The sequence below is a fragment of the Beta vulgaris genome, chromosome 8 (genome assembly GCF_026745355.1).
Source record: "Beta vulgaris subsp. vulgaris cultivar EL10 chromosome 8, EL10.2, whole genome shotgun sequence".
NCBI lineage: Eukaryota > Viridiplantae > Streptophyta > Magnoliopsida > Caryophyllales > Amaranthaceae > Beta > Beta vulgaris.
The window spans coordinates 53,608,040-53,735,853 of record NC_079209.1 but is presented as its reverse complement, the minus strand read 5'-3'; the positions used below and the strand labels follow the sequence as shown (position 1 = coordinate 53,735,853).

Genomic DNA, 127,814 nt, shown 5'->3' with positions numbered 1-127,814 from the left:
CCGGCTTACTGGCGTTCTCTTTCCTCTCCTTGAATAATTGAGATAATTGAATTAATGAAATGATTATTCAGTGTATATATATGTGTACATGTGTTCTGACTTCCAAAACTATTAGTATACTATTTTACAAAGTATTTTCAACTTAAGTATTTTACGGGATGGAGTTGGAATTACTCAGTTTATCTGATTTTGGGAGCTTGTCTCTCTTGTCTCTTTTCAATGTATTTGTGCAGGTGGGTGATCGAACGGGGGAACAAAAGGGAGATCACTTAGAGTTGTCATCCACTTAGCCTATGATTAGCTTTCGCTGGAACTCTGAAACTTTTAATTAATTAGTGATGTCTAATTAACAATTTACTTAGTTGTTTTGATTAATGAATTTGAGTTGGTGTGTTGTAACTTAGCCTTGCAATTGTTTCCAAGGAGATAATTGCGGCGGTAACACCTCCCCGTCGGATCGAACCCTCGTGGATCCGTTTTCCCCCGAAAACCCGAGTTTATTTGAATGGAAAAAGGGTTCGGGTCGGCGGGGGTGTTACAATTAGATTTTAAAAGTGTTGTAATTTCAGAAAAGAGTTATTTATGGAGTTTTTAAGGATTTTTAATTGCTAGAATAGTAGTACTATACTAGGAATTAAAAATAACTTAAGTTTGATACTTAAAATCGATTTTAAAACGTGTTTTAAAGGGGTTTTAAATTATTTAAAGCTGCTGTAATTTTTATTTTAAGTTATTAATTTTAGTTACCTTGTTTTCTAGGCGGAGAATACATCGTAGGAGACTTTTTTAAAAGTGTCCTACAGGCTAGTATATACGAGGTACGTACATTATTTACGTGCTATGTGGCTTAGTATCATGTTTTAAGGAAGGTTCAAATTTTAGTATCATGTATAGGAACCTGATTTGTTCGTATATGTGATTTCTGGAATTATTTTACATGTTTTCTGCCTGTGTGCAACATGTGACTTAGAATTGTTTACGAATATTGAATTATATGTTTGTATGGAATAATTGATGCAAGCATGTCAAGTTAGTTTATTTATTAATTCACATAATAATTAGTATATGTTAAAGTGAATCATGTAATGCATGTATTCTTTGAGAAGTATCATTTTATTATCTTATGAGGGTCGTGGACCTTATTTGGTAAGTTTACAAGTTATACCTATATAAAGGTAAGGTTATTGTTGGCTAGGTTCAACAATTAAAGGAAGTTAAGATTAAGAAGGAATCAAAGTAGTCTTGGATTGTGAGTTGTGATCACTTGTTAAATCCAAAGATAAAAGAGGTTTTGCTGTGATTATCTGATTTTATTTTTATGTTATTGGTATGTATGTGTGTGTCAACACAAGTAATAATATGTAAATAACGTAAAGTGTAACGAGAATAAGTTATAGACTTTAGACTTGTGCACGTCCAGTGGCGGATCTACACGTGGTCCTAGGTGGTCACGTGACCAACTAATATTTTTGAAAAAAAAATCAAAAGCAGCGCTCAAATTTTCGGAAAAAAAATCAAAAGCAGCCTCATTCTCTCACGCGAAGTAAACCCTAATTCTTTCTCTTTCTCTCTTTCTCCTTCTCGAATCCCACGACCCAAACCCAGTAGAAGAAGCATTCACTTCCTTCAACGTCGGCGATCACCTGTCCGGTCATTCTCCAATCCTTCATCGTCGGGGGTTGAGTCGTTCAGCCACTCCTGAGTTCAGATCTTCGTCGAATCGTCGTGACTCCTCGTCGTGCTTTATAGTTCAGATCTTGGTGACCTTCAAGGCTTCAATTTTCAATTTCTCTGTTCGCGGTTGCCGAAGAAGCCGAACTCTAAGTCTTCATCAATTCGCAAGCTTTCATTGTTGCCCTCCACCTCGAGTATTATTCTTCCTGAATCTTGATGAGTTCTTTTGTTTTTAGGTTTTTGTTTATCTTCTGTCAATTCTCATTTGCAATTTTCAGTTTATTTATTGCTGAATTATAAAATCATGCTTTAATTCTGTCAATTGAACTTGTCTGCTTAAGATGTTCTAAGTTTTCAAAGTTTTGTGGATTGTTGCTTTATTGGAAGTGAATTAGGAATTGGATCCTTGATTTGTTGTGTAGTTTTGTTCAATTGAATAAATTAAAAGTGTAACAACCGACTTAATTAGGAAATAGTAGTCTAGTAGAAAGTAAAATTTGAACGATTAAGTGTAACTTCTGTGATATGGTAGAAGAGATGTATTGGGAATGATATAAATCTTGCGGTTTTGAGTAGTTCGTGTGGTCTAAATGGGTATTTCTAGTTTCATGTTCAAATATGGTCAACCGTTGTCGGTGGTGTCTTGCCGATGCGTTGTCGGTTCTCAGTAACTCAGTCACTTATTTATGTCGTACCCATTTTTCAAGTTTAGTTAAATCTTTTTTCTTTTACCCAAATCTATGTTGTACCCATTTTTTTTGAAATTTTGATTTTAGCGTTTCTTATCCCCGTAACCGTCTCCATATCCGTTTCCGAGCTACATACTATGTGACCAACTATTTTTAGAATCATGGATCCGCCACTGTGCACGTCTAGAGTTGGACGTAAGGGTTGGGGTTATGGTGAGCGTGCCATAGCTTTTCTAGGAATGGGTTGATCACCATCCCTCTTTTATTTCAAAGGTTCCTCGATATCGCAGGTCACTCTGAAATGCGGAGTCGCGCCCCCATTTCATATTAGTAGGCAAGACAACTCGTCCAATAACTATTCCATTAAAGTAATAAAAAGATATTTTGAGTTTAGTTCAGTAAAAGTTGCCTGCAGATTATTATATGTTTATTTATTATCTATTCCTACACGTTATTATTTAGTATCATGTTTAGGAATGTTTATGTTTGATATGTAGTACTCAGCTTTGCTGATTACGTGCTTTACTTGTGTGTGTGATCATGGCTTTGCTTATTGATCCTGTGATGATCCTTCTGGTGAGCAGAGTCGATATTGCATTGACATTAAAGGTTCGCAGATGTGCATCGCATTGGCAATCTGGAGTGGAGAGACTGTATATCTAGCATAGTTTAGTTTATGCTTTCGTAGGAACATTTTATTTTAGATGCATGGTTGTTTATTTAAGTTGGTTGTTTAGATTCTCGACTTTGTCTTTTACTTAGTGAGTTTTAATAAAGTTGGTTTTTAGTAAATTGTTTTCCGCTGTAAAATTCTGAATAAGCCGATACGTTATCACACGGGCGATAATGCCTGGGTAATTCTCTAAGTTTTATGATGCAAAAGAGAGAATTATCGGGGTGTTACAAATTCAGAGTGAGTTAGGGTTTTGACATAGAGGAGAGAGCATGAGATTAAAAAGAACGTAATGGAGTTTAACATATAAAAGAGTAAAACTACAATATATTTTTAAAAAAAGGGATCGAACTGCCTCCGCGATCAGAGCACCGAATCCGTCAAAAAAGGATTCTGACAGTCAGTTCCCCAAGTCGTGATTGGTCAGGTTTTGTTCAACTGTGTTAATCACATTTGAATCATGGGATTGTCGGATGCCGGACAGGTTTGAGCGTTCCATTTACATGTCGATCCATTTACGGGGATGATCACCCGTGGATATTTTTTTTATCGGGTTTGCACAAGTCATATTTGGGTTTCATGCACGCTTAGTTAGAGTCAAGTGTACTGGGTTGAATTACTAATGACCTTAGTTCGTAATTGTGAAGTATCGGGTCCATTGGCTATTGAACATCACTTTAACTTCGGTTAACTCATTGTGGGGTCATTTTGATTTTGTTATGGATTTCGTAAACGCATTATATTATTAAAAGTATTAAGATCGACATATATATACATATGTGTGTGCGCGATAAATATATGGATGATAACAAAAAACTAATAAAAACACTTTATTGTTTACAGTAATGCTTAGTGTATTCTCTTAGCACTAGTGTACAAAAGCCAAGCTGATGCGGTCAAAACGAGGCTTACTGATGCGGTTTTGGTCCGCATCAAATGGGCTCGCAGCAGTTACGAATGACAAACTGATGCGGTCCAAAACCGCATCAATTTCTCACTAACTGATGCGGTTTTGCAAGACCGCATTAGATTTTGGGGTCATGAAATTTATAAAAAAAAACCTGCTTTGCACTGCAGGTCTGCAGCAACAAAGTAGGACCAAGTCGAACGAAAATTTTGAAAATGAAAAATTTTGAAGCTTGTGTACCACAAAGGTACACACACACACACACACACACACACACATATATATATATATAATAAAACCAAAATGTACATATACATATATACAATAAAAATACATAAGAAAATTATATAAATTATATAAATTACATAAACTAAATCAACTAAATAACAATACATATGAATTTAAACGAAAATAAAAAAAATTCTAACTAAAAAACGTAAATTATATAAACTAAAAGAAAATTACAAAAAAAAGAACTAGATCTAACTAAAAATATAAATTACAGAAAATAAACGAAAATTACAAAAAAAAAAACTAAAGAAAAGAAAAAAAATTACAGATTCGACTAAATTTTCGTCTATAATAAAACGAAAAAAAACCTTTCTAGATTCGACTAAATTTTCGTCTTCGATTCGACGTTCGTTTCGTCCTCGATTCGTCTTCGACTCGTGCAGACAACGGCGGTGTCGTGGGTTTGAGAGGGAGGAGGGAAGAGGAGAGAGAGGAAGGAAGAGGGGATTTGGCTTGAGTTGAGTGAGGAGAGAGGGGGCGTCGTGGGTGGAGTGAGGAGAGAGGGGGTGTCGTGGAGTGAGAAGAGAGGGGAGAGAATTAGGGTTGAGTTGAGTGAGGAGAGAGGGGAGAGGATTAGGGTTGAGTGAGTTGAGTGAGGAGAGAGGGGAGAGGATTATGGTGAAAGTAAATGGGCCAAGGGATGAGTGAGTTGAGCGAGGTGGGTTTCCGGTTTTTTTTCTAAAAAAAAATAAGAAAATCTGATGCCGTCCTAAAAACCGCATCATATTTTCAAAAAAATCGCATCAGATTTTTAGTTTGATGCGGTCCACAAGAGGACCGCATCAGATTTTCTTCCTATCTTTCCTTCCTTTTTTTAATTGATTTTCTGATGCGGTTTTTACAAAACCGCATCTGTTACTAAGTGACAGATAGAGTTTTTTTCACTAATGTAGTTAACTCTTATTTCAACTAATCAGCATGCTGATAAAACCAATCTAATGGGTAAATGAGTAGAACGACTCTTCATATGTTCTAATCTTTATTATATAATGGAAGGGGGGAGCTATGGTGTCCCTGAATGAAGAGACTATTTTACCCCCCTTCCCATTCTAAATGATAAATTCACTTGCAAACCAAAGTGGGGTTTCAAACAAAAATACCAAACATAAAATTATAACAATCACTCACAAGTCAACTAAAATCATAGAATTGCATAATTTACGTTTTACAAATCATTCAAATGAGGAAAATTCACAAAAACTTAAAAATTTACTTACAAACTACAACCAATATTACTACAACCTCAATACATACTCACAAAAATATTAACAAAAATTTGACTTGAAAATCAAAGTTTCCACTTTCTTCACAATCTATGAAGTAGTGTACTTTATTCAAAAATCAACTAAAAAATTTATAATATTAGAAATCATAAATTAAGTCAATAAATTTTCTATTTTGTTCATATAATTTAACTGTGAAAAGTAAAAAAGATTGGTGAGAGACTTAAGTGATAGAAACTAAACCAATCAAATTTTGCAACTAAAAAAAATAATACTTCGTATGTCTAATGTTCAAAATTTGATTCTTATGTCGAAGAAAACCGAGTTTCTGTCTTTAAAAAAATCCAAGCACGCATCGCGTGCAAAAAATGCTAGTGTTATATATTATAATCAACGACAATAATAACGATTAGACGATCAATTCCAAGCTTTGTATAAATAATTTATTATTATAATCATTATGATTGATATATAAGTTTGTAAATAGCTATGATAATAATAATAATAATAATAATAATAATAATAATAATAATAATAATAATAATAATAATAATAATAATAATAATAATAATAATAATAATAATAATAATAATAATAATAAAATAATAATAATAATAATAAAAAAAATTAAAATAATAATAACAATAATAATAATAAAAAAATTAATAATAATAATAATAATAATAATAATAGTAATAGTAATAATAACAATGCTAACAATAGCAATAGTTTAAACTTTTTTACATGGTAGCCTTCAAGTTTAAACTTTTTTATGTCGTGGCAAGTAAAAAAAAAAATATTATATAAAGTGACACTGTACTATGACTAATTACATTTAGTGATCTTAATCCACTTAAAATTGACTAACCCATTACTAAAAACTAATTTACTAACCTACCCTCTCTGTTAATTACCCTATTTCCAAAACTCTTTAAAACCCCACAAACCCCACATCTTTGATTCAAATTCTCCCGCATTTTTCCTTTCTCCCTTTCTCACTTGTTTTTCTTCTTTATTTGTCTCTCTCACACCTAGGGTTTCCAAGTATGAAAATGGCAATTGATGGCAGCTTCAATTGGGTGAAGATGAGGAATTGCGAATGTAAACCTCCTAAATTGGCTGAGGTTAGGTTCTCTGAAACTACTCGAAATCCACGCAAGCCATACTATAAGTGCAGAAATGGAGGATGCGGTTTCTTCGATTGGGTATATGAGGAAGATGTATGTGTGTTCTAGTCAACAACAAGTGAAGAAATTGGGGCGTTGAAGCAAGAAGTTCAAGATTTGGCAGCTTCGATTGGGTATATGAGGAAGATGTATGTATGAATCTCTTCATGCTGTTATTGTTTTAGTTAAGTGATTTATGAAATTGGGATGCGATTTTGATATGTATGAAATTGAATCTCTTCCTGGCTGTTATTGTTGTTCTTGTTATTGTTTTAGTTAAGTGATTTATGAAATGGGGATGCGATTTTGATATGTATGAAATTGAATCTATTCATGGCTGTTATTGTTGTTCTTGTTATTGTTTTAGTTAAGTGATTTATGAAATTGGGAATTGTTATGGCTAAGTCCTTGATATGTTGTTCTTATTGTGAATGAAAGTTGGCTTTTTCTAGGTAAAATTGTTGTGTATTTTGTGAATATTATGGCAATATAACTTACAATTACAAAAGCACAAGAAGGTCACATAATTTGCATAACAAAAAGTGCATTATCAAATTGTACCCAAAAGAGAAAATTTCAGCAATTGTAACAAAAAGTGCATTGGTAGATATGTTTTCAGCAAGAGGCTGTAACACCCTCAAAATCTATACACGTCTATGACTACGTCGCATTGACTTTGGAAGTGTTACCGTCGCGATGAAACGCAAGGCTTATTGAAAAGGAATGTTAACTCAAATCATTATTGTCTCGAAAACTGAAATGCAGCGGAAATAAAAATGTAGCTACAACTCGAGAATCATCAACGACCCCTTTTATTCAAACCACAAACTAATTAAGTAAACCATAATAGTCTTATAATGCTTAACTAAAACGCTTTAAAGTTCCAATACTAAGGACTATCCCCCGTATGCTCAGTATCATGCAGCAGCACCAGTACACCTAGTCTACTCCCCATTGTAGCATCAATGGTTCATCACAAGTCAACAAACACACAATCAGCTATGCTGAGTACATAGTAAACCATTGAATGCATACAAACATAAACAAAGCAATAAAGATCATTCCTAGACATGATACTACAATAGCATTACATTCTTCACTTTTTATTTAGTTGGCAGCGAATGGGCACCGTCATCTTACTAGAATCATACAGGCTACTTAATCCTTAATAGACAACTTGGTCTATTAGATGAAATGCAAATACGCTTTAGTTCCATCTCACACCCAACATCTTAGTATGCATACCCCCAAGATCGTACGGAACCTTCCGCCTACTTGAGTTATCAAAATTTATAAGGACATTAATGTCGTCACAGTAGGCCTGCGTAGGAGTGTAAAACAAGTCCCACACTCCCCCATTGTTCATCACTTGTAGGGAGTCCAACTACAAGTTTATTGCCATAGTCCATTCTTAGTATTGTCCATTCATACCACATCAAACATAGATTCATTTGACGTTCCTTCTTAGATACAATACTCAAATCTTTACTTCTTGTAACATCTTTGTTACACTATAGATCAAATAATACAAATCCAATAATCATGCTCATGATACGATAGAATTACGCATTACAATGCCACATATCGATTTCCAATCATAATCATGTTACCAAACAATCTCATGTAATCACAATTGTCCCCTATCATGATTCTAGGTTCTGATAGAATAATTCACAACCTAACATGATACTAATAATTGCAACTGAACTGGTACGCGTACGTACCTTGTAACGAATTTTCGCTGCCTAATCAAATGTTTCGCTTATGAAATTGGGACCTAAACGAGTAAGGAAGTACTTCAGTGCTACGTCCTTGATAATATTATCAAATAATACGTGACTAACTATATCGACTTAGTATTTCGAAGTATAAACAATAACTAATCTCGTTGTTTATTAACTTTCTTTTCTTTCATAACTCTATTGAACTTGGTGTCTTTTAAGAGCCAATATTAGTGAACCAAGCTGATTTTAGTTAGGAAAAATTGATTTTATCAGTCCCAACTATGGGCGCCCTAATAAAAACAGTCCCAACTTCAATTTATTACTGTTCAGTCTCAACTTTTGGGGGTATTTTACAATAACGGTCCCAACAGGTTTCTAACCTGCTGTAGCAGGTAAACTTACCAAAAAAAAAAATCCCTTTTTTTCTATCTTCTTCTTCCTCTTTCCTCCCTCCTCTCTTCACTGTCTCCTCCTCCTCCTCTCCCCTGCCACCCAACCTCCCTGCCACCCAGCCCCTCCCTCGAAACCACCAACACCAGCCCACCAGCTCCCTCCCCGGCCACCACCTCCCCCTCCCCCGCAGTCCCCTCCCCTGCAACTGCCGCACCCCCTCCCCCTATCCCCACCCCCGCAGCCCCCTCCCCTGCAGCTACCGCAGCACCCCGCCCCTTCTTCTGCAACCGCCGCACAACCCCCCTCCCTCCCCTTCCCACGCAAACACCGCTGCAACGGCGACGAGGCAAACACCGACGACTGAGAAGAAGCGACGACGAGTGAGAAGAGGCGACGAGAATTGTGCGCGAAGGGACGGGGAGGGGTGAGGGGTTGCGCGACTGGCAGGGAAGGGGAGGGGGTTGCGCGACTGGCGATGAAGGGGAGGGGGGTTGTGCGACTGGCGAGGAAGGGGATGGGGCAGTGCGACTAGCGGGAGGGGGGGTTGGGTGTTGGGGATGGGGTTGTTGGGGGTGGTGGGTTTGGTGGGTTTGGGGAGAGGGGGGTTAGAGCAGGGGAGGAGAGGGGAGGTGGCAAGGAGGGTTAGAGCAGGGGAGGGGAGGGGAGGGGAGGTGACCTCTTAAACAGGTTACTGGTTAACCTGGACCGTTATTGTAAAATACCCCCAAAAGTTGGGACTGAACAATAATAAATTGAAGTTGGGACTGTTTTTATCAGGACGCCCATAGTTAGGTCTGATAAAATCATTTTTTCCTTTTAGTTAACTTAACAACATAATACCTTTACCAACTCCATTTAAGTCCTTATGTCCAATACCACTAAAATCATATTTGAGTAGCAAGGTCATTATAACGTTCCGACTAATAATCAATAATCTACTTTCTTGACTTTACACCTTACTTACTTACAAAACCTTAAATCAGATTTACAACTTAAATCAGATTAACAACTTAAATTAATTATACAAACTTAACTAGTTAATAATTTACTCAAATCACAAATTAATTAACTTACAACTTAATATAATAGAAAAACAGATTATACAATATTAAAACTAATATAATATCATATTATACATATTATGTTTTTATGCCACTGAATCTCACCGGTAACTAAACTCCGGCGACCGACTTCCGGCAGCGACGCACACAACACATCGCCTACTCGCGCGACCACAACACCCACACCCGCTCGCAACTTCGCACACACGTCTCGCACAACCCCTCGAACGCACCCACACACGTTCGTACACCCCTCGCACACACCTCGCACAGTCCGACTCTTCGCACAACACTCGATGCTCGAGCTCGCACAGCACTCGTACACGAACTTCGCTCGCAACGCTCGAACTCCCTCGCTTGCACCTTCGAATCGTTGCACAACTTCGAACAACCACGTACACACACCACTCGAATCACACACACAATACACGCACAACCTCCTCGCCCTCGCACCACGACCGCGCCACAGTCCAACGTCGAAGGCGAGGAACTCAGGGGAGGCGATGAGAGAGAAGGAGAGAGAGGAGAGAGAATTTGAGAGAGGGAGAGAAAAGATAGAGAAAGAGAGATGGACGACTGAGAGGGAGAGAGAATTAGGGTTTCAGAATTTTTTCTTTTCCTTCTATTCTCTCCCATTTATAGTGTGGCAATCCTAGGTCTAGTAGGACTCAGTTTAATTTATTTATTTTGAAATTAAAATAACCCGAACGATAATAGAATTACGTTAAAGTTGTAAGTGTAATCAAACTGTATTATTATTATTATTATTATTTCATTATTATTATTCTTTTTTTGTATATAATACTAAAATATAACTCCAAAAATACGAAGTATTACGGAGGCATTATCAAATTATACCAAAAAGTGCAATTATCCATAAAATGCATTATCACAATTCTGCACAGTAGATGGTAAAGCCATACTGTTAGTTTCAATCAAGTGCATTGTACCAAGAAGTGATTGTTTAGCTACAAAAAACATCTAAACAACTGATAAATAACAACTTCTATTGTAGCAAAAAAATCTTGAAATCTCCATTAGTGGTTGTTTAGTATAGATGATCTTCTAAGTGGTTGTGTAGCTGATGGTTGTGCAACTGATGGTTATGAATGCTGAACTTCATGTGGAGGTTGTCATGCAGATTTTGTGACCTTGTTCCTCTTAGTGCCAAAAGTGGAAGCATCCCCACTAATCCTCTTCTTAGTTCCAGAAGTGGATGCACCTTTGTTGTTGGCTGCTGCAAGGATCTTCTTTTCCTTTGCAGTAAGTCCACCTTTGCATGTGAGCTTATTGTGACCAAACTCATGGCAAATTGTGCACTTGATTGTTAATGACCTCTTGCCCTTCTCTTGTTCACCTTCTTCCTTTCTCTAGTTTCTTAGTGGTCTCCCTACTCCCCTCCTCAATGTTGGTGGCAGGCCAGGAGACTTGGTTGGTCAATTTCTAGCCAATTTTTAGGGTCTGGAACATTGTTGATGGTAGGACCATAAGTCTTCTTATACACTCTTGCGGTAGTACCAAGTGCTAGTGTACTTGTAGGGGTCTTCTTTGGCATATAGGAGAGCTTTCATGGCATGCTTGCAGGGCAATCCTGAAATCTGCCACAAGCTACACACAACTTTTCCTGTTTAAACTAACAGGCAAGACTGATCTCCCATCCCTAATCTCATACTCTCCTGGTCCACTCTCATATGCCTTGCACAGTCTTAAGTCTTCAATAAGCTTCTGAATTCTTTTGACAATGTTGGGACGGGGCTCATCATCATTCCATGTGGCACAAGCCTCTCTTCTTTTTGGACATTCTAACCATATAAACCCTTCTTATACCTGCATTTTCAAACACATATGTAAAGTGGGTTAGTGTACAAAAGCCACTAAAACAAAAGCCATGAAATTATGGTTGTTAGTATACCTTCCAACAAAGTCAACACAGGCCTTGTTCTATCTACTCCTAAAGTGGCATTGAAGCTCTCCACGAAGTTAGTTTTATTCTCCTCACTACATATTTTTGGATCAAACTTGTGTCTACACCACCTTTCTTAATCCCCAATCTTGGACAACCACACCAAGGCCAATGGATTGGTTCCTTTTGTTTATTCCATTGCTTTCCTGAAGGTGAATGGGCTACTTGCACTACAAGCTTTCCAGAATAGTGAATACATCAAAGGCCCAGGAAATGCTCCCTTCTAATTCTTTGTAATGTGCTTGCAACAATATCTCCTATCTACTTTAGGCCATAATTCAGTTAAGGTAGCAGCAATACCCTGCATATAGGACATAATGTAATTAAAATTAGTGTAGTACTAAAGAAACTGAAATAAATTAGTTAGTGTAATAATTTGATACAATACCTTTTGTCTGTTAGAAATGATGCACCATTCATCACCTCTATTGCAGGGTTCCAGTACTTTCTTTAGGTGCCAAATGAAAATTTTCCAACTTTCTTCATCTTCTCCACTCACAATTGCCCAGGAAATGGGGAAGAGTTCATTCTTTGCATCAATGGCAAATGCAGAAAGAAGTACCCCCCATAGCTTCCCTTTAAATGGGCTCCATCCACACCAACAAGACTTCTACAACCAGAAGCAAGGCCATCAAGGGCTCCCTTAAAGCTTATGAATATACTGGAGAAGAGTAAAGGTATGTTTGGTGTTGTGCCTATGCACCATGTACAGTTTGCTGTGGATCCAGGATTACTAGTCCTTATCATTTCACAATATTTTGGCAAGAAGGCATAGGACTCATCATGTCCACCATTTATTTCCCTCAAAGCAACTGTTCTCATTTTGTACAAAGTACTAGTGGCCATTTGGACCCCGTACCTCTGAAATAACAATTCATTCAAAGTCCTCCCAGGGATGTTATTATTAGCCGCCCTAATATCATTCATCAACTTCTATGCTGCCCAAGTCACATTCACCAAAGGATTTCTTTCATCCAAGCCCCTACAAGTGTGCTCCATGTTCTTAATATTCTTGATGGCCCAAGTCTTACCATCTGGTAGTATGCTACTGTGCAACCTCCAATTGCAGTTGAAGTCCTGGAAAGTCACTGTCAATCTCCTGCCTTGGTGTTGACCTCTCTACCACTATCCCAAACCCACACTATATACAATAGTCCCTTAACACCCCTTTGAAATGTTGTTTGTCACTAAACAACATCCAAGGTTTCAACACAATCCTTCGTACTCTCCATTCTTGTAGATTCTCTTCAAATAAGACTCATCATTATCAATATCATGTTGTCAGTACTCATCAACTTATGGGTCATAACTATCAAAAATTTCAAAAGCAACATCATCACCTAAGCCCTCATCTTCCCCATATGAATCCAAAGGGTCATGATCACCATCGTCATGACCATCTAGAGGGTCTTCTCCACCCTTCACAGAATTGCCACCAACATCCCTCTCCAATGTGAAATCACCTAAATCCTCCAAACCATTTATTTTAACTTCAGGTTGCTGTAGGGGTTGGGAAACAGGTTGGATCACAAGTCCCTTCCTAGTAGCTGTTGTCTTAGGTATTTTTTTTAGGAATACAGATGTAATGGATTCTACAACAGGTTGTGTAGGGGTGTCAACATGAAGGATAGGAGATGCATTTGAGAATGAGGCCATTTGAGACAACACGGTGACTTCAGGAGTGGCAACCTGTTTCTTTCTATTGGTTCTAGGTGGTAGTTTCTTTGGTTTTTTTTGGTTTCTTATTCAAATCTTTGCTCTTACATCGGCATGGTTTAGTCTATCCATGACATCATTGTCTACAGAAGGGAAATGGTCATCTTTGGGAGTAGGGAACTAACTGTTTTTGGGTCATCACTGCCTTTTTCAACTCTACTTCTAGTCCTACGTTGAGTTATTTCATACAACACATTCTTCTCCTTTCCCAAACCCACTGATAACTTCAAGTTCCTAGCTGCTTTCACACATTAACTTAACTTATCCAAGAAACCAACATGTATATACACCACTTTGCTCTTACTAAACCTTTGCAACATAGTCATCAAATCCTTGTCACTATGAATTTTTTACTGCCTTTTGCTTTAAACAATAGTGGAAAGTAGGAAATTCAGGCATCTCATAGTTGTTCTTCCTAAATTCATCCTCATATTCATTAATTAGGTCAATACACATCACTTTGTCAATGTCATCAATCATCTGGTCAACAGTTTTAACCAGACAATTAAAGTTCAACACTATTTCATCAACATTGTTACTCATATTGCAAATAGAACAATAACACTATTATAGAACACAATCAAGCATAATTCATGAATATTACAAGTTATCCTAATCTTCTGACTATTACCCTAATTTTCGAACTAAAACAGAGAACACAAAGTTCATAGCATCCATCGTGAAATTAAGGGTCCAGCAACAAGAAAAATACAAATTTCTTGTTAAAAAACCACCACAAAGTACATAATCAACAAAAAGAGTAGATGTATACCTGAATTGCAGAACTTGTGCACCAAAGTGTCCAGCCTCGAGCGTGAAATAGCGATAAGCGTTATGGGTAAAAATTCCAAACTTTCGCCAAGATTAGAACCTTCAAACCCTCAAGATTTCAAAGAAATTGCAGAGAAAAATTATGGACAATGGAGCGATTTTTTTTTATAGATATAATCAATGGAAGGAGATGTATGTGATTGACAGGGGAAGTTGAGGAGTTAATGTGATCATAACTCAACGACTGATGGGAGGGGTTTTGGAAATAGGGTAATTAACTAAGAGGGTAGGTTAGTAAATTAGGTTTTAGTAATGGGTTAGTCAATTGTAAGTGGATTAAGGTCACTAAATGTAATTAGTCATAGTACATTATCACTTTGTATAATATAATTTTTGCCTTGCCACCACATAAAAAAGTTTAAACTTGAAGGATATCACATAGAATTTCCCTAATATAAATAAAATCAGGAATACTAACAATAACAATATAAATACTAATAGTAATACAATAACAAACATAACACGATATATATGTATTATGTTATGGCTACATATGAAAAAGTATAAACAAACAATTTCATCAATATATTTAATTTAATCATTTTAGTAGTACATTGGTATCTCTATTATATATGTCAGGGATAGGACATCAACAAAATAGAAAAGAAAAGGTGAAGCTAATTGATAAGTCATATTTATATATAGTTTTTAGGTGAATTTAGGTTGCATTATAGAGCATTTAGTTTCATATTTAGGTTAATTGTTGCATTATATATTCTTAAGTTATGTTTTTCTACTCCTATTTGGTATGTTTTCTTGTTTTTGATGAATTTCAGGCATTAAGGACGTAGTCGGAGTACGATTAGCTAAATTTGAGGATTAGGATCATTTGAAAAGAAGCTACAATACATAAGAATCGTATGAATATGTCATAATACTAGTATGAATTAAACCGACACAAACTCTCTCAAATCAGAATTCATCTTAGTCATGAAAATGACTGAAACGCCCCACGTCTTAGCCAAGACATTTTCAAGAATTTTAGATAGATTTAAATTATTATAAATTCCAAATCAAACTTCCATAATTGAACATATATCTAAATCATAATCATCTATACGTGGTCACACCTCCATTACAACCTTTATTAAAAACAAATATCATAATTACGCATCATATTCCAAACTTGCCACTACATTCACATCACATCAGCATCACACTCACTCCATGAATCATCATCATAATAACACGAAGATTACAGAAATGGTAGGTTCACAATTAAAGCATAACAAGTACTTTTCAGTTTCAAACACACACATCAACAAACCAACCAATTACCAAACCCAAAAAAAGCGCGATTCAACCATTAACGTGTCCACTCTCATTTCCCTCTCTTTCTCTCTCCTGAAAAACTGTATTGATTATTTTGAGATCGATCATCATTGATCAACGAATAACGATGATGTCGAAACCAATGAGAATGCGATCTCTCTCAGACGGAGATGGATCATCGCTAACGTTAAGCGGAGAATTGAAGAAGAGACCTAAGTTTCAGTACTCTGGTTGGGTATTTCATCTCGGTACTAACAAAATAGGTCACGAGTATTGTCATCCTCGTTTTTTATTCATTAGAGGAAAGTATGTCGAGATGTACAAGCGCGATCCTCATGAAAATCCTGGCATTGTATGTAATCAATCATCAATCATCAATGTTGTTTGTTGTTGTTGTTGTTGTTGTTGTTTTTATTTTCCGACTTCGTCTAAGCTGTTGATTTGATGGAATTGTGATGAATGCAGAAACCTATACGACGAGGTGTTGTTGGACAAACTCTTATGGTTGAAGAGCTTGGATTTCGAAAGGTTAATTGTGGCGTAAGGCACTTTGATTGTTTTTTGAAATTTAATCATGTTTACTGCTGCTGTTGTTGTTGTTTTTAGTTTTAGCTAGTGTATTTTGATTGTTAATGTAACATTATGTTATATGTGTGCTTAGTTTTGTTTGATTAATTTTTATAGGATGTGCATGTTCTTCGATTTTACAATCGCTTGGATGAATCAAAGAAGGGAGAAGTAAGTGTTACTTATGGTTGAACCATATATTACATCTTTTTCATCTGGATTATGACTGGTATATTATTTATTGTTTATATTATACTCCCTCCGTCCCAAAATATAGTTCCCATTTCTCTTTTTTCACGGTAATTTATGGAAGTAGAATATAAGAGGGATAGTAAAGATTTTTTGTTTATTTAAATAAATGTTGTATGGGAAAAGATGATTTTAGGAGAGAGAGTGGAGAATAATTGGTGGAAGAGCATTAATTATAACATTTTGGTTGAATAAATAAAGGAAAAAACAAAATTCAAGAAGCAAATAAATGATGGGACACGGTTTTTCTAGACAAATTACGGAAAAATGTAGAACTAAATATGGAAATGGGAACTATATTTTGGGACACCCAAAATGGAAATGGGAACTATATTTTGGGACGGAGGGAGTATATCATTTCCTAAGGTATTGGAGTTCTTTTTGTTTTTGTTTTTTTGGTTTTCTTGAGGTTGGTGATCCATCACGTACATAACTAGTCTTATATGCGCGTGATGCGTGCGAAAACAAATACTTCCTCCGTTTTTTCCGTCAACTCCAATGCAAAATTTGGATAGGAGAGAGGTAGAGAGGAAAAAAAGAGAGCATCCCATGTGATTATAGAGAGATAGAGAGAAAGGAAAAGCAAAAGTAGAAAGTGTTGCAAGTAATTAATTATTTTCCTTTTAAGAAAGTGTTGCAAGTAAAAAAAAACGGAGGAAGTAGAAAGTTCAATTGCGTAATTACATCTGTTTAAATCCTTATTTTTAACTGAAAAAGGAAGTTAATGAAGTTGAGAAACTGCCTTGAAATTTTATAGAACTGCCATATGATTTGGCTTTTTTTTATAAAAAAATTTTTGGAAGAGATGCGTTTGATTTTTTTTATCTAAGGGTTTAAGTGTAATTTAGGGTGGACACTAAGTCCTCCCCTCTACCCTTATATAATAGAGATCCTAGGGAACATGAGGATGTATAGTGTGTTTATTCTTGATTGACTCATAAAGAGATAACTGATAAGGCAAACCAGACAGTATGGTGTGTTCAGAGGTTTTGGGATGAAGTTAGTCAGCATTTTGAGGAAAGAGATGAGTGTTTGTCTCGATGAAGTTTTCAGAGAAGAATAAAGAGGATGGATGGAGTATATAGGCCTTTCTAGTTGTTAATCATGGTATATCTGAGGAGAGCCTAATTAGAGTTTTTCATAACTTAGAAGAAGGTACTTTGTTGATATGTGAGGCGTCTCAAGATTGAGGTTAGGCCTAATGTGACTCTTTAAAAAGTTTTCCTTATGATATGTTGCATTTAAGATACTAATGGATCTTTGAGGGAAAATCCTTTTCATGCAAATAGACTAAGTCCTCTTCTTCAGGATGTTGCATTTTGCATATTCCGTTTTGAGAGAGACTTATGACTTAACCTTAAGTTGAGCCGGAAAGCATATTTTTGCTCTTTCTTCCTTTTTACATGACGACCCCGTTGGTGTCTATTGATATTAATGCTTTATTTGGTGTTGACATATTTCTTTCATAGACACTTGGACAGAGTTGGACATTCCGTATATTCTTGCTTGTGGAGCCACTAATGGCAATTATGAAATTTGCAAGATACTTGGAACATTGGTTAAGTTAAATCTTTCTTTGGTTCGTTTTGTCTATATCTATGTTTCTAGGTGCTTGAATTTCTCTTTAAGAATGACACATGTAGGCTTGTCTCTTAGAGATGTCTTAGTCTCTTAGATGTAAATTACAACTTGTCTTTGAATGATAAGGGATTATGAAAATGTAATGCTATGTGAATAAGAGGAAAGGTTTTTAGGATGATGTTAAGTCGGAGAGGTTTTGTCTTTGTGATTTTGATTTAGTCACTCTACCTCTTGCACAATTACAATTTAGCTTGTTGGTTGACATAATTTTTAAGGTTGGATCTATTCCTTTGCTCAATTATCCTTGAGGGTGGTGATTGACCATATGTCTATTATATGTAATTCAACTTTTCCTATATCCTTTTTGGTTGGGAACATGTGGATTGTGGACCTTGTATTATGGTCTTAAAGATAAAAAATTTAGGATGGGTAGTTTGAACATAGAGTGGAAGCACAGCGAGGTTTAGGTTTACGAGCAAGTTGTACTTTGTTAAGGAGAAGTCGGAGGCCAAAGAATATAGAGGAGATTTAGAGATTCTATCTCAATCAAGAAATGGAGATCAATTGTATTGTAAATGAGATTGATAAGGTGGAAAGATGACATATACTTACATTCGAAGAATGGAAGTAAAGATGAAATCGTTAAATGATTTAGTGGATTCAACTTCTTTTTCCCCAGCCACAATAATGAAAAGTGAAATATTAGGACTTAGGAGGTCTTGCTAATCAGAATTTCTTGTGTGGACAGAACTAAATATGGGTGGCTGCAGTCCACGTTGTATATATGGAGCGATCCCCTGGGTGCCTTTCTAATATATTCTTTTATTATGTATGAGGAAAGATGTGTTTCGTGGTGACCTGTTTCCATAGGAAAAAAACAAAAGAAAGATTTTAGTTGAAGGTGCAAGAATCAGATGGACTTTTACCATAGAGCCATGGAATTCTGGAAAAAGGAAATCAACAATGACTAATAGATAGGAGATCAATTCATGTCTCTATCTATTTGGTTGTTTAGCTTTAAAATGCATTATATGCTATGACTATTGCCTTTGTACTTCTATGCGTGCTGATTACTTGATATGTCTGTATATCGTTTTTTTGCTTTTTCTTTTGGGTGGGTGGGGAGTAGAGCTGGCATTGCTCAGTGTAATTTGATTATTTTCTTTGCTGAAGATTGCTTGTGCTACAGCTGGAGAAGCTCAAAAATGGGTGGAAGCTTTTGAGCAAGCAAAACAACAGGTATTGGAGAACAACTTGATGTTACTTTTAGCAGGTTTTCTATGTTGCGAAGATTATATACTTTTTTACAGTTTATAAATATTAGATAAAATCATATTGATCCTACTTTTCAAAATGCATGCATATTATGGCTTTCTTCTTATCCAATTTCTGTTAAAAGTGAAGACTAAAAGCTCCTTTCCAACATCTCATAAATATATTGTTTGATTGTTTATACAATCAAAAGTATGATGCAGAGTTCTATTAGGTAGATGTACCACTCTTATTTTTAATGTATACATACTTTTTAAACTTTTAAATGTTAATTTTGTTGTCACAGGCAGAATATGAGCTATCAAGAGGAGGAAGGGCCAGAGACAAGTTGAATCTGGAGGCTGAGTATGCCTACTATCCTTGTAAATGTGGATCCTTGCATAGATTGTTCATCTAAGATAGTTCAGGTGCAATTGGTATTAACTGAGTAACCTTGCTAACCTGTAGATGGATTGAATATATATTATATGTTCTCGAAGGTATCCTGTTAAGTCTTGACTCTTGACCGATATCTAAATGTTTTTTTTTTTTTGAATGCCTCGATGGATCCATTCTCACTTGTAGTGGCTTCTGATATTTTGCAATGGTCTCTTCAGTCGTGAGCAGGGAAAAAAAATGCGCACGCGGTCGCGTTCGCGGGAACGGTCGCGTTGTCGCGGGAACGGCTTGTAACGGCGAAATAGAACGTTTCGCGGCACGCGGCGTGAATTTTTTTAAAAAATTCACATTATGTTTTAACCTTATTTGCATTTTTATAGTTTATGAAGCATTATTACAACATAATATAATCAAATCTAATAGAATATCATGTTTCCTCAACTATAATATTAAATCATAAAAAAAATTTGGCCAATGTTTGGAAAGAACGGATGTAACGGGGATAAAATCGTTCTAACGCGGCGAGTTCGCGTTACGGAACGGACAACGCGGCGAGAAGTACGTGAATTTTATTATGGCGTTCTGTAACGGGATTTCGCGGAACGGCAAATCCAAAATCCGTTACAGAACGGCCGTTCTGTAACGGAACGGGAGAGTTTTAATTCCCTGGTCGTGAGTATTCTTGTTCCACTCGTTGCATTTAATATATTTTTAGGCATCAAGGATAGTTTATATGTAGGAGCTTACATCAATAATAGTTTAAAAGTAAAACAAGAATATATCACTTGGGAGTTGCCTGAAACATATGCTTCTAATCTGTGCCATGCCAAGACAACTGAGAGAAGCACATCTGAACTTGCTGCTATTTTTATACTGGTGATGACACTTTAGTTTGTGAAATTATTTTTTTGAGCTTTTGGCAAGTTGCGTGGACCTAAGCATCTATCCCCTGTTCTATGTCGTTTCATTCTTTGCTTGCTTGTAATCTTATGTCCCTAGTAAATATTTTTAGTTAGACGTCTGAACTTCAGTGTTGATGTTGAGTTCTGGGATTAATTCTCGTCAATTATAATTGTCTGTCATTCTATAGAAGATGTACTTGAGAGAAGGAACATAGTTTTTTTAATAGGTGCAGCCTCGGTGATTCGGTGAACATAATTTTTTTGGCAATTACCCCCCTTAGCTTTTGTCCACGGGTGTACCTTACTGTAATATCTGCAAGTGGCTCTGTTTGGACTTTGGAGTTCCCTTTGTAAGGCTGATGATGCTGGTAGCTTAGCGTAGAAGGTTGTAAGAAGTTTTGTCAAGTCAGGATTATAGTTCTTTTTTCTGGCTTATATGCAGTCACAGCTATCTGCATTTCAGCTGCCATATGTCTTTTTGATGTTATATATAAGGTCACGACTCATGCATGATTTATTAACTTTACTGTACTGCTAGTCTTTTTCCTGAGCCATGTTCGATATACTGGTAAACAACATATTTTTGTTTTCTATAGATATAAAATAATAGTAATATATTATTTTGAAAGTCGGGCATTTGTAGAATTACAATTTATTTTTTTTCAAAAATTATAACATATAGGTCTATAGTTGCGAAAAAGGTAATACCATTTGTGAAATTTATAGTTTCTTTCTCTCTAAAAACTGTTTAAATCAATCATATATATTAATCATATGTCTAAAATTATGGTAACATATCTTTTCTATGATTTGCACAAAATAATGCGATGTTTTCTAGACGGGAAATTTAGTGAGGGATCGACGCGTGTCTCTTTGGTTATTACTTCATTATAATTGATAGATAGATTAATAGATGTAATAAATTTTGTTCAGCTCTATTCTGCCTTTTGTTTTTGTATTTTGGTGATTCTATTAGTTTGAGGGCATAATCATTTTTGTCCCTATCCTCCCTATATATATGGGTTAGACCAACTGATGTAGTTATCTTTATCTCAGTTTGTCTAAAAAAATGGAGAGTTACTGATAGGCAGATGCGTGGATTGTACTGCTTTTTGTTGGCTGCAGTTTGCTAATGCTTTTTTTGAAGTTCAAAATTTGAATATATTGGCTCAATATCTTAATGGCTTACATGTTAGCATTTCTTGTTCTGATGATACTATTTCAAATAGGTTAATGACTCTTTTTTTGTTAAAGGATTGATCTTGATGCGCATCGTCATAGGGTGAGGAGATATGCACATGGTTTCATAAAGCTTATAAAAATTGGTCAAGGTATGTCATTGTTAACTGCTATGACAGTAATTACGATCTTTTTGTGTAATGTTGGGAAGGGAATATAAATTGTTATCATCATATGTACCGTGGAAGGAATATAGTTTGCTTAGTGGGAGGAAATCAAGACGTTTGTCAGAAAGCTTGTTAGACAGTCAGAGGGATCAGATTAGTAAGAGAATATATGTACGAGAAGAACGGTATCCAGAAAATAGAGGGAAACGCATGGAGAGCTCCACGAGCCTCTTGAATGAATTGAGGATTGTGATTCATAGGATTACTCTGATTTTATCCATACAACATGTATCTGATTCTTACCCCTAATTTGATTTACTTCAATTTAATTGTAAAGTCTCATACCTCAGCTCTTAGCAAGCTTTCTTATAGCAGAAGTACTTTGTTGGTAGAAAGTGGGATACTAGCATAGCAACTTAAGATTTTAAAATGGATGTGCTGAAACAAATAATGCAATTCTCTGCCCTCTCATAATGTAGAAAGACTTAGCCTTGTTCTTTTCTCATAAATCATAATTTTTGCTGAACTGGAATTAGTTTTTACTTAGAAAAACTGTTTTTTCTGATAATATTTTTCTCATATGCAGTTAATTAACATTGACTTTTCCTGATTTAATATGATTTTTAATGATTAAAAACCGATTTCAATCGATCAAAATTTTGATGCTACTAATCAAAACTGATTTTCACTGAATATTGTTTATTTAAGTTGAAGAGAACAAAGCCTTAGAGTCTTAGACAAGCAGCTCTATATAGTTCGGTATATGCGGGTACTTCATTGTGTGTAATCTTTTCAATTTAAATAAATCTTATATCACTGGCTCACTGCAGCACTGCTCGACAAACATGTATGCTACTATGGTAGGAATTAATGTCTTGCGTTGACTTATGGTTAAGGCATCATTATTGGTATGGGTTGTAAGGCTGTAATAGACGCTAGCTGAGTTGACCCTTAGCCTTGGACTCGAACAAAAAGCTTTATGGAGCTGATTCCTTGGTTCATAGGGTGGTGGTTTGGTTACCTTTTATTCCACATTCAATTCCAATGTACTTTCTTCCTTCTCTCTTTCTGGAAGTTCTATACTGTGCGTTGACTTATGGTTAACGGCTTAACGCATCATCATTGGTATGGGTTGTAAGGCTGTAATACACGCCAGCTGAGTTGACCCTTAGCCTTGGACTCGAACAAAAAGCTTTATGGAGCTGATTCCTTGGTTCATAGGGTGGTGGTTTGGTTACCTGTTATTCCACATTCAATTCCAATGTACTTTCTTCCTTCTCTCTTTCTGGAAGTTCTATACTGTGCGCTTGTACCCTGTAATTGACACATTACAATGCAATAAAATTTTCACTTTCCATTACGTGCTCAAAGATTTTCACTTCCTCTTTGCTCTCTAACGTCATGGCTGATGTCCAAACACCTACTACTTTTTTCTGTTCCATGTAGAATTACCTACATCAAAGAAATAATCTACTATTTTTCTCTATTGGTCTTGTATATTTCTTCTCTTTTTCAAGTAAAAGAACAAATAATTCTCACAACGACAAGCGTGACTTCTCCACACACTTTCCGGAAGCCATTTACTTTTTCCATTAAGAAAATTTTCTTATGAAAAGAAAAAGGAGTGAAGCTTTAAAAAAACAAAACAACTTGTGAAGTTATCATAGCTTATGCTAACATACTTTCTTTAACTAAATAAACTGGACCTATTGCTTTGTCAAAAATCTCATATGCTTAATAAATTCAACTAGGGAAAGAAAAGCAAACTCTCTACCTGTGCGCTCTCGGGAAAGGAACAAGAGCAGATAGAAGTGATGGTACGTGAAAGAAAGAGTCCAAGGAGCTGAGGACTGTCACTTGGTAAGTCGTACAGCGACAAGCATAGCTGATAGGGACAAGTAAAGGTGCACACCAAGTGTGGAGGAGGTCTTTTGAGGCCTTGAGAAGAAGTTTAGGGTCTCCATTATCCATATTAAGAAAAAAAATTAAGAATATGCAACTGAAAAATTTGGTGGAAGGCCAATGTTATAGCAGAGTAATGCTAACCCAACTAGACAACCTGAATTGAAGACACGTAAATTGTGGCATTGGTTGTTTTTGTGAAGGTCTTACCTGCTCTTACTAATGTCAACTTAATGCTCATTATTAGCTTTGAGATGCATCTTTTTGGTGCATTTCCTCTTGCTGGAGAGAATGGAGATATGTAGGCTTTGAAGTTGGGGTTTGAATTGTATTATCATCTCTGCTTAGCAAGGATATATATTATCTCCTAGGTGTATGCTAGTGTTTGTAATATCTGCCCTTATGTTATTACTAAAATTTCAACAAGTTAAATATTTGAGTTTGTGAAGTGTGTGTGCATTTGGACACATTCTTCTCTTGAACTATCCTATTGGTAAGAAATCCTTGTTCATTTTTCTATAATCTATCCAGAACCACTTTCGCGGCAATCATCATCCTTGGCAGACTCTGCTCGGACAGATGGGTATTTGGGAGTTGATGGAGATGCTGATGCAATCGAAGCACATACATGGAAATGTGTGTGCACTATGAACGGTTAGTATTTTGTTATTAATATGTTTGTTAACATTCAATTGGTGAAATGTTGTAAATAAAAGTCTCAGCTCTTAATTTTTAGCTTCATTATTGAGCTGATCAGTTTCCATTGCATTTCCTTGTTCGTTGTTTTTCCAAAAAGTTATACAGAAGGCTTCATACCCTGTACTCTTGTAATTTCTGTCATTCAACAAAGAAAATATAAGGTGATGAACTGATGATATAAGTTCTGTTCCAGGCTTGAGTCTTTAAACTTTTAATCATAAATTATTTAATCTTGACTTCTATAAAAAAAAATTCAGGTAGGTCTTTAGTGAATTATGATGTCTGAGAAGTTGGAAGAAATGGATCCGAGATGTTCAAATACTTCTGGACACAAAAGTAGGCATGACAACGCGAATGTGCTTTTCTAGTTTATTTGCACTCCTTTCTCTTTTTTGTACCAGTAAAGGAATGATGAATTACTAAGTGTTTAGTGTGTGGTGACTGAGGCAATTACCGAAGACATGTTGAAGAGGATTCTATGGACTTATTGGTATATTAGCTGCTGAGCATGCTGCAGAGTGCAGAGTATCTCTGCAAATAAACTCCTCAAAAGAAAGGTGCACCTTAGTGGTTAGTGCCATAAATCCTTTTAAGCAATCATGGGTATTTCAATCTGTGCTAGAACCTGCCTGTTTTTTTATGATGATTTGGAACAGATGTATTTTTAGAGAAATGGCTGGGATAATAGGGTCAGATTTCCAGGACAAGTACACAAATATTCATTTCTGAGTTTTATCAACTTTTTCCTCCCTTTATCAGATACGGTGTAGGTAAGTGAGATCTTCTTGTTCTTTGGGAAGAATTTCTATCTTATATCCACGGCTCTGTCGATTGTCCTCTACTCGCTGTGCACCTATTTCCCATTTCAAGGTTAGTAGAAACGTATTTTGTTAGGCATTCATGAATATTATCGATGTGGCTGGTAATCCATTGGGTGTTTTCATCTTTAGTTCTTTTTACAGCCACCTAAAGAAACCTCCTATCGCTAGACCTTTCCACGTTCCGACTTCTATTTGGAAGGCCAAGGTTGTTAAGCAAGTCAAAACCGCGTTTAATGGGGGGCTTTGTTTTTAGTTCATTGATGAGAAACGACCGCTTTCCAGGCCATATAAGGTGTTGTCTCTCCGTACATATCACTGACCTTGCTCGGAGGGAGATAATCATCCCCTTCTTTTACATTATGTGTTGGATACTTGTTATGGAACCAACTCTCTACTTCTAAAGGCTCAAGATGCTATGAATGGCCATAGCTAGATCCGAATTAAGATGATGATTAAGGACTCAAAATGGATTTGTATTGATTTAATGGAAAATACATAAGCTGAAAATAATACACAAGCATCCGAGAGGGTTGGATCCCTCCCAAAGAAAACTAACATGAACATGCTTTTTCAGCTTGCCTTCCCGCTCCCTGATCTTCTGTATTTATACAATTTCTTGCTTAACTAACTCCTTAACTTCTTCAGCTGTTCCTGAAGCTAACCATAACTAACTTATAAAGATAGTGCCTAAAGTGCCATCCCCTGTCCCAAATATCAGTTCTCAGCACAAGACTAGTGTTTTATGTGGGCTCTGGTTGGAACAAGGGAAATAAGATGGAACTCATGCGGTTTACTGTATTATGGACTTACAGTTGCTTTGGTTGGAAAGAATTGATGGACCTCCAGAGATAGGGCTTCTAATTGAGTTTTATTGTGGGGAAGTGTAGTGCTGGTACCTTCTATATGAGATGGGCTTTTTGTGACATGTGCTTGCTAGATGTAAAGCGCACATCCTCTCTTTCATTTTCCTTTACTCTAGAGTTTTGGTCCTCCCTCTGTATAACTTGTATATTCATATATGAAATTGTTTGTTATCTTAAAAATCATTGTTGAAAAGCTCTTTGTAATGTTTTCCGTTGACTGTATCTCCATGTTTCACTATTCATACCGTAGCTTGCTAACTTTGCAAACTGACTTAGAATTCCTGTGAGCTTGTGAAGACTGAAACAAGTTTCTCCATTGGGTAGGGGGGAGAAGTGTTTGGTGTGTTGCTTTCTAGACTCCTCCATTCAATGAACAGAACTCTGAAGGCAAATTGGATCGGAGATTCTTCTAAGATGAGGAGATGTAATAGAAGAATGCTCAAGCTTATAAATATTGAGATGTTGCATTGAGGGAGCAGGGTGTCTTCTCTTGAAGTTTGTATTTGGAAGTCTAACTTTGCAGTTTGCGGTGTTAGGGTAAGTGTCCGTGGGGCATTAGGGAAAAGAGTGAATTGAGGGTATCATTTTGGGTGTCAGTATGAGGTGGGAATAATCTTTTTAAATCTCTGATACGGTCGTGATCGTAATAATGGTCGTATTGGTCGAGGAATCATTTTCTGGGCAATGCTTATGGTCGTGATAAATGTTCGATGTCCCTTCCCCGTTGCTTTGATTGGTTATTATATTGATATAATGATATTTTGTTGACTTCTGTGATGCTTTTATTTTATTGGGTCCTTGCTTTCTGTTGGTGATACTTTGTTTTATCATTTACAGGAATTAGAATCTTTGAGGATGTTGTGGAGTCCAAGGTATCTATGATTATATTTTTCTTTTGTAAAAAGAAGTCTCATTTTGTGTTGTTCTTACTGGATCTTGTGGTTTGTATTGCTCATGATTTAGAAAACAGATAATCATGGAAATTTCTTCATTTCCAATTACATTCCTGACTCTCAGCAACCTTGCTTTTCTTGCTGCTGGTAACTTGTCTCTCCCTATGCTTGAAACGTCCTCTCTGCTGGGGTAAGGGTGATGCTTGGAACTACCCTAGCAGAGAGGCAGTTTCTTGCTGCTGTTTCAAGTAAGAGAGAAGTTTCAAGCGGTTGCAAAAGTAAGAGAGGAGCTCCAGAAAGTTTGAGAGAGAGTGCTTTTAGTGAGTTGCCTTGGCTTGTTGCCATATTCCCTTCAAGAACAACATTTAGGAACGAAGGGAGTATTATTTTAATCTGATAGCAACTTCTTATTTATAAAAGATTAAGGTTAAATATGTTGGCTATCATACCATCTTTCATTTATCTATCGTTTCTGTTCTCATCGCATCAGGATCACTTTAATGTACTTCTTGTTTGTTTTTGTAAAAGTTGGATTTATGATTTATTTTCATGTTTTTTTTAGGGTGGTAGAGGTATTCTTGTGAAGTCCGTGGGAATAATTGATGTCAGAGCAGAAACTGTCTTTGATATTCTTATGAGCCTTGAGCCCTCTAGGAGATACGAGTGAGTTTCTTTTCCCTGAATCATCCTTTGTTTTTCCTTATTGTCTGGTTATATTGACATGTTAGGGATATGCATTTTCTTCTTTCCTTCTTCGTATTTTCGGTTTTCCCCCCCTCCAACTTAAAACTAAGCTTTACAGTTGCACTCATTATGGGGTAGCGTCTGTGCGTCATTACAGGTGGGATATGTTGACTAGTGACTTGGAGCTTGTTGAGTCCATAGATGCGCATTACGATGTTGTATATGGTACTTATGATCCAAAATACTTCACTTGGTAATATATTTTTCTTTTTTCTATTCTCATCTTGTCTTGGTGCTGCTGAAAGTACATATTGATGGCCAAGTATCTGCAATTCTATATGTCAATCTAAATAACTTTTACTCTGGTTTGTTCTTATTTGCTAGCTTGAACAATTGAGGTGGTTATGTTTCTTTCCACAAGCTGCATGTGAAATACTAACTTTGGCTCGTTGCAGTAAATCTTGACTATAAAGCAATGTGAACGGAGTACCAAAACAAATTGTTTTGGTAATCGGAGGTTTTTCTTATTCTGTTCAGATCAAGAAAAATTTGCAACAGAAGAGGTTTTCTAGGCCTCCAAAGATTATCATGGAAGATTAGAGCTTCACATTTTTTATATATATAAATCAGAAATAAAACCTTTGGATAATTCCCAATTCCCCATGGAATGATATAAATGGCAAGCAAGATATGCAACTTTGTGTCAAGGCACCAAGTGATTCATATGATTCATAATACCCCCATCCTGCTTGGTGGGGAATATGTGCTTGGGGAGCCTGGTAGTGATTGCGAGGCTCCAACTTTCAACCGGAAAGGTCAAATTGCTAACTTAGTTCCACTTGTACCAAAAGGGAGTGCTTTTCCGTTACTCGTCAGTGATTGATGCTTCAAATATCAAATTGAGAATCAAGGGCATAGTAAATGCAAGTCCCTCAATCAAAAATAATTATCATTTGTTTTTTGCATTTTGATGTTAAAACATCTCTGGTCCTGTGGGGTGATTTTCTCCTGCCTTACTGTTTGGTGCATTTTAATTTTTGATAGGGGAACATCTCTGATCCTCTGGGGTAATTTTCACCTGCCTTACATATGTTGTGTCTTGGTATGCGGTGGGGTGACTCAAGCTTTTAAGAGGTCTAGAGTTGGGTAGGAGAGAGTTGTGTAATGGTGGAAACTGTAAATGTAGAAAACCTCATACAAAATTTGGTATGAATTTGGTAACCTCGATGGAGAATACGTGCAGTAAATCGTGAATAATCTATGTCAATCTGGTTAAAATCATCTATGTTTACATGGTTTACTGTTGCTGATTGCCCTACATTCTTCTTTAATTTGGCTATTTGATTTGCGTGCTAATATATGTGCTTGTGTAGGTGGAGTTCCAAAAGGGACTTTGTGTTCTCAAGGCAATGGGTTCGCGGACAAGATGGAACATACAGTTTAGTAAACCCTTCTCTAAACTTTCACTATCACTTTCCTATGTGTCTGAACTCTGACCATGCATTTACTATAAATTATATACTGAAGCTCTTCTGTTCTGGTTCATGTAAATAGCTTTTCTGTTACAAAGTGTGAGGAATTTGTATTTCAATAATGAAAAAATATAAAAGATCAAAACACCGGATCACTTCATGTGCGAGTGTACTTTCCTAATAGTGTAAAATATTGAACCTCTACAAAAAAGTAAATGTAGGAACTCGATGCTATTAGTGGAATTTGACCGGTTCAACACGGTGGATTCTAATAAGCCGAAAAATTTCGGCCGAACCAACCGTGACAATGCAATTTCGCATGCATTTCCCGTACCAAGACTACTTTTCAGATATTTTCAGAAATTCCCACTGCCCCTATAGTATTATAAACTAGGAAATATTAAAGGTTTTATTTACTATTACAAATTTTACAATTTATTATTATATTATCATGATATTGGGGTATACTCTAAAGACTAAAAAACCACCTAAAAAGGACTATAATAACAGATTTGTAGGAGAAACGCGACGCGGTTCGCATTGAACGTATCCGTTCCGTTCCTGGTCCGCATAGTGTGTATATGTTCCGTTCTTGCGAAACCGCAATGTCAACCGTTTCCACGACCGTGACCATAACTGTATTTATAAATCATGCTTGCAAGGACCACTAGAGGTGTCATGTTTCCTTGCTGTTGCTGGATGTCCCCATGTTGAGGGTGGAAAGACTCTAGTGGCCTTCTCCAGCACCAGGAGTAGTAAGGAGGAGAGAAATGAAGAGAGGAGAGGTTCTGAGGTGGGTGGTATAGTTAATCGATGATTAGTGATTTCTGGTTTTATGTTGGTGTTTGGTTGCAGGTTCGAATAACAAACAAAGCTGATGTAGCAGTTATCTTTTTTGTCAATGAAAACCTGTAGAATGGAAAAAAGTTCCCCAATAGAATTCCTAGTAACTATTATCTCTTAGAACTTGATCCCCTTTCAACACCCTGCCCTCCTAATTTAGACTCCCACTCCAAGGCCCAAGCTTATCCTTGCTCCGAAACTTAGAAACATAGATGAGGATATATATATATATTGCCTATCATTATTTTTATCTCTAGCTATATATCATTATTGACACTAATGGTAATGGATGCAGCAATTTTACAATTCCCAGCAGTGCATAAGAAGTGTCCTGCAAAATCTGGTTATCAACGAACGAAGATAAATCGTAAGCCATTTTGTTCTCAAGTATTACCTCTTAGCGTGCTACATGTTTTTCTACATCATCCATGCATTTTAAGAAAATTGAGATGCGATAATAGCTGTCCATATTGGAAGTAAATAAATAAAAGCTGATATCATTCAGTTCGCTTCCTCTAACTCACAGGCTTGCTTCTTTGCAGCAATTTGTTCTTGGTGACCTAATTTTCATTGTCATGTGCAGACAAGAATCTTAACATAAATGTTACAGCTAACACCATAAATCTAGGCTTCTTTGAGAAATGAGTTGGTGTAGGGTCATCAATGCATATTTGCAATAGCAGTGAAAAGGGATACTTTCTTGCTACTGTGTAACCGACATCCTACAATTCAAAGAAACGTTGTAGCAAGGAGTACCCTCATGTCACCAAACTAGTCTATAACAGATTTTTTTTTTTTTTTTGGCAATTCAAAATTGTTATTGATAACCAAAAAAAAGAGTTTACAAGAGGCAACCAGGCCTAGGCTACACCAGCCAAGAGGCTATAACAGATTTGTTACTGTGCTGGAAGCGAATAACCAGATGATAAAATGACATGAGTCGATACAACTCCACCAATCTCTCTATAAGATGATAAAATCTGTGGATGCATTATTTTATGGTGTCCACAGGTTTTTATTGTTTTTCATCTCCTGTACGCTAAATAAATTGTTGAATCTGGAGTAATATGCCAAAAAGTGGGTTTAGGTATCTGTTTTTCGTGCCCCCTCGCCTCCCAGCCTCTTCTGGATCACATCATGTACCCGTGATAATTGGACTGACAAAAGTCGAGGTTCTGGGTTGCAGAACCCTTTAATGCTTCACAAGAATCTTGTTTGGGGGTGCAGGGAAAAGGTCAATGGGATTCAGCTTTACATCTCTAAAAGTATTAATATTACAATTACACTCTTCAATAAAATCTTTATTCTATAAGGGAACACTTGGTGTCCCTCTGAAATGTCTAAAGTAACCCTATGTAATTAATATTTAAATTGTTTAAAAAATGCCATCATTTTAGTGATGAAATACTTTTTTTAAAGCTGTTTTTTCTACTAATTGTGTTTTTTGTACATCAACGCACTCATTGCGTGCATATAGGACTAGCCTATATAATTGGAAGACAGTAGCAAAGCTATTCCTACCTTTTATTATTAGCAATGGTTTTGGACGGCATACTCTCCTTAAATGCTCAATTCATGCTGATTCCTTGTAGAACTTTTGCACTTAACGTCCCATTTATTCTTCTGGTGTAGGAGGTGCTACTACATGTCTGCATTTCAAGATGAAATATTATGACTTTTTGCTCTGTGTTCTGATTTCTTTTGTAGCTTCAACTTGGGAGATAAAAGATTTGGACGCATCAGATTCTACAACAGAATCTCCAAGGTGTCTCGTGACGCATATGTTGGAGATACAATCTGATAGCTGGGGTACATGGAAGAAAAGCCGGTCTTCAAAGTTTGAAAAATCTATCCCTTATGCATTGTTGTGTCAGGTTTCTGGTGAGTTGCTTCCTGCAAATTTTCAAGTTTTGTCTTGCTTCAATACGAACTTGGTAGTTCAGATAATTTTAGTTCAGAGACCCTTCCAGAGTTCCAGTGAGCTGTGACTTATATTTTTGAGGCCTTTTTTTGGCTACTTATAGTTCATGCTGCAGCTATTGTCTGTGATAACTTCCTAGTACTAGAGCGATAGAGCCATTAGTGAATTTAATATGTTGCCTAATAGGTCTGGTTAGTTCTGTGGAAATTGATCAGTATATTAATATGCTAGTCATCACAGACAAGAATAACGTCCTTGTGTGCTTATAGCAAGAGTTGCAAGACATTCTTCCAGTTGAATATACACTCCCTAATGCTATGTCATACTGCTAACAGTTTATCTGTTTATGTAATTGTTTTATGAATTCATTCCTCATTTGAGAGTGCTTGATTTGTGTATCATTCTTGTTTGTTATTGTTTAGGTCTGAAGGAATATATTGGAGCAAATCCAGTACTTAAAAATAACTCCGCTACAGCAGTTCTTACTTCAAAATCTTCTAATAATAGTGTTTCCAGCAGTGACTGTGACGATGCATCAGCAGATGAGTTTTATGATGCGATTGCTGCAGGATCATCTGAAGATGAAGATAGTGATGACGATATTGAAGTTGAGAAGAAGGTTTGAGCTCCTTTCTCTTTGTTTAGGCGTTTGATTAATGCAACGAACCCCTCCATTATAATGGACTTGTTAAATGATTAGATCTGACACCAATTCTGGCTGTGTCAGGATCATGTGACGCTGGAGAATGATTCATTGGACGTAGCAAGCTTATCTATGAAGATGGCTTCAGGTTCACTTTCTCAACTGTTTGTCTGTATCTTTGGCTGGTTTTGTGGCATTTACTCTACTTGGATGAATGAACTAGCTCATATTTATGGATATTATTGTGCAAGTTAGCTGTCACTTCCTTCGACGATACACGTCATTTTTCACTGATAAGATCTGTTCTGCTATGATCCTCTTTTAAGGTTTATTGGTTGCACAAGAAATTAGGTGATTACAACAACAACAAAGCCTTAGTCCTAAGAAATTAGGTGATTCTCCCTTAAGATTCAATTACCAATTCCTTCAATCAATAGGAATTAAACTTCTGTTGGCCCATTTTCAGATCTTGTTAACGTAGAAGTATCAGCTCAGTCATTCACTCATCCCCTTTCGAGGTTTCTTGAACACAGTCGTATACTCATATCTGCTCAGTCTTCTTTTTTCTCTTCTTTTGTTATAGTCATGATAGATCTAGTTACACCATCTCTTTAATAACTGCTCCTCTGCTGCTAAATTTCTGGTATTTTTTTTGATTGGTGGCATTTCAGTTGATCTCAGTTTGTTTCCTGTGCTATCACTGTAGACACGTGTATCCTGTGTGGTTGGTGCAACAATAATGATCCACTTTAAGTTTGGTTCGTGTTTTGCTGTACTGGAAACAATAAATAGGGGAGAAAGAAAACAAAATCAGAAAGACAAAATTTTGCCGTGTCATTTGTGGCTCTACTGGCTTAAGTGCTACTGTTATGCTTTGTGCTGATGTGTTTTTTTGGAAAGTACATATCATGCAGTATAATCTATTAACAAACACTAGCCTGCTTATCTTGCAGCTCATGATGCAAGCAGCATACTAGATTCAGCCACATCTCCAGTGCCTATTGAATTAAGCCAGTTTTGTGGTTCATTGCATCAAGGAAAAGATGATGATGACATAAATTGCTGGACAAATCCAGGTGGTGCAGGATTCATGATTAGAGGAAACACATATTTGAAAGACTATGCTAAAGTAGGTCTTTCTAATCCTAATAGGTGTCTTTTGTTATTGTAGTGTCTTGAGCATCTGTTAAATTGCAGTAGCAGTCATATGTTCAAAAATGCCACGACAACAGGCATCGGTCCGTAGAACCTATAAAAAAGAGATGGTTGTAGCGCGAAGTACTCTTGTGCACTTACGTCACTTGGCTCGCGCGCAACCTCACTCTCTTCAGACAGTAAAGGAATGATTTCAGCTTTTTTTGTTCTAAGCTGTTGAATGCTCTGTCTCCTATAATGCTACTGCTTGAGATTGTGCTGTGGTTGATGTAGGGCACTGCTGAGTGCTGATAGATGATAACTATGAATTGCACTAGTTCAAACTGTTACTGTGTAACCAGATGGTGATTAAATACTACTCCCTCTGTCCAAAAATAAACTCAACACTTGTTGGGATACAATATAGACTTTCACTTTTGCTGTCAAGTTATTTGTGTTCTTTTCACCTGGAAATCACTTTTCTAAACTTCTAAGAACTTACTGGAATTCTTCAGAATTTTTGCAGTTGTTGTCATTGGAACTTTTCTGAGTATTTATCTCCTGAATTATGTTAAGGTGAAAAGAACAGAGCCTTAATGAAGAAAAAAAGTCAAAACATTTCAAATGTGTACTTTTCCAAATGGTGCTCTTTGTAGTTTTTTTTTGTAAGAGTTCGAGTAAACCACTTTATCGTGGACAAATTTTTTACTCCATGAGACCATTCTACTGATGTGGGCATTGTGATAAAGTCAAAGACAACATTTATTTGGGAGAAAAGGGGTAAATTTTTCTGAAATATAAAAGGTTCAACTTTCTTGCCTAAGATGATGATGGAATAGTGTGTATATGCTTGTCATTCCCATACAGCTAACTGATTTCCTTTTCCTTTGAGCTTTATAATCTGTCACTCCTAATGTGAATTATGCCAGATACAAGAGTTATAATTGATAGAGGAGTTTTAATTCTGTAAAGTTAATTTTGGCTGCTGTCTTGTATACAAATCTCTCCCGACTTTTGGGGTTTGTTGGTTTAATGTAAGAACGTAATTGATTTAAAACAAAGATAGGCATAAAGACATGTTTTTCAACTTACTGAAGTGGGCTGACACTGATGAGGAACTATCTTGGTCTTAATTGTAGGCTTTAAGTCAGCAACTATCATCCTCGTGTTTTGTCACTTTAAAACAAATTACACATCGGTATTAATGTAATTTCTGGGAAGAGGAAGTTTTGCTCTCTTTTGCTTACATGTATCATTAGGTCCACGACATGGAAATTAATTGACTGTTTACTGCAAAGTATTTCAGAGCAAATAAGAAATAACAGATAGTTTTGTGAGGCTTTTGATTGATAATAGTTGAAAGGCGATAAGTGACTTTTATCGCCTTTGTCAGGGTGTCTGCAATGTGTATACTGGAGTCTCCGTTGTTAATGATTGAGAACTAAATTGGAGTTCAGTTTATCTCTTTTTATGTGCATATAACACTATTCTTAGTATTTTGTATATTTGGATTCTTTATGTGTATATCTATGGGTAATTGAACAAAACCTTTATTCCTTTTCAAGGTAAGAGCTGGTGATCCTCTTTTAAAGCTTATAGCAGTTGATTGGCTCAAGGCTGACCAGAGCATTGACAAGGTTGCATTGCGTCCATCCTGTGTTGTTCAGGTAATTTGATTGACCAGAGCATTAGATGTTAAGATACATCATGGTTAAGTGTGCTTGGCTAGGAGGAGTCTTGGGATGGGTAACCTATGTTTATTATTATTTTCTTGCTTAGGCTTATGTAGAATCTCATATAGGGCTTGAAACTGAAAAATGCCTGACTTGATGTTTTGGGACTTGCCTGGCTTTGTTTGGTCACTGGAGATGCATCTTTTCAGACAATGTATGTGAACCTTTTTCTATGTGATAGGTGGATTTTTTATATATTCTTACTTAGGCTGTAGTCTCTTACATATCAATCCATGTCTTAACTCATTGCAAGGATCTAATGATTCCCTTTTGGATGTTCTCCCTATTGTCCTTGCTGACAAGAGTTTCATTGAATGAAATAGCTGGTTTTCCCTTCAAAAAAAAAAAAATAGTCCCTGGTTTACCCGTCAAAATAAAAAGAAAAAGAATATAATGTTGCCCAACACAATCCCTACTTTTATCCTGTGTTTTTCCAGAAGAATGGAACTCCGAAAAATTATTAAGTGGACAATGTGCTCAGCACAGTAAATATAATTAGTATCCAAATGTACTAATACTGCGGTTTTAAGCTTGCTTTGTATGTGTGACACCTTTTTTCATATGGAATTGACATTCTTTAATCTGTGTTTAACATTAAAGTCCTTGCTGTCTTACATTTTTCTCTTGTTCCCCTTTTATTTCAGTCAGAAGCTGGAAGAAAACTTCCATTTATTCTCATTTTTAATCTCCAGGTATGGGCTTTTATTATTCTTTTCTTCCCACCTTAATCTCCCAAGATCTTTCTTTCATGAACTGTATTAATATGTAATCTAGTTTTTTTATTCAAGATTAGGCATTTCCTTTTCCTGGTTTTTGGCATGTCATAAGAAAATCTCTTATTACTAAATTTTAGTATTGTAAGCAATAGACAATCAAAACATTACTGTTCCAGACTGTTGGCTACTTGCATAAAGACATAAGAAATGTCTAGGTGTTTTCCCTGTTCATTAGCCTCTATGTGATAGTCGTCATTGTCTCATTGATTGCTGAAGCCATTCTTTTTATGTGGTGTTGCAAAATTAAGTGATGTGCAATTTAGCTGTACGGCTAGCGGCAACTTTTTTACTTCCATGATTGTAGCCTTCTAGGTGTCAACTTTTAGGCTGTTACTCCTAGATTGCTGGTTCCCATTTAAATATAAATCAGTATATTTCACATGTATGAAATGGGTGAATTCTGATACATGAGATAGAGCAGGATCTCTTAATTGCGGTCCTGTAGATGCATTTAGATGCATCTTTAGGTTCAGAGTTTTTTGCCAGCTTCCAGAACAAGTCTCCGGTAGGTTTTCTGTTTTCGTCTGAAAGGTTTGCCTATGATGTACTTAAAATCGAATAACAGAGTAGGATATGTGGAAGTCCTAGGAAGTAAGACTTGAATTGTGAAATAATATATCAAGGCAGGAAGCTTTATCTTGACTCACAGATACAGAATTATATGCAATTTTAATCCGCAAGTGCGCGGTGTTATAGACTTATAGTAGGATAACCCTATCAAGTATGAGTCGAATCCACAGGAAATATTAAAGATCAAACACTAGATTGCTTGCCTTCTATCTTAACGAAGCAAGTTACCAGGCTTAATGAATCTATAACTCAAGGGAGATATAAATCAAAACTAGACTAATGCGAATAACGATGACGAATGATGGTGGGAGAAATCAGTAATAATGACATTGAGGGCTAAGAGTTCCCACTGAATTAATAAAGGTATGATGCGCCCTATTATAATACCAATAACCTCTCTCAATGATTAATGGCTTCGGAACATGCAATCATACCTATTCTCATGATATCTTGAAAATCAAAGACATAAAGCTTTGATGCCTTATAAATCCTAGCAAGCAGTTTTCTTATTCTTGGGATGATAAATATTTCATTTGATTAGTGCTCTAATATTGTGTGAGAGGGAACCCTCGTTGTAAACCTTATTAATGTCCAATAATTACTCTTTCTAATCAATCATCGATAATCGAGCTAACCCTAATAAAGATGATTATATTCAATCTATTCAGGGAATTAGGGATAGGGTCTAATCTCCTCAACTTTTTTTTCCTAGAGTTAATTTATCTTTGCTGAACTTAATTTCTTTTTGCTGAACAATTCTTATTTTTGCTTAACTAAATTTATATTTGCTGAACTTATTTTTGGTTAAAGTACTTTTTCTGAACTTAACTCATTTGTGTTGAACTTAACTTATTATTGCTCAATCTAACTTCTATTTTTGCTTAACTTTTACTTAGATTTGCTGACACTAACTTACTTTTGCTTAACATAAGTTATTTTGCTAAACTTGACTTAGTTTTGCCGAACTTATTCTTGTTGTATTTGTTTTTGCGGAACTTAACTTATTTTTTTCAAACTTAACTTATTATGCTTGGCTTAACTTTTTTATTTCTTTACTTGACCTTAACTTATCTTTGTTGAACTTAACTTCTTTTAGCTGAAACTTATTTTAATAATTTAAGGAGAACATACCCTCAATGGCTCAATCACAACATCAATCCACATCAGGATTCAAATGAACCCTTGATTAATAAACTATTCGTGCATGCTTTATATAAATAAGATCAAGTAATAGAAGAATAAGAAGCCATGACAAACATAAAATACGGACTTTTCATCTTAAATGCTTGAGTAATTTGTCTCTAAAATTCACCATATGCCCTTAATGAACAACAACTAATCAACTACTCCCTCCGTCCCAAAATATAGTTCTCATTTCCCTTTTTTCACGGTAATTTATGCAAGTTGGGATAGTAAAGATTTTTTGTTTATTTAAATAAATGTTGTATGGGAAAAGATGATTTTAGGAGAGAGAATGGAGATAATTGGTGAAAGAGCATTAATTGTAACATTTTGGTTGAATAAACAAAGGAAAAAACAAAATTCAAGAAGCAAATAAATGATGGGACACGATTTTTCTAGGCAAATTACGGAAAAATATGGAACTAAATATGGAAATGGGAACTATATTTTGGGACATCCAAACTGGAAATGGGAACTATATTTTGGGATGGAGGGAGTATAACTTTTTTGATCTTCAACCCTTGATTTCGTTACAACACTCTAATTGACTCCTATTTGACCCATTTCCCCAAATAGACCACCAACGAAACACCACTTATGACTAAACAAAGAGGGAAGAGAGTTATGGAGAAGAGATAAAAGGGTCACAGGTGGTGTTTTATTGGTAGTCAATTAAGGTTAATGGATCAAATAGAGGTTATTTAGGGTTTAGTAACATGATGAGGGGATAATTACCTAAAACAGTTGACATTTGTTAGTCATTAAGGACATTTGGTGAATTTTAGACATTGAGGGGTATATGGTGAATTTTGAAAAGTTGGAGGGGTGTATAATGAAAAATCCGCATAAAATAAGAAAGAAAGGAAAAAGAAATCAAGTACTTGAATTACTGGATAATAAAAAAAGTGAATCTTGAAGAACAATGAGAATCTTGAAGTTTCTCTCTCTAACATCACCTTAAAACTTGAAACATAAAGTGTTCGTTGATAGTAAAGCAGTAGGTAAATCAAAATTTAGGTTTAAAGTCTTCTTCATAGGCTAGCTATTATGTAAACTGACATTGGAAATCATTCATGAAAGCTGGGCACATCATCAGGGACAAGAGTCATGTTGGAACTTTAGAAATCTAGGTCATCAGGTATGCATGATTTCAAACAAGAGTGAGTGTGGGGGGGGGGGGGGGGGGGGGGGGAGGGGCTGCATGGGTGTGCATGAACACACATGGCCATGCACTATAGGGTGGCAAATTTTCATTGATATCCTATAGAAGGGCATGTGTGTGCGCATAATCGCACCGGCATGCGAACTCACAGCTCTGCATATCTTTGACTTTAATGTGCCCAAACCCAATACTTAGACTTCATGATCCGGGATCCAAAGCATCTACATCCCATCTAACTCAAAATAGCTTGAATACACTGAAAATCACATCAAAGGCAGCAAACCGATCTCGTGAAGCATTACGGTCATAAACAAAAAAACATGCACAAATTCTCTAGACATTGAATGCATCTGAATTGTATAAGAGTATCTACTTATTAAATGGCTGTTTTATCTGCAGAAGCTTTGTAGTGCTTTTGTTGGCTTTAAGATGTTATAGTCTTGTTTGTTGTTCACTGTCTTAAATCATAATGCTTGCTCCAACCTAATCTGATTTAGAGTTGCTTCTGCTGTTTCAGATCCCATCCAAACCAAACTACAATTTGGTTTTTTATTATGCCGCTGACAGGCCTGTAAAAGAAAGTTCACTGTTGGGAAAATTTATTGATGGTACTGACACATTTCGCGATTCAAGGTTCAAACTCATACCAAGTATTGTGAAGGTATACACTATAGGCTCTCCATATTCTGCAAGTGTCGCTACTCGCTACATGTTTAGTGAATTCGCAAAGTTTATTTACTATGACTTTATGATGCATAATACTCAGAAACTAACTGCTTGAATTGGTTCAGGGATATTGGATGGTCAAGCGTGCAGTTGGATCAAAGGCCTGTCTTTTGGGGAAAGCCGTGACCTGCAGATACCTGAGGCAAGACAATTTTCTGGAGGTAATATCATTCTTGTTTGTTTAACAAAGCACTTGGGACACGCTTGTGTTTGAATTAAAATTTCTCCGATGCTTATTTCAATGTTTGACTGCTATAGCAATTGTCTTCTATGTCTGCTTTGCTTCAACATGGATCTGCAGTATAATACTCCTATTATCTTTTTGTTTCTCTTTTACTACGTCAAAGTCAATATTCAAATATTAAAATTTGATACCAATTAAGAACTGTTTACTGAAAGACTTGCTTGGTGTTTGTTCTAAGCAATGTCAATATACTTTCTTTAGCAAAAATTTTATAGTGTGCATGATTCCAATGTGTACCTTGTCCAAAATCTCATGCTTAATGGCACGTTGTTGATGTTTGATGTAAGACTATCAATTTGCCTAGGAAATGCTTGTCTGAAGAAGAGGTGCACCGCATGCTTATGATTTTGAACATTAAATTCTAGCTGAACATTAAAAAAATTGATCTAAGGGTCCTCAGATTTTTCAATATGCTTGAAGTGAGCATTTGATGTTGCTGTACAAATCCAATCAGTCTTAGGTTTTTAGTGGTCAGTGGTCAGTGGTCACTGATCCTCTGCAACGTTTTTTTCCCGGCTGTCTTTCTGATAGTATGGAACTTATTTTTGTCCAACATGATGTTTCAAATTTTTGTATCTTATGTCCATGTGATATTGCATGATTGCTTTGCAACTGTACAAAAGAAAATTACTACTGCTTTATGTTTTTATAGATGATGATTTTAAGCACTTTTTCGTTTCCCCATTTGTGTTGTTTTTGGCAGATTGATGTGGATATTGGCTCCTCATCAGTTGCTAGAAGTGTAATCGGTCTTGTACTTGGATATGTCACAAGCTTAGTTGTTGATCTTGCAGTTCTGATTGAGGTTAGTGCTTCTGCGTCACTTGTTAGATGTTCTTATGTTATTAAAACTTGTTGAAAGTGGAATTCCAATAATGCTGTTTTGCTGTATCTTGATTTTGCCTGTATTTTTTGGTGACCCCAAATAGAAAAAATGGCAGAAAGAGAGTGTGAGTTCAGCTACTACCGTTATTACTATTTTCCCTTCCATTACTGGTTACTTCCACTTTTAGATGCTTCTCTTCATTTTCCTGTATCCGTTTTCTTGATGGGCTTACCCAGCTCCCCAAACCTTAGTGTCAAGGAGATCAATACTAGGTTGTTGTTTAAGTGTAAGAATTTATTTGGGAGTTCTCTATATCTGAGAATGGATATATCTCAAAGGATCTCAGTGGTGTGAAAGAATTGTAGCATTTTCTCATGGCTCAGGGGCTGACATTTGGATGTTGACACCTCTGTCGTCACTTGTCAGCCACTGGCCCACCACGCAGAAGGACATTGTATCTCTTGATGGACTACTGAGAGATGAGAGGAGGATGGTGATTGGTGATAGAGAAAAAGGAAAGAAAAGGGAGATGACGCATTGACGCTTACCAACCTGGATTTATCCATAATCACGCAGGACAGCAATTGAGCTTAGCTTACACTGCAGGATCAAGGAGGCACGGAGTCATCCAAAAGAATTGATCATATATTCCCCCTGTTGCATATGTATTCCAGATTTTAATTATGCATGGCAAACTACAAGAGAGATTGAATTTTGTCAATTTTGCAGGCAGATGAGGAGACTGAACTTCCTGAGCACCTTCTTGGGACTGTACGGTTAAGTTGTCTTCGACTTGATTCGGCTGTAGAGGCTTGAGATGTTCTCAAAAAGAATGGTTAATTCCGGTATTATTGCTGGCCATCCAAACCTAATGTATTCTTTACTCATTTGCATCCCCATTATTCCGTGCAACTGAGTTGCTTGAATTCATCAATGTACTCCTTAATAGAGAGCTTAACATTACTCTCCATTCAACCAGTAATGAATTCTTTTGATTGTTTCGGCCATCATTATAGAAACTGTGCAAAATCCTAGCTCTTCTTTAGAATGATATGCAAATTTTTGTGCCTATGTACACTTTCCCAGGCATACTTCTATTGTGAAGAAACCAACAGATTAATCTAGCGCCAATTCATGAAAATATCAGAAACTGGACCTCCATTTCGGTGAGGGCTCGATCAAATTACTGTTTACCAGTGAAGAAAATATTGGCCTGCTTCATCTCATTAGCATTTGTATTCGAGATACTCCAGTCTTATACTGAAATACATATGTCTTCAATTCTTTGAAACAAGTGACATGTCTTTTAGCATAAAGATGCCTCTTCACGGAATTAAATCCCTCTATACAGATGATAGTGTGACAGAAGTGTATGTGAAGGATGATCCGAATCATCAAAAACCATTTCCTCTTGCTTTCTTCTTGACACAAATACAACATTATTTTGTCCTTCAACAAGCATTGAACAAAAACTGCTTGTTGATTAATTCAGTAATACAACGTAAATTAATTGATATATTCTTTATGTCTAAACAGTTATATCGTGAAATTCTGTTGTAGCTTTATATTAGAGGGTTAATGATCAGTATTTAAATATTAGAAAAATGTTTGATCACATGCTTAGGAAATAAGTACTCCACAATATACCTCTACCGTTCTACGGTGGTGTGTGAAAGTTACATGAATAGACACTTTATCATGTACTAGTAAGTACTAAGTAATATTGGGGTTGAAGTGGTGGAGTAATGGCATCACTTTTCATCTTGTATTTCGAGGTCTAGCGAATCAAACCTTATTTGATAGATTCTCTTTATCTCGCTTCAAGTGTTTGTGCCAGTCAATATTGCTTTTGGCAACCACGCACGTGGCTCTAATTGAGTAACCATGGTTACTCAGTATTATTTTAAAAGAAAACTTCTCATTTATCTTTTGTCATCTTTAAATGTACAAACATACGTTTTTTGATGTTCAATAACAATACTATAGATGTGTAATATAACTATCCGATGTACAAAAAAACTAGTAGATGTAAGATGCGAAAACCATCTCTGGATGCACAAAATAAATTAGAGTTCGTATTGTGTCGGACTCGTCCGACACAATATTCTCGTCGGACCACTTCACTTGAGTTTCAGTTGGTCTTTATTTTTTTTCAGATAGTCTTCATTTTTTTCAGGTAGTCTTCATTTTTTCAATTAGTCTTAATTTGTTTTCAGTTAGTCTTCATTTTTTTCAGTTAGTCTAAATGAAAGTAACTTACCTCTAAATGAAAGTAACTTAGGTCTAAATGAAAGTAACTTATGTCTAAATGAAAGTAAGTTAGGTCTAAATGAAAGTAAGTTACATCTAAATGAAAGTAACTTAGGTCTAACTGAAAGTAACTTATATAGGTCTAAATGAAAGTAAGTTAGGTCTGAATGAAAGTAAGTTAGGTTTAAATAAAAGTAACTTGGGATTCTTAGTTTTATTATTCTTTCATTTAACAACTAACTAATATTAAAAAAAAAACACTAACATCTGCTTTCCTCTCACTTTCTCCTTCTTCTTCATTCCTCTTAGCTGATTTCTTTCTTCTTTGTTAGATCAAAAAAAAAAGTATAACAAAACTATATACATTCAATGGCTCGATCTTTTTTCTAACGCTAAGGTTTTCTTCTCCCTTGTTGTTGACAACATCTCCATGGCCTTTCAAAGGTAGTTATACTCGTGTTTTTTACCTCTAGAATGTTTTCAAGTGTTGTCCAGCGGCGCGGCGGCGGCGGCGGCGGAGGAAGAAGATGAAGAAGGAGCAGTGGTACCGTTGTCGCGGTTTCGTCCGACGAAACATATTGGGTCAGACAGTCTGACCCAATACTTTCACAACAAATTATGGATGTACAAATATAATATGGATATACTAATGAATGTAAGATGCAAAAACCATTATGGATGTGTAAATATTAGTTTTTGATGTACAAAATATAATATGGATGTACTAACATGATTTTTTGGATTTAATTCAAGTAAAATACAAAAACCATTATGTGCAAATATAGATTTTGGATGTACAAGGAATTGGGGTTGGCTCAAGTGGTGAGCTTTTCCATCTTCCCTAGCAAGGTCTAGGGTTCAATTCTTATCCTAAGCATTTGCTTGCGATTTAAGGAGGGAGGAGGCTTGGGGGTGTTTGGCTTGTAATGGGCCTCTGGGTGGGGGTTCTGTGCGAGGGCAGCCCAAAAGATTTCAATTCTTCTTACCAATTTAAAAAAAAAACTTGGATGTTCAAAATAAATCATATAGATGTACAAAATAGATTTTTAGATGTACGAAAATAGTATGAAGGAAGGTAACAAAGTAAAAAATGAGATTTTTTATATATATAATTTACCCAAAGCTTAATCAAGATTAGACTTTGTTTGTCTTTTAGTGACTCTTAAAAGCTTGTTCACCAACGAACTGCTCGACATTGAGCCTTCCTAAAATAAAAAGAAACAGTATACTGCAACTGTTTTGTGTATTCTTTCAAATGCTAAAGCTTGGTAGATGGAAATCAAATTGTTTTATGCACACTAAACAATACTGGTTTGGGGTTCCATGTTATTACACCTACGTAAGCATAGTGGATGCAATTATGCAAAAGAGTGTAAAGCAGAAAGTCTATCGCGAAGATTGAATCATAAAAAGTTAGGCGTGTTTGTTTAAGGGTTATAAGAAAAGGAAAAGAAAAGGGACAAACATTCGTTCAATTCCCTCAAAAGTTGTTTGGTTGGGATTTTTGCTTTTTCTTTTCCCTCCTCTATTACCTTAAATCCCTCTACTTTAATTCTCCACCTCCATCTCCATCTCCATCTCCATTTGGATATAGGGGTATGGGAAACTCCATTTGACCACACATTTCACTTCCACAAAGACCCACCCCCATCAAGTAGATTTCAGAAAGAGAGAAAAATCCACCCAATGCCACTATTAAAAGTCAATATAGCCACCTACAATTACAAACACCACCCCCCAACATTTGAGTTTTTTTTCCCGTATCTACCTTTACTAGTAAGGATTTGTATATAGAAATTTTAATTGTTTAACTTTTTTATCGATTCTCTTTAACTTTTATTGCTTGTTTGTAGAAAAGAATTAGTCGACGTTTTGATCATAGGCATTAGATAGCTAGTTTTTTATTTTAAGGAAAAAGATAACTGTCATTAATTCAAAGCTATACGACATCTGCAATTGATATTAAATAAAAAAGAGATACGGCTAACTTGATCAAATAAAGTACTTCTACGATATAATTATAATAATAATGAACCAGATCTGACAATATAGCAGAGCCATCGTTTGTTCGATGAATCATATTGCCTTCTATAAGAGCGTCTATCATTTTGACATAATATTGATAAGATAATATATATTTTTATTGGACCAAGTAGATGGCGTACGAAACCCAATACTGATTGAAATTTTGTACAGCAAACCATCATTAAAACTGTGTCTTTGCAAGAAATCATAAAAACCAAACTTTCAAATCCCACATGGGGAGACTAGCAAATTAAACTCCAAACTCCCACTAGAAAAGATTAAAAAAAATAAAAAAAAAAAAACAAAGAATTGGGTGGAAAGCTCCCCAATAGAGGGAATAAGAAGGATTATTATTAACGAAAACTAGAAAAATAAGTCCATAAAAGAAAGTTTTGGGGCTTAACTCCATATAAAAGGACGGTGACACATTCAAAATGGTTGAAGTTGGAGTTGAATTATTAATTGTCGTTATTGTTGTGAGGTTATTATGGAGAATGATTATGGAGTTTGAGTCTCATTTGGAGATGAAGATTATTGAATGTGTTGTTGGAATTGGATTGCGATTCAGCTCTTGAGTTCACTAAAGAGTTGTTTTGGAGGTGGTTGTTTTGCTGTGATTTCTAAGAGGTAAGATTCCTTACTCAAATCTTTAATAGTTACGAGAAAGGTCTACAAAAGATAAGATTTCAACTAAAACTTTCATATTTACGAGAAAAGATTATAAAGGTATGTATCTCTCTTGAGTTGAGATTGGTTTGAATAGGAGGATGTTCCTCCTAATACAGATAGTTTGTTTTCAAAGCTTGAATCATAGAATAGTTACGGAAAAGATTTATGGATAGTTTTATGTTTTTAAACTGGTTGGGATTGCCTTTATGGTGTCTCAAGGAATTGGAACCTTGTCGGCATCGTCTCGACATTACAGAATAGTTGGGGGTACGTTGATCAGTACCTCGGACTTAGATCTTCTGATGCGGTTTGGCCGTATGTAGGGTGTGCACACTAGGGGTCTTTGTTTATAGTTATCCGGAGGGCCTAGCTAGCCCAAAGGCAAGGAAAGTTCATTCCATTCCCTAGGTTTATGATTCTTTCTTCGTGAAAGAAAAAGGAAAGCAAGGATTTGTTTGGAAAAAGAAAAGAAAGAAAAAGAAAAAGAAAAGATTTGATTTAAAGAAGGAAATAGAAAGGATTTGATTTAGAAATAGAAAAGAAAGGATTTGTTTTGGAAAAGAAAGAAAGAAATGATTTTATAAAGTTTGTTATTTTATTTATAGGTTTTGAAAGAAAAATGATTTGTAGGATATGATTAATGTTATCCTACCTGCATATATGTTTGGCTTTTTAGTATGAAATCTTGCTCAGCCAGTTTGGCTGATACTACATGCCTGATATATGCAGGTACATGAAGGTAATGTATAATGAAGAAGGTTCGATGTTGGAAGTTTGTTGTATGCTTTATACTATTTGTATCGCAGCGAGGACGATCAACTTTGTAATATTATAGTTAATAGTTAATTTGTAATTGAATTAAAAAGGTTTGAGTTTGTAAAGTGTAGACTTGTTTGGGTTGCTGGATTTTGAGGATACAGGATTACGAATCGGACGCGAGTCCTAAATTAAGTTTTAGGCGGTCCGTATTACAAACGGAACTCTGCCGAATTTTCTGTAGAATCTTAGTAACATATCTAGTTGTTTAAAATATTTGAGGATCACTAAATAGTTTATTAGAGGTTAGAGGTTTCAATATATTCATTACTGTCTGAAAGTTTTAATAAGTCAAGGTTTTTGAGGTCCATACTCGTGGTGAGTGTGATGGTAATGACCCGGATTAGGATTTCCGTGGTGTTTAGTTCCTAATTAGGTTGGTTATAGATTCGGGTTGTTACAAATATAGTGCAACCCCATTGTATTTGTTGTATCAAGTAGCTATTAATGAGGAAGTTTATCATTCTGACATAGTTTGGGAAGAGCGTTATTAATCGAGCCATGTTGACTACATCCGAATTTCTAATAAGTTCATGTTGACAGTCTTGAAGTTCAACCGATGAGAATAATTTCTCATAGCTAAAGACAAACAAATCAAACTCAAAACCTCCATAAGGAGAAGGAGATCTCCATAATAACAAAGACTAAAATCCCTCATAGTCTCGAGAAACTCTCGAAAAAAATACTGATTTATTTAACAAAATAGGAAAATATACTAAATATTGAAGATATGAGAGGAAAAGAGGCTTAACATGGATGAAATCATCTATGGTAACCCCTAACTGCTTAAGAAGGGAATGGGGAGATAGGAAGAGCGGTCAAAGAGAAACTAGGTTTACGGAGAGAGGGCTACCTGCACTCTATAGACCCATTAATTAACTAGTTAAACATGTGATAAGAAAGCTATGGACCTACTCAATATGGAATATCGTTACAAAAAATATATTAGCTAAACTGTCTCGCTCACTCTTATTTAAAAGATAGCAAATTTATTTCTATTATTTCTTTTATTTTATTTAAATTTATAGATATATTTATCAAACAAGATTATTGAAGTTGTCATTTACTTATTTATGGACATTTGAATAAATTACCTCCATAAATGTTAGACAATATTTCTATTAGTAATGAAAAATGTCATGATCATTGTTGTTAAAATCCCGATTCTGATCGTAGGACCTCATCGATCCCGATCCTATGTAGGATTCTAATTTTTGGAGGATCTTTCGATCCTATCCAATCACAAAAAATCATATGGTATGATCTTAATGCAATTCTAATACGATCCTATGGCTCTAAGATCCGATCCTATCATTAAAAAGTCATAAAGTAATTTCACATATTATATTTTTTCTATTAGATTTTGGTTGCATGGTACTTCAATCTCATAGTATTAAAAAACTATCACCATTTGCTAATGAAGTAATTAAGTCATTATTGATATGTGTAAATTTTTAACATTAGGTCATCACCATATTCTAGCATAATTATTTTTATTTTACCCAATTGTAGGATCTTATGATCCTACGATCCGATTTCACTAATTCGATCCTACCAACCCCTAGGATCCAAAGTAGGATCCTGGTCCTGAAAATATTGGTCATGATGATACTCTTTTTAAACATTGTCTTTTTAACTTACAAAAATTCATATTAATTACTCCCTCCGTTTACAAATAATTTTCACTTCACTTTCAGGGAGAAGCAAGACAATTCTGAAAAAAGCACGAGAAGTTTTTTTAAAGGTTTGAAAATAATGAGAGAAATACAACAAAAGTATATTTAATTTTTGAAAAATGTAAAAGAGATATTAAAATATTGGAAGTGAGAGAAAATGGGGTAGGTGGGAAGGTTTTGGATGGGTTAATAAAATGAGTGGTGGGACATTTAAGTTGGAAAGTGTATATAATTGATGTGACATGTTACCATATAAGGATAAAGTAAAAGTGTAACAACTAAATAAAATCACTCTAAAAATAAAAGTGTAACAATTAAAAGAAGGATGTATGCTACCAGATTACCCTATTGTATCTTACTTTAGCTTCTCTTTGATAGTCAATATTTGTGATGTGAAAGGCATCACTAGTTTTTACTTTATTGTTAAGCAAATAAGAATCTCGGGAGTATGATTTTTGTCTTTTAAAGGAAAAACAACAAGCATCATAGGATATTATTATTAAGCAAGTAAAAATCCGTAGCGATTACATCGTCCATGACATTTGGGGTTAGCGCAACTAACTACCAACCCACACTTTAATAGAGAACAACTTTTTTTTACAACGGGGAAAACATACATAAAAAAGGACAAAAAAAACAAAAGGCAAAATAAACTAGTGGTAAGTAAAAGGAAAATTGGAATTCCTGCAAATCCTAGCGAGATCATGACTTTGGAGAGTTCCAGCCTGTTGATCTTGATTATTCTACACTACTGGAATGAAACTGCAATACTCTTGATAGCTGTAATGGTGTGATTAATCGAAATATCCATCGAAGTTGTCAAGGCTAGAAGACGCACCAAGACCTCTGAGTCAAAATAGATGCAAACTCTAGTAAAATTAGTAGAGGTAGCCCAAAGAAGTGTTGAAAGGCAAGCCCTGGCTTCCACGTGAAGAGCGGACTTAACATGGAGCATATGACCGTGACTAGTTGTATCAATCGAGGAGCACAAGGAGGCAACCCAAGCCAGGCCTGTCATATTAAAACATTTATTCCACGAGCCATCTACCATGATGATGACCTCCGACCCATTAATAGTACGACACCCAAATTGGGCCATAAGGAAGCTTGGTGGGGGATCGGTTGAGAGAGGGGACCTATTCAACTGAGGATGGGGGGTTGCAAAATTGTGAATGTTGGTACGACCCTTCCTCCATATGATGTTTAAAATTTTCCAAGATAGCCCGAATATGGTTAAAAACCTAGTTGTTTCTGGTCTTTCAAATTGTCTAGAGGATGGAGACAAACAAGGAGATAGAGCTACTATTGCTCCCCTCCTGCGTATAGTAAAAAATGATGTGGTGCACTAGCCATTCTGAGAACGGAAGATGAGATGTCACAAGACGGAAAATATTTGGAGCATGAGGGAACCATGCTTCCAAAGCAAGTGGGTATTGCGGAAGAGATGTTGAATTGACAATCCTCCATCTCTTCTAAACAAATGGGACCAAAATCATGTGTCGCAATGCCTCTTCGACAAAGGTTAGCGGTAGTGGCTAAAGCATTAAGCCAAAGTTTCCATAGGAAAAGCATTATGCCAAAGTTTCCATAGGAAAAGCATTATGCCAAAGTTTTATGGCAGCTAGTGATCGTTGGTAGATTTTATAAACTGAGTTTGGAACTTGCATAACTATGACAAAGGAGTTGAGAATTCTGGTGAATACGTCAAACCTTTTTCATAAGGAGAGCTTCACTCATGGTGCTAATACTCTGAATGCCAAGGCCACTCATACATCTCGGTTGGTGAAGAATGGATTTTTTCTCCTCCCGTGAATACCTTGTTTTTGTTGGTTAGTCCAAAAGGATCTAGTAGAGAACTACTCCATCCGTCCCAAAAAATAGTTCCCATTTTCATTTTGGGTGTCCCAAAATATAGTTCCCATTTCCATATTTAGTTCCATATTTTTCCGTAATTTGTCTAGAAAAATCGTGTTCCATCATTTATTTGCTTCTTGAATTTTGTTTTTTTTCCTTTGTTTACTCAACTAAAATGTTACAATTAATGCTCTTTCCCCAATTCTTCTCCATTATCTCTCCTAAAATTATTTTTTCTCATACAACATTTATTTAAATAAACAAAAAATCTTTACTTTCCCTCTTAAATTCTACTTGCATAAATTACCGTGAAAAAAGGGAAATTGAAACTATATTTTGGGACGGGGGAAGTATAACGAAATAAAATGTACCATACTCAAAGTATGACAATTTTTTATATTGAATTGAATTGAGCCCAACATAACCTATCTTTCGGGCAATGCTACATCAACCCGGTGGGTCGCTAACCCACCAGAAATAAAGCATTAAAAAACTATTAGAACTGATGAGTTGGATTCCACTATTTATTCATTTCTATTAGTAGTGGGTTGTTGACCTATTGGGTAGATAAAGTTTTTTCCCCTATCTTCCTATTAAACTCAAATACGGAGAAAAAAAAAACATTTTCTTTGAAAATAATTTTTTTGAAAGGAAGAAAAAAAAAACATTTGATTGAAGTTGAATAGTCCACTTTAATTAATAAAAGGATAATGTTATATGTAGCCCTAAAGGGCTACATATAAGCATTAAATACATGTCTTAAAATAGAAACAGTTTATGAATTCATGACAAATTTTCACATCATTTGAGATAATAAATGCTTGATTTAAATTTTTATTTCTATTTTAAACTTCTTATACATAGCCACTTAGGGCTATGTATATCATTTTCCTTAATAAAATTAGTGGCACCCTTAAAAAAAAAAAAGTGACGAGGATGAAATCTATCTAATCAAACAAAAGAAAGACTTGACATTGACTTGTGCTGCAAAGTAGGGTCCCACTCCTAAGTCCTACCCAACAATGCTTCAGCAAGTCTGATGAATTCAAGATGCTTTAGTTTTGAGAGTATAACTACTTTGCAGACCAAACCGAACGCCCTCTCAATTCTCAGAGAAAAAACTTTACCATAATTCTTACCTCATTATAGCAAAACACTTAGATTATTGAGCTTGTTTTGTCAAATTTCGAGGCAAATTGATCATCTTTTTCCTCACCGGAGGAGAGAGAAAAACAGAAAAATTAAGTTTTTGTATGAAGAGCACCAGTTATGGGCGATTATACTCCTATTCTTGATACTCAAGTTGAAATGGGAATCACTTCAATTCCTCCAATTTCTAAGCAAAACCCAAAAACCATTGCTAGAAAGTAATGTTCTTTTCTTTATATTTTTTAATTTTTTTTTGAGTTACAGTTTTTTTTCTTCTTCTTGATTTTCTGGGTTTTCTTAGTGTGTAAGATTGATAGTGGGTTATTGGGTTTTCATTCTGTTATGTTTTTTTAAGTGCAAGTTATTTTCTGTAGTGATTTTTCATCTGGGTTGTTTTTTTTTTGTGTGTGTGTAGAATGTTGTTTGTTTGTGTGATGTCATGTTCTGCTTTTAATGTGACGTCATGTCTTCACTTCCTCAGGTATCAGTTAGAATTGGCAAGAAAAGCATTTGAGGAGAATGTGATTGTGGTTTTAGAGACTGGTTGTGGAAAGACCCTAATTGCTATATTGTTAATGTGTGATATGGCTCATTTGATCAATAATCCACTAAAGAATGTTTGTGTTTTCTTGGCTCCTACTGTGGTTTTAGTTCGTCAGGTTCGTCTTTCCTCGTGCCGTCTCCGTAATCAAATGTGAGCCTTGGTGTTGCATTTGACTGTTGTTTTGTTTTTGCAGCAAGCTAGGGTTATTGAACAATTCACTGATTTTAAGGTTGGAGTTTACTCGGGCGATGATGCTAAGCATTTGAAGACGCATGTTGCTTGGGAAAGAGAGCTTGAGCAATATGAGGTTTGTGACATTTTGTTTCGAGTGGATATAGCTACATTGTCACGGTGTTGCTTAATAGTGTTTGTTTCTGGATCTTGTTTTGATATATTGTGCTCAGTAGAAGCCTAGAGGCTAGAAGGTGAAGGGTTTTGTTTAGTTGATATATTGTGGTCGTAAGTGAACTTAGAATTCGCTTAGAATAGCAGCTACAGCCGGTATGTCCGAATAACAATGAAACACTTTACGACTAAGTCCTATCTTTAGTGTGAAGTGACAGTTTATGTAGATATGTAGTAGAATAAGTACAAACTTTGACCTTGAGAAAGTGGTGGAACTTTTGATTTCAAATGCGCATTAACTCTATCAAATTCAAGTAATCCTCTTTAGACTTTGATTTCAGTAAAAATGTCAGAAGACTGTGGATATGGAAAGTTATTGAGTTATGATGGATTAAATTAGGAGAGGAAGCATTGGAAAAATCTGCGCTACTATGCTTTCTGATCTGGATAATCTGAAAGCAAATACTACTATCAAACACCCAGCATATCTGAGAGGCCCCCCAAGTAGCCTTGTGAAACTATGTTTTGTTGTAACGGACACTCTCTTCTTTTTATTGGAAAATTTGTGTTTAGTTGGCTGCGGCCTGCTAATTATCCTTGAGTCTTATTGACTCCATAACTCTACTAATCTCCCTCTTTAAGTGCAGGTTCTTGTTATGACTCCACAAGTTTTGTTGCGTAGTTTATGCCATTGCTTCATCAAGATGGAGAGAATTGCTCTCTTAATATTTGATGAGTGTCATTATGCACAAAAAGAGAGCAATCATCCTTACGCAGAGATCATGAAAGTAAAGTCCTAGCATATGTTTATTATATGCATTTTTGAAGGGGTGAAAGCTCCTGTGTCTTTGTCTGACGTATTTGCATTCACAAAATTGCAGGTCTTCTATGATATGAAAGTTGCTCAAGTTCCCCGTATCTTTGGCATGACTGCATCTCCCATATGCGGGAAAGGTAATTGAGTGTCATTCATATGTTTTTCTTCCTTCTACCTTCCTTCCTTATGGGGAATAAATTAGCTAGGGTCTTTTGATTGGGATCTTACTGTAAACATCAGAACTTCCCGCTTTTGAGCTCTACATTCCCTCGTAAATTAGGAATTCGCATGATCAGTATATGCTTGCTGGATTATAGGAATTTTCAGGATTGGTTAGTGTGCTTGGTAATACTCTCCTTGGTTTTTACTAAGTATCAAGAATCTGTCTGGATTCTTGCTAATTACGTTGAACGATTGCATTTACGTTCAGTTTGCTGTTAACTCTATTTTCAGATGAGATTGTGTTACTGGTGCCTGGTGATGTCTTTCTCTTTTACTATTTGATATAGTATTCCTACTTCTGAATTTGACTTTTCTATTTGACAAGATATGCATAACATGAGGATTAGATATTTACCTTCCTCTAGATCATTTTCTTGTGTCCGATATTATGATCGTCTTATAAGCTTTGAGTTGTGTGATACTAGCGGCTTATATGGTAGGTTCTTAGGTAATTATAAAGTAATGGCAGTTTTGGTGATAAATTATAGTGTTTTGTGAGATAAAAATTCATTGCCAATGTCCATTGTAGTGAAACTCCATCCCCGTTAAAGTTCCGTTACCTTTCAATTTCAATTTCCAAAGTGGTAATGCATGATAATAAAATATGACGAAGAAGATATACGTTTAGGAGTGGATAGGCATTACCATTACTGTGATTTATTATCTACTACCAAGCGGGCCATAAATGTTTGTCTATTATCATTAATTTCTGATGACTTTAATCAATTTCTTTTTATCTTTGTTTTTCAGGTGCTTCTATCAATAGTCTTCAAGCTTTGCTTCATGCTAAGGTGGGGTTGGAGACTTTTCAGAACTTGCAAACATATGCAATCATATTGCATTATTCAGAATCAAATAAAACTCTTTTCTTCTTGAAAATTAAGCAATGCATTTGTAATTGATTCAATGGAAGTATTGATCTATGCTGCTGCAGATTAGGTTTGAAATTTTAGATACACAGAGTATGCATGCGAGCAGACCAACAGTACATGCATGCGTACATAAGTACTACATGCATGCATAGGCACATACATATTAATCCACGTGTGTGTAACTTGTATTAATGTGTGATATGTGTATGTATGTGTCTGGCTGTGAACGTGTTATTTGCACATTCAGCAGTAGATGATACTCATAGGCCTCCAATAAGATCAATACTTCCTTGGCTCAGGTTTATACTGTTAATGACAAGAGAGAGCTGGAAACAGTTGTTGTATCTCCTGTGGTCGAAGTGTACTACTATAGTGCAAAAGAAAAATTGTTGAATTCGCACAAGAAGTGTTCTGATAAACTTGAGGAGATCAAACGTCAGGTATTAAATTACACATCTTTAGTTAGGAATTTATTTTACTATTTACATGTTAGTTGTTATGGGCCTTATGGCTTGCAAGTAGTGTACATCTGTGCTTTACAGGACGGGAGATGATCCCTCTAGAGTACAGAACACCAAGAAACTTCTGCAAAGACTACATAACAACATGGTGTTTTCTCTAACTAGCCTTGGCCTTTGGGGAGCGTTGCAAGTAAGTCTTATAAGCATTTCAATCAGTTTTACTCAAATTATGTAGGGCGAGGGCATGATATATTCTGCTGCAGGCTTTTCTAGTCTTCTTGAAATGGGTTAAAACTTGTTAATTGACTGTTAATATAAATATTAATGCCTATAAAAAAACACAGAAAGATGGTTGCCTCAATGTGGTGGAACACATTAACTTCGTATGTTATATATGTTTACATTGGCAAATTATTTCATTATTTGTGTTGGATCACCTAGAGTTGGGTACATCAATTGTTATTTTTACTTTCATGCTTAATACAGACTTGTCTTGTCTCAATTAAGATGATGATATTCCTCATATATGCAATTTTCTGGTTTCTCCTTCAGGCCTGTCACATCCTTCTGAATGGTGATGGCTGGGAGAGAAATGAGCTGATAGATGCAAAAGGAAACTCCAGTGACGACTTCTTACAAAATGAGTATCTTACTCAGACTGCATGTCTACTGGACATGGAATGTAAGAACGGTATGATGCATGTTGCACCATATTGGCTTAGTTAAGAGTCTTAAGACCATTGACTCTGTTCTAGAACTTAATGATCTACTGTCTTGTTTCTGTCATATCATCCCATACTGGATGTTTTTTTTATGTGCTAGCATTCGTAGAAGTCTATTATTGTTGGCAAAAGTCTATGCTTTGAGCATCCTTATTTTGCAGATGTTGCTGAAGGAACGACTGATATGTTGTGTAACAATCTTCTAAGGGAGCCTTTTTTCTCACAAAAGGTTCTGCGTCTTGTTGGAATCTTGTCAAACTTTAGGTTGGTATCTAAGCACTTAGCCCTGCGGTTATGTTGAATATTCATGCTAAATATTGGTTTTTCTTCGTGTTGCTTGACATATTGGACATTTTGATTTTTACATGATGAAGAAATCACTTTTTTGTAATATTCTGCCGGGATCATTGAGAAGTTCTCAGTGAGGAAAGTTTTATTGTCAATTGAGAAAGACATAGTTATATGAGTTCAGAGGATCCAAGTCAGTCTTCAATAACATCGACATAATCTTATGCTTTTAAGTAGGCTCCTACCACGGGAAGATAGAGGAATGAAATGTGTGTTACCAAACCCCTGTGGTAAAAGAGAAGGGATTTTTATTAAATCTTTGAGTCAAAGTGCAACAAAGGGAAAAAGTCCAATGAGACATTTTGATTTAGTCCATTATGATCAAAAGTTAAAAAGTAACGGATCTACTGGATTCACAGTGATGTGAAGTCATTTAAAGCCAAAAAGATATTTCCTTCCGTATGTGTGTGTTTGGGCGGTTAGAGTGGGATGTTGGTGGTTGTTTTCTGGTGAGGTTGGGTTGTTGGTCGTGTTAGTGAGCGGTGGCCTGGTGGGTGCCGTGGGGCTGGGTTGTTGGTGGTTAATGGTGAGGCTGGGTTGTGGGGTCGGGAAGTAGTAGAGTGGTGCTTTGTGGTGGGCATCTGGCTGTTATGTTGGAGGGGTGGTGGGTGTGTTGAAGTGTGGTGGTGTGTGGGAGTTGGGTTGGTGATGTATGATGCAACTCGTCGATGACGGGGTTGAGTTGTTAAAATCGAAGTCGAGGAATGCATGTCCGAGGGGGTTACGGGAATGATGTTACAACCAAATGGGGAAACTCCAAAAGTAAGGGGGGGGGGGAAGAAATTATAAAAAAAATGCTAGGTAGTGATGGGCGAAGGGAGTTATAATGTTATATATAATGCTAAGTGAGTTAGGGGTTAAGCTCCCTTTCCCTTTCTTGATCCCCCCCCCCCCCCCCCCCCCCACAAAAAAAAAAAAAAACTTAATGCCTCATTCTTGGATATCTGCCTATAATGTTATATAGAATGTTTTTGTGAGTATTCATTAAGGATCTAAATACTCTTATTCCAGAAAATAAAAACATATGAAATTCATAAAATTGCCTTGTTTTGTTGGGTTTGTCTAACCTCGTTGACCTAATGACTGAACTAGAGCTTGCCATGAAGACCTTATGCTTGGATTTATGGACGTGATGTTTTTTATTTTTGATCTCCATACTTCTATTGAGCTATTATAGGAAACTGAGCATTTATGTTCAAAAGAAGCTTTGTGATGTTTTGATCTTTCGCACAAATGAAAGATGATTGTTTAGTTTACAGATGCAATGAACTACTGCTTTGAATTCAAGTACTAAGCAACAATCAAGGGAAAAAAGATCGATTAGATACACCCTCAACTTAAGGTTGAGCTCCCAAAATGCCAAACCACTTTTCAATATTTTCTCATACCCTTTCTCTCTTTACCTTCTAGAAATCTATTGCTCCTCCGACCCTCCGCGCTATAATATAGTTCCCGTTTTCTTATTTTACACAGGAATTTAGGTAAGTGGAACATAAAATGGTAAATAGTTAATGTCATGGGCAAACAACTAATTTTAGGAGAGAAAATGGAGAGAACTGGCTGAAAGAGCATAAAGTGTATGAACAACTTAACTTTGGGTTGAATAAACAAAGATAACGCTAGTTCCGAGGCGCAATTAAATGATTGTGGCACAATTTGTTTAGGCAAATCAAGAATAAATGTGTAATTATAAAAGAAAACAGGAAGAACATATTGGGACATCCAAATGGAATATGGGAACTATATTTTGGGACGGAGGGAGTGCATCAGCTAATAAACTTTTGAGCCAAACTAGTAAAAAGCTTATCTACCCTCTGATGACCACCTCAATGATTATTCTCATTTACCTGGGCATTTCTCCTCTTTCTGGCATCTCCACATCACAGGTGGTCTGGCCTGATGCATATCAATGATACTAAACGAGCCCAGGGGAAACTCAATATTTCCAGAAAGGTAGAGAAGTTATGAGAAAGATTTATGCAGCAAGAAAGAGTAGAATAAATATAGTATGGTGCTGGCCTATCATCATAGCTGATAGCTGTTTTGTTTTCAGTCTTTCCAAGTATCACAGTACAACTATAACATCTCCCTTCAATTTGCTTGCATAGTACAATAAACTTCCATGGATTTACTTTTGTCATCCCAAAATTTACAATTGCTTAATCTGTCAGGATGATCAGGCAGTTCAGATAATCTTTTACTTGTTAAGGATCTGCTGACGGGATATATGACTGAAACAACTGGTCTGTCTGTAGCCACCTAAGGCGATTTTCTATATTGCCTATTTTGAATTTTGGATTTAGAGTTTAGTATTGTATTTGCATTAGATCTTAGAAGTATGAAAAGGTGAACGAATTTATAGAGATTTTATTGTTTTATCCTTGTACATTTTGAAAATTATTTGGTATTACTTATTATGAGAAATGCTGAAGAAGAAAGTTGTCCGAATGTGCTACCTTTGGTTAATAAGTCGAGGTGAGATACCTGTATGTTTCTGTGTAACCTTATTCTGCTAGTTTAGATCCTTCGATGTGTGCAACTCTGCATCTTTTTCTTCGTATGGCATGGTCTACATTTCATGGCATGGTCCATGTTTTACGGCTAATTGTTGTTTTCATGTGCTGTTTGAGCTGCCCAGAGTTGAAGTAGTTCCTTTCCTTTTCAGGTCAAGGCCAGATATGAAATGTATAATTTTCGTGAATAGGATTATTGTTGCCAGATCTTTGGCATATATCCTTGGAAAAATTAAGGTTTTATCTGCTTGGAAGTGCAATTACCTGGTTGGAGTTCACTCCAAGCGTATGTCCAGAAATACCATGTATCAGATTCTGGAAGAATTCCGGTCTGGCGAGGTAACATTTCTTGCTATGATATATTGCATTCATCTTTCCAAAAGTAATCTTTTGTGTTGATATATCTTATGGAAGATTGTGAGCTAGTTTCTCATGTTGGCTGTATTGAATGACCTCTCGCCTAGCTACTTTTGTGCCAGATATATTTGGTGTATGGTATGCCTGCTTCCTTAGGGGAGGGGAAACCGGATCGAGAGATAAATGCCTGATGTGTTCTTATCCTAAATTGGTGTCTTAATTTGTGAGAAAAGAATAACAATAAAGAACCTCAATAGAGCAAACAAAAGTTGGATTTGGACACAAGCATGTAACTTGGTTCAGTTTGAATGGCCTAATACACCGGCAAGGAGATTTGGTTTTTATTAGTTTCAATTGAGAATACAAGAAGAGCTTATGACTATCAGAAAAGGAGTTTGTTTTCAGAACTCTTACACAAACTCCTAAGATTCCTATTTTCAGAACTCTCTCTCACTAAAACTCCCAAGAGTCCCCTTTTTATAAAATCTAAATGCATATGCTGCATAGCTGCAAGAGTCATAACCATGCAATGACTCTACCATAAACACTTTGTAAATCATGCATAAACCAAGCAATAAACCAAACCAAGCCAAGCCTTTGCCATTTCAACTTCAAACAGACTTTAGAGGGCACTGACCTGGGCATGCCATAAATTGTCAACACCTGTAGCAGAATCTCGATCATTCTGGCAAAATTCTGCTTCAACATTGCTAGGACCTGCACGGCATGCCAAATAGTGGCATGGTGGTGCAACACAGCATGTCCTGAATAATGCATGAGAATTATTTATCTTTTCATACTGAAAGTTGTAGGCATGAATTTAACAATCCTCCAACTGGACTTGATTCTTCCAAAGTCACTATGAAGCATCTTTTACTACAATCTTTACAGGCTTCACCCAAACTAAAACTTTACCTTTAAGCCTTGCGCATAACCTGTTGCGGAGGAACCCCTCTCCAAAAATTGAATTTGCATGCTGAAACGTGCGCATCTGAACACGAGAACCCGTAACAAACCTTTACAATGGTTAATAAGTGATGTTAAAGATATGACCACAATGCTTGTAGTGTTACTAAGACTAAAACGCTGTATCCTAAGAACTAAAACCATACACCAAATAGTTCATTTATGAACTCTCTAACACAACTTCTATTATAACCATAACCATAGACCCCTAAAAATAGAATTGTCACTAAATTATAGCACAAAATTAATCTCACGATCATCAAGAGTACCAAAAAGAGATAAGGATAGCATGATAGAAATCTTACATTCTTGCAGTTCATTCCAGGATAGCAAATTTTAACACGAACATGATTGTTGAAAATCTTTGCATTACTTGTCGCTGAGTCGCTGACAAACCCATCTCCTATGTGTTGTATATAATATTTATTTCCTTTTTTTAAATCTTTTTAGAAGAAACAAAAATTGCCTCCTCCTTTATGTGTAATGTCCAAACTCTGGTTAATAATGTGATTTGACAGCTGAATCTGTTGGTTGCTACTAAAGTTGGTGAAGAAGGACTTGATATTCAGACATGCTGCCTTGTAATACGGTTTGATCTTCCTGAAACTTTGGCTAGCTTTATACAGTCCAGAGGCCGTGCAAGAATGCCTCAGTCAGAATATGCTTTTTTAGTTGACAGGTTGTTCCCCTGAGCTTATGATCCGCGTAATTTATCTGTGGCCTTATATAAGAAAGAATTTTGTTATTGCATTGCAGTGAAAACGAGAGAGAGAGATGAATTTGATGGACAGTTTCAGAAAAGAGGAGGATCTTATGAACATGGATATTAGAGACAGAAAACCCAATGGAGTTATTGCCGATTTCAACGAAGAAGTTTATTCCGTGGACTCCACTGGTGCTACCATTAGTGCTCAAAGTAGTGTTTCGTTGCTCTACCATTACTGTTCTAAACTGCCACATGATGAGTACGTGCTTCCTATGTATTAAAAGAGCTTTTCCAGTTAAGAGTCAATGAAGTACTTAGTTAATTATATGTTTGTGCTTGTTTGCAGGTATTATAACCCCACGCCAGAAGTATTTAATGTTGATGATACAGAAGGAACCATATGTCACATTATTCTTCCTTCTAATGCTCCTATTCATCACATAGTGAGTGCGCCCCAGTCGTCAATGGAAGCAGCGAAGAAAGATGCTTGTCTAAGGGCATGCAAAGAGTTGCATCAAGTTGGTGCTTTGACTGAGTATCTGTTGCCGGAACAGGACAATGTAAGGGAAGAGGCTAACCTCGATAGTTCTGAATCTGATAGCACTGAAGGTTGGGAAAGAAGGTTATCATCTGTCAATTATTCCTTCTCTCTGAATATGAAAATGATCTTGTTCAATTGTATATTTGCAGACGAAGATTCACCATTTGAGTTGCAGGAGATGGTAGTTCCTGCTGCACTGAAGGAACCGTGGTCTGATGTGGATACCTGTGTTTGTCTCAATTCCTACTTTATAAGGTTTAAACCTGAACCACATGATAGACTGTATAAAGAATTTGGCCTTTTTGTAAAATCACCTCTGCCTTGTGAGGCTGAGCGAATGAAGGTTGATCTTCATCTCGCCCATGGTAGATCTGTGTTGACTGATCTGGTTCCCTCTGGAGTTTCTGAATTTAAAAAACAAGAGGTACAAAAATCACCATCCCACGTCTCTGATGGTTTCTTTTGTCAATTTATATATTTATGCCAGAAGAATGAATAATAGAGATTTGAATCACGTGCCATTGAATTACTTCAGCTTCCTTGGGTTTTCTTGTCCAGATGCTGCTGGCTCTGAATTTCCAGGAAATGTGCCTTAAGATCATTCTTGATCGTTCAGAATTTATGTGTGGTCATGTTCCCCTCAAGAATAATAAAGTTAGTGAATCAAATTCATCCATATTCTATCTGGTGCTCCCTGTCATTCCAAAAGAGTGCGGCAAATCGATATCTGTGGATTGGATGGTCATTAGAAGGTGCTTGTCATCGCCGATATTTGCCCCTCATGGTCATTTAGTGGGTACTCGGATTACTCTAGATAGTTGTTTGCAGCTTGCTGATGGACCTGCCAGTGTAAATGATATTCTGAATAGCTTAATTTATGTTTCCTACAAGAAATCATTCTTCTTTGTTTCCCAAATTCTCCCTGACAAGAATGGGTTTAGTCTCCACAACAGTTCTACAAGCCATATAGAGCACTTGAGTGGAAGGTAGGTACTAGAGTTCTTCATCTCATTCGATTCAATACATCATAACATTTTATCTAGTTGTTTATATGTACTTTTCCTTATTGGATTTTCTGGTAGATTAAAATTTAATTTTGAACTTTATGGTAGACTGATGTTATTTTAGTAGATGGAAGAAAGTCTGCTTTGTTTTCCCCCCTCCACCTTGGTGAAAGTGAAATCAAGTTACTGTATAATCTTGTATCAGTAGTTGCATTGCCAAGTGCGATTGCAAAGTCGTATAAGTGTCCGACACATTTGATAATTGCAACTACAATGTATATTTCAACTGATTGCAAATTACACACCAATTTTGCTATAAAAAAATTGGACTTTTCTGACTTTTGTGGAGGCTACAATGAGTTGAGAATTTCCTGTGTGTAATGCAACAGGTTGTTATGTGTAATTTAGTAAAACATTTAAGGTTGTAGAAATTACTACGTAAGTTATGATCTATGGTTCAGCATCAAGTTAAAGTTGAAAATTATCTACGTGTGTAATGCAACGATATTGATATGCGTAATGGAGTTAAATATTTAACGTTGTAGAAATCACTACTTAACGATCTATTGTGTGGCATCGAGGTGATTTTATTTTATGCAGTGGACGTGTTATTCAACTGTGCTATCTGGTTTAATAATCCTAATTAGCAAGGGCAATGACCTTGCTGTCCAAATGGAATGCTTACTAAGAGTCAATTGGACAGCTTGAAGTAGATTTGGAGCACTCTAGTAGGTTTGACCAATTAATATGCTATTATAGGAGTAGATTGAAATGGTAGCTTGTATAAAATGAATAATATCTGTCATGCTGCCTGGCTTCCCTTACCAGCATTTCAAAAAGTGGATGACGATATAGAAGTGAAGTGATCATACAAAGAACAAAGTATGAACTTGTCCACAACGTGCAAAAGTAGTTCTCACATGACTACTAAGCAATGGAGCATTTTTCACAAAGCTTGCTAATGCTAGCCAAGTGTGTTAGTGCACTCTGCTGATTCCATGAGAAGAGGGGGGGGGGGGGGGGTTTCAACTCCAGAGACTTGCTGTGGTACATGAATCATGAACAAATGTTTGCTAAACTGCTATAGTGGTATAGTCACTATTTTATTTTTCAATCAATAATTTGTATGCAGTATCGTTTCCTAAACAGAACTGCTTAAACGTTAGGTTGCTTCTACTAGTTTTGCCATTACCATTTACAGACTAGGTGTGGTCAGCTAAAAAATGTTTCGTTTATTTTTTCATCCTCTAATTTTTCCAGTTGGAACTAGCAAGGAAGGGTATCATTTGCAGTGGAGCTGACAAGAAATTAGTAAGGGCCCTATGTTTAGAAATTAGCCAAAAAAAAAAATTCCAGAAAGGGCATTATGGAAATTATGAGATATTAAAGATACTATTTATACTCCCTCGAATCCATAATAAGCATGTCATAGGCTCTTCATACAGATAAAGGAGTTGATATTTATCACATTGGTATTAAAATTGGCAAGTGATGTTATATTGATCGATATATTAATATGACAAGTGATTGTGCATTGATGATCTAGGTGATACGTAATACTTCTTTCCATCTATTTGGACTTGAATGTAAGATATTTTATTTCGAGTCTCAATATAAATTCTGCGCATGTGTTCCACTGATATTATCTGAAGTCTTTGATCTGAGTTGATATCTTTGATGGTTTCCTTGAGGACCTTAGAAACTAAACCTCTTTTATGTTCTATACTTTTTCTTTTATTGATGGTCTTCAAATACTTTTCTTACCAGCTTTGGGATTCATCTAGCACACCCAGGACAACCTCTACTACAAGCTAAACAGCTCTTTTGCTTACACAATTTGTTGCATGACAGAAAGAAAGGAAATCCAGGTACTTTATCTGCCAACGATAGAATCAGAAGATCTTCTATGTATGTATTTTTAACTACCATATATCATGCCTGATGTCCTTGATATGGATATCAACTGGAGGAATGTAGATGGGAACACAAGAACTGTTCAAAATCTAGCACATGATATTACTGTAAATAATAACATCTGCCTTAAAAAAGTGTTGCTAGCTATTACGGTAGGTCAGAATGTCTGTTATAGCTGCTGAAGTTCTGATAAAAAAGAGCTGGCAACTGAAGGGAATTTCGGTCCAGCAATAGTTAGTGAAGAAGGTTAACACCAACCGAAAGTGGTAGTTTGATTCTAATTTTTTGGCAGAAAATGAGGAGTTCCTAGTGATTGAAGTTTTCTTTTGATCAACTCAAGGACTGAACCTCTTGGGTAATGATGTACTTGTGAAAGTAATCTTTCTGCTTTTTAATGGATGTCGTTTTTTATTTTGTCCACGTAATAACAATTGTGGAACATAATGCTTTCTGTGATGCCTGATAGAGTGATAATCCAAAAGCAGATCAAGGTGTTATATGTGCTGAGGAGCTTCCATAGTCATATTATGAACTTCTTTCCTTCATTTGATTTTACCGACAATATATCATTCATATTGGTACTAGCTTGCCAAGAGTCTCCGACTGCTTGTGATTTTCTATGATGCTTGAACTCTGATACAACTTACAAGTGTCGGGCTCAGGTATATTTCGAAGAGTCTGACATGGAAATTGTAGATGTGAGGACATGGATACCAGCACCCAAATTATGATCAGGATACGTAGACAAGGAAGCTTTTCTTTGTTATACATATATATATATAAATATAAGCAGAAACGTATTGGTTTTCCTGATTTTGGCCAAAAATTTGAGGAGTCCAAGTATTCGACATGGATACTTTTGCTGAATTGAAGAGTCTGAGCATCACACTCTTCCTTACTAGTGCACTCAGTTTTCTAGTGTATGGAAAAAATTTCTGAAAAGTATATACGAAAATGTCACTGAAATAATGTAGGCCAAAAATTTGAGTCCTAATATCCAACATGGATACTTGTGCTGAAATGAAGAGTCTGAGCATCACACTCTTCCTTACTAGTGCACTCAGTTTTCTTGTGTTTGTATAAATTTCTGAAAAGTATATCCGAAAATGTCATTGAAATAATGGCATATAATATTATGATCAGCATGACTTTAATACTGGCATGGACCATAATTGCATCATCTTCTAAGATGGAGGGCTTTGCACGATCTGCAATGATTGGTTGGACGTGACAATCTAGGTTGTACAGTGAAATCTATTTAAAATCTTCAATAAACATCATGGTCAAAAACAAATAAAATCTACACCATGGACAAAATTTCTTGTGTGTGGGTTTGTTGGAAACAGCGTCTCTACCGATTTACTCGGGAAAGGATTATCTGTGTCGTTACTCATTACTATTTTACATCGTGTACATATGATACCCCATAAATCCGCCTTGGTGGGAATTATTTGTTTATTGTAAAATCTGCAAATAAGAATCCTTGTAAAGGGATAAACCTACTCTCACACGGGGAGAGAAAAAATATTGAAATTTTAGAAATGAATGGCAATAGTAGACAAAAAGCTTAATCAACAAGCTTACAACTGCGCTCTCATTTATATTTATCAAAATCCTTCTACTCAATAGAAGACGGAAATACTTGCAGTTGAATTCCATGCTTGTTTATGTTCACTCCACTTTAAAGCTCATCAACAGTGAATTTGAGTCTGTACTCTTTGCTTGTGGCCATTGGGTGTTTCCAATTCCATTTCCTATAGGCTTGTGAAACTAAACTCATGGCCAAACTTGAAAAAAAATATAAGAAAAAGAAATTGCAGATCCAGTTAGTTTTTTGTGTGTGTCAGACTCGGTACAATTCGAGTTCACTCAGTTGCTGTTGCTACCGTTCTGACTTTTCTGTGTTTTGCTTAATTAATATCAGAGTCACGTGAACTAGATGAACACTTCTTCGAACTACCACCTGAGTTGTGTGAAATAAAGATAATCGGATTTTCCAAGGACTTGGGGAGCTCATTGTCTCTGTTGCCATCTATCATGCATCGCCTGGAAAATGTGCTTGTAGCAATTGAACTGAAGGATATATTGTCCAAGTCATTTGCTGAGGGAACAGTGGTTACGGCTGAACGTGTAAGACACTCTTATGGAAATATAATTACATATCTTTTATATGGTACAGTCTGGCCAAATGACTGCTTTTCCCAACTGGAAGATGAGAATACTTCTTGATATACAACTTTGACAATGCGATTTATTTGCTAGGTTCTTGAAGCATTGACTACCGAACAATGCCACGAGCGCTTTTCCCTTGAGAGGCTAGAAGTTCTTGGTGATGCTTTTCTCAAGTTTGCAGTGGGGCGACATCTCTTTCTTAAGCATGAAACTTTTGACGAAGGGCAGTTGACTAGGAGGCGTTCAAATCTAGTAAAGAACTCGAACTTATGCAAGCTGGCTATTAAGAATAAATTACAGGTATCAGCTGATTCTTAGATTTCTTTTTTCCTTTTCTCTAAACAGATATGTAATAAAGTATCAAAAGGATACCAAGAGGTGTCAACCTTATGCACGAATATCAGCTTGTTTAAAAAATATTATTCCCCAAAGCATTTACATCTCTTCTACACAAGTCCTTGATCTATAGGCAATGAAGACGTGCAAAAGTTCTTGATCTATAGAATCATGCATGTTTTTTATTACAAAATCAAGGACAATAGATGCTCATGCTGAAGAACTTGATTCTAACCATCTAAGATCCACAAAAGAGAATACTATAGATGCTTGTAGATCCTTGTAAAATTTGGGTTCTCCAAATACACCACCAAATAGTCGGAGGAACTAGCTTCAACAATCCTGAATATGAACGGATAGAACATATTGTGGCAGTTCTTTTATTTGGTAGAAGCGGGACAAGGAGATAATGGTTTCCAAACATCAAATTATGCATCTTCTGGAGCCAGTCTTTTTAATAAGAAGCCAGAAATATATATTGTTAGAAGCTTTTATCTTCATTTTCTTTCGTGTCTGAATGTACCCATAAGAGTGCTCCTGTAGTTTAGTACTTTTCACTTTTTCCATGATATTACATTTCTCTTTCTGCATCCTTAACGATATCAGAAATACTCCTGAATTTCTTAACACCACTTTATTAGCAGCAACTCAAGACTCACTCGATCTAAAATTGGTCTTGTTGTGCTTCAAGATAATAGGGATCTTGTTTGCCAAATTTCTTTCTTGTGAAGTTGACAGACAAGGGAGAGAGGATTAACGCCGTTACAAGACAAGGGCGAAACTAGGGTAACGGAAGGACATGCTGTTTTGTTTGTCACAATGCAACATCGTATCATCTCCGATGAACTACTGTCCATAAAATTGCGCTCAACTTGACAGATGGACCCCGTGATTAGGGAATTTCTTAGTTTTGTTGCCATGCCTGCTGTCTTGTACCTGCATATAACAGGTATTCGAATGTGTTAATCTATCTTGAAAGCGAACATCTAACTGTTTCCATACTGCAGGGATACATACGTGATCAAGAATTTGACCCTGGCCAATTTTTTGCTCTTGGTCGTCCTTGCTCAATCATATGTACCAAGCAGACGGAAAGTTTAATTCATTGTGACTCTGAAGTTAATCTGAGAAATGGGATTGATAATCGTCAACTGAGATGCAGCAAAAATCATCATTGGTTAACCAAGAAAACAATTGCAGATGTAGTTGAAGCACTAATTGGAGCTTACATTGTTGACAGTGGTTTTAAAGCAGCAATTGCATTCCTTAGATGGTTTGGTATACAAGTTGAATTTGAAGTTTCTCAAGTTTGTCGTGCATGGACTGCAAGTTCCAGGTTTATGTCACTTGCAAACCAAATTAATATCCCAGATATTGAAGGTATTGCGGGTCATCGTTTTGTTCACAAAGGCGTAGTTCTACAAGCATTTGTACATCCCTCGTACAATCGACATGGAGGAGGTTGCTACCAGGTAAAATGTGGTCTGATATGTTGAGAAATTTTGAATTTATTATATTTTCGTTTTTGCAAGATTCATGTAGTAGTATTTTTTTTGATGGGTTTAACAGAGATTGGAGTTTCTTGGTGATGCTGTGTTAGATTACTTGATCACTTCCTATCTATATACCGTGTTCCCTGAGCTGAAACCTGGCCAGTTGACTGATTTAAGATCATCCCTTGTGAACAACAGCTCGTTTGCTCAAGTAGCCGCTAGTGGATTGTACAAATATATTTTATGTGAGAATAACAACCTATGTGCTGCTATTGATAAGTATGTGAACTTCATCAGAAAGCCTGCTTCAGAAAGGCATCTACTCGAGGAGCCACCATGCCCGAAGGTTATTGCTTAAACCCCTTCCCTCTTTGTTTTGATGGTTCTTAGGCATTTTAAATGATTGATCTTCTAATGTATGTTGCACAGGCAACATTCAATATTCCATCATTCAATATTCTAAAAATGTCCATTATTGCTATAATCACCCTCTAGATCCCAATGGGAGATCTCACTAGATCCTTTTCTGCTGGCTTAGTTGTATGTTAACATGAAGTAGGGGATATTACGCATGTAATCTTCTGTTTGTCTCTTAATGCTGAGTATGCTAGTTTCATTTGGGAGGCTACTTTTCCGGTATATCTTTTAACAGGTTGAAAACCTTGATTTTTTTTTTTTCCTACTTTGCAGGCTCTCGGTGACTTGGTTGAATCTTGTATTGGTGCAATTCTTCTTGACACAGGATTTGACTTGAATCATGTGTGGAAGGTGATGCTCTCGTTTCTAAACCCTACCATGAGATTTTCTAATTTGCAGCTTAGTCCTATTAGAGAGCTGTTGGAGCTATGCCAATATCATGGCTGGGATTCAAAATTTATCCCTTCTAAAAGAAATAGAAGTTTCATGGTTGAGGCAATAGTGGATGGAAAGAGTTTTGCCTCTGCTACATACCGTAGCATTAAAGGTGCAAAGAAAATGGCTGCGCAGCAAGCAACTCAAAAGCTGAAGGTAATTTTTTAGTTCTTCAATTTTATGGTGATCTCACCTTCCCGTAATGCAGTATTGTGGGTCATTATAGTGTAGTCTTGGGGAGTTAGTTGGTGTTCCCTTGTCAAAGCTCTCCAATTTGTGTCTTCTTGTATACCAGAACAACAGACACATGCTTATCTCTTGATATTAATGAGATTGAATTTAGCAATACAAATGTTTTATATATATGTACTTGCATATGTTCTGAACTCAAGAGTATATATATTTTCTTGGTATGCATACTCCTTGCTGATCTATGTGCAACTGCTATGTTGTCTAAAGATAATGCTCTTGTTCAAGGCTTATTTTGTTTATTAACATCGGTGCTGCTTAGAAATGTTATGTGGGCTTCCCATCCTTGTTATTTGCTTCTTTGCATGTCTGTGTTCCAGAATCTTATGTTTTTAATCTTTTGAAAATTTCTAATTAATTTAGCTTTGGCTTGATGTTAACCTATAGAGCTCCGGTTTGCTAGGAGGTTAATTAAAGTGGAAGTATTTTATAGAACTTCTGTCATCACGAGCTGACATTTCTAAATCTGCAGGCTCAGGGTCACAGACTGAAGACTAAATCACTGGAGGAAGTCCTTAAAACTCTGCGAAAGATGGAAGCCAGGCTGGTTGGATATGATGAGATACCATTTTCCCTAGTTTCTTCCAGCGAATTGGCTACTGTTGGAAATTTGAGTTTGGAGGATCTTTCTAATAATTGTGTGAACCCAGCAAAACTCTCCTTTGAAAACTTGACTTTGAACGATGATCCCATTTCCAGTGCTTGTGTGAGTCCCGACCACAACATGTATGAAGTCCCGACAGTTATCTCTAATTTTCAGAAAAAATCCAGAAAAGCACCCATTTCTTCGTTTAAAAGACAGCAGCATAGTGGGCGTGATGGGGATGATAACTGTAGCATTGACTCAGATGTGCATGGTATTTACTGCTATTTGTTTTAGTGACTGCACTATCTGCTTCATATGCTGTCAAATTTGCATTATCTTAGATTGTACAAATTTTCAGGGAAAGCAACAGCAAGATCACGATTACATGAGATATGTGTTAAAAACTGCTGGAGGCACCCCGTTTATGAGTGCTGTAAAGAGGAAGGACCGAGCCATCTGAAACTGTAAGTTGGATTCTTTGCTTGTGCATTATCTTTTTGCCCCTACAAGCTCTTTACTAAGGGTTTTCGACTTTTTCAACATACCCCCCCCCCCCAAAAAAAAAGGGTTTACTGACATTTTTAGTGATGTAAATGATCCCCATGAATGTGCCATTATGCAGATTCACTTTCAAGGTAGTGGTGCTAATCGAGGAAGCCGAAGATGTGACAATGGAGTGCTTTGGTCGACCCCAAGTCAAAAAGAAAGCGGCGGCAGAAGAGGCAGCAGAAGGTGCAATTTGGTTCTTGAAGAAGGAAGGCTACATGAAGTAATAAGAACATGAATTATGTGTATAAATAGAGGCTATGTTAGTAAATAAATACTTCTAGTAAATAGTAAGCAGTCCTCCCTGTGATCTTTGGGGTTGTTGGATCAAGTCGACATAATAGGGATTATGGGAAGGGAGATTAAGTCTTGTGAGCTTTAAGAGAATTAGGCCACAGGAGGCCCAAATCTTACAAGTAAATAAAGTATAAATAATAGAAAAGCAGTTAGTTTGGATTTGAATAGGGTGATATGTTAGTGCATAACATAGACCTTCAGGCCTGAGTGTGTATGGGCCAGTTTTGTATGCGGCGCCGGCGCTTATGACAAAATGCAAAACATTGGCGATTTAAAATTCTTACTTCAAAATGCATGTTGGCGATATATATATATATTTCTTAGGTGTAACGTAGTAGTAAATCAGCCGCTTCAACTATTATTTATTAGTAAGTCTTGTATAAGTCCGTCTTATTATAATAATATTGTAAGAGTATCTTATTTTTTGCTCAAAAAAGTTACTTTGTACGTTATAATAGTTATTTTTAAGTTAAAGAGATTACTTTAATATACAAGGGGTAATCTTTTATCTTAAAGTAGTCAATTTTGTAAGAATTGACATTTTTAAGGTAGGAGGTGACCTTTATATTAATATAAATCATAATAAGAATTTGTAATTATTCTTTCAAGTTTAAAATTATTTGGGATGCAAATGTTTAAGAGTACAATCTAAGCAACATTATAAAGCTCAAACAAATTCTAATCTTGTTATATGAAATCTTTAATATCTTGTTTGAAGTCGTTATCCTATATAACACACTCTTTCACATAATTTGAAGTCTATCAATTTCACTCATGCATGCTTATATTAAAAATAATATATATTTTAATGATAATGAAATCAAATTCAGGTGGTAGACGGGATTATTTAGATAAGGTGAAGCAATGTTATCATCGAGATCTTACTTTGTATTGTGAGAGTTGGGATCCAACAATATAAGTAAATTAGTAAAAGACTCATGTTAGAGCTTCACACACATTAATAATGACATTTTTCATTTCCAAATGATGATAATAGTTCAATACATTAAGATTGAATTAACTTGCGACCAAAAACTAATAGAAAAAAGATAATATTTGGAATTATTTCGTGAAATTCTATGATAGAATCGGATGTTAGAATTATGTTATGATCCTACCATGTGAATTTTGGTAATTGAGTAAGATCAAAACATCTTATTATATTAAGATTCTATGAAGGATCAAAATCAAAAAATCCATCCGCATCATAAAATCATAAGATTCAAATCGAGATTTTAACCATAATGATAAGAAGTAGAAAAAACCATATATATATGAGCATTATATAAACCCATCACAAACTTAAAACAAGTTTTACCCACATAGCATCCATCCGTATTAATAAATGGGCCGGTGGTCCATTCCACTCGTGGGAGATTTCCCGCCAAATTAGCCCGCCAAAACACAGCATTTACCCTTCTCTTCTTTTTTTTTTTTTTTGGTGAAAAAGGGTAGTGCATTAAATTAGTTTAAAGTATCATACAGCTCAAGTGAGCAATTTCTCCCTACAACACTCATACATTCCGCTATATAAATATCCATACAGTAAGTAGGTGGGATATGCAAAATCCTAGGTACTCTATTACAAATTTCTGGGTCTTCATTCCTACCGCACTCCTTTGCCATCATATCTGCAATTTTGTTGTAGTTCCGGCTACAGTAGCGCACCATCAAATTGTCAAATTTCCTGCGCAATTCCCTGCATTTGTTTATAATGTTAGCGTAGATGTTAGTATGGCTTACTTCGTGGTCAAGAAGGGTTGTGGCCACTTTACAATCCGAGAACAATACTACTTTCTTATGGCCGTGATTTAGGGCTAAGGTGAGACCCTCATGTATGGCTTTTAGCTCAGCTAACAAGGCATCTCTCGCAAAGGTTGTCTTTGTGAACCCCATAATCCACCCCCCCTTACTATCCCGTATAATCCCTCCCGTTCCCGAGACTTGATTTTGACTTTTAAACGCTGCATCTACGTTAACCATTACCCAAGAGTGAGGGATATGGTCCATGAGGCTTCCTAAGGTGTGCTCTTGCGCTATATTCTCCTTAACCTGGTTTGCCCGCACAAATTCCAAGGCATTGTTACACGCCATTGTGACAATGGTTTGCGCACTTAGAGGTTTTTTTGAAGGATTAAATACTACATGGTTTCGGCTTTTCCAGATTTCGAAGCATAAATAAGGGAATATACTAGGCCATGCTAACCTCCGAAACTCCCTTTTAGATCTTAGCTGCTCCTGGATCCATGAAGAAACCCCCTCCCCGAGTTGGAGATCAAACGTAGGGATTATTCCCAAACTTTCTGAGACTCAGGACATGTTCGCAGTATGTGATTAGTGTCCTCGTTTTGTTGTTGGCATCTAGGGCATGAATTATGAGTGGTTACTCGTCTTTCAACAAGCAACCGGTTATGGGGTAGTCTGTCAAGGCAAGCTAGCCATAAGAAGAAATTGATTTTTGGGGTTGTTTTCATTTTCCACACCCACCCTAAGTCAATATTGTCCTCACTCAAGATTTGGGTTTGATATGCAAGGGAGAGGGAAAACCCCTGAGCTGATAGATACAAGGGAGCAAGAATGTCATTTTGTTTCGAAATACCCGGGTGCTGAAGGTCTAGGATTCTACTCACTATCCCGGGAGGGAGTGGAATGGATAGTATGTCTAAATTCCATCCTCCCTCCTGGCTTACATCACTTACTCTATATTGGCTTTCCATTTCCCCTAAAGGTCCCTCTATGTGAGTGCGGATGGGTCCAATTCCTAACCAATCATCTTGCCAAAAGTCAATGTCTTTACCATCCCCACGATCCATTGGCTCCTATGAGCCAGTAGGGGCCACCCCTTTCCCACGCTTTGCCAAATCGGCGAACCTTTCGCAAATGATGTAACATAGTGTTTGTGGATATACTTTGACATGATGCATTTCTGCGCTAAATTTGCCGGTCCTTGGGACAATTTCCACCCTAGTTTGGCCATGTAGGCGTTGTTCATCAATGTTTGGTCCCGTATTCCCAGGCCCCCCCACTCTTTTGGTTTAAAAGTTCGATTTTTCCCCACAAGGTGAATTTTCCTTTTCCCTCCTCCTCACCCACAGGAAATTATTACAGACTCTATCTAGATCTTTTAGGGTTGCACTAGGTAGGAAGGTTGCCTGCATATAATATGCGGGGATGGTAGCAAGGGTAGATGAGATAAGACATAACCTCCCTGCTCGCGATAGATACTTAGTCTTCCAATTTGCAAGCTTAGCTTTCACCTTATCCACCACAAATTGGACTTGTTTCCTAGTTGGTCTTTTATGAGAGAGAGGGAGCCCCAAGTACATGCCTAAGTCTTGGTTTTCTTCAATATTCAGGGTTTGTTGGAACAACTCTTTATGTTCAAGGGGGGTGTTAGGGGAGAAGATAAGCCGACTTTTACTTTCATTTATCCTTTGCCCCGATATACTACAAAAATCCCTGAGGACCTTACGAACAGTAAATGTTGTCACTTCATCCACCCTCCCAAAAATTAACAAATCGTCCGCAAACATCAAGTGCGATATCGGGACTTTGTCTTTCCCAACCCAAAAGGGGGTCCATGTTTTGTCCAGCATTGCCTGATTTATCATGTGGGACAGATGTTCCAAGCATATATTAAACAGATATGGAGACATGGGGTCCCCTTGACGAAGTCCTCTCGAGTGTTTAAAGGAGTCAGTCTGTCTACCATTGACAAGAATTGAGGAGGATGATTGAGATATACAGCTCATTATTAGGTCGATTGATGAATCACTTAAGTTCAAGTTTCTCAGACATGTTTTAACAAAGCTCCATTCAATTCTGTCATAAGCCTTTTCCAAATCAATTTTTAATGCAAACCATCCATTTTTCCCCTTTTTTTTATTCATTGAATGTAAGATCTCTGATGCTACAACCAAATTCACATCTGGCCCCCTCCCTTTAATAAAGCTATTTTGGTTCGGGGATATCCAATAAGGGATCAAGGGTTTGAGTCTATTTACTATTACCTTGGTAGCAATCTTATAAACGGTGTTACATAAGCTGATAGGACGCAGGTGTTTGACAGTTTCAGGTGGATTCTGCTTAGGTATCAGACAAATAACCGCTTGACACATACTCTCCGGGACTTTTCTTTGGCCAAACCATGATCTAATGTTATGGCATATATCTTTTCCTACAACCTCCCACATTTTCTGGAAGAAGATAGGGTGGAAACCATCTGGTCCAGGAGCCTTATTAGGTTTCATGTGTCTCAGAGCTTCTCTAATCTCCTCATTGAAGGAGGGTAGGCTATATCGATTAGTTGTTGGCTTATAGACATTTCCCAATTACATTGCACCTGTTCCGTGGTGTATAAGGTCTGGAAGAAATTTTGAATATGGTCTCTAACCTGAATTGGATCACGAATATCTAGGCCCACCTCATTCCTAAGGGACATGATTCTACTTGCATTCCTTTTTATCATCACACTTCTATGAAAGTATCTCGTATTTCTCTCCCCTTCTTTAATTCTTTCCAATTTATTTTTTGTAGCCCACAATTCCTCTTCTTGCATGAGAATTTGAACTAATTCAGCCCTAAGTTCACTTTCTAGGTCATGGAAAAAACCCGAGTTCGGGTTGTTTTGGAGCGCTTTTTGAGTGCCTTCTAATCTCGCTAAAGCTCTCCTCTTCCTCTTATACACATTCCCGAAATTATTCAAGTTCCAGTCCACAAGGACATTTTGTAGGTTGTACAACATGTCCCTATTTCCCCCCTTCCTTAGGCCACGAGGTACCTATGTTATCCTTAAACGACCGGTCCATGAGCCACATGGGCTCGAAACGGAAAGGGCGACTGCCAAGTCTCGGAATAGGGTGATCCAATTTGACAACTAATGGGCAGTGATCTGAGGTTACCCTCGGTAGGGTCCAAAGGCTTGAGTTGGGGTAGGTTGCCATCCATTCTAAGTTTACCCAACCCCTATCCAGTCTTTCGAAAATCGGATTGTTTCTCCTCATGTTGGACCACGTATATTTTTGACCATTGTAACCCATATCTAACAAATTGCAAGTATCCATAGTATGCACATATAGCCTAGCCCGATTTTGTTTAATCGGTCGACCCCCGAATTTTTCTCCCTGGTTAGTTATCTCATTAAAGTCACCGATAACCAACCATGGGCAATTTACATTTCCCGCCATGTTGCTTAATTCTTGCCACAAATGTTTTCTATTCACATATTTAGGACTTGCATAAACTGATGAAAGAACAAAAGATTTTGAAGAGCTACATACCTCGACTACACCGTGGACCCCTTGAGCACTCTCCCCCATGACCTGGAATTTGATGTCATTCGCATGCCATAGAAGAACAATGCCTCCCGCAAAACCTCTCGGCTCAACAATGTGCCAGGAATCGAACCCCAGATTTTGGATAATAGTTTCGGTAGTGTGTTTAGGAACACGGGTTTCCACAAGAATGATAATACTCGGGTGATGTTGGTTAATTAAAAGCCGAAGATTGGGCTTGAAAGATGGTCTCCCCATACCTCGTACATTCCAGAACAAAATTGTCATATTATTTGGAAGAAGAGGATTTTTGAGATACTTTGCACGCAGCACTTCGTTTCCCGGTTCCCACAACATCACCTCCTTTTTCTTTGCCACATTTATCCATTTTTGAAAGAGAGGTATAAGATACACCTCGGCTTCGCGCGGGAACTCGAGTCCTCTTGCCTCGACCCAGTTGACACACATCTCCATCTGCCTCATAGGTCGTCGGAGTCGGGCTAAGAGTACAGCATCTGTATTGCTCATAGCCTGAAGTCTCACCTGACGGTTCATCACCATGACCATGGTGCGAGTAGGGGGAAGAAGTGGCGCTGGGTCTAGCCACTGCCCCATGTTTTGAAATAAATCTCTCTCTTCTTTCTCTACTCCTCCCTCTCTCTCTAGGAGCCACTTGAGGAATACTTTCATCTTTTTCGGGAGGTGACACGCATCGTGGAATTGCGGTACATGGATCGGTGCTATGTCGGAGTTCACATACAGTATCATGTTTTGAAATATCTCCGGCTTCGGGGAAGGGTTGATCATTATTTCCTTCACTTCCTTCCATGTTAGGTCGGTGAAGTATCCCTCCTCCCCCTCCGGAATTAGATAATCCGCGTAACCCAGGTTGAATTCGGCCATCACCGGTCTGACTGGTCGATTGTAGTGGACAGGATGGTCGTACTGATCGCCAAGATTTTTGGCGGAGACGGTGGAGATGGTGGTGAGTTTGGTGGGGAGAGAGGCGGAGGCGAGGTGGGAAAAATCTCCACTGGGACCTCCATTCTTTGGGGTGTTGGTTTTTTTGTGGTGAAATTTTGAAAGTTTTTGTTTGGGGAGAGGGAACATGATTTTCCCTGGGGTGTTTTATGGAGGCTTCTAGGAGATTGATGGGATGGTTTGGGTGAGATAGGTTGAGTAGGTTTGCCACCTTTCACTTCCTGGGGAACTTTGGTTTGAGTGTGCTCAGAGATTACTCCTCTAAATCTCCCAATTCCTGCAAGGATATGAAAGAATTAGATATGGTGCAGCTGCTTTCCCCTTTTTCTATGACATTGGGGGCTTCCTTTTCTCTCTCTACATTTTTATCTTCCGGCTTTTTTGTGTTTTCTTTTATACCCACTTTTTCCGTGGACTTTTTTGGAGTCCACCTTTTCAATTGGGTCATATCTTTCCTGGGTCCCAGCCCGAAATTGTTTTTTCCTCCTCTCCTGTTGACTTCCGCCCATTGACCTTCTTCCCTGTCGTTTTCCCCATCAATTTTCTGGGTTACATTCCTTTGCTCAGGCGCATTTATGAAGTTTTTAGATTGCCCACAATGCCTTGCTTGGTGGCCATAATTTTGACATACGTCACAGTAACCTGGCCCCTCACAGAACACAAGCTGCTGGAAATTTTTCCCAATCCATGCACCCGTTGGCAGGGGTTTCGCCTTCTCCATAAGTACACACATGGCAGCATATCTCTTTTCTCCCCTGTTAACGAGTGAACATCAATTTTTAATAGCTTACCTAAGCTATTACCAATTTTTTCAAGTATGCTTTTACTATAGAATTCTATGGGCAATTCCGGCATAGCTACCCATCTAGGGTATTCCGTACACTGGGCCGTCGATGGTTTGAAACCAGGTTTCCAACTTTGCACCCACACATGGCTGCCAAGCAAATCCCAAGGCCCTCCTATAAGGATTTCCGACTTCCTTTCATGGCTTGGGCATTGAATGCTGTAGAAACCCTTCCCTAGGGTTGTCATTTCTAGATTACCCTTCCATTCCCACATTTTTTGGAGCTCCTTTCGGAGGAATTCCTTGGAGAAAGACCTCCCCACCACTTTGCAAATAATGGCCGCCTCCCAAGGTTGGGCAAGCGATTTGTACTCATCCTCTGAAATAGGAATAAATATTTCCAAACCCTCTTATCAGTTTTCCCCACCATTTCCATTTTGATTTCCGCCACCATTGAAATCCAAAAGCATTAGAGAGAGAAAAACAAAACATAGAGAGAGAAACAGTAGAAAATGTCAGGTTGGGATGAAGGAGCAGTGTACTACAGTGAACAAGCACAGTTCCCAGCTGGTCGCACCGGCGAAACCAACAACAGTTCCGATGCAGCCGCCAGTAGCCGACACTCATGCTCCTTAAATTCAAAGAATTCATCCGAAGCTTCGAGACGGAATCGAATGTATTCCTTATCGTCAAAGTTTAATCCACAATCCTACTTCACTTGTTGTCAACCTTGAACATCTTGATGCATTTGATCCTCATCTTCCGTCACTCCTCCGATCTTCTCCCGCCGATTTCCTACCACTTGTGTGTATTCTCTCTATTTCTTTCTTTCTATTGTTTTATGATGATTTCTATATATGTGTATAATGATATTTTGGTTGTGATTTTAGTTTGAGAATGCGGCGTCTGAGGTTTTGGCAAGTTTGACGTCTAAAGTTGCTGGTGAGACTGGAGAAATGGAGGAGCCTTTTACTGAGGATCTTCAGGTTCTTCTTACTTCTAATGAGGATTCTGTCTCTATCCGTTCTCTTGGTGTATGCTTCTTTACTTATCCCTCATCCTTTTTTTTTTAGGGTTTCCTTCCGATAAATGCCTAAATCAGGATTGTTCTGAGCGATGAACAATTTTTGGTGGTATACTCCGACAAAATTAATACTTTCTTCGTTTCGTTTTAAATTCAACAAATGAATATTTCATTATCTCACAAAGAATACCCTTTAGTACATTTATTGCAAAAAAGTAGCACATATATATATAAAAAAAACTACTGTACTTCCTGCGTTCAGAAATAAACAAAATGCTTCTCTCACACTATTCTCACATAGAAGAGAGAAGCGTTTCATTTGTTTCAGAACAAGGAAGTATAAAAATCCAGCATATGACTTGATTATAGTGATGTTATTGTTCTAATATACTACTTTATTGATTATAAGTACTACTTCTTTTACTGGATGTAAGTAATTTTTAATGATCAGAATGAAAGATGTGTAGGACAGTTTTGAATTGGGGAAAGTGTGCTTGTTTTTATTGAATTAAATTGAATTCATTTCATTTGTTTTGCTTAATTATTGAATGAATAGGCTCAATTCATATCAAAATTGGTGAAAATATCTGGATTACCATTGCTGCTTCAAGGACCAAAGCGAAAGCTACTTATGTGACACTACTCTGCAAGAACTGTAAAAATGTCAAGCTTGTTCCTTGTCGTCCCGGTCTTGGTGGTGCCATCATTCCTAGATCTTGTGACCATCTTCCTCAGGTGCTTTTCAATAATTTTGTTTTGCTGGTTTTATTTATTTATTTCTGCTTTAACTTTATTAACTCAAAATAACTTAATTTCTGTTGTGTTAAAATTAGCCTGGTGAAGAACCCTGCCCTCTTGATCCTTGGCTTATAGTTCCTGATAGAAGCAAGTATGTTGATCAGCAAACCCTCAAACTTCAAGAGAATCCTGAGGTGAATACTACTCTCATTTCAATGAACTGCCAATTACCCAATTTTTGTGTCAGAGTAATGTGAAATTGTTTGTTAATACTTTTGATAATTGAATATTTGTATGCCATGATCTCCTTAAACTGTAGGATGTTCCAACTGGAGAGCTTCCAAGAAACATGCTTCTTTCCGTAGATAGACATCTTGTTCAAACAATTGTTCCGGGCACCAGACTCACTGTCATGGGAATTTACAGTTTTTTCAAGCTAACAATGCTCTACTTCGTAAGAACTTTACTATTCTCCCCAACTTTTTACACTGAATTTTTCAGATACTAATGATCAATTCTTTCTCTTCCGGTACTTGTGTTGGTCATCATGCAGTCATAAAGGAGCTGTTGCAATTAGACAACCTTATATAAGAGTTGTAGGAATAGAGGAAGCCAATGAGGCTAACTCTCGAGGTCAAGCTGCTTTCACTTCTGATGAGGTTTGTCTCAATTCTAACATACCTGCTTCCTCTATCTCTTTATCTGCTAGCTTCTGTTTGCTGTTATCTATCGACTTGAGAACTTTCTGTTGGATTTATGATTATCATACTGCCTCAGCAATTGAAATTTTGTTTATTGAACTTATAGAACGAAAGGTTGTGGCTGTTGGTTGATTGTAAAGGCGAACATTTTTATAGCTGTGCATGTTTAAATAATTGAAGCTGCGCTCTTCAATTCCCATGGTTTAGAGCCAGCTAAGAACAATTTGTGGCCCTCGTATGCATGTCTTGATATATATGCTTTCATTACAGATTGAAGAGTTCAAAAAATTTGCTGGTCAGCCTGATGCTTATCAAACCATATGCTCTAAGATTGCACCCTCCATCTTTGGCCATGATGATGTGAAGAAGGCTGTGGCTAGCCTTTTGTTTGGCGGATCAAGGAAGGTACATTGTTAATTTGATATTGATCTTGTGTTTACCCTTGGTTGATGAGGTTATGGCAATCAGTAGCTCTAAATTTGTGGGTGGCTTACACCATTTTTGTGGTTGCAGACTTTGCCAGATGGTGTTAGGTTAAGAGTGACATCAATGTGCTGCTTTTAGGGACCCTTCTACTGCCAAATCACAGGTACCTTTTCATTCTCTTATTATGTTATCTTCTCTCGCTCTCTCATGCCTATGTTTTTGTTTTCATTCGACACGGTAAATGAACCCATTGGCTAATAAAACTACTAGCTGTTCATTTAACCATACGGGAAAAAAATCTGATTTTAGTCACATTTGCTCAATGAAGTTTCTGAAGTTTGTTGAGAAGACAGCACCTGTAGCTGTTTACACTTCGGGTAAAGGATCTTCAGCTGCTGGTCTCACAGCTTCTGTGATTCGTGACAGTGGTTCAGTAAGTTCTCAACTTCTAGAAACGTGAATGCTGTCATATTCCAGTCAACCTAACCAACATACATATATGCTAAAGGTTTAGCTCATTATTTTCTGAGTTCTATTTCATGATTGTGACAAATCTTCTTCATTACCAGCTGAGTTCTATCTGGAAGGTGGTGCCATGGTATTGGCCGATGGAGGTGTTGTCTGCATTGATGAGTTTGACAAAATGAGAGCAGAGGATAGGTTAGCTGGAGTTTGGATACTTTATCTCATTTTTTTTGGATGACTATGGTTAAACGTTCACGATAAACACTTTGTAAACCATGCACTGATGCTACCATAAACACTTTGTAAACCATGCAATAAACCAAACCAAGCCAAACCTTTGTCATTTCAACTTCAAACAGACATTTAGAGGCACGGACCTGGGCATGCCATAAACTGCCAACACCTGTAGCGGAATCTTGATCATTCTGGCAAATTTCTGCTTCAACATTGCTAGGACCTGCATGGCATGCCAAATAGTGGCTTGGTGGTGCAACACAGCATGTCCTGAATAATGCATGAGAATTATTTATCTTTTCATACTGAAAGTTCTAGGCATGAATTTAACAATACTCCAACTGGACTTGATTCTTCCAAAGTCACTATGAAGCATCTTTTACCACAATCTTTACGGGCTCCAACCCAAACTAAAACTTTACCTTTAAGCCTTGCGCATAACCTGTTGCTGAGGAACCCCTCTCCAAAAATTGTGAATTTGCATGCTGAAACGTGCGCATCTGAACACGAGAACCCGTACCAAACCCTTACAGTGGTTAATAAGTGAAGTTAAAAATATGACCACAATGCTTGTAGTGTTACTAAGACTAAAATGCTGTATCCTAAGAACTAAAACCATACACCAAATAGTTCATTTATGAATTCTCTAACACAACTTCTATTATAACCATAGACCCCTAAAAATAGAATTGTCACTAAATCATAGCACAAAATTATTCTCACGATCATCAAGAGTACCAAAAAGAGATAAGGATAGCATGATAGAAATCTTACTTTCTTGCAGTTCATCCCAGGATAGCAAATTTTAACACGAACACGATTGTTGAAAATCTTTGCATAACTTGTCGCTGAGAAACCCATCTCCTATGTGTTGTATATAATATTTTTTCCTTTTTTAAAATCTTTTTACAAGAAACAAAAATTGCCTCCTCCTTTATGTGTAATGTCCAAATTCTGGTTAATAATGTGATTTGACAGCTGAATCTGTTGGTTGCTACTAACGTTGGTGAAGAAGGACTTGATATTCAGACATGCTGCCTTGTAATACGGTTTGATCTTCCTGAAACTTTGGCTAGCTTTATACAGTCCAGAGGCCGTGCAAGAATGCCTCAGTCAGAATATGCTTTTTTAGTTGACAGGTTGTCCCCTGAGCTTATGATCAGCTTAATTTATCTGTGGCCTTATTTAAGAAAGAATTTTTGTTATTGCATTGCAGTGAAAACGAGAGAGAGATGAATTTGATGGACAGTTTCAGAAAAGATGAGGATCTTATGAACATGGATATTAGGGACAGAAAGCCCAATGGAGTTATTGCAGATTTCAACGAAGAAGTTTATTCCGTGGACTCCACTGGTGCTACCATTAGTGCTCAAAGTAGTGTTTCGTTGCTCTACCATTACTGTTCTAAACTGCCACATGATGAGTACGTGCTTCCTGTGTATTAAAAGAGCTTTTCCAGTTAAGAGTCAATGAAGTACTTAGTTAATTATATGTTTGTGCTTGTTTGCAGGTATTTTAACCCCACGCCAGAAGTCTTTAATGTTGATGATACAGAAGGAACCATATGCCACATTATTCTTCCTTCTAATGCTCCTATTCATCACATAGTGAGTGCGCCCCAGTTGTCAATGGAAGCAACGAAAAAAGATGCTTGTCTAAGGGCATGCAAAGAGTTGCATCAAGTTGGTGCTTTGACTGAGTATCTGTTGCCAGAACAGGACAATGTAAGGAAGAGGCTAACCTCGATAGTTCTGATTCTGATAGCATTGAAGGTCGGTAAAGAAGGTTATCATCTATCAATTATTCCTTCTCTCTGAATATGAAAATGATCTTGTTCAATTGTATTTGCAGACGAAGATTCACCATTTGAGTTGCAGGAGATGGTAGTTCCTGCTGCATTGAAGGAACCTTGGTCTGATGCGGATACCTGTGTTTGTCTCAATTCCTACTTTATAAGGTTTAAACCTGAACCACATGATAGACTGTATAAAGAATTTGGCCTTTTTGTAAAATCACCTCTGCCTTGTGAGGCTGAGCAAATGAAGGTTGATCTTCATCTCGCCCATGGTAGATCTGTGTTGACTGATCTGTTCCGTCTGGAGTTTCCGAATTTAACAAACAAGAGGTACAGAAATCACCGTCCCACGTATCTGACGGTTTCTTTTGTCAATTTATATATTTATGCCAGAAGAATGAATAATAGAGATTTGAATCACGTGCCATTGAATTACTTCAGCTTCCTTGGGTTTTCTTGTCCAGATGCTGCTGGCTCTGAATTTCCAGGAAATGTGCCTTAAGATCATTCTTGATCGTTCAGAATTTATGTGTGGTCATGTTCCCCTCAAGAATAATAAAGTTAGTGAATCAAATTCATCCATATTCTATCTGGTGCTCCCTGTCATTCCACAAGAGTGCGACAACTCGATATCTGTGGATTGGATGGTCATTAGAAGGTGCTTGTCATCGCCAATATTTGCACCTCATGGTCATTTACTGAGTACTCGGATTACTCTAGATAGTTATTTGCAGCTTGCTGATGGACCTGCCAGTGTAAATGATATTCTGAATAGCTTAATTTATGTTTCCTACAAGAAATCATTCTTCTTTGTTTCCCAAATTCTCCCTGACAAGAACGGGTTTAGTCTCCACAACAGTTCTACAAGCCATATAGAGCACTTGAGTGGAAGGTAGGTACTAGAGCTCTTCATCTCATTCGATTCCATCATAACAATTTATCTAGTTGTTTATATGTACTTTTCCTCATTGGATTTTCTAGTAGATTAATTTTTAATTTTGAACTTTATGGTAGAGTGATGTTATTTTCGTAGGTGGAGGAAAGTCTGCTTTATTTTCCCCCTCCACCTTGGTGAAAGTGAAATCAAGTTACTGTATAATCTTGTATCAGTATTTGCATTGCCAAGTGCGATTGTAAATCGTATAAGTGTCTGACACATTTGATAATTGCAACTACAATGTATATTTCAACTGATTGCAAATTACACACCATTTATGCTATAAAGAAATTGGACTTTTCTGACTTTTGTGGAGGCTACAATGAGTTGAGAATTTCCTGTGTGTAATGCAACAGGTTGCTATGTGTAATTTAGTAAAACACTTAAGGTTGTAGAAATTACTACATAAGTTATGATCTATGGTTTAGCATCAAGTTAAGTTGAAAATTATCTACGTGTGTAAAGCAACGATATTGATATGCGTAATGGACTTAAATATTTAACTTTGTAGAAATAACTACTTAACGATCTATGGTGTGGCATCGAGGTGATTTTATTTTACGCAGTGGACGTGTTATTCAACTGTGCTATCTGGTTTAATAATCCTAATGAGCAAGAGCAATGACCTTGCTGTCCAAATGGAATGCTTGGTAAGAGTCAATTGGACAGCTTGAAGTAGATTTGGAGCACTCTAGTAGGTTTGACCAATTAATATGCTATTATAGTAGATTGAAATGGTAGATTGTATAAAATCAATAATATCTGTCATGCTGCCGGCTTCCCTTACCAGCCTTTCAAAAAGTGGCTGAGGATATAGAAGTGAAGTGATCATAGAAAGGTAATAAAACCCCCCAGCCCAGCTAACAACAAAGTATGAACTACTAAGTAATGGAGTACTTTTCACAAAGCTTGCTAATGCTAGCCAAGTGTGTTAGTGCACTCTGCTGATTCCATGAGAAGGGGAAGGGGGGGGGGGTCAACTCCAGAGACTTGCTGTGGTACATGAATCATGAACAAATTTTTGCTAAACTGCTGTAGTGGTATAGTCACTATTTTATTTTTCAATCAATAATTTTTATGCAGTGTCGTTTCCTAAACACAACTGCTTAAATGTTAGGTTGCTTCTATTAGTTTTGCCATTACCATTTACAAGGTGTGGTCAGCTAAAAAATGTTTCGTTGTTTATTTTTTCATGCTCTAAATTTTTCCAGTTGGAACTAGCAAGGAAGGGTATCATTTGCAGTGCAACTGACAAGAAATTAGTAAGGGCCCTATTTAGAAATTAGCCAAGAAAAAAATTCCAGCAAGGGCATTATGGAAATTATGAGATATTAAAGATACTATTTAGTATATATACTCCCTCGAATCCATAATAAGCATGTCATAGGCTCTTCATACAGATAAAGGAGTTGATATTTATCACATTGGTATTAAAATTGGCAAGTGATATTATATTGATCGATATATTAATATGACAAGTGATTGTGCATTAATGATCTAGGTGATACGTAATACTTCTTTCCATCTATATGGACTTGAAGTTATTGTAAAATATTTTATTTCTGAGTCTCAATATCTTGCAGCACCTTTTTCCTAGCAAATTCTGCGCATGTGTTCCACTGATATTATCTGAAGTCTTTGATCTGAGTTGATATCTTTGATGGTTTCCTTGAGGACCTTAGAAACTAAACCTCTTTTATGTTCTATACTTTTTCTTTTATTGATGGTCTTCAAATACTTTTCTTACCAGCTTTGGGATTCATCTAGCACACCCAGGACAACCTCTACTACAAGCTAAACAGTCTTTTGCTTACACAATTTGTTGCATGACAGAAAGAAAGGAAATCCAGGTACTTTATCTGCCAACGATAGAATCAGAAGATCTTCTATTTATGTATGTATTAACTATCCATATATCATGTCTGATGTCCTTGATATGGATATCAACTGGAGGAATGTAGATGGGAACAAAGAACTGTTCAAAATCTAGCACATGATATTACTTTAAATAATAACATCTGTCTTAAAAAAGTGTTGCTAGCTATTATGGTAGGTCAGAATGTCTGTTATAGCTGCTGAAGTTCTGATAAAAAAAAGCTGGCAACTGAAGGGAATTTTGGTCCAGCAATAGTTAGTGAAGAAGGTTAACACCAACCGAAAGTGGTAGTTTGATTCTAATTTTTTGGCAGAAAATGAGGAGTTCCTAGTGATTGAAGTTTTCTTTTGATCAACTCAAGGACTGAACCTCTTGGGTAATGATGTACTTCTGAAAGTAATCTTTCTTCTTTTTAATGGATGTCCTTTTTTATTTTGTCCGCGTAATAACAAGTGTGGGACATAATGCTTTCTGCGATGCTTGATAGAGTGATAATCCAAAAGCAGATCAAGGTGTTATATGTGCTGAGTAACTTCCATAGTCATATTATGAACTTCTTTCCTTCATTTGATTTTACCGACAATGATTTTCTATGATGCTTGAACGCTGATACAACTTACAAGTGTCAGGCTCAGGTATATTTCGAAGAGTCTGACATAGTGACATGGAAATTTTAGATATGAGGACATGGATACCAGTACCCAAATTATGATCAGGATACGTAGACAAGGAAGCTTTTCTTTGTTGTACATATATATATATAAATATAAGCGGAAACGTACTGGTTTTCCTGATTTAGGCCAAAAAATTTGAGGAGTCCAAGTATTCGACATGGATACTTTTGCTGAATTGAAGAGTCTGAGCATCACACTCTTCCTTACTAGTGCACTCAGTTTTCTAGTGTATGGAAAATTTTTCTGAAAAGTATATACGAAAATGTCATTGAAATAATGTAGGCCAAAAATTTGAGTCCTAATATCCAACATGGATACTTGTGCTGAAATGAAGAGTCTGAGCATCACATCTTCCTTACTAGTGCACTCAGTTTTCTTGTGTTTGGATAAATTTCTGAAAAGTATATCCAAAAATGTCATTGAAATAATGGCATATAATGTTATGATCAGCATGATTTAATACTGGCATGGACCATAATAGCATCATCTTCTGAGATGGAGGGATTTGCACGATCTGCAATGATTGGTTGAACGTGACAATCTAGGTTGTACAGTGAAATATATTTAAAATCCTCAATAAACAACATGGTCAAAAACAAATAAAACCTACACCATGGACAATATTTCTTATGTGTGTGGGTTTGTTGGAAACAGCCTCTCTACCGATTTACTCGGGAAAGGAGTATCTGTGTCATTACTCATTAGTCATTACTATTTTACATCTTGTACATATGATACCCCATAAATCCCCCTTGGTGGGAATTATTTGTTTATTGTAAAATCTGCAAATAAGAATCCTTGCGAAGGGATAAACCTACTCTCACACGGGGAGTGAAAAAATATTGAAATTTTAGAAATGAATGGCAATAGTAGAGAAACAGCTTAATCAACAAGCTTACAACTGGGCTCTCATTTCTATTTATCAAAATCCTTCTACTCAATAGAAGACGGAAATACTTGCAGTTGAATTCCATGCTTGTTTATGTTCACTCCACTTTAAAGCTCATCAACAGTGAATTTGAGTCTGTACTCTTTGCTTGTGGCCATTGGGTGTTTCCAATTCCATTCCCTATAGGCTATAGGCTTGTGAAACTAAACTCATGGCCAAACTTGAAAAAAAATAAAAGAAAAAGAAATTGCAGATCCAGTTAGTTTTTTGTGTGTGTCAGACTCGGTACAATACGAGTTCACTCAGTTGTTGTTGCTTACCGTTCTGACTTTTCTGTTTTTGCTTAATTAATATCAGGGTCACGTGAACTAGATGAACACTTCTTCGAACTACCACCTGAGTTGTGTGAAATAAAGATAATCGGATTTTCCAAGGACTTGGGGAGCTCATTGTCTCTGTTGCCATCTATCATGCATCGCCTGGAAAACGTGCTTGTAGCAATTGAACTGAAGGATATATTGTCCAAGTCATTTGCTGAGGGAACAGTGGTTACGGCTGAACGTGTAAGACACTCTTATGGAAATATAATTACATATCTTTTATATGGTACAGTCTGGCCAAATGACTGCTTTTCCCAACTGGAAGATGAGAATACTTCTTGATATACAACTTTGACAATGCGATTTATTTGCTAGGTTCTTGAAGCATTGACTACCGAACAATGCCACGAGCGCTTTTCCCTTGAGAGGCTAGAAGTTCTTGGTGATGCTTTTCTCAAGTTTGCAGTGGGGCGACATCTCTTTCTTAAGCATGAAAATTTTGACGAAGGGCAGTTGACTAGGAGGCGTTCAAATCTAGTAAACAACTCGAACTTATGCAAGCTGGCTATTAAGAATAAATTACAGGTATTAGCTGATTCTTAGATTTCTTTTTCCTTTTCTCTAAACAGATATGTAATAAAGTATCAAAAGGATACCAAGGGCAAGAGGTGTCAACCTTATGTACGAAGATGAGCTTGTTTAAAAAATATTATTCCCCAAAGCATTTACATCTCTTCTACACAAGTCCTTATCTATAGGCAATGAAGACGTGCAAAAGTTCTTTTCTATAGAATCATGCATGTTTTTTATTACAAAATCAAGGACAATAGATGCTCATGCTGAAGAACTTGATTCTAACCATCTAAGATCCACAAAAGAAATACTATAGATGCTTGTAGATCCTTGTAAAATTTCAGCTCTCCAAATACACCACCAAATAGTCGAGGAACTAGCTTCAACAATCCTGAATATGGACGGATAGAACATATTGTGGCAGTTCTTTTATTTGGTAGAAGCGGGATAGGGAGATAATGGTTTCCAAACATCAAATTCTGCATCTTCTGGAGCCAGTCTTTCAATAAGAAGCCAGAAATATATATTGTTAGAAGCTTTAACCTTCATTTTCTTTCTTGTCTGAATGTACCCATAAGAGTGCTCCTTAACGATATCAGAAATACACCTGAATTTCTTAACACCACTTTATTATGAAGACTCACTCGATCTAAAATTGGTCTTGTTGGGCTTCAAGATAATAAGGATCATGTTTGCCAAATTTCTTTCTTGTGAAGTTGACAGACAAGGAAGAGAGGATTAACGCCATTACAAGACAAGGGAGAAACTAGGATAACGGAGGACATTTTGTTTTGTTTGTCACAATGGCAACATCGTATCATCTCCGATGGACTACTGTCCATAAAATTGCGCTCAACTTGACAGATGGACCCTGTGATTAGCGAATTTCTTAGTTTTGTTGCCATGCCTGCTGTGTCTTGTACCTGCATATAACAGGTATTTGAACGTGTTAATCTATCTTGAAAGCGAACATCTAACTGTTTCCATACTACAGGGATACATACGTGATCAAGAATTTGACCCTGGCCAATTTTTTGCTCTTGGTCGTCCTTGCTCCATCAATGTACCAAGCAGACGGAAAGTTTAATTCATTGTGACTCTGAAGTTAATCTGAGAAATGGGATTGATAATCGTCAACTGAGATGCAGCAAAAATCATCATTGGTTAACCAAGAAAACAATTGCAGATGTAGTTGAAGCACTGGTTGGAGCTTACATTGTTGACAGTGGCTTTAAAGCAGCAATTGCATTCCTTAGATGGTTTGGTATGCAAGTTGAATTTGAAGTTTCTAAGTTTGTCGTGCATGGACTGCAAGTTCCAGGTTTATGTCACTTGCAAACCAAATTAGTATCCCAGATATTGAAGGTATCGCGGGTCATCGTTTTGTTCACAAAGGCTTAGTTCTTCAAGCATTTGTACATCCCTCGTACAATCGGCATGGAGGAGGTTGCTACCAGGTAAAATGTGGTCTGATAGAAATTTTGAATTTATTATATTTTCGTTTTTTTGCAAGATTCATGTAGTAGTATTTTTTTTGATGGGTTTAACAGAGATTGGAGTTTCTTGGTGATGCTGTGTTAGATTACTTGATCACATCCTATCTATATACCGTGTTCCCTGAGCTGAAACCTGGCCAGTTGACTGATTTAAGATCATCCCTTGTGAACAACAGCTCGTTTGCTCAAGTAGCCGCTAGTGGATTGTACAAATATATTATATGTGAGAATAACAACCTATGTGCTGCTATTGATAAGTTTGTAAACTTCATCAGAAAGCCTGCTTCAGAAAGGCATCTACTCGAGGAGCCACCATGCCCGAAGGTTATTGCTTAAACCCCTTCCCTCTTTGTTTTGATGGTTCTTAGGCATTTTAGATGATTGATCTTCTAATGTATGTTGCACAGGCAACATTCAATATTCTAAAAATGTCCATTATTGCTATAATCACCCACTAGATCCCAATGGGAGATCTCACTAGATCCTTTTCTGCTGGCTTAGTTGTATGTTAACATGAAGTAGGGGATATTACACATGTTATCTTCTGTTTGTCTCTTAATGCTGAGTATGCTAGTTTCGTTTGGGAGGCTACTTTTCCGGTATATCTTTTAGCAGGTTGAAAACCTTACTTTTTTTTTTTCCTACTCTGCAGGCTCTCGGTGACTTGGTTGAATCTTGTATTGGTGCGATTCTTCTTGACACGGGATTTGACTTGAATCATGTGTGGAAGGTGATGCTCTTGTTTCTAAACCCTGCCATGAGATTTTCTAATTTGCAGCTTAGTCCTATTAGAGAGCTGTTGGAGCTATGCCAATATCATGGCTGGGATTCAAAATTTATCCCTTCTAAAAGAAATAGAAGTTTCATGGTTGAGGCAATAGTGGATGGAAAAAGTTTTGCCTCTGTTACATACCGTAGCATTAAAGGTGCAAAGAGAATGGCTGCGCAACAAGCAACTCAAAAGCTGAAGGTAATTTTTTAGTTCTTCTATATTATGGTGATCTTACCTTCCCGTAATGCAGTATTGTGGGTCATTATAGTGTAGTCTTGGGGAGTGAATTGGTGTTCCCTTGTCAAAGCTCTCCAATTTGTGTCTTCTTGTATACCAGAACAACAGACACATGGTTATCTCTTGATATTAATGAGATTGAATTTAGCAATACAAATGTTTAATATATATGTACTTGCATATGTTCTGAACCCAGAGTATATATATTTTCTTGGTATGCATACTCCTTGCTGATCTATGTGCAACTGCTATGTTGTCTAAAGATAATGCTCTTGTTCAAGGCTTATTTTGTTTATTAACAACGGTGCTGCTTAGAAATGTCACGTGGGCTTCCCATTCTTGTTATTTGCTTCTTTGCATGTCTGCGTTCCAGAATCTTATGTTTGTAATCTTTTGAAAATTTCTAATTAATTTAGCTTTGGCTTGATGTCAACCTATAGAGCTCCGGTTTGCTAGGAGGTTAATTAAAGCGGAAGTATTTTATAGAACTTGTGTCATCGCGAGCTGACATTACTAAATCTGCAGGCTCAGGGTCACAGACTGAAGACTAAATCACTGGAGGAAGTCCTTAAAACTCTGCGAAAGATGGAAGCCAGGCTGGTTGGATATGATGAGATACCATTTTCCCTAGTTTCTTCCAGCGAAATGGCTACTGTTGGAAATTTGAGTTTGGAGGATCTTTCTAATAATTGTGTGAACCCAGCAAAACTCTCCTTTGGAAACTTGACTTTGAACGATGATCCCATTTCCAGTGCTTGTGTGAGTCCCGACCACAACATGTATGAAGTCCCGACAGTTATCTCTAATTTTCAGAAAAAAATCAGAAAAGCACCCATTTCTTCGTTTAAAAGACAGCAGCATAGTCGGCGTGATGGGGATAATAACTGTAGCATTGACTCAGATGTGCATGGTATTTACTGCTATTTGTTTTAGTGACTGCACTATCTGCTTCATATGCTGTCAAATTTGCATTATCTTAGATTGTACAAATTTCAGGGAAAGCAACAGCAAGATCACGATTACATGAGATATGTGTTAAAAACTGCTGGAGACACCCCGTTTATGAGTGCTGTAAAGAGGAAGGACCGAGCCATTTGAAACTGTAAGTTGGATTCTTTGCTTGTGCATTATCTTTTTGCCCCTACAAGCTCTTTACTAAGGGTTTTCGACTTTTTCTACATACCCCCCCCCCAAAAAAAAGGGTTTACTGACATTTCTAGTGATGTAAATGATCCCCATGAATGTGCCATTATGCAGATTCACTTTCAAGGTAGTGGTGCTAATCGAGGAAGCCGAAGATGTGACAATGGAGTGCTTTGGTCGACCCCAAGTCAAAAAGAAAGCGGCGGCAGAAGAGGCAGCAGAAGGTGCAATTTGGTTCTTGAAGAAGGAAGGCTACATGAAGTAATAAGAACATGAATTATGTGTATAAATAGAGGCTATGTTAGTAAATAAATACTTCTAGTAAATAGTAAGCAGTCCTCCCTGTGATCTTTGGGGTTGTTGGATCAAGTCGACATAATAGGGATTATGGGAAGGGAGATTAAGTCTTGTGAGCTTAAATTAGGCCACAGGAGGCCCAAATCTTACAAGTAAATAAAGTATAAATAATAGAAAAGCAGTTAGTTTGGATTTGAATAGGGTGATATGTTAGTGCATAACATAGACCTTCAGGCCTGAGTGTGTATGGGCCAGTTTTGTGTGCGGCGCCGGCGCTTATGACATAATGCAAAACATTGGCGATTTAAAATTCTTACTTCAAAATGCATGTTGGCAATATATATTATATAATTCTTAGGTGTAACGTAGTAGTAAATTAGCCGCTTCAACTATTATTTATTAGTAAGTCTTGTGTAAGTTCGTTTTATAATAATAATATTGTAAGACTATCTTATTTTTTGCTCAAAAAAGGTTACTTTGTACGTTATAATAGTTATTTTTAAGTTAAAGAGATTACTTTAATATACAAGGAGTCATCTTTTATCTTAAAGTAGTCATTTTTGTAAAAATTGACATTTTTAAGGTAGGAGGTGACCTTTATATTAATATAAATCATAATAAGAATTTGTAATTATTCTTTCAAGTTTAAAATTATTTGGGATGCAAATGTTTAAGAGTACAATCTAATCAACATTATAAAGCTCAAACAAATTCTAATCTTGTTATATGAAATCTTTAATATCTTGTTTGAAGTCGTTATCCTATATAACACACTCTTTCACATAATTTGAAGTCTATCAATTTCACTCATGCATGCTTATATTAAAAATAATATATATTTTAATGATAATGAAATCAAATTCAGGTGGTAGACGGGATTATTTAGATAAGGTGAAGCAATGTTATCATCGAGATCTTACTTTGTATTGTGAGAGTTGGGATCCAACAATATAAGTAAATTAGTAAAAGACTCATGTTAGAGCTTCACACACATTAATAATGACATTTTTCATTTCCAAATGATAATAGTTCAATACATTAAGATTGAATTAACTTGCGACCAAAAACTAATAGAAAAAAGATAATATTTGGAATTACTTTGTGAAATTCTATGATAGAATCGGATGTTAGAATCGTGTTATGATCCTACCATGTGAATTTTGGTAATTGAGTAAGATTAAAACATCTTATTATATTAAGATTCTATGAAGGATCAAAATCAAAAAATTCCATCCGCATCATAAAATCATAAGATTCAAATCGAGATTTTAACCATAATGATAGGAAGTAGAAAAAACCATTATATGAGTTTTACCCACATAGCATCCATAAGCCTCCATCCATCCAGTATTAATAAATGGGCCGGTGGTCCACTCCACTCGTGGAAGATTTCCCGCCAAATTAGCCCGCCAAAACACACCATTTACCCTCTTCTTCTTCACTTCCCCACCATTTGATCTCCTAATTTTGATTTCCGCCACCATTGAAATCAAAAAGCATTAGAGAGAGAAAAACAACACATAGAGAGAGAAAATGTCAGGTTGGGATGAAGGAGCAGTGTACTACAGTGAACAAGCACAGTTCCCAGCTGGTCGCACCGGCGAAACCAACAACAGTTCCGATGCAGCCGCCAGTAGCCGACACTCATGCCTCCTTAAATTCAAAGAATTCATCCGAAGCTTCGAGACGGAATCGAATGTATTCCCTTATCGTCAAAGTTTAATCCACAATCCTACTTCACTTGTTGTCAACCTTGAACATCTTGATGCATTTGATCCTCATCTTCCGTCACTCCTCCGATCTTCTCCCGCCGATTTCCTACCACTTGTGTGTATTCTCTCTATTTCTTTCTTTCTATTGTTTTATGATGATTTCTATATATGTGTATAATGATATTTTGGTTGTGATTTTAGTTTGAGAATGCGGCGTCTGAGGTTTTGGCAAGTTTGACGTCTAAAGTTGCTGGTGAGACTGGAGAAATGGAGGAGCCTTTTACTGAGGATCTTCAGGTTCTTCTTACTTCTAATGAGGATTCTGTCTCTATCCGTTCTCTTGGTGTATGCTTCTTTACTTATCCCTCATCCTTTTTTTTTTAGGGTTTCCTTCCGATAAATGCCTAAATCAGGATTGTTCTGAGCGATGAACAATTTTTGGTGGTATACTCCGACAAAATTAATACTTTCTTCGTTTCGTTTTAAATTCAACAAATGAATATTTCATTATCTCACAAAGAATACCCTTTAGTACATTTATTGCAAAAAAGTAGCACATATATATATAAAAAAAACTACTGTACTTCCTGCGTTCAGAAATAAACAAAATGCTTCTCTCACACTATTCTCACATAGAAGAGAGAAGCGTTTCATTTGTTTCAGAACAAGGAAGTATAAAAATCCAGCATATGACTTGATTATAGTGATGTTATTGGTTCTAATATACTACTTTATTGATTATAAGTACTACTTCTTTTACTGGATGTAAGTAATTTTTTAATGATCAGAATGAAAGATGTGTAGGACAGTTTTGAATTGGGGAAAGTGTGCTTGTTTTTTATTGAATTAAATTGAATTCATTTCATTTGTTTTGCTTATTATTATTGAATGAATAGGCTCAATTCATATCAAAATTGGTGAAAATATCTGGGATTACCATTGCTGCTTCAAGGACCAAAGCGAAAGCTACTTATGTGACACTACTCTGCAAGAACTGTAAAAATGTCAAGCTTGTTCCTTGTCGTCCCGGTCTTGGTGGTGCCATCATTCCTAGATCTTGTGACCATCTTCCTCAGGTGCTTTTCAATAATTTTTGTTTTGCTGGTTTTATTTATTTATTTATGCTTTAACTTTATTAACTCAAAATAACTTAATTTCTGTTGTGTTAAAATTAGCCTGGTGAAGAACCCTGCCCTCTTGATCCTTGGTTTATAGTTCCTGATAGAAGCAAGTATGTTGATCAGCAAACCCTCAAACTTCAAGAGAATCCTGAGGTGAATACTACTCTCATTTCAATGAACTGCCAATTACCCAATTTTTGTGTCAGAGTAATGTGAAATTGTTTGTTGAATACTTTTGATAATTGAATATTTGTATGCCATGATCTCCTTAAACTGTAGGATGTTCCAACTGGAGAGCTTCCAAGAAACATGCTTCTTTCCGTAGATAGACATCTTGTTCAAACAATTGTTCCGGGCACCAGACTCACTGTCATGGGAATTTACAGTATTTTTCAAGCTAACAATGCATCTACTTCGTAAGAACTTTACTATTCTCCCCAACTTTTTACACTGAATTTTTCAGATACTAATGATCAATTCTTTCTCTTCCGGTACTTGTGTTGGTCATCATGCAGTCATAAAGGAGCTGTTGCAATTAGACAACCTTATATAAGAGTTGTAGGAATAGAGGAAGCCAATGAGGCTAACTCTCGAGGTCAAGCTGCTTTCACTTCTGATGAGGTTTGTCTCAATTCTAACATACCTGCTTCCTCTATCTCTTTATCTGCTAGCTTCTGTTTGCTGTTATCTATCGACTTGAGAACTTTCTGTTGGATTTATGATTATCATACTGCCCTCAGCAATTGAAATTTTGTTTATTGAACTCTATAGAACGAAAGGTTGTGGCTGTTGGTTGATTGTAAAGGCGAACATTTTTATAGCTGTGCATGTTTAAATAATTGAAGCTGCGCTCTTCAATTCCCATGGTTTAGAGCCAGCTAAGGAACAATTTGTGGCCCTCGTATGCATGTCTTGATATATATGCTTTCATTACAGATTGAAGAGTTCAAAAAATTTGCTGGTCAGCCTGATGCTTATCAAACCATATGCTCTAAGATTGCACCCTCCATCTTTGGCCATGATGATGTGAAGAAGGCTGTGGCTAGCCTTTTGTTTGGCGGATCAAGGAAGGTACATTGTTAATTTGATATTGATCTTGTGTTTACCCTTGGTTGATGAGGTTATGGCAATCAGTAGCTCTAAATTTGTGGGTGGCTTACACCATTTTTTGTGGTTGCAGACTTTGCCAGATGGTGTTAGGTTAAGAGGTGACATCAATGTGCTGCTTTTAGGGGACCCTTCTACTGCCAAATCACAGGTACCTTTTCATTCTCTTATTATGTTATCTTCTCTCGCTCTCTCATGCCTATGTTTTTGTTTTCATTCGACACGGTAAATGAACCCATTGGCTAATAAAACTACTAGCTGTTCATTTAACCATACGGGAAAAAAATCTGATTTTAGTCACATTTGCTCAATGAAGTTTCTGAAGTTTCTGAAGTTTGTTGAGAAGACAGCACCTGTAGCTGTTTACACTTCGGGTAAAGGATCTTCAGCTGCTGGTCTCACAGCTTCTGTGATTCGTGACAGTGGTTCAGTAAGTTCTCAACTTCTAGAAACGTGAATGCTGTCATATTCCAGTCAACCTAACCAACATACATATATGCTAAAGGTTTAGCTCATTATTTTTCTGAGTTCTATTTCATGATTGTGACAAATCTTCTTCATTACCAGCGTGAGTTCTATCTGGAAGGTGGTGCCATGGTATTGGCCGATGGAGGTGTTGTCTGCATTGATGAGTTTGACAAAATGAGAGCAGAGGATAGGTTAGCTGGAGTTTGGATACTTTATCTCATTTTTTTTGGATGACTATGGTTAAACGTTCACGATAAACACTTTGTAAACCATGCACTGATGCTACCATAAACACTTTGTAAACCATGCAATAAACCAAACCAAGCCAAACCTTTGTCATTTCAACTTCAAAACAGACATTTAGAGGGCACGGACCTGGGCATGCCATAAACTGCCAACACCTGTAGCGGAATCTTGATCATTCTGGCAAATTTCTGCTTCAACATTGCTAGGACCTGCATGGCATGCCAAATAGTGGCTTGGTGGTGCAACACAGCATGTCCTGAATAATGCATGAGAATTATTTATCTTTTCATACTGAAAGTTCTAGGCATGAATTTAACAATACTCCAACTGGACTTGATTCTTCCAAAGTCACTATGAAGCATCTTTTACCACAATCTTTACGGGCTCCAACCCAAACTAAAACTTTACCTTTAAGCCTTGCGCATAACCTGTTGCTGAGGAACCCCTCTCCAAAAATTGTGAATTTGCATGCTGAAACGTGCGCATCTGAACACGAGAACCCGTACCAAACCCTTACAGTGGTTAATAAGTGAAGTTAAAAATATGACCACAATGCTTGTAGTGTTACTAAGACTAAAATGCTGTATCCTAAGAACTAAAACCATACACCAAATAGTTCATTTATGAATTCTCTAACACAACTTCTATTATAACCATAGACCCCAAAAATAGAATTGTCACTAAATCATAGCACAAAATTATTCTCACGATCATCAAGAGTACCAAAAAGAGATAAGGATAGCATGATAGAAATCTTACTTTCTTGCAGTTCATCCCAGGATAGCAAATTTTAACACGAACACGATTGTTGAAAATCTTTGCATAACTTGTCGCTGAGAAACCCATCTCCTATGTGTTGTATATAATATTTATTTCCTTTTTTAAAATCTTTTTACAAGAAACAAAAATTGCCTCCTCCTTTATGTGTAATGTCCAAATTCTGGTTAATAATGTGATTTGACAGCTGAATCTGTTGGTTGCTACTAACGTTGGTGAAGAAGGACTTGATATTCAGACATGCTGCCTTGTAATACGGTTTGATCTTCCTGAAACTTTGGCTAGCTTTATACAGTCCAGAGGCCGTGCAAGAATGCCTCAGTCAGAATATGCTTTTTTAGTTGACAGGTTGTTCCCCTGAGCTTATGATCAGCTTAATTTATCTGTGGCCTTATTTAAGAAAGAATTTTTGTTATTGCATTGCAGTGAAAACGAGAGAGAGATGAATTTGATGGACAGTTTCAGAAAAGATGAGGATCTTATGAACATGGATATTAGGGACAGAAAGCCCAATGGAGTTATTGCAGATTTCAACGAAGAAGTTTATTCCGTAGACTCCACTGGTGCTACCATTAGTGCTCAAAGTAGTGTTTCGTTGCTCTACCATTACTGTTCTAAACTGCCACATGATGAGTACGTGCTTCCTGTGTATTAAAAGAGCTTTTCCAGTTAAGAGTCAATGAAGTACTTAGTTAATTATATGTTTGTGCTTGTTTGCAGGTATTTTAACCCCACGCCAGAAGTCTTTAATGTTGATGATACAGAAGGAACCATATGCCACATTATTCTTCCTTCTAATGCTCCTATTCATCACATAGTGAGTGCGCCCCAGTTGTCAATGGAAGCAACGAAAAAAGATGCTTGTCTAAGGGCATGCAAAGAGTTGCATCAAGTTGGTGCTTTGACTGAGTATCTGTTGCCAGAACAGGACAATGTAAGGGAAGAGGCTAACCTCGATAGTTCTGATTCTGATAGCATTGAAGGTCGGTAAAGAAGGTTATCATCTATCAATTATTCCTTCTCTCTGAATATGAAAATGATCTTGTTCAATTGTATATTTGCAGACGAAGATTCACCATTTGAGTTGCAGGAGATGGTAGTTCCTGCTGCATTGAAGGAACCTTGGTCTGATGCAGATACCTGTGTTTGTCTCAATTCCTACTTTATAAGGTTTAAACCTGAACCACATGATAGACTGTATAAAGAATTTGGCCTTTTTGTAAAATCACCTCTGCCTTGTGAGGCTGAGCAAATGAAGGTTGATCTTCATCTCGCCCATGGTAGATCTGTGTTGACTGATCTGGTTCCGTCTGGAGTTTCCGAATTTAACAAACAAGAGGTACAGAAATCACCGTCCCACGTATCTGACGGTTTCTTTTGTCAATTTATATATTTATGCCAGAAGAATGAATAATAGAGATTTGAATCACGTGCCATTGAATTACTTCAGCTTCCTTGGGTTTTCTTGTCCAGATGCTGCTGGCTCTGAATTTCCAGGAAATGTGCCTTAAGATCATTCTTGATCGTTCAGAATTTATGTGTGGTCATGTTCCCCTCAAGAATAATAAAGTTAGTGAATCAAATTCATCCATATTCTATCTGGTGCTCCCTGTCATTCCACAAGAGTGCGACAACTCGATATCTGTGGATTGGATGGTCATTAGAAGGTGCTTGTCATCGCCAATATTTGCACCTCATGGTCATTTACTGAGTACTCGGATTACTCTAGATAGTTATTTGCAGCTTGCTGATGGACCTGCCAGTGTAAATGATATTCTGAATAGCTTAATTTATGTTTCCTACAAGAAATCATTCTTCTTTGTTTCCCAAATTCTCCCTGACAAGAACGGGTTTAGTCTCCACAACAGTTCTACAAGCCATATAGAGCACTTGAGTGGAAGGTAGGTACTAGAGCTCTTCATCTCATTCGATTCCATCATAACAATTTATCTAGTTGTTTATATGTACTTTTCCTCATTGGATTTTCTAGTAGATTAATTTTTAATTTTGAACTTTATGGTAGAGTGATGTTATTTTCGTAGGTGGAGGAAAGTCTGCTTTATTTTTCCCCCTCCACCTTGGTGAAAGTGAAATCAAGTTACTGTATAATCTTGTATCAGTATTTGCATTGCCAAGTGCGATTGTAAATCGTATAAGTGTCTGACACATTTGATAATTGCAACTACAATGTATATTTCAACTGATTGCAAATTACACACCATTTATGCTATAAAGAAATTGGACTTTTCTGACTTTTGTGGAGGCTACAATGAGTTGAGAATTTCCTGTGTGTAATGCAACAGGTTGCTATGTGTAATTTAGTAAAACACTTAAGGTTGTAGAAATTACTACATAAGTTATGATCTATGGTTTAGCATCAAGTTAAGTTGAAAATTATCTACGTGTGTAATGCAACGATATTGATATGCGTAATGGACTTAAATATTTAACTTTGTAGAAATAACTACTTAACGATCTATGGTGTGGCATCGAGGTGATTTTATTTTACGCAGTGGACGTGTTATTCAACTGTGCTATCTGGTTTAATAATCCTAATGAGCAAGAGCAATGACCTTGCTGTCCAAATGGAATGCTTGGTAAGAGTCAATTGGACAGCTTGAAGTAGATTTGGAGCACTCTAGTAGGTTTGACCAATTAATATGCTATTATAGTAGATTGAAATGGTAGATTGTATAAAATCAATAATATCTGTCATGCTGCCTGGCTTCCCTTACCAGCCTTTCAAAAAGTGGCTGAGGATATAGAAGTGAAGTGATCATAGAAAGGTAATAAAACCCCCCAGCCCAGCTAACAACAAAGTATGAACTACTAAGTAATGGAGTACTTTTCACAAAGCTTGCTAATGCTAGCCAAGTGTGTTAGTGCACTCTGCTGATTCCATGAGAAGGGGAAGGGGGGGGGGGGTCAACTCCAGAGACTTGCTGTGGTACATGAATCATGAACAAATTTTTGCTAAACTGCTGTAGTGGTATAGTCACTATTTTATTTTTCAATCAATAATTTTTATGCAGTGTCGTTTCCTAAACACAACTGCTTAAATGTTAGGTTGCTTCTATTAGTTTTGCCATTACCATTTACAAGGTAGGTGTGGTCAGCTAAAAAATGTTTCGTTGTTTATTTTTTCATGCTCTAAATTTTTCCAGTTGGAACTAGCAAGGAAGGGTATCATTTGCAGTGCAACTGACAAGAAATTAGTAAGGGCCCTATGTTTAGAAATTAGCCAAGAAAAAAATTCCAGCAAGGGCATTATGGAAATTATGAGATATTAAAGATACTATTTAGTATATATACTCCCTCGAATCCATAATAAGCATGTCATAGGCTCTTCATACAGATAAAGGAGTTGATATTTATCACATTGGTATTAAAATTGGCAAGTGATATTATATTGATCGATATATTAATATGACAAGTGATTGTGCATTAATGATCTAGGTGATACGTAATACTTCTTTCCATCTATATGGACTTGAAGTTATTGTAAAATATTTTTATTTCTGAGTCTCAATATCTTGCAGCACCTTTTTCCTAGCAAATTCTGCGCATGTGTTCCACTGATATTATCTGAAGTCTTTGATCTGAGTTGATATCTTTGATGGTTTCCTTGAGGACCTTAGAAACTAAACCTCTTTTATGTTCTATACTTTTTCTTTTATTGATGGTCTTCAAATACTTTTCTTACCAGCTTTGGGATTCATCTAGCACACCCAGGACAACCTCTACTACAAGCTAAACAGCTCTTTTGCTTACACAATTTGTTGCATGACAGAAAGAAAGGAAATCCAGGTACTTTATCTGCCAACGATAGAATCAGAAGATCTTCTATTTATGTATGTATTAACTATCCATATATCATGTCTGATGTCCTTGATATGGATATCAACTGGAGGAATGTAGATGGGAACACAAGAACTGTTCAAAATCTAGCACATGATATTACTTTAAATAATAACATCTGTCTTAAAAAAGTGTTGCTAGCTATTATGGTAGGTCAGAATGTCTGTTATAGCTGCTGAAGTTCTGATAAAAAAAAGCTGGCAACTGAAGGGAATTTTGGTCCAGCAATAGTTAGTGAAGAAGGTTAACACCAACCGAAAGTGGTAGTTTGATTCTAATTTTTTGGCAGAAAATGAGGAGTTCCTAGTGATTGAAGTTTTCTTTTGATCAACTCAAGGACTGAACCTCTTGGGTAATGATGTACTTCTGAAAGTAATCTTTCTTCTTTTTAATGGATGTCCTTTTTTATTTTGTCCGCGTAATAACAAGTGTGGGACTAATGCTTTTCTGCGATGCTTGATAGAGTGATATATCCAAAAGCAGATCAAGGTGTTTATATATGTGGTGCTGAGTAACTTCCATAGTCATATTATGAACTTCTTTCCTTCATTTGATTTTACCGACAATGATTTTCTATGATGCTTGAACGCTGATACAACTTACAAGTGTCAGGCTCAGGTATATTTCGAAGAGTCTGACATAGTGACATGGAAATTTTAGATATGAGGACATGGATACCAGTACCCAAATTATGATCAGGATACGTAGACAAGGAAGCTTTTCTTTGTTGTACATATATATATATAAATATAAGCGGAAACGTACTGGTTTTCCTGATTTAGGCCAAAAAATTTGAGGAGTCCAAGTATTCGACATGGATACTTTTGCTGAATTGAAGAGTCTGAGCATCACACTCTTCCTTACTAGTGCACTCAGTTTTCTAGTGTATGGAAAATTTTTCTGAAAAGTATATACGAAAATGTCATTGAAATAATGTAGGCCAAAAATTTGAGTCCTAATATCCAACATGGATACTTGTGCTGAAATGAAGAGTCTGAGCATCACACTCTTCCTTACTAGTGCACTCAGTTTTCTTGTGTTTGGATAAATTTCTGAAAAGTATATCCAAAAATGTCATTGAAATAATGGCATATAATGTTATGATCAGCATGACTTTAATACTGGCATGGACCATAATAGCATCATCTTCTGAGATGGAGGGATTTGCACGATCTGCAATGATTGGTTGAACGTGACAATCTAGGTTGTACAGTGAAATATATTTAAAATCCTCAATAAACAACATGGTCAAAAACAAATAAAACCTACACCATGGACAATATTTCTTATGTGTGTGGGTTTGTTGGAAACAGCCTCTCTACCGATTTACTCGGGAAAGGAGTATCTGTGTCATTACTCATTAGTCATTACTATTTTACATCTTGTACATATGATACCCCATAAATCCCCCTTGGTGGGAATTATTTGTTTATTGTAAAATCTGCAAATAAGAATCCTTGCGAAGGGATAAACCTACTCTCACACGGGGAGTGAAAAAATATTGAAATTTTAGAAATGAATGGCAATAGTAGAGAAACAGCTTAATCAACAAGCTTACAACTGGGCTCTCATTTCTATTTATCAAAATCCTTCTACTCAATAGAAGACGGAAATACTTGCAGTTGAATTCCATGCTTGTTTATGTTCACTCCACTTTAAAGCTCATCAACAGTGAATTTGAGTCTGTACTCTTTGCTTGTGGCCATTGGGTGTTTCCAATTCCATTCCCTATAGGCTATAGGCTTGTGAAACTAAACTCATGGCCAAACTTGAAAAAAAATAAAAGAAAAAGAAATTGCAGATCCAGTTAGTTTTTTGTGTGTGTCAGACTCGGTACAATACGAGTTCACTCAGTTGTTGTTGCTTACCGTTCTGACTTTTCTGTGTTTTGCTTAATTAATATCAGGGTCACGTGAACTAGATGAACACTTCTTCGAACTACCACCTGAGTTGTGTGAAATAAAGATAATCGGATTTTCCAAGGACTTGGGGAGCTCATTGTCTCTGTTGCCATCTATCATGCATCGCCTGGAAAACGTGCTTGTAGCAATTGAACTGAAGGATATATTGTCCAAGTCATTTGCTGAGGGAACAGTGGTTACGGCTGAACGTGTAAGACACTCTTATGGAAATATAATTACATATCTTTTATATGGTACAGTCTGGCCAAATGACTGCTTTTCCCAACTGGAAGATGAGAATACTTCTTGATATACAACTTTGACAATGCGATTTATTTGCTAGGTTCTTGAAGCATTGACTACCGAACAATGCCACGAGCGCTTTTCCCTTGAGAGGCTAGAAGTTCTTGGTGATGCTTTTCTCAAGTTTGCAGTGGGGCGACATCTCTTTCTTAAGCATGAAAATTTTGACGAAGGGCAGTTGACTAGGAGGCGTTCAAATCTAGTAAACAACTCGAACTTATGCAAGCTGGCTATTAAGAATAAATTACAGGTATTAGCTGATTCTTAGATTTCTTTTTTCCTTTTCTCTAAACAGATATGTAATAAAGTATCAAAAGGATACCAAGAGGCAAGAGGTGTCAACCTTATGTACGAAGATGAGCTTGTTTAAAAAATATTATTCCCCAAAGCATTTACATCTCTTCTACACAAGTCCTTATCTATAGGCAATGAAGACGTGCAAAAGTTCTTGTTCTATAGAATCATGCATGTTTTTTATTACAAAATCAAGGACAATAGATGCTCATGCTGAAGAACTTGATTCTAACCATCTAAGATCCACAAAAGAAATACTATAGATGCTTGTAGATCCTTGTAAAATTTCAGCTCTCCAAATACACCACCAAATAGTCGGAGGAACTAGCTTCAACAATCCTGAATATGGACGGATAGAACATATTGTGGCAGTTCTTTTATTTGGTAGAAGCGGGATAGGGAGATAATGGTTTCCAAACATCAAATTCTGCATCTTCTGGAGCCAGTCTTTCAATAAGAAGCCAGAAATATATATTGTTAGAAGCTTTAACCTTCATTTTCTTTCTTGTCTGAATGTACCCATAAGAGTGCTCCTTAACGATATCAGAAATACACCTGAATTTCTTAACACCACTTTATTAGCAGCAACTCAAGACTCACTCGATCTAAAATTGGTCTTGTTGGGCTTCAAGATAATAAGGATCTTGTTTGCCAAATTTCTTTCTTGTGAAGTTGACAGACAAGGAAGAGAGGATTAACGCCATTACAAGACAAGGGAGAAACTAGGATAACGGAAGGACATTTTGTTTTGTTTGTCACAATGGCAACATCGTATCATCTCCGATGGACTACTGTCCATAAAATTGCGCTCAACTTGACAGATGGACCCTGTGATTAGCGAATTTCTTAGTTTTGTTGCCATGCCTGCTGTGTCTTGTACCTGCATATAACAGGTATTTGAACGTGTTAATCTATCTTGAAAGCGAACATCTAACTGTTTCCATACTACAGGGATACATACGTGATCAAGAATTTGACCCTGGCCAATTTTTTGCTCTTGGTCGTCCTTGCTCCATCATATGTACCAAGCAGACGGAAAGTTTAATTCATTGTGACTCTGAAGTTAATCTGAGAAATGGGATTGATAATCGTCAACTGAGATGCAGCAAAAATCATCATTGGTTAACCAAGAAAACAATTGCAGATGTAGTTGAAGCACTGGTTGGAGCTTACATTGTTGACAGTGGCTTTAAAGCAGCAATTGCATTCCTTAGATGGTTTGGTATGCAAGTTGAATTTGAAGTTTCTCAAGTTTGTCGTGCATGGACTGCAAGTTCCAGGTTTATGTCACTTGCAAACCAAATTAGTATCCCAGATATTGAAGGTATCGCGGGTCATCGTTTTGTTCACAAAGGCTTAGTTCTTCAAGCATTTGTACATCCCTCGTACAATCGGCATGGAGGAGGTTGCTACCAGGTAAAATGTGGTCTGATAGAAATTTTGAATTTATTATATTTTCGTTTTTTTGCAAGATTCATGTAGTAGTATTTTTTTTGATGGGTTTAACAGAGATTGGAGTTTCTTGGTGATGCTGTGTTAGATTACTTGATCACATCCTATCTATATACCGTGTTCCCTGAGCTGAAACCTGGCCAGTTGACTGATTTAAGATCATCCCTTGTGAACAACAGCTCGTTTGCTCAAGTAGCCGCTAGTGGATTGTACAAATATATTATATGTGAGAATAACAACCTATGTGCTGCTATTGATAAGTTTGTAAACTTCATCAGAAAGCCTGCTTCAGAAAGGCATCTACTCGAGGAGCCACCATGCCCGAAGGTTATTGCTTAAACCCCTTCCCTCTTTGTTTTGATGGTTCTTAGGCATTTTAGATGATTGATCTTCTAATGTATGTTGCACAGGCAACATTCAATATTCTAAAAATGTCCATTATTGCTATAATCACCCACTAGATCCCAATGGGAGATCTCACTAGATCCTTTTCTGCTGGCTTAGTTGTATGTTAACATGAAGTAGGGGATATTACACATGTTATCTTCTGTTTGTCTCTTAATGCTGAGTATGCTAGTTTCGTTTGGGAGGCTACTTTTCCGGTATATCTTTTAGCAGGTTGAAAACCTTACTTTTTTTTTTTCCTACTCTGCAGGCTCTCGGTGACTTGGTTGAATCTTGTATTGGTGCGATTCTTCTTGACACGGGATTTGACTTGAATCATGTGTGGAAGGTGATGCTCTTGTTTCTAAACCCTGCCATGAGATTTTCTAATTTGCAGCTTAGTCCTATTAGAGAGCTGTTGGAGCTATGCCAATATCATGGCTGGGATTCAAAATTTATCCCTTCTAAAAGAAATAGAAGTTTCATGGTTGAGGCAATAGTGGATGGAAAAAGTTTTGCCTCTGTTACATACCGTAGCATTAAAGGTGCAAAGAGAATGGCTGCGCAACAAGCAACTCAAAAGCTGAAGGTAATTTTTTAGTTCTTCTATATTATGGTGATCTTACCTTCCCGTAATGCAGTATTGTGGGTCATTATAGTGTAGTCTTGGGGAGTGAATTGGTGTTCCCTTGTCAAAGCTCTCCAATTTGTGTCTTCTTGTATACCAGAACAACAGACACATGGTTATCTCTTGATATTAATGAGATTGAATTTAGCAATACAAATGTTTAAATATATGTACTTGCATATGTTCTGAACCCAGAGTATATATATTTTCTTGGTATGCATACTCCTTGCTGATCTATGTGCAACTGCTATGTTGTCTAAAGATAATGCTCTTGTTCAAGGCTTATTTTGTTTATTAACAACGGTGCTGCTTAGAAATGTCACGTGGGCTTCCCATTCTTGTTATTTGCTTCTTTGCATGTCTGCGTTCCAGAATCTTATGTTTGTAATCTTTTGAAAATTTCTAATTAATTTAGCTTTGGCTTGATGTCAACCTATAGAGCTCCGGTTTGCTAGGAGGTTAATTAAAGCGGAAGTATTTTATAGAACTTGTGTCATCGCGAGCTGACATTACTAAATCTGCAGGCTCAGGGTCACAGACTGAAGACTAAATCACTGGAGGAAGTCCTTAAAACTCTGCGAAAGATGGAAGCCAGGCTGGTTGGATATGATGAGATGCCTTTTTCCCTAGTTTCTTCCAGCGAGTTGGCTACTGTTGGAAATTTGAGTATGGAGGATCTTTCTAATAATTGTGTGAACCCAGCAAAACTCTCCTTTGGAAACTTGACTTTGAACGATGATCCCATTTCCAGTGCTTGTGTGAGTCCCGACCACAACATGTATGAAGTCCCGACAGTTATCTCTAATTTTCAGAAAAAATCCAGAAAAGCACCCATTTCTTCGTTTAAAAGACAGCAGCATAGTCGGCCTGATGGGGATGATAACTGTAGCATTGACTCAGATGTGCATGGTATTTACTGCTATTTGTTTTAGTGACTGCACTATCTGCTTCATATGCTGTCAAATTTGCATTATCTTAGATTGTACAAATTTCAGGGAAAGCAACAGCAAGATCACGATTACATGAGATATGTGTTAAAAACTGCTGGAGACACCCCGTTTATGAGTGCTGTAAAGAGGAAGGACCGAGCCATTTGAAACTGTAAGTTGGATTCTTTGCTTGTGCATTATCTTTTTGCCCCTACAAGCTCTTTACTAAGGGTTTTCGACTTTTTCTACATAAACCCCCCCCCCCCAAAAAAAGGGTTTACTGACATTTCTAGTGATGTAAATGATCCCCATGAATGTGCCATTATGCAGATTCACTTTCAAGGTAGTGGTGCTAATCGAGGAAGCCGAAGATGTGGCATTGGAGTGCTTTGGTCGACCCCAAGTCAAAAAGAAAGCGGCGGCAGAAGAGGCAGCAGAAGGTGCAATTTGGTTCTTGAAGAAGGAAGGCTACATAAAGTAATAAGAACATGAATTATGTGTATAAATAGAGGCTATGTTAGTAAATAAATACTTCTAGTAAATAGTAAGCAGTCCTCCCTGTGATCTTTGGGGTTGTTGGATCAAGTCGTCATAATCACTATTATATAAGGGAAGGGGGAGTAATGGTGTCCTCTTTTGAAACGCCTATTTTGCCCCCCTTCCCTTTTTAAATTACAAAAGATATGTCAAAATCAAAATCTGCACTCAAAGAAAACTACCTAAAATAAATTTACAACACTCACTCACAAATCACTTAAAAGAAGAAACTTTACAATTCACCCATACAATTGAGAAAATCACGTTATAAAAATCATGCAAATCACTAAAATAATCAGGAAATTTTATTAAAACTTAAAATTAACATACAAAATAAAACTAGCTAATAATCTAGAACGTCAATATATACAAAAAAATATTTACAAAAATTTACTTACAAATCACTATTCTCAAAAAACCATTCCACAATTAATGGTGGGTCATGATAAAAGATAAAGGTGTATTTATGGTGAAATCAGAATTTAGAAGTTAGACAAGGAAATAAATTATTTACTTTTTTATAGTGTTTCCTATATATAATGAAACTTTTACATTTATTTGGACCTATTTTTTACTATTATATAATAGCGATTAATTATCAAGGTAAAACGGTTTATGTAAAATATCATTCAAAAATTAAAGTACAACATATCTCTATTATATAAGGGAAGGGGGGGAGGTATGGTGTCCCCGAATGAAGAGACTATGTTACATCCTTCCCATTCTAAATTACAAATTCACTTACAAATCAAAGGGGGCTTCAAACAAAAATATCAAAAATATAATTATAACAATCACTCACAAGTCAACTAAAATCATAAAATTGCATAATTTACGTTATGCAAATCACTAAAATGAGAAAACTTTATAAAAACTTAAAAATTCACTTACGAACTACAACCTATAAAAAAATTGACTTGAAATCAAAGTGTCTACTTTCTTTACACTTTATGAAGTATTGTACTTAATTCAAAAATCAACTAAAAAAACATAATATTAGAAATCATAAATAAATTCAATAAAATTTCTATTTTGTTCATAGAATTTAACTTTGAAAAGTAAAAAAATAAAAAAACAAAAAGAATGGTGAGAGATTTAAGTGACAAAAACTAAACCAATCAAATTTTGCAACTAAAAACAATTATACTTCGTATGTCTAATATTCAAATTTTGACTCTTATGTCGAAAAAAATCGAGTTTCTGTTTTGAAAAAAAATTCAAGCACACATCGCGTGCAAAAAATTTTAGTAGGGATTATGGGAAGGGAGATTAAGTCTTGTGAGCTTTAAGAGAAGTAGGCCACAGGAGGCCCAAATCTTACAAGTAAATAAAGTATAAATAATTAGTTTGGATTTGAATAGGGTGATATGTTAGTGCATAGAATAGCTGCTTATGTAACTAAAGACCTTCAGGCCTGAGTGTGTATGGGCCAGTTTTGTATGCGACGCCGGCGCTTATGACAAAATGCAAAATATTGGCGATTTAAAATTCTTACTTCAAAATGCATGTTGGCTATATATATATAATTCTTGGGTTTAATGTAGTAGTAAATCGACCGCTTTAACTATTATTTATTAGTAAGTCTTGTGTAAGTCCGTCTTATAATGTTATCTTATTTTTTGCTAAAAGGGTTACTTTGTACATTGTAATAGTTATTTTCTAAGTTAAAGAGATTACTTTCATATATAAGGGGTCATCGTCTATCTTAAATTAGTCATTTTTGTAAGAAGTGACATTTTTAAGGTAGTAGGTGACCCTTATATTAATATAAACTAGCATTTTTTTGCACGCGATGCGTGCTTAAATTCTTTTCAAGACAGAAATTCGATTTTTTTCGACTTATGTAAAAGTCAAAATTTGAACATTAGACATACAAAGTATAATTATTTTTAGTTACAAAATTTAATTGCTTTAGTCTCTGTCACTTAAGTTTCTCACCAGTCTCTTTTCTTTTTTTACTTTTCAAGGTCAAAATTCTATGAACAAAATAGAAATTTTATTGAATTTATCTATGATTTCTAATATTATAATTTAGTTGATTTTTAAATTAAGTACACTACTTCATATATTGTGAAGAAAGTGGACACTTGGATTTCAAGTCAAATTTTTGTGAGTATGTATTGACGTGGTAGTGTATTGGTTGTAGTTTGTAAGTTAATTTTTTGGTTTTTGTAAAGTTTCATCATTTGAGTGATTTGTATAATGTAATTATGCAATTCTATGATTTAAGTTGACTTGTGAGTGATTGTTATAATTTTATTTCCAGTATTTTTATTTGAATCTCCCTTTAGTTTGTAAGTGGATTTGTAATTTACAAAGGAAAAGGGGTAAAATAGTATCTTCATTCGGGGACACCATAGCCCTCCCCCCTCCCTTATATAATAGAGATATGTTATACTTTAATTCTTGAATGATATTTTACATAAACCTTTTTACCTTGATAATTAATCGCTATTATATAATAGAAAGAGATAGGTCCAAATATATGTAAAAGTTTCATTATATATAGGAAACACTAGGAAAAAGTAAATAATTTTTTTTCCTTGTCTAACTTCTAAATTATGATTTCACAACAAATACACCTCAGGTTTTTTTCCTTGTCTAACTTCTAAATTATGTTTGCACACATTGATATTTAAAAATTTTCATCGTTTCAATTTTTGTCATTTTCTAAATTTTAACACTTTGAGATTCAATTATATTTGAAATAAAATTTTGATCTTTTTCATACACAATTTGATATTGGATTTTATTTTGTAGAAAAAAAAAATCGTTACTTTTCGCAAATTAATTTAGTTTTTTTTTCTGAAAAATGGATTTTTGCAAAAATTGTTCGCAAAAAGTTTGATATTGTTTTGTTTTTCAAAATTTATTTCTGAACATGGACTTGATATTGTTTTGTTTTTCAAAATTTATTTCTGAACATGGACTTTTTGCAAAAGTTATGGGCAAAAAAATTTAATATTGGCATTTTTTTAGAAAAAACTAAATTTGTTTTATATGAAAATGAATTAAATTTAAGTCTGATTGTATAAAAGCCCTTTTGAACTCATTGTTGTCATCTCCATTTTTTTATCTACATAACAATCAACTAATTTGCTATTGTTTATTTCAACTTATGTGAAATAATTTTGAAGGTTAAAAGAATTATGTACCTTTTTTGAAGTTCGCAAATTGCCGATGGATGAATGCTTGATATCGCCGTCAAAATCTTATGTTTTTCTCAAATTTGTGTTTATATGTAACTTTTGTGAGTATGTAATTGTGAATGGTTCTTGAGAACAATGATTTGTAAGTAATTTTTATAGTAAATGTTTTTGTATGTATTGACATTCTAGGTTATTAGTTTTACTTTGTATGTTAATTTTAAGTTTTAATAAAGTTTCCTGATTATTTGAGTGATTTGCGTCATTTTTATAACATGATTTTTTTAATTATGAGTGATTTGTAGAGTTTATTCTTTTAAGTGATTTGTGAGTGATTTGTGAGTGAGTGTTAAATTAATTTTCGATAGTTTTTTTGAGTCCCGATTTTAATTTTGAGATTCCTTTTGTAATTTAGATAGGGAAGGGGGGTAAAATAGTCAGTTCAAAAGAGGATATCATAGCTCCTCCCTTCCCTTATATAATAGAGATCATAATAAGAATTTGTAATTATTCTTTCAAGTTTAAAATTATTCGGGATGCAAATGTTTAAGAGTACAATCTAAGCAACATTATAAAGCTCAAACAAATTCTAATCTTGTTAAATGAAATCTTTAATATCTCGTTTGAAATCGTTATCCTATATAACACACTCTTTCACATAAGCATATTAATAAACGTTGATTTCAAGTCTATCAATTTCACTCAGGCATGCTTATATTAAAAATAATATATATTTTAATGATAATGAAGTCAAATTTAGGTGGTAGACGAGATTATTTAGATAAGGTGAATCAATGTTATCATTGAGATCTTACTTTGTATTGTAAGAGTTAGATCCTACCATATAAGTAAATTAGTAGAAGACTTATGATAGAGCTTTACATATTAATAATGACATTTTTCATTCCCAAACGATGATAATAGTTCAATACTTTAAGATTGAAGTAACTTGTGACTAAAAAAACTAATAGGAGAAAGATAAAATATAATATTTGGAATTATTTTGTGAAATTCTATAATAAAATCGGATGATAGAATCGTATTATGATCCTATCATGTGATATTTAGTAGTTGGGTAGGATCAAAACATCCTATTAAATTAAGATTATATGAAGGATCGAAATAAAAAAGTTTCATCCGCATCATAGAACCATAGATTCAGATCGAGATTTTAACAATAATGATGTGAAGTAGAAAAAACGAATAAATAATTCACCATTTTATAACAAGTTTTACCCACATAGTATCCATAAGCCTACATGTAAAGAGGCTGGGGATCAAGTATTGAGCCCAAATTAAAAAAAATGGGCCGGTGGTCTACTCCACTTCGTGGGAGATTTCCCGCCAAATTAGCCCGCCAAAACACAGCATTTACCCTCTTCTTCACTTCCCCACCATTTGATCTCCTAATTTTGATTTCCGCCACCATTGAAATCAAAAAGCATTAGAGAGAGAAAAACAAAGCATAGAGAGAGAAAATGTCAGGTTGGGATGAAGGAGCAGTGTACTACAGTGAACAAGCACAGTTTCCAGCTGGCCGCACCGGCGAAACCAACAACAGTTCCGATGCAGCCGCCAGTAGCCGACACTCGGTTCTCCTTAAATTCAAAGAATTCATCCGAAGCTTCGAGACGGAATCGAATGTATTCCCTTATCGTCAAAGTTTAATCCACAATCCTACTTCACTTGTTGTCAACCTTGAACATCTTGATGCATTTGATCCTCATCTTCCGTCACTCCTCCGATCTTCTCCCGCCGATTTCCTACCACTTGTGTGTATTCTATCTATTTCTTTCTTTCTCCTGTTTTTATGATTGATTTCGGTGTATAATGATATTTTGGTTGTGATTTTAGTTTGAGAATGCGGCTTCTGAAGTTTTGGCAAGTTTGAAGTCTAAAGTTGCTGGTGAGACTGGAGAAATGGAGGAGCCTTTTACTGAGGATCTTCAGATTCTTCTTACTTCTAATGAGGATTCTGTCTCTATCCGTTCTCTTGGTGTATGCTTCTTTACTTATCTCCCATCCTTTTTTTGTTGTTAGGGTTTCATTCCGATAAATGCCTAAATCAGGACTGTTCTGGGCGATGAACAATATTTGGTGGTAACAAAATTAATACTTTCTTCGTTTCGTTTTAAATTCAACAAATGAATATTTCATTATCTCACAAAGAATAGCCCTTTGTTGCGTAAGTAGTACATTTATTGCAAAAAGTAGCACATATATATGAAAAAAAACTAGTGTACTTCCTCTAAGAAAGAAGCGTTTCATTTATTTCGAAACAAGCAAGTATAAAAATCCAGCATATGACTTGATTATAGTGATGTTATTGGTTCTAATATACTACTTTATTGATTAAAAATACTACTTCTTTTACTGGATGTAAGTAATTTTTTAATGATCAGAATGAAAGATGTGTAGGACAGTTTTGAATTGGGGAAAGTGTGCTTGTTTTCATTGAATTAAATTGAATTCATTTCAATTGTTTTACTTATTATTATTGAATGAATAGGCTCAATTCATATCAAAATTGGTGAAAATATCTGGGATTACCATTGCTGCTTCAAGGACCAAAGCGAAGGCTACTTATGTGACACTACTCTGCAAGAACTGTAAAAATGTCAAGCTTGTTCCTTGTCGTCCCGGTCTTGGTGGTGCCATCATTCCTAGATCTTGTGACCATCTTCCTCAGGTGCTTTTCAATATTTTTTGTTTTGCTGTTTTTTATTTTATTTCTGCTTTAACTTTATTAACTCAAAATAACTTAATTTCTGTTGTGTTAAAATTAGCCTGGTGAAGAACCCTGCCCTCTTGATCCTTGGCTTATAGTTCCTGATAGAAGCAAGTATGTTGATCAGCAAACCCTCAAACTTCAAGAGAATCCTGAGGTGAATAATACTCTCATTTCAATGAACTGCCAATTACCCATTTTTTGTGTCAGAGTAATGTGAAATTGTTTGTTGAATACTTTTGATAATTGAATATTTGTATGCCATGATCTCCTTAAACTGTAGGATGTTCCAACTGGAGAGCTTCCAAGAAACATGCTTCTTTCCGTAGATAGACATCTTGTTCAAACAATTGTTCCGGGCACTAGACTCACTGTCATGGGAATTTACAGTATTTTTCAAGCTAACAATGCATCTACTTCGTAAGAACTTTACTATTCTCCCCAACTTTTTACACTGAATTTTTCAGATACTAATGATATTCTTTCTCTTCCGGTACTTGTGTTGGTCATCATGCAGTCATAAAGGAGCTGTTGCAATTAGACAACCTTATATAAGAGTTGTAGGAATAGAGGAAGCCAATGAGGCTAACTCTCGAGGTCAAGCTGCTTTCACTTCTGATGAGGTTTGTCTCAATTCTAACATACCTGCTTCCTCTATCTCTTTATCTGCTAGCTTCTGTTTGCTGTTATCTATCGACTTGAGAACTTTCTGTTGGATTTATGATTATCATACTCCTCAGCAATTGAAATTTTGTTTATTGAACTCTATAGAACGAAAGGTTGTGGCTGTTGGTTGATTGTAAAGGCGAACTTTTTATAGCTGTGCATGTTTAAATAATTGAAGCTGCGCTCTTCAATTCCCATGGTTTAGAGCCAGCTAAGGAACAATTTGTGGCCCTCGTATGCATGTCTTGATATATATGCTTTCATTACAGATTGAAGAGTTCAAAAAATTTGCTGGTCAGCCTGATGCTTATCAAACCATATGCTCTAAGATTGCACCCTCCATCTTTGGCCATGATGATGTGAAGAAGGCTGTGGCTAGCCTTTTGTTTGGCGGATCAAGGAAGGTACATTGTTAATTTGATATTGATCTTGTGTTTACCCTTGGTTGATGAGGTTATGGCAATCAGTAGCTCTAAATTTGTGGGTGGCTTACACCATTTTTTGTGGTTGCAGACTTTGCCAGATGGTGTTAGGTTAAGAGGTGACATCAATGTGCTGCTTTTAGGGGACCCTTCTACTGCCAAATCACAGGTACCTTTTCGTTCTCTTATTATGTTATTTTCTCTCGCTCTCTCATGCCTATGTTTTTGTTTTCATTCGACACGGTAAATGAACCCATTGGCTAATAAAACTACTAGCTGTTCATTTAACCATACGGGAAAAAATCTGATTTTAGTCACATTTGCTCAATGAAGTTTCTGAAGTTTGTTGAGAAGACAGCACCTGTAGCTGTTTACACTTCGGGTAAAGGATCTTCAGCTGCTGGTCTCACAGCTTCTGTGATTCGTGACAGTGGTTCAGTAAGTTCTCAACTTCTAGAAACGTGAATGCTGTCATATTCCAGTCAACCTAACTAACATACATATATGCTAAAGGTTTAGCTCATTCTTTTTCTGAGTTCTATTTCATGATTGTGACAAATCTTCTTCATTACCAGCGTGAGTTCTATCTGGAAGGTGGTGCCATGGTATTGGCCGATGGAGGTGTTGTCTGCATTGATGAGTTTGACAAAATGAGAGCAGAGGATAGGTTAGCTGGAGTTTGGATACTTTATCTCATATTTTTTTGGATGACTATGGTTAAACGTTCACGATAATTTTTTACAAGTGTCATCTATAATTGCTGAATTCCAGTCTTGGTTTTACAGGGTTGCTATTCATGAAGCCATGGAGCAGCAGACTATTTCTATTGCTAAAGCAGGTATAACAACTGTTCTCAATTCGCGAACCTCTGTGCTTGCAGCTGCCAATCCTCCATCAGGGCGTTACGATGATCTAAAGGTTTGCAGTTCTGCTCTCTTTTTATCAAATACCTCAGTCTTCATGCTTGACTCTTAATCTTAAATCTACACTGGTGTTCAAAATTTTAAACTAACCTTATGATTTTCTTTCGTCCAGACTGCTCAAGATAACATAGATCTGCAAACCACTATTCTTTCTAGGTTTGACCTAATCTTCATTGTGAAAGATGTCAGGATGTACAGTCAAGATAAGGTAAATACAGCATGAACAAATAAAATTCTTCAGCAGCCTTTTGCTTTCATATGGATGAGACTCATGAGAGTACTGCTAATTTTTCAATATATCGATATTTGATGTTTTACTTCAGAGCTGATTACTTTTATTCTTCTGCACTGAGATGTGTATGATGCTTTATTTCCCATACGGTTTATCAAGATTTGAGCTCCCTAAATTATTCTACAATGTTTTTTGTTTTTGCTTTTTTCTTCAGATAATTGCTACTCATGTCATAAAACTCCATGCATCTGCTGATTCAACTAGGGGGGAGACTAAAGTTTCAAAAGAGGAGAATTGGTTAAAGAGGTATTCTATGTGAAATCTCTTGATCATGCACTACAATGGTGTTGATGAATACTACAATGGTACTAATTGCATGTGTTTCCTTGTATACAGATATATACACTATTGTAGAACTAATTGCCACCCCCGTCTGTCAGAATCAGCTGCAAAGAAATTACAGACCGAGTATGTTAGCATCCGACAGGTAATGAATCTTTGAAAAGCGTTTTCCTATTTGCTTGGTTGAAGGATGAGGCTATATTATGTCAAATCTCTTGTTCATGGGAAATGTTTCAAAAGGAGTCATAGAACTAGATCAGAAAGTTATCAGATTACCATGGTCGTACTTGAATTTTTGAATCTGCTTAAGTGGTTTGGAAGATGAAATATAATCAGAATGACTCTTAGATATAATATCCTTTGGCTGTATTTTTAAGTAATGGCTTTATGTTCTGTTTTTTTTTTTCAGAATATGAGGCAACAAGCAAATGAAAGTGGGGAGGCAGCTGCAATACCAATCACTGTGAGGCAACTTGAAGCTATAGTTAGGTTAAGTGAGGCCCTCGCAAAGATGAGATTGTAAGTGCTGCTTTTTAGCTTGATTACAGTATGCTTGCTCCACTTTCTTCCAAGAATGGCTTTTGGTTTACTACCACCTTCTGCATATAGTCCATATGCTTTGAAGGAGTATGAGACCTTGAGATGATCTGCTGAGTGTCTCGTTGAACTGAATTAATTCTTATTATTTGTTATTTTTGAGGTTGGAGGTGAGTTAAGTTCTGGAAATTAATGTGAGAGCTCTTAGTTGATTTGCCTCTCATGAGATGACATCTATGTGGCAACACTATTCATTTTCTATCTTTTACTCCCTCCGGTCTTTATTAGTTTACCCGTATGCCTTTTCGGGATGTCTCTTATTAGTTTACCCCTTTCTTTTGTTTCTATTTTTGGAATGAGACCACTAACTTTTCATCACACATACATTTAACTTCAATATAAAATAATAGTTTCTCTTTCTTTCTATGACCCACAACATTATTTCTTCTAAAACTCTATGCAAAAGAAAGGGGTAAACTAATAAAGACTGGAGGGAGTATATCATTGCAGAATTTTGGTGGCATTGAATATTTGCATTGGCATTCTGCTGAATGTTCTGTTTGTCTACCCCTGTTTCAGGTCTGAGGTTGCCACAGATGAGCATGTAAAGGAGGCAATAAGGCTCTTTAATGTTGCCACTATGGATGCAGCACGCTCTGGAATTAATAACCAAATAAATCTTACTCCCGAGATGGCTAATGAGATAAAGGTGAAGCAAAATTCTGGTATCTGCATAGGATTTTTTTTAGGCTTGTCCTCTCAAGCTTTTCTTCTGGTTTTCATGTAAACAGCAAGCAGAAGTGCAGATAAAGAGAAGAATTGGAATTGGTAGCCACATATCAGAAAGACGTCTGATTGATGACCTGAGCAGAATGGGGATGAATGATTCTATTGTAAGTAGCAGCCTAGCAGTGGATAACATCATAACATGCCAGTTTATTACCCAAATGACTCTCAGCAGTTCTCATAATCTGAAATTTTGGCTGGTTGATCATGATTAACCTGCTTCCTTTGACTTCTGCTTTTAGTAACATTTGCATATATTTGACCTTACAGGTGAGAAGAGCACTACTGATAATGCACCAGAGAGATGAAGTTGAGTACAAGAGAGAAAGACGTGTAATTGTTCGTAAAGCTTGAGCCGTCTTCACTGCCTGTTGAAGCGTTCCTGATCTGGCGATCAGAGACTTAGTGTAGTCCCTGAACTCCCTTGTGGCCTCCAAATTGTACATTTCCATCACATCAAAGAACTGTTCATTGCAACCATTACTTGGTGGTCTCAGTTATGAGTAACCAGCCACTCGTATTTGCATTATATATTGAATTATGTATCTTAAAAGTTAAATTATTTTTGTTTAATAGGTTGGTTTACCTAGCATGTACAACTAGTCTGTTTCTTCATGTAACTCTGTAGTCTGTAGTCAGTATTCAGTAATCAGTATGGTATCCATACAATTACAGAAAGTGAAGACGCCAACTAAAAAGTTATCTCACAACTGTGTGCATCCAACATAGTCATAACTCAAGGCACTGAGTTATCTAGTCAGATTTGCATGTGTAAGAAATCCGAGTACTATGTGATTATACCAAATTGTGCACGCACATGCCTAAGTCATGCTTCTGTGACTTTAAGCGACAATATTATGTGTTTCGTAACACTTCAAATGGTAACTCAAGACATTAAAACACTGGATTTGACAATGATAAGGGTAATTTATGTAAAAGTGGACTTCGTGCTTGAAGTCCCTTGCGAGGGGGAGGGAATTGGGGATCCTTCTTGCAAGAGCTGAAATTTGATCCCATGACCTCTAGGATTGGAGGTGATGCCAATACAACTAGATATCACCTACTGCTCATGTAACAACCAAATAACCAATATGCCCAGATTTTGTGGCCTCATTTGAGAGTGTATCTTGTTTTAGTATCTTAACGTCTTTGGTCCACCTAGAGTGTATCTTGTTCATTTGTGTTCTGTAACTATATATTTTTTGAAGTTGTTTTTGGAGTGAGAATGTCATGAGTTTAGGTATGTCTGATTTACTTGCAAAAGATAAATTGTACCGAATAAAAAAAGACTACAATTAAGCTTAACAAACAGGGATGGATGAACTTGAACTCTTCTGTATGTACCATTCTTTGTCAATCTGTACACAAAAATCACTTGATTGATAGAATGAACATGATAGAAGTTGACAACCAAACCCCGCTACATTGCCTTCAGAAGAACAAGAGCTTCCATCTTCGTGGAATGTCTCCACTACTTACTATTCTGTGATAACCAAATTCTCATTGATGGATGAATCATGAAAGAATAAAGAAAAGTCTATCCTCACCCGATCACCTCGATTTGAATTTCAATCGAACTCCCAAAGTTTCAGCTCTTCTGATCCGTTATTGCTTGGGATTTATCGAGCAGCCCACTTGAGTTCGATGCAAATTGCAATACCTTGAAACTGAACACAGGTCCACTGAATTATACAGATATAAGCTCATCAGTAATCATCAATCAGCAACTTTATGTTGTACTGTTTCATGGACATGTTCAGTTTATGCAAAAACAGGATATTCAGCTCACCTCTTCCTTCACTGCAAGTGATTCTAACATCTTTCGAGATACAATATTAAGTTGTTCTTCTTTTCAAACTGTTGGGCTTTCTACTGACATTTCTGACATCAAGATTGACGAAGCTCGAAGCATATGCACATCAAGTATAGGGAATTAATCATTTTTTGAAGCTGATAGAGAACTTCTTGAATGTGTCTTCGCTACAGATCTCTCAATGAAATTTCGACACGCAGTAAAGTTTCTTCCTTTTCCAGAAAAACTCAAGAGCTATTTACTAATGTTCCAGGAAGAACACATGATGAACATATGGAAATTAGAGCACCCCTTTTAGAAATCATGGCATCATTTGCAAGAGGATCAAGCAATGTCCGTTGATATCAATGAACTAGTTCCTTGAATTTTGTGTACACTTTTAGATTTCATTATGTTTCTCATATTCTTTGCCCCTTCCCAATGGCTCGAAACTGCGAACATGTTTGATAGCAAGACATATGTTGAAGGATCACTCTGTTTAAGATGGATTGCACATTCTGCCGCACGCTTGCCTGCTTCAAAATCCCCATGAATATGACAGGCACCAAGTAAGGTCTTCCAAACTAATGGTCCTGGTTTAAAAGGCATTCCTGCGATAAGTTCCTCTGCTTCTTTGATCTGTCCAGTTCTTCCAAGCAGATCAACCATACAAACATAGTGATCCTCTCCTGGAGAAATTCCATATATATGAGTCATTGAAGAGAAATACTTCCATCCTTCCTCCACAAATCCGCCTTGGCTACAAGCATAAAGAACACACACAAAAGTAATGTAGTTTGGCTGAATGCCCTTGGTTACCATTTCATTGAAAGCTTGGAGAGCTTCTAGTGGTTGGCCATTTTGGGCAAATCCCATTACCATTGTAGTCCATGTAACCGTTGTACGATCCATCATTCGCCTAAACACCAACATTGCATCATCAATACATCCACATTTGACATACATATCAAGCAGAGCATTGTCAACACATATATCCATCTGACTTCCAAGCTTTATCCTCAAGCCATGAGCTTTTTTACCATCATCAAGAGAAGCCATATTAGCACATGCCTGAAAAGTGGTGGCAACACTAAACTGATTTGGCCTTATACCTGCCATCTTCATTTCTCCAAGGAGCTCCAGCGCTTTGCTTGGAGCCCCACAAGTCAAGCACCCACTAGCCATAGTTGTCCAAGATCGAACATTCTTGCAACCGATCTCATGAAAAGCTTTAAACCCATTAACCAACTCCCCAAACTTCAAATACATATCAACTACAGAATTCCCAACACATGTTTCACTTCCATGGCCAAACTTAACAAGCTGACCATGCATCTGCATTCCTAATTTATCATCACCAAGATCGACCAACGAACTAAGAACCATCGAAAACGTAAATGCATCAGGCTTTACGCCTTCACGAACCATCCTCAACCAGAAGCCAGGAACTTCCGCGGGTAAAATCTGCAAATATCCAGAGATCATAGCATTCCAAGACACCATATCCTTATTCAAACACCCATCAAAAATCTTAATAGCATCCAATAACTCTCCATTTCTTATCAAAGCAGTTAAAAACGCATTTTTAACAAAAACATTCCACTCAAATCCTAGTCTTATAACTAACGTGTATATCTGATAAGCCTGAGAAACAAACCCAGTACAAGAGCAAGCATTAAGTGCACTAACTAAAGTAAACTCATTAGGCCTCACATCACCAGTAAACATACAGGAGAAGTAAACAAGACCTTGCTTAGCAAAACCATAACGCACAAATCCAGCAATAAAGGAAGTCCAAGACACAACATTTCTTTGAGGCATTTCATCAAACAGTTGGAGTGCATTACCAAAATCCCCGAATTTTACATACATACTAAGGAGATAATTCTGGAGAATTGTGGATGAATACAAATAAGAGTTTTTTATGAGGTGGGCATGTATTAATTTTCCATGAGGCAAATCTGAAATTTGATGGGCATTTTTGAGGAAATTAATGTACTCTATTTCTTTCTCTGTTAATATGTTTTTACCCAGATAAATAGATGTCTTGGAAGTTGAATTTGTGGAAATTTTATGTAGAAAAGATGAAAACAAATACTGGGTTTTCCTTGCTTGGAAAGTTGAAGCTAGGAACAACATCACAAAAAAAAAAAAAATTAAATAAATTGGAATGCTCTTTCTGGTCCGTATAAGGGAAAAAAATTAATTGGCACCAGGTGTGCACGGGTCTAGGATCGGGCTGAATCGGTTGAACGGGTCACGGGTGGATTGGAAAAAAAAACATGGATTTTGGGATATTTGTTCTGACGTGGAGTTTTGGGAGCAACTTTAGTGAATTTCGATTGCTGTGTGAAGGGAGGAAGGAGGATGATGTCATGATCATGATGGTGATAGTCTGATAGACACCCTTTTCTGATTTTTCATTTATCTATTCTTATTATCTAATAGTAGTATATTTTCTACTTGAAGTTATTTGTGAAGCTCAAGTAGGTTGTTTATTACTCCCTCCGTTTCACAATATAAGGCGCGCATAATGTTCGAAGTTGAACTTTGATCGTTAATTACTCTCAATTTATGTTGATATAAAATTTAAAAAAATAATATTATTATAGTATTTTTCAAGATGAATCCAACGGTATAATTTTTATAATTTTTACTTATCGTATTTGAGAGATATTTATGGTCAAAGCAAATTTTCGTAAAGCGTGAATGCCTTATATTTTGAAACAGAGAGAGATTTATTTTTTCCTTCTCTTTTTACTTTCATTAATTATTATTATTATTCTATTCAAAATCCCCATTCACTTGTTTATGTTACTACTCACCAAGTTTTCTTCTTTAATTTAAGCTATATTTAGTTTTGTAATTAATGTTAAGCTAATCAAGATGCATAATAGAATTCAAGTTTTTTTTATTGGCTTTAAAAAGACATTTAAACATCACAATAAAAAAATAACCACTAATTTAAACAAGTTTAAATAATTTTCGAGATATTATATATATTGACAGTTAGGTGTCAATTTTCTTTCAACAATACACATAAACACAAACACAACTTTTTCTTTCACATTAACACATTTTACATCCGATATCTTACAAGAAAAAGGATTTTTAGAGCTATAACACATAGATAATTTTACATCATCAATGCCAAAATAAAAGCTAGACCTTGCTAATTAAATCCTTGAGCATTACTAGACATAAACATTATGATAATCTAGAGTCATTACTAAAATTTACGTACTATCCAGTACATAAACGTAATTATAGGGGAGTCCGCTGTGTTTAAACCCCTACAATTCCAAAACATGATCTTCATTTACCCTCTTCGAACTGAGACTGTTTAGTCTCAGTTTCGAAGACCTCATTAGTAGGAAACTCCACTGATTCAAACCTTTTAAATCTCTCCTTAAGCTCTTCCATTTTCTCCTTCATCCACTCACTAAATTCCTTAAACATTTGATCGAAAAAAATCTCAATTTCAAGCAGAAAATCATCAAACTTACACTTCTTCACACACTCCAATCCCAACACAATCTCCCTCTTGCGCTTACGAGGACGACCCACTGGTCTCTTCTTCAAAACATCCTCTATTTCAGCAGTTTCCTTCTTTTCCACATCAACAGAGTTATTAAAACTTCCCTGTACATCCTTTAGAACCTCTGCGGGAATTTGCACGGGTACCTTAAAAGGCAGCATTTCTCCTAGCTGGGATTTTTTTTTATAGTTAAGGCTCGAACTCGAAACCTTAATTAAGGAGCGAGAGTGCTAAAGACGGGACAAAATAGGAATTGTATAAGGAGCTATTGAATGAGTGAAGTAGAGAGTGGTGAGTGAATGGTGACTTGAGGAGAAACATGTGTATTTATAGCCAATCTTGGAGCTCCAAAACTAATAAATTAATCAAGGTTATTTTTGGGAGATCCTTGTTATGAAATGCCAGCTATCCTATTTATGTTTTTTTTTAATAACTAATCCTATTTTATGGTAAGAGAGAAGTTTGGAGTATGGAATAAATAAGTAATTGGGTTTCTACTTTTTTTCTTTATGGTTTTTGATAATTTATCCTATTTTATGGTAGAGAGAAGTTTGAAGTATGGAATAAATACTTCCTCTGTTTTTTTTTATCATTTCTACTTTTTTGTGCGCGTCTTCCAATGCACGTTTTAAAATTTAAATATCTTTCATTATATATTAGTAAAAATTATAACGATTGAATATTAATAAAGTACTAATTGAGACGAATCAAACAAAACCCCACATGACTATGTTTTTTCTTATAAATTGAGAACATTTGGGAAGATTCTCTCTATGCATGAATAGTGTCAAGATTCCAAGTGAGAAAGATAAAAAAAAAAACAGAGGGAGTAAGTCATTGGGTTTCTACTATTTTTTTAAACATATTTTATGTGCAATATTTTAATACGAACATTCCTTATCCGAGTTCTGCCAACAAAAACCATTCCTTATCAAACCTTCTTTTGTTATTTATTTGCAATATTTTACTATCAACATCCCAAAACAGACCTTCATTATTATTATTATTCTTTTCCTTCGTTTTTGTTTGCAATATTTTATCTCAAAACATTTAAGCAACGCCTCCTCGAGAAAGTATACTCCATATCCAGTATGGGACAACTTTTCCCATACCATTTACTTGATATGATTAGATGTAGCCCAAATATGATTTAATAGCTAACTAATATGATTAGATCTAGCCTAGATATGATTTAAAATTTCAACTAACAAGCCACCCAAAAAAAATACGAAAAAAAAATTTATAATTTTTTAATATTACTTTTGTCATAAAAATTACATAAATGTCATGGTATTGGCACATATAGGGTATGGGAATATCATTGCTCCCGCCTCCTCTCTCCTTCTTTTTCTCTCTTCTCTCTCCTCTCCCATAAAACCCTAACTTTCAACTTAGGGGCTTACCACCGCCAAAGTTTTATTACTAGCTTTTTATGTTTATGTTTCCAATAAATCTCAATCTGATCTCTCTCTAATGGAGACTTTTTCTACCTATATATTGGGTTATGTCTACCCATATATTGGGTTTTATCTCTCTCCATGTGAGAGTTTAGAGAATTTGTTTTTGGGTTTTTGTGTATTTCAAGATGTTGATTTGTTGATCGAAACTTGTGCGGAGTTGCAACAGATGTCAAGACTTCATTTACAATCACTTGAATTGAATCCGGATCTACTTCAAAACTACAAAAAATCGACAGACCCCCTTGTAGAAGGCTGCATCAGACAGCCATGTGAAAGACAAGGGTTTTCAGAAGTGTTAGATCCACTCAACGATCGTGGTTTTATCATATTAGAATTGTATTTATTTCATTTGATATGTATTTGTTTAGTTTTGACTTTTATTATAGATGTATGACTTTGAATCAATGAATTAATGTTAATTTCAAAAATAAAAATTATCTTAAAACAGACACTCATTTTTTTTTCATGGGCTGAACAAAGTGTCACTATAGCACTTCATATAGTAAGCAGTAGACCCTCCATTTCTTTATAATTTACTCACTTCATTTTGGAGGAGAACTAAGGAGGAAGTATAAAAGTATAAGAGAGAAACTAAAGATGTGGAGAGAGAAGAGAGAGAGAAACAAAAGAGTGCCTTAAAATATTAATTAAGAAGTGAATGACATGGGTGAAAAAAGAGGAGAAAGTAGATGTGATATGTTACCAGCCAAAAATAGAAAAAGCAATAGTGTGTAGATTAAAAAGAAACGGAGTAAAAAGGAAAGTGTGTAGATTAAAAAGAAACGGAAGGAGTATGACTCAAAATAAATACTTAAAAGAAGGATTTTTTTTGTCTTTTACTACTTTTAACTTTCAAGATTTTGCGAGAAATTAACTTATAAAAATTTTGTTGTCCGAAACTATTTTTTTTAATCCTTTTGATGTTGAGAGCTAACTAATGTCGGGTTTCAGCGTTGAATTTTTTCAGTTCAAAATTAGGGAGAAAACAAAATTACCCTTGTGGAAATTGCTTGAGATCCGAGAAGACTGGGAGGGTGATTGTTTAAATTTTAGTTTAAATAGTAGAAGAGTAATTTAATGGTGTGTTGGTGGTACAACGTGTAAATATAGATATAAGAGGAAGAGAAAGCACACAGGAAAATGGGTAAATAGAATGGTAAAATGAAAAAAAAAAAGATTTGAATAAGTCAAGTGATATTATAAAGACAAATCACACTCCGCCCCAAGAAGAATGCCCTGGTGATCCCTTTAGATAGCGAACGACATGTAGAGTCGCATCCCAATGCGCCTAACGAGGGTGTTGCATGAACTGAGCTAGAATATGAACAGAGTACGCACCAAATCCGGACGAGTAAAGGAGAGATAGATAAGGCGCGACCAACAAAACGTCGATACGATTCTGGATCTGACAAGAGATCATCAGTAGCAAGAGCAAGAGCATGGTTCTGTTCAAGCGGGAAAGCGGCTGGCTTAGCCCCCATTAGTCCAGTCTCAGAGATGATGTTCAAAGTGTACTTGCATTGACACAAAAACAAACCCTCAGGACCCCGAGCAATCTCAATCCCGAGAAAGTACTTCAAAACTCCCAAATCTTTCATATGAAAGCAATCACCCAAGTACCGTTTAAAGCGGAGGATAGCTCCGGAGTCATTGCCGGAAATAATGAGATCATCCACGTACACGAGCACGGATAACTGCACCCGATCCCGACTGAAGGTAAACAGGGAATAATCAGAATAGCACTAAACAAACCATAGTGCAAGAGGAAGGCAGCTAATTTGGCGAACCAGCACCGGGGAGCCTGACGTAACCCATATAAAGATTTTCAAAGACGACAAACCAGACCGGGACGTGAGGGAGTAAAGCCCGGAGGAGGCTTCATGTATACAACCTCGTCCAAGTCACCATGAAGAAAGGCGTTATGGACGTCCATCTGATGCAATTCCCAGTTCTTAGCAGTAGCGACAGCCAGAAAGGCCCGAACAATGACCATTTTGGCCACGGGTGCAAAAGTCTCATTGTAGTCGATGCCCTCAACCTGATGATTGCCAAAAACAACTAAGCGAGCTTTGAGACATTCAACAGAACCATCTGAATGAAATTTCACCTTGTACACACTTACACCCAAGATCTTTATGAGCGGGTGGTAATTCCTCCATGACCCAAGTGGCATTATCTTCTAAGGCATTAATCTCTTTTTGCATAGCTTCACGCCAACCAGGATCCTTCATAGCCTCAGTAAAAGAACGTGCCTCAACAAAAGATTGGGAGGGTGATTGTTTAAATTTTTTGTTTAAGTTGTAGAAGAGTAATTTAATGGTGTATTGGTGGTACAACGTGTATATATAGATATAAGAGGCATATAAAGCACACATGAAAATGGGTAAATAGAATGGTCAAATGAAAAAAAAAAAGATTTGAAGAAGTCAAGTGATATTATAAGACATTGAAAAAACTGGAAAAAAATAGTGTAAAGTCGAAAACCAACATAAAGTAGTTTTACCAACAAAATGATAAAAGTAAGAACTATAAGGTATGTTGGGATAATAAATATTTTATAAGATAGTTTCTCGCAAAAATTTTAATAATTAAGACAAAAAAAATCCTTAAAAAATAACAATAATGAACTTCTTCATCAACTCTCTCTCCTAAACCATCTCCTTCTTTTTTACCCCCTTTCTCTTTGTTTTCCTGTGACTGCCCTGCTATGGACGAGATCAACGTAGATAGGCGATGGCGATGGAAGCGGCGAGAAAGATTTACTGAATTTTTATTGGATATAATCTGAACTAATATGTTTGAGGTACTAAAATTTGGTCTAATATGTTTGAGGTACTAAAATTTGATCTGATATGTTTGTTTGAGGTACTAAAATTTTGTCCTGTTTAGCAAAAGTAGTCGTTGATGTATTGTTAGTTGTTCGAGTAGTTGTTAGTTGTTAATTTGTAGCTGTTAACTTTTAGCTGTGAAAGTAGTTGTTTAAGAAATAAGTGTTTGATAAAAGTAGCTGAGATTATATATATAAATAAGAAATATTAATTTCCCTAATATGATTAATTATTTTATGGTTAAATTAAATGTCAATATTATAAACACAATGCTTAATGTTATTTTACTTTAATGTCCCTAAAATCATCTAACTATAGTTTTGTATATTTAACTAGTTTTACAACATTTAATAGTTTTCTCCATAAACCAATAAAAATCACCTATTCCTTCCAATAAAAATCACCTATACAACATTACAACTATACTTCAAATTCTCTAGAGATGTCCTAATTTTTCATCTCTCATTCTCATATGATATATGTCATATAGTATAAGTGATTAATTTCGTTTCAAAATATAAAAAAGTGATTAATAATTTCATGCGTGAAGATAACTCTCTCTTAATTCTTTCTATCTCTCCTCTAATTTCATATCTGGGATAGTGTTGAATTCCATTGATGCCCACATATAAGTGTTCCACATTGGAGAAAGAGGAGAGACTAAACCACTTTTATAAGTTTTGGAGTTACTCCTCCTATCACCAATTGGTTTTAGGATGGAACCTCCATTAGCTTTCAACTTTTTTTCTTGTGCTATGCGTTTTTTCCATTATGTTTTTCCCCAAATT

At 36.3% G+C, this 127,814-nt stretch overlaps 7 protein-coding genes and 1 pseudogene across 10 annotated transcripts in view; 6 read left to right on the top strand and 2 right to left on the bottom strand.

The window, feature by feature from the left end:
* Positions 1-2,468, top strand: part of LOC104899555 (transposon Tf2-1 polyprotein) — an 8,827-nt gene extending 6,359 nt beyond the window's left edge. Inside the window, 1 exon segment of the mRNA XM_057391216.1 lies at positions 2,451-2,468. Coding sequence (XP_057247199.1) covers positions 2,451-2,468 — 18 coding nt within the window.
* A 12,964-nt stretch (positions 2,469-15,432) lies between these two features.
* LOC104901824 (protein ENHANCED DISEASE RESISTANCE 2-like) lies at positions 15,433-41,979 on the top strand. 2 transcript variants are annotated; one of them, XM_010689447.4, is made up of 22 exons: positions 15,433-15,935; positions 16,049-16,111; positions 16,268-16,321; positions 19,154-19,219; positions 19,539-19,597; positions 21,787-21,863; positions 24,312-24,434; positions 27,001-27,035; positions 27,619-27,719; positions 27,898-27,993; positions 29,114-29,178; positions 30,351-30,422; positions 31,763-31,936; positions 32,399-32,595; positions 32,704-32,767; positions 33,573-33,748; positions 35,319-35,420; positions 36,131-36,178; positions 39,694-39,837; positions 39,968-40,063; positions 40,850-40,951; positions 41,702-41,979. In XM_010689447.4, the coding sequence occupies exons 1-22, from the start codon at positions 15,711-15,713 to the stop codon at positions 41,786-41,788; spliced, it is 2,226 nt and encodes a 741-aa protein (XP_010687749.2). In that variant the 5' UTR covers positions 15,433-15,710; the 3' UTR covers positions 41,789-41,979. The 2 variants fall into 2 exon arrangements, with proteins under 2 accessions (XP_010687749.2, XP_010687748.2); XM_010689446.4 differs by having other exon boundaries at positions 16,049-16,123.
* A 9,340-nt stretch (positions 41,980-51,319) lies between these two features.
* LOC104901823 (dicer-like protein 4) lies at positions 51,320-70,441 on the top strand. Its single transcript, XM_057391020.1, has 25 exons — positions 51,320-51,629; positions 51,893-52,070; positions 52,149-52,262; positions 52,948-53,088; positions 53,182-53,254; positions 54,090-54,130; positions 54,511-54,651; positions 54,734-54,862; positions 55,225-55,363; positions 55,556-55,658; positions 58,408-58,594; positions 60,097-60,257; positions 60,349-60,543; positions 60,631-60,893; positions 60,975-61,249; positions 61,384-61,811; positions 63,597-63,697; positions 65,668-65,873; positions 66,006-66,215; positions 67,259-67,723; positions 67,821-68,090; positions 68,435-68,752; positions 69,318-69,702; positions 69,790-69,895; positions 70,054-70,441. The coding sequence occupies exons 1-25, from the start codon at positions 51,532-51,534 to the stop codon at positions 70,202-70,204; spliced, it is 4,878 nt and encodes a 1,625-aa protein (XP_057247003.1). The 5' UTR covers positions 51,320-51,531; the 3' UTR covers positions 70,205-70,441.
* Positions 70,442-71,702: 1,261 nt separating this feature from the next.
* LOC125492425 (uncharacterized) lies at positions 71,703-76,330 on the bottom strand. Its single transcript, XM_048634881.2, has 2 exons — positions 75,554-76,330; positions 71,703-71,973 (listed from the first exon to the last, which is right to left on the bottom strand). Exons 1-2 carry the CDS (start codon positions 76,313-76,315, stop codon positions 71,953-71,955), a joined length of 783 nt encoding a protein of 260 aa, XP_048490838.2. The 5' UTR covers positions 76,316-76,330; the 3' UTR covers positions 71,703-71,952.
* A 1,304-nt stretch (positions 76,331-77,634) lies between these two features.
* LOC125492424 (dicer-like protein 4) lies at positions 77,635-92,273 on the top strand (annotated as a pseudogene).
* A 1,087-nt stretch (positions 92,274-93,360) lies between these two features.
* On the top strand, positions 93,361-107,653 carry LOC104901821 (dicer-like protein 4). Of its 3 annotated transcripts, none has more exons than XM_048634878.2 (23): positions 93,361-93,736; positions 93,823-93,918; positions 94,518-94,697; positions 94,797-94,895; positions 95,022-95,158; positions 95,258-95,363; positions 95,679-95,813; positions 95,923-96,000; positions 96,166-96,279; positions 97,528-97,688; positions 97,767-97,973; positions 98,061-98,323; positions 98,405-98,679; positions 98,814-99,241; positions 101,047-101,147; positions 103,105-103,310; positions 103,443-103,652; positions 104,648-105,112; positions 105,206-105,475; positions 105,804-106,121; positions 106,685-107,069; positions 107,156-107,261; positions 107,420-107,653. In XM_048634878.2, exons 1-23 carry the CDS (start codon positions 93,443-93,445, stop codon positions 107,568-107,570), a joined length of 4,785 nt encoding a protein of 1,594 aa, XP_048490835.1. In that variant the 5' UTR covers positions 93,361-93,442; the 3' UTR covers positions 107,571-107,653. The 3 variants fall into 3 exon arrangements, with proteins under 3 accessions (XP_048490835.1, XP_048490834.1, XP_048490832.1); XM_048634877.2 differs by having other exon boundaries at positions 93,823-93,966; positions 96,175-96,279; XM_048634875.2 differs by having other exon boundaries at positions 93,823-93,966.
* A 4,503-nt stretch (positions 107,654-112,156) lies between these two features.
* On the top strand, positions 112,157-117,981 carry LOC104901820 (DNA replication licensing factor MCM5). The gene is made up of 18 exons (XM_010689444.4): positions 112,157-112,544; positions 112,627-112,770; positions 113,282-113,461; positions 113,559-113,657; positions 113,784-113,920; positions 114,018-114,123; positions 114,436-114,570; positions 114,680-114,757; positions 114,922-115,026; positions 115,164-115,255; positions 115,374-115,506; positions 115,624-115,719; positions 115,958-116,049; positions 116,140-116,230; positions 116,495-116,604; positions 117,202-117,331; positions 117,414-117,515; positions 117,679-117,981. The coding sequence occupies exons 1-18, from the start codon at positions 112,251-112,253 to the stop codon at positions 117,760-117,762; spliced, it is 2,208 nt and encodes a 735-aa protein (XP_010687746.1). The 5' UTR covers positions 112,157-112,250; the 3' UTR covers positions 117,763-117,981.
* A 742-nt stretch (positions 117,982-118,723) lies between these two features.
* Positions 118,724-121,525, bottom strand: LOC104901892 (pentatricopeptide repeat-containing protein At2g13600). Its single transcript, XM_010689514.4, has 2 exons — positions 119,198-121,525; positions 118,724-119,090 (listed from the first exon to the last, which is right to left on the bottom strand). The coding sequence occupies exon 1, from the start codon at positions 121,337-121,339 to the stop codon at positions 119,546-119,548; it is 1,794 nt and encodes a 597-aa protein (XP_010687816.2). The 5' UTR covers positions 121,340-121,525; the 3' UTR covers positions 118,724-119,090; positions 119,198-119,545.
* Between the last annotated feature and the right edge of the window lie 6,289 nt (positions 121,526-127,814).

What these genes read in the sequence shown, in the direction of transcription:
- LOC104901820 (XM_010689444.4), top strand. Translation starts at nt 112,251, where the DNA reads ATGTCAGGTTGGGATGAAGGAGCAGTGTACTACAGTGAACAAGCACAG. An exon ending in TCTCTATCCGTTCTCTTGGT is followed by an intron (nt 112,771 to 113,281) that starts GTATGCTTCTTT and finishes TTGAATGAATAG; the next exon opens with GCTCAATTCATATCAAAATT. An exon ending in AGTATGTTAGCATCCGACAG is followed by an intron (nt 116,231 to 116,494) that starts GTAATGAATCTT and finishes TTTTTTTTTCAG; the next exon opens with AATATGAGGCAACAAGCAAA.
- LOC104901892 (XM_010689514.4), bottom strand. Translation starts at nt 121,339, where the DNA reads ATGTTGTTCCTAGCTTCAACTTTCCAAGCAAGGAAAACCCAGTATTTG.
- LOC104901821 (XM_048634875.2), top strand. Translation starts at nt 93,443, where the DNA reads ATGTCAGGTTGGGATGAAGGAGCAGTGTACTACAGTGAACAAGCACAG. An exon ending in CCGCCGATTTCCTACCACTT is followed by an intron (nt 93,737 to 93,822) that starts GTGTGTATTCTC and finishes TTGTGATTTTAG; the next exon opens with TTTGAGAATGCGGCGTCTGA. An exon ending in CTATTAAGAATAAATTACAG is followed by an intron (nt 103,653 to 104,647) that starts GTATTAGCTGAT and finishes TCCATACTACAG; the next exon opens with GGATACATACGTGATCAAGA.
- LOC125492425 (XM_048634881.2), bottom strand. Translation starts at nt 76,315, where the DNA reads ATGATACTGTATGTGAACTCCGACATAGCACCGATCCATGTACCGCAA. An exon ending in GGGTCCACGGTGTAGTCGAG is followed by an intron (nt 71,974 to 75,553) that starts GTATGTAGCTCT and finishes AAACAAATGCAG; the next exon opens with GGAATTGCGCAGGAAATTTG.
- LOC104901824 (XM_010689446.4), top strand. Translation starts at nt 15,711, where the DNA reads ATGATGTCGAAACCAATGAGAATGCGATCTCTCTCAGACGGAGATGGA. An exon ending in CGGACAAGATGGAACATACA is followed by an intron (nt 29,179 to 30,350) that starts GTTTAGTAAACC and finishes TAATGGATGCAG; the next exon opens with CAATTTTACAATTCCCAGCA. An exon ending in TTCTCATTTTTAATCTCCAG is followed by an intron (nt 36,179 to 39,693) that starts GTATGGGCTTTT and finishes CTGCTGTTTCAG; the next exon opens with ATCCCATCCAAACCAAACTA.
- LOC104901823 (XM_057391020.1), top strand. Translation starts at nt 51,532, where the DNA reads ATGGGCGATTATACTCCTATTCTTGATACTCAAGTTGAAATGGGAATC. An exon ending in CTTACGCAGAGATCATGAAA is followed by an intron (nt 53,089 to 53,181) that starts GTAAAGTCCTAG and finishes ACAAAATTGCAG; the next exon opens with GTCTTCTATGATATGAAAGT. An exon ending in CAGTGGTTACGGCTGAACGT is followed by an intron (nt 65,874 to 66,005) that starts GTAAGACACTCT and finishes TTTATTTGCTAG; the next exon opens with GTTCTTGAAGCATTGACTAC.